General features: G+C 55.5%; 6 protein-coding genes across 12 annotated transcripts; 3 read left to right on the forward strand and 3 right to left on the reverse strand.

The window, feature by feature from the left end:
• The first annotated feature begins 375 nt into the window (after nucleotides 1-375).
• CD74 (CD74 molecule) lies at nucleotides 376-4696 on the forward strand. 4 transcript variants are annotated; one of them, XM_065690998.1, is made up of 10 exons: nucleotides 376-588; nucleotides 1504-1616; nucleotides 1717-1892; nucleotides 1992-2083; nucleotides 2181-2234; nucleotides 2460-2555; nucleotides 2769-2862; nucleotides 3265-3453; nucleotides 3752-3841; nucleotides 3991-4696. In XM_065690998.1, exons 1-10 carry the CDS (start codon nucleotides 391-393, stop codon nucleotides 3996-3998), a joined length of 1110 nt encoding a protein of 369 aa, XP_065547070.1. In that variant the 5' UTR covers nucleotides 376-390; the 3' UTR covers nucleotides 3999-4696. The 4 variants fall into 4 exon arrangements, with proteins under 4 accessions (XP_065547070.1, XP_065547072.1, XP_065547071.1 ...); XM_065691000.1 differs by lacking the exon at nucleotides 3265-3453; XM_065690999.1 differs by lacking the exon at nucleotides 1504-1616 and having other exon boundaries at nucleotides 461-588.
• A 553-nt stretch (nucleotides 4697-5249) lies between these two features.
• On the reverse strand, nucleotides 5250-28717 carry TCOF1 (treacle ribosome biogenesis factor 1). 4 transcript variants are annotated; one of them, XM_065690997.1, is made up of 18 exons: nucleotides 28557-28717; nucleotides 28036-28091; nucleotides 23213-23355; nucleotides 22433-22539; nucleotides 21821-22163; nucleotides 20951-21045; nucleotides 20262-20498; nucleotides 19364-19633; nucleotides 14425-14581; nucleotides 14119-14261; nucleotides 12125-12283; nucleotides 11379-11625; nucleotides 11032-11132; nucleotides 10053-10290; nucleotides 8925-9494; nucleotides 6845-6942; nucleotides 6263-6299; nucleotides 5250-5829 (listed from the first exon to the last, which is right to left on the reverse strand). In XM_065690997.1, exons 1-17 carry the CDS (start codon nucleotides 28665-28667, stop codon nucleotides 6267-6269), a joined length of 3108 nt encoding a protein of 1035 aa, XP_065547069.1. In that variant the 5' UTR covers nucleotides 28668-28717; the 3' UTR covers nucleotides 5250-5829; nucleotides 6263-6266. The 4 variants fall into 4 exon arrangements, with proteins under 4 accessions (XP_065547069.1, XP_065547066.1, XP_065547065.1 ...); XM_065690994.1 differs by having other exon boundaries at nucleotides 11032-11129; nucleotides 12110-12283; XM_065690993.1 differs by having other exon boundaries at nucleotides 12110-12283.
• Nucleotides 28718-46075: 17358 nt separating this feature from the next.
• On the forward strand, nucleotides 46076-51686 carry ARSI (arylsulfatase family member I). The gene is made up of 2 exons (XM_065690385.1): nucleotides 46076-46913; nucleotides 47872-51686. The coding sequence occupies exons 1-2, from the start codon at nucleotides 46594-46596 to the stop codon at nucleotides 49274-49276; spliced, it is 1725 nt and encodes a 574-aa protein (XP_065546457.1). The 5' UTR covers nucleotides 46076-46593; the 3' UTR covers nucleotides 49277-51686.
• Nucleotides 51687-55785: 4099 nt separating this feature from the next.
• On the forward strand, nucleotides 55786-83172 carry CAMK2A (calcium/calmodulin dependent protein kinase II alpha). Its single transcript, XM_065690978.1, has 19 exons — nucleotides 55786-55847; nucleotides 61063-61157; nucleotides 64508-64567; nucleotides 67586-67640; nucleotides 67951-68016; nucleotides 69441-69513; nucleotides 69747-69849; nucleotides 70364-70447; nucleotides 70893-70987; nucleotides 71381-71503; nucleotides 72262-72345; nucleotides 73645-73687; nucleotides 75193-75233; nucleotides 79055-79087; nucleotides 80168-80216; nucleotides 81124-81199; nucleotides 81969-82063; nucleotides 82428-82665; nucleotides 82788-83172. The coding sequence occupies exons 1-18, from the start codon at nucleotides 55786-55788 to the stop codon at nucleotides 82658-82660; spliced, it is 1470 nt and encodes a 489-aa protein (XP_065547050.1). The 3' UTR covers nucleotides 82661-82665; nucleotides 82788-83172.
• A 7498-nt stretch (nucleotides 83173-90670) lies between these two features.
• SLC6A7 (solute carrier family 6 member 7) lies at nucleotides 90671-101971 on the reverse strand. Its single transcript, XM_065690365.1, has 14 exons — nucleotides 101939-101971; nucleotides 97259-97439; nucleotides 97036-97167; nucleotides 96250-96484; nucleotides 95444-95582; nucleotides 95050-95184; nucleotides 94377-94480; nucleotides 93777-93901; nucleotides 93308-93420; nucleotides 93095-93226; nucleotides 92660-92759; nucleotides 92431-92531; nucleotides 92135-92302; nucleotides 90671-90994 (listed from the first exon to the last, which is right to left on the reverse strand). The coding sequence occupies exons 1-14, from the start codon at nucleotides 101969-101971 to the stop codon at nucleotides 90782-90784; spliced, it is 1911 nt and encodes a 636-aa protein (XP_065546437.1). The 3' UTR covers nucleotides 90671-90781.
• Nucleotides 101972-108390: 6419 nt separating this feature from the next.
• Nucleotides 108391-119614, reverse strand: CDX1 (caudal type homeobox 1). The gene is made up of 3 exons (XM_065690720.1): nucleotides 119188-119614; nucleotides 108839-108984; nucleotides 108391-108597 (listed from the first exon to the last, which is right to left on the reverse strand). The coding sequence occupies exons 1-3, from the start codon at nucleotides 119612-119614 to the stop codon at nucleotides 108391-108393; spliced, it is 780 nt and encodes a 259-aa protein (XP_065546792.1).
• Between the last annotated feature and the right edge of the window lie 1010 nt (nucleotides 119615-120624).

Raw genomic sequence — 120624 nt, forward strand, 5'->3', positions numbered from 1 at the left:
AAACACTTGATGGTCCTTTAATCATCACCCCTGCAGCCTGAGAGGTGTTGGCCAAGCACCCCTGCCCCGAGAGTGTATAAACTGACCCCACGGCGGGTCCTGCTCAGCCTCTGGTATCACACTCGGCATCCCACTTCCTTCCTCACGCATTGCCTTCCACCTCCCCATCCCACCTCCTGCACCCCATATCCCACCTCCTGCCCACACCCAGGGGTGCCAGAGCCCCCCAGGCCCATGGCACTGGTTGTCACCAGGCTGGACTTCATAACCCACCAGTGGCACTGGGGTGGGAAGCGACGCCCCACGGAGTGACTGTGGTGCTCACAGCCGCATCCAGCACCATTTGTGGACCGGGGACCTGCCGAGCCGAGGTCTGCCTGGCAACAAGTGATGCACGTCCCGGCAGCCAATGGGGATTTCTTCTGCCCCCGGGGGCGTCGGGGCAGGGTGGGTGCCGGGGTATTTCCCGTGGCAGCGCTCGGGGTGCTCACTGCCCATCGGGGTGCGCGCAGCAGCCATGGCCGACGAGCAGCGGGACCTCATCTCCAACCCCGGCAGCAGCATGCTCAACGTCGGGGGCACCCAAAGGTGCTGTGCTGGGGGCACGGGGATGGGGGCTTGGGGAGATGGGGGTCATGGGGAGGGCAGAGCGATGGGGATGCGGGGCAGAGGGGGTGTTGCGTGGCTGTGGGGTGGACCATGAAGTGGACCGGACGGTTGGGCCAGGAGGGCACAGAGTGACTGTGGGGCAGAAAGTTGGGGTCATGCTGTGGCTGTGGGGAACTGTGGAAGCAAGGGGGCCGTGGCGCGGCTATAGGGTGGAAGGAGCTGGAGCATGGCTGTGGGGAGGCCAGGGGCATGGGGTGGCTATGGGGTTGAGAGGGTCACTGTATCTCTGGGGCAATGGGGGCATGACGTTGCTATAGGGTGGACAGGAGAACAGCACGGCTATGGGGCAGGCAGGACACAGCGCAGACCCATACCCCAACCAACTCTGTGGGGCCACCCCCATGTCCCAGCCAGCCCCATCTCCTACACCCCGGGGCACTCCCAAAACTTCCAACCAATCAGAAGCCAGGAAGCTCTGACATCATCAGTCGCCAGGCAGACATCGGGGCGGTGAGTCCCGCTCCGGACATTGACTGCGGCAGCCGGGCAGCACCCGCGGGTACCCGCACCTCATCGGGTACCGGAGGCTCCCTGCTGCACCCCATCAGCGCCCCATTCACCGCGGGCAGGGTCTGGCAGCGTGGCAAGCGGCTGCATGGCTTTGGCTTTGCCTTCCCTTGGCAAGGGGCGCGATGGCCGCAGAGACACCTTCGCTGCCTGCACCAAGGGCTCACGCTGAGGTGCACTCTGCCCTCTACCCCCCGGGATCAGGAAGGCTTCAGGGGGCTCCACCACTGCAAAAGGCGACGCCCCGAGCGATGCCGTGCCCCCACATCCCCCGTGCCCCTCCGGTGCCTCCCCCCTCTCACCCCGCGGTGGTTTTCGGTTCCGCAGTGTGGAGGAGGGACCTTCACGCTGAGATTTCACTTCTGCACATCGCGACGGGGGCAGTTTGTGCTTGTCTGGTGGCAAAGCCCTCGGGAGGGGATGGTGATGGTGATGCTGAGGTGTGAGGACATCTGCTGCTGGGGAGTGCTGCTCCCCGTCATGGCAGGGGTTGGAACTGGATCGTCTTTAACGTCCCGTCTATGACTCCCTGTGCTGCAGGTCTGCACTGGGCAGCAGAGCCGCCCTCTCCACGCTCTCCATCCTGGTGGCCCTGCTGATCGCCGGCCAGGCTGTCACCATCTACTTCGTGTACCAGCAGAGCGGGCAGATCAGCAAACTGACCAAGACCTCGCAGACCCTGCAGCTGGAGGCGCTGCAGAGGAAGCTGCCGACCGGTCCGTAACCCCAGGGCACCGCTGTGCTGGTGATGGAGGGTGGCTGGGAGGGGGGGACCACCGGCCCCGGCGCTCCTCACGCTGCTCCTCCCTTGGCAGGTGCCAAGACGGTGAACAAGATGAAGATGGCCATGGTGAACAGCCCCATGGTCATGAGGGTCCTGCCCATGGTCCCTACTGCGGGCAACACGGTAAGAGATGCTGAGGGCTGTGTGGCTGCTGCCCACTGCCCTCGGAGCTCAATGACAGCCCTTGTGCTCACCCTGCCCCTTTGTCTTTTCCCTTGAGGCCATGGCCCCCGCCAGCAACAGAACCGAGGACCAAGTCAAGCACCTGCTGCTGGTGAGGTCCCCTGTGCCCCTACCTACCCCATAGCTTTCCCCTCTGCTGCACGAGGCGATGGGACCCTCTGCTTCCAGTTCACTGTGTCTGGGGATCCGTTGGGATGCTCAGAGCTGGTGGGAGCTCCTGGCCTCCTGCAGTGCCCATGCGGCCGATACAAGCAGAGCTGCAGCCCTCACACCTCGTTTCTCCTTGCCCTGTCTCACTGCGGTGGTCCCTCTGCAGCAAGCAGATCCCAGGAAGATGTTTCCGGAGCTGAAGGACAACCTGATGGACAACCTGAAGCGCCTGAAGAGCACCATGGCTTATGAGGACTGGCAGGTCAGTGCTTGCTGCTGCACTACTCATCCCCTTTGAGGAGCGCCCTGCTTTGTGCAGGGACTGGGGTGTCCCCACCAGTCCCGTTTGAACCAGGCCAGGGTTACGCTCACTCCAAGGATGGCGGTGATGCTCATGATCTTCCTTGGTCCAAGCTGCAGCTTGGTGCACAGCTCTCACCCTGTGATGGTTAATGTGCTGCTCCCCTTATTGCAGTCCTTCGAGTCCTGGATGCACAAGTGGCTGCTGTTTGAAATGGCCAAGAACCCCAAGCCAGAGGAGGAGCAGAAGGAGATCCCAGCAAAGAAAGGTACCAGGGATGGGGGCTGTTGAGCTGCGAAGGGTTGGGATGGAGCCTTTGGGAACAACAACCCCCTGTAGGTGCCACCATGGTGCTTCCCAAAGGCAACCAAACCTTCATCCTTTGGCCAGTCAGGCACAGACCTCTTCATTCCGGGGGGAGCCTCTGGTTGGTGGTGCTTGGGATATCACAGGGCTGCTGCTTGTAGGGCTTTTGGGAGGAGTGAATGTCTGAGAAGCTGCAGCACCTCCCCACATCCTCAGTCCTTGAGCTTTAGGTGACCGTGGTGGGGCTTCCTCACCTTCCAAATTGGATTTAACTGCTCTGGGTAAGAAGCTCCTGCAGACCCCAAGCAGCAGAAGGGCTGCGGTGGGGCTCACAGCATCTCCCCTTTGTTCTTGTTGCCCTTAGTGCTAAGTAAATGCCAGGCGGAGGCCAGTGCTGGGGGTGTGCATCCAGGCCGGTTCCAGCCGCAGTGCGATGAGAACGGTGACTTCCTGCCCAAGCAGTGCAATGCCTCCACCGGCTACTGCTGGTGCTCCTACAAAAACGGCACCAGGATTGAGGGCACTGCTACCCGGGGAAAGCTGGACTGTGAGGGTAGGTGGCCAGGGAGGGGAAGGAGAGCAAGGAGCAGCCTGCATGGATGCTGCTCCTTGTTTTAGTTGTGGATAGGGAGAGCTGACAGAGAGCATCCCTCGTTGGTGCCAGCACCTTAAGGCTGGAGGGGTCCCTAAACCCAGCCCTCACCATGGGGAGCTGCAGCTCGAGGTGTGAGGTCGAGGTCTTCCATCAGCCCCCCCCATTGCCCCTAAACTTGCAGCTCGTGGTGTGGGTGCAGGCTCTGCCCCACGGTCCTCGGAGGGTCCAGCACCCACATCCTGCCCTCTCTCTACAGTTGCTGCCACCGCTGCCCCCCGCACCGCCCCGGAGCTGGAGGAGATGATGTTCTCCGGGGTGGACATGCTCAGGCTGGGAGCAGAGAAAGGTGAGTCCTGGGATGGGGAAAGCCCCGGGGGCTGCAGCAGAGGGCACAGGGGGCTAGGGGAGGTTGTGATGGAGACACAACAAAAGCAGCCTGAGCTTTGGGGAATCCTGGAGCCATCTCACTGACTCCCTGCCCTCTTTCCCCCACAGTCAACTAGAAGAGGATGCCACGGTTGCTGCCCCAGACTTCAGCATCCAGCTCACATTTAGTCTCTTTGCTCTGTTTCATTTCTGCTCTTACACTGCTTTCCAAGGTGATTAACAGCGGGTGCCCCTTCCCCTGCTGCAGGGCCGAGCTGCCACCAGTGCCAGAGCCACAGTGTCCCCTCAAGGTGGGTACACGGGGCTGAAGAATGATTTCAACAGTGTCAGACCCATAAATCCTGTTCCCTTTTGCTCATGGGCATCCCGCAGCAGCCCAACAGGCACAGAGCTCACCCTGCTGAAGGAGCCGCTAATGCTTTCTTACACTGAATGAACATTAAAAGCAGCAAAACAACCTCCACCAGCTTCTTAACTGACCCCCGCAGGTTGAAATCCTGTTAGACTGCAAGAATAGAGGGATTTTAGTGTGGAGTGCTTGGCTTTGATTCACGTTCATATTCAGCTTGTGCCTCCAGGCTGGAGCACAGCATAGAAGGTAACAGGAGGCAGAAGAGCTGACCCTGGGGCCAGAGGGGCTTCTAATTCTTCTGACTAGAGCTGGTAATTCCTTTCTCAATGACCTGACAAGCTAATTATTTCCAATAAACTTCCTGAATAAGAAAGCCTTGTGGGCAGCTCGAGCAGGGCAGCGCCCACGACGTCTGCACTGTCCTGGACTGTTTTAATCTCAATAAAAATCAAGTCAAAGACACTTTGACATCTGTGCCTCCAGCCAGGGCCGTACACATTCCTTGCCCCATTCCTGGCCCAGCAGTTGCTCCATCTCAGCGCACACTGGGGTACCCCTGCACCCCAGCATGGTCCCTTTGGGTGAGTCTCAGCACAGGTATGAGGGCAGCAGGCAGAGCTCTGCCCTCACAGCAAAGCCTGGGAGGGAGGAAGCCAAGGGGCTCCAGGCTCTTTGTTCCTCATCTAAACACCACGGCTGGGAATGAAGCGAGGAACTAGGCACATCCCAGACAAGATGCAGAGGAGCAGCAGGCTGGGTGATGTGCCAACCAGTAATGAAAACCCCCTTACAAACCAGTGCTAGAACACACAGTTCAAAGTTGAGGAGCAACAGCCCTTGTCCTTAGGAGCAGGCAGAGAGCAGTCAATAGTTCCCAGGTGATGAAGCGATGCCTACAAACCTGGATAGATGCTGGACTCTGCTACTGTACCTGCAGCATCCTCGGGTGATGGCTGAGCCCATCACCGCCCAGCCCTGCTGCCTTCCCTCCCCCTGAACCAGCTGAAGCAAAACCTCCTGCTTTTCTTTATTTCTGTATTCCATAAAAAAACCAACCACCCACATAAAACAACACGGGCTTGGCCAAGAGCAACTGCTGGATGCAGCTGCTCAGTGCAACTCCAGGGACACAATAACCATCAGTGTTGGAATAAAAAGTAAACCCAAGAGCTCTCTTCCATAGTAGCAAAAGGACAGCACAAATCACAGGAGGGGAGAGGAAAAGAACAGAAAAAGGGGAAAGTTTCTCTTAAAAATATAGCTCTGTGATGAGGAAGAGGTGGTGGGGGTCAACGAGGAGGAAAGCAGTTTATGCAAGCTGGCTCTGTTCTGGTCAAACTGCCTCCTTGGGTTCAGTTCTTGTGCAACAGGTGAGCCATCACGAGTGAGGGGCAATAAACAAGTCTCTGGGCCCCAGCAGGGCAGGAGGAGGCAGAAAGTTGCACTGCTCTGCTCTAACAGTCACAGTTAAAAGAAGTTATAAATTATTATTCAAAAAAGAAAAAGAAAAAGGCTGGAATTCTCCTGATGAGCTTCCTTTTCCTCTCTGCTGTGTGATCTTCACCCATAAGTCCTTAATCACAGGGACGCGGTACCTTTGGGGAGAGGAGTTAAGAGTTAGGGATGGGGAGAAGGAGAACAGTCTTAGAGCTGAGCAGAACAAGGCAGAGTCATCTGGTCCACTTCCAGGTGCCTACACCATCACCATCTATTCCACATTACTTTTCCAAGCTCCCTGTGCTCAGCAGGGGCAGAGAGACAGTGCCAGAGGCTGCTTATCTCTGCTGATGACAGAGGACAGCAAGGTCCAGGCTGGAAATCCAGTTCTCAGCAGCTAAAGAGTTGAGGTCAAACATCCTGAGAAGCCAGCACGCTGCTGTGCGACTTTCCTTACATCGCTGTGCTCTCTGACCCTCTGACCTAAGGCCAGGCTGACTCAGTGAGCATTCAGAGGGCACATTGTCTTCCCAAGCCTGGGCCAAAGCTACTGCTATTCAGAGGTACTGACAGTCCCCACAGGCCATGTACCTTCTCACAGTCCTTCAGGCTCAGCTGTTTTCTTCTTCTAAAAAGAAAAGGGCATAAAATAAATCAGTGTCCTCACACCACAAACATAAAGGACGCAGCAAAGCCACAAGCCACAGACGCTTCTTGGCTACCATCTCTACAGGGACATACCCATTACAAAGAACATCCTGTAGTCTCCCTCTGCACCCTTTCCTAGCCCTTGGGATGGAAGGCAATAGCCTGCTAAGCTTAGAGGTCCAGTTTCTGCTGAAAACTAGATGAATAGAGTTGAAGAGCAGCACTTCCTCCTTGGGCAGATTCTCTGCCACCAGAATGCCCCTGGGTTTGACCCTTCCAGGGAAAGGGATCTTTCCTGAGTTAGCAATACAGGAACAAGCCCTTCTTTGAGCCACCCCAATCCCAACCAGCTAAAGGTCAGTGTGACTCAAGAACAGCCACAACTAACTGCAGCCTCCTCTGCCCTGCCAGCAAGGCAGCAAGGCTCTGTTCCTCTGCAGCCTGGCATGCTATCAGGATGAACATCACAAGTGCAGTTCAGAATAGCTCTCCCTGTGGTACCCCACGTCAGGGTCTTGCACGTACCTTTTTCTTCTTGTGAACCTCAGCAGAGCCATCTGCTACAGGATCCCCTTCAGAAGTCACCTTTTTGCCCTTCTTCTTTTCTTTTCCAGTCTTTTTTTCTGGGAGAGGGAAAGAAAAGTCAGTTAAGAGAGGGACTCTGGTATTGTGAGCCTCCAAGATGGAGCACAGAGTGGCAGGAGCATCTCCACTAAGTGTCTGATCAAACCTGAGCAGGATTTACAGAGCAGTAACTGGGTGAGAGCAGAGCCCTGGTACGCAGCAGCTCACCCAGGGCTGCTTCTCCAGCACCTCTGGCCCAGGGTGGTTTGATCCCACCATCCATGCACACGTGTGCACAGAATTACACAGGATTCCATTCCACCTCCTGCTGCCCACCCCCTCTGAGCAACTGCTTCAGTGCTGGAGCAGCTGGACCAGAAATCAGAGCAAGGGAAGCTGCTAACACCAGATGGACACAAGGCTCAGCTCAGCACAACTGCTCCAAGAGGCTCCAGCTCACCTGGGGCAACAGCCCACACAAGAGCTGATGGACAATGGGTCTCCTCCAAAAGGAAGGGCTGCAGCTCTGTGGAAAAGAAACCCCAGCAGATCTGGCCCACCCATTCTATCTGTCTTTTAAAGCCTACAAGATCCAACAAAGAACCAGCTCTGGTTTGCAAATGCAGTCTGCACTGCAAAGAAAACTGCCTTTGCATGAGGGCAGCAAACAGCATTACAGAGCACATGCAGGCAAGAGGGGCAGGAAATGCTCTTAACTGGCAGCAGCAAGCAGGAGGATGGAACAATCCTCCTCTTTCTCCAGGGATCTGAAAGCAGCAGTAATAGCCCCAAGTCAAATCTCTTGACTGAGCTGCTCACCACGTTGCAGCAGTGCTCAGGCAGGGCCAGGAAGGGGCAGCACTGTCACCCCGCAGGGAACAGCAGTAGATGACACAGCAGATGACAGCACAGATTTCAAGGCTGATCTTTTGAAGAGGCTGGCAGCAAGGGGCTGTGTTCAGGAAGCTCTAACACGAAGCCCTGAACACACGAACACTGGGCTGCTTCTGCCATGCCCACAGTATGGCAGGAACCTTCTGCCTGCCATCCCCAGCCACACTGCACCTTAGCTCTCTTAGTGTGTGGTGTTTGCCAGAGAGGAGCCAGGGCAGGGAGCTGGGTTAGCAGAGCTGTTCTGCATTGCAGACACAGAGCAAGCCACCACACAGAGTGCAGTGGACAGAACACAGCCCCTGTGGCTTACAACCAGTAACACCTCTCCCAGAACAGAGGTAGGAGAGCCCAGTTTGCTGTCTGCAACACAACCGGTGCTGAGCCTGCAGAAAAACACTGAAGTGAGGTGTTAAAAACCTGGCATTGGCTTTAGGTGGGCCAAGAGTGGCTGGAAAGCTGCCCACTGTAAATGGACCTGGGGGTACTGGCTGACAGCAGGCTGAATATGAGCCAGCTTGAGGTCAAGAAGGCCAACAGCATCATGGCTTGTATAAGAAATAGTGTGGCCAGCAGAGCCAGGGCAGTGATCATCCCCCTGTGCTGGCACTGGTGAGGCTGCACCTTGAATCCTGTGTTTAGTTCTGGGCTCCTCACTGCAAGAGAGACATTGAGGGGCTGGAGCGGGGCCGGAGAAGGGCAACGGAGCTGGTGCAGGGCCTGGAGCCCAAGTGTGATGGGGAACGGCTGAGGGACCTGGGGGGTTTAGTCTGGAGAAGATAAGGCTGAGGGGGGACCTGATCGCTCCCTGCAACTGCCTGACAGGAGGCTGTAATGAGGTGGGGGTCGGTCTCTTCTCTCAGGTAACAAGCAATAGGACAAGAGGAAATGGCCTCAAGTTGTGCCAGGGGAGGCTGATACTGGATATTAGGAAAAATAGTAATATGTAGATGTGGCACTTGGGGACATGGTTTAGTGCTGGGCTTGGCAGTGCTGGGTTCACAGTTGGACTTGATGATCGTAAAGGTCTTTTCCAACCTAAACACTTCTATGATTCTAGAAGGGAAGTAGGCAAGCAGGAAGCCAATTGGAAAGTGGGTGCTCCTCACAGATGCAAGAACCTATAGCAAATGCAGCCCCAGGTGCTTACTTTTAGCTCCTTTTTTCTTTTCCTTGCTGCCTGGCAGCTTCCCCAGCTCACCAGCTACTTTCTTCTTTTTCTTTTTGGGTACTTCTTCATTAGCTTGCACTTTCCCCTTCTTCTCCTTGGGCTGCCCAACGGCCCCATCCTCTTCTGGATGTTTCCGCTTGTGAGACGTTTTCTGTTTCTTGTTTTCTTTGTCTTTGCTCTTCGCCGCTTTCACAGCCTTGTCTGCTGTGGAGGAAGGCTTCTTCTTTTCCTTCTTTTCCTTTTTCTCCTTTTTCTTCTTCTTCTTCCCTTCCAGCCCTTCCACTGGGTTTTGCACTGAAGGAACTCTGGCCCCAGCGGTCTCTGTTTCAGTCTCCAAGCTTGACTCCTCTGACTGTGGGACGGAGAATGGTGCAGATGATGCTGGGGTCATTTGCGCACCTTTTGCCCCAACATCATTCTCTTTTACAGCCAGGGCTTTCTTGACTGGGGAAGGCTTGAGGCTGGCATGATCTGGCTCCGTTTTTCTTGCCACCTTCTCCGTGTTTGAGGCTCCTGTGGCTTCCTGCCCTGGAGTGGGACGGCTGCTCTCTGCAGAAACATCGACAATAAAGAGAAGACAACTCAGGGAGCATTCTTTACATAGACCACAGGGTTATTGGAGGATGGAAGCATGCATGTGAAGAGGAGCACCTGGCCCTCCCCCTCACAAGCAAATCCTGCTATAGCAGAGTCAGGAAAAGGCATCTCAGCCTGAAATCGAGTATCCGGCAAGGGAAGTGGGTGACAACAGCTGCAACAGCTTTGACTGTTGGACCTTCCACAGAAGCCATCACTACCACAGCACACCAATGTAGGCTCTCACTTTCAGGGAGAGCCCTACTCGCTCCCATTAATTGCATTAATTATTGCAGTTAAAGCAGAACTGGGAGAGGCCAAGGCACAGAGCTTCACGAAAGGGGCATTCAAGGTGGAGAGGGCTGTGCTGTGGCCAGGGGAAGCCAGCAGACGGCAGCAGCACTCCACACTGTTGGGCTCTGCAGTGGAGACATGCTGGGAGCAGGGTCCTGTCCCAGTGTCACCCTCCTGTGCCAGCACCACTTTGCTCCTCAGCCAGGCAGATTCCAGCCCTTGCCAAAGGCGACCCACCTGCTTTGTGGTTCGTAGCCACCTGGTCCACGTCTGTGTCAGAGTCACTGCTGTCACTGCCGCTGCTGCTGGAGCTGTTGGCTGGGGCTGCTTTCACAGGCGCCCTGGTGTGGGAGTTGGCAGCAGTCACGGCTGCTTTTCCTTGCCCTGCTTTGCCCACAGGCTGGAGGGGAACAGTCTTTGGTGTTTGGGGTGTTGCTGGGGTCCTGGAGGGGCCCAAATAGCCTGTGAGGAGGGACTGAAACAGCACAGACACACTGAAGAGTCACAGCAGGGCAGCCTCCTACACACCAGACATTCAGACCTTTCCCTGCTGCTAATGCTCCTATGCTCCAAGTGAAGAGCCCACCTTCGGCCACCCGCAGAGAGATCCTGCACTGTTCAGTCAACCCTGCAGAGAGGCCAGGGCTGCCACGAGAGGGGCCAGCACTGACAGACGCTGCCTGAGCTGACAGCAGCAAGAGCTGATGGCCAGGGGTTCTCCTCTTTGTTCTTGCCTAGTAAATGAGGCTTGGGGGAGGCTCCTGGCCATTAGCATGCACCCATGCACAGCTAATGCACTGCAGATGTGCTGCATGCCCCGCACGTTACTTACAAAGGGAATTTAATGGCTTGGACACGGGTTAAGTTACAAATAAATGTGGAGAAAGAAATCCTGCTGCTATTGGCACTGTGCACCAGTTCTCCTGGATTAACCCTTGCAAGGCACCACCTCCTCCCAAGCCCTTCCCCCAGGAAAAGCACCATGAGCCCAGATCCAAGGTCCTGCAGCCTGGGGAAGCATTCCAGGTTTAAAAGCTTCTCTGCACTCATCAAAAGGGCCCTGCTCACGGCACTGCACTGGGGAGCCACCGTATCTTCTCTGCTGGCAAACCCACCCAGCACCGTTTGCTGTGGCTCAGAATTCAATCCTCTCTCTGTGCTTCTTAGGAGCCAGTTACGAGACCTGAATGGATCCCATCCTGCTCAGTTACCATACCTGTGATGCTGCTGCTGCCTCCTCCTCCTCCTCTTCCTCACTGGACTCCGAGGAGGAGCTGTGGGCTGGCTGGGTCCCTCCTGGTTTCTGCAGCGAGCCTGCTGAAGGAGCAGAGTTCATCCCATTAAACCCAACACTGCTGCCTGGGGCTGAGCTCACATTCCCATCAGTTACTGCCCCCAAAAGGCCTTCTGCCCCCAAAGAAAGCAGTGTCCTTCAAAGCTGGAGAAGAAGACCTCCTCTCCAAGCACAATGTGAAGGTGACACACCTCCCACAGGGTAACAAAACACTGTCCCCACCCTGGCCTGGCCAGCAGCACTGAGAGCATCTTCTTGGGAGAACTGACCAGGCCTGGGGGGTTGCTTGGGTGCCTCCTCATCGCTGCTGTCTGAGGAACTGCTGTCCATGGGCTCCTCTGCCTGGGTGGGTGGCACAGCCTGGTTCGGGTGGGTGTGCTGTTCTGGCTTCAGGCCTGGCTTCCTCAACTTGGCCGTGGGGCTTCCCAGGAGCGGAGCAGCCTGCAGTGTGGCAGCACTGGCTGGGGGAGCTTTTCCCACAGGAACCGTTTGCTTTAGGCTAGAAGCAGTGGGGACCTAGAGAGAGGAAGATGAAATGCATCTGGAATGAGGAATAACTGCTCATGTCCATCAACTATAAGAACAAGCCCATCTGCTCTGGGCTGTGACCACCTAAGCCCTTCTTCAGCAATAGTGCTTTAGTCTGTGTCAAGGTCAGCCCATGAATCTCTCATCCAGGGCACAGAATCTCTATCTCCCCTGGCCCACAGATGAAGCAGGCAGCTGTGGCAAAGCAGACAACTCCTGACTGTACAGGGCACTGCTATCAAAAAAGAAGGAAGAAACCAACCAGCCAGGTGGGAGGCAGGAACACAAAAGGCACCAGGTGACCCTCTGCTCATCTGCCTTACCTTATGGTGTGATAACAGTGGTTAAACCAGAGCACCTCCCTTCCCCACCCTCCACACACTCCCTCAGCTGGGGACAAGGCATCAGCCTCAGACTCCAGCAGACCCATCTCCCCAGGGAAGCTCCCCACTTCAGTCTCTTCTGTCATTGCCTTTTCTGCCGCCACCTCTTCATCTGAGGAATCGCTACTTGAACTCTTGGACACTCTGATAACCGGAGGTGCAGGAGGTGCTTCTGTTCCCTTCTCTGGCGGCAGCGTGGCATTAGCCTTACCAGTCACTGCACTCGAAACCTTGGCTGCTTTGATGTTCTGCTGGGGCAGAATCTAAAATAGGTGAGAAAGAAAATCAGGACAGAGCACAACTTGCAGGGGAAAGAGACAGAAGAGACCAATCCACCACTAACTCCCGAGCCCTTCCATCATTTTCACCACAGCACCAAGGCTGTTGCATCAGCTCAGTGCCCCAAAGGCACTCATCCTGAGGGCAGGCAGGCAAAACATGATGTGATGCCTACCCACTGCAACACCAGCAAGACTGCTTTTGTAAACCCTACTTTGCGAAGTGGCCACTTGGACTCCAGGATGTTTCCTACACTCTAAAAATCACACACACTGAGAGTTAATTGGCAACAAAGACACTGACCACAAGGCAAATCTGCCTTCAGGTCCACAAGCAAGCCACAGATTGCACAGAGCACATTAATAAGAAGCAATTTTGTTGCCTCCCAATTGAAACCTCCACACTAAATGTGAAGGGGATTAAAAATAGAAGAGCCAGGGGCATGGAAATCAGACACTGACATCAAGTCCAAGACACAAATGCCAGCAGAGGAGGGAGTAGGAGCGATGAAGGAGTGCTCAGCCTCCTGGTTTGTGCTACAAGCAAGGCTACGTGAGCAGCCCTCCCTCCTCCCCAGCTCCCTGACAAGCTGGGCCTTTGTGGGCTGACATTTCCCTCACACAACATCTGGCCTTCAGCAGGGAAGGCAATGCTCTTCTGTGCCGAGAGCCGTCACTGCGACGTGAGCTCGCAGCAGTCCTGCACACAGCTCCAGTTACAGCAACTGCATTACTTTATACAGGCTTCGTCCTATAAACAGGCTTTAATCAAGCACTGCTCAGGCTGGCTGCCTGCCCAGCAGCCCTTCCCCTGGCCACAGCATCAGGCAAGCACAGGGAAGTTTCCTGGAGTGCATCTCTCAGCAAGGGTGCTGGCCAGGCAGGGGACACACGTGCAGGACAAGAAGAGCACTTGGACACTAAGCCCTAGGCTCAGAGCAGCAGCCAAGCCACCACCACGCAGGAATGGCAGCCACGTTCCTCAGTCAGTGCTTCTTCACGTGGTTTCTTTCTCAGACTCAAACTGCAGCAGAAGTGCAGAGAGACCCAAGACAGCTTCACAGTGAGGCACCTCAGCCACTGCTCTGCAGGACTGGCATGGAGACACAAAAAGATGCGACACGAAGAGATTCAGGTGAGAGAGCTGGGACTGGCTCCATGACACAGAGCAGTGCCCTCAGCACAGATATGAGGTCACCTCGCTTCTCCAAGGCAGGAGTCTGGCTCCTCCAGCTGAAAGGCAGCAGGGTCTCTGTGCTACTGCTAAAGGGAAGATCCTTCCAGCCTCCCTAGTCCTGTAGAGGGGGAGTCCAGAATGCTCCAGCCACACCACACAACCAAGGGACTGGGGAGGAACCAGAGGGAAGGTTGCCTTGGAGCTGCACAGCTCATGAGAAGACTCTGCCTGCAAGGATTTGGCTGCTTTTCCAACCTAACTCCCCGGCGCAGGGCAAAGGAGACAGAGTCACAAAGGAGGCCTGGCCTTGTGCATCTACTCATGTTCCTGCCCAAACATTCACACCCTCCACTGCTCCCTCATACTGTGAGCGTGCTGCAGCCAAGACATGTGCCCAGAGCCATGTCAGTGAGACCCAAGGATGCCACCAAGGAAACCTGATCCAGCCAGCAGGAAGGTTCCTCTCTGCACCTCTCATCTTGGGTGGGATGGTTTAGTGTGAGGTGTCCCTGCCCATGGCAGGGGGGTTGGAACTAGATGATCTTGAGGTCCTTTCCAACCCGAACTATTCTATGATTCTATGATTCTAACGACCACCTCACAAGTCCAGAGACCCACACCCAATGGGTCAGCAACTCCCTACCTGAGAAGGGGGCACCACTTCCTCCTCTGAATCTGACTCCTTGCTGGAATCATCGCTGCTCTCCACAGGAGGAGGAGCTGGGGCTGCTGCTGGAGCTGGTGCCTTCTTTATACTTGTTGGCTGTGGCACAGCATTGGTTTTCACTGCAAGGAAAGCATAAAAGATTGTCGCATCGAGAAAGAGTTGTTCTACATGGCTGAACAGAACAGGAGCTATCACACCAGGCTGGGCCATTCCACATGCAGGGGAGAAAAGGAAACCCACAGGGATGCAGGTGAGGTATCCTGGCCACTACCAGAGACTCACCAGCTTGCAGAGGCTGTGTCTGTGCTGCAGGGGCCTCCTCTTCACTGTCAGAAGTGTCACTGCTCCCACTTTCCGAGGTCTGGCTTTTCAAAGTGCTTCCTACTGCTTTAGGAGTCTGGCTCAGGTTGGGAACAGGCCTAGGCTGCTCTATTAACCTCTTAACAAAAAAGAGACACAGGCCCAGAAATGGGGAATTAGTGCAGGTATTACCCAGGAGTTTAAATGCAGTTTCAACTCAAGTTGGGTTTTATTTTACTCTTGACACAGCTGTTACTAACTCCATCCCTGGCCTGTCAAGATTGGAAGAGGCTTCAGGCAGTGCCTGGACTGAGCTGCTGAAGACACATACCTCCTTTAGCAATACGCTTTTGAACAGGAAGCCCAAGTGTGTTTTATCTCACGAGCACACAGCGTTCATAACACCAATTCCTTATTGAGCCTGAGATGCTGTCTGAACAGGAGCCTGAGCGCAGGAAAAGCACTGCAACCCCAAGATCATCATTTAAGAATGACCTTCCCCCAGCTTGGAGATTAGTGGGAGCTGGGGAGTCTTGTGCTAAATCACTTGCAAGATTCAGAGGCAGTATGAGAGAAGCTCCATTCTAGAGCTGCTGGAGTGCTCAGCATAGACACAGGGCTGACAAGCACTTGGGAACACAGAGGGCAGGCAGAGACAGACCAGTATCCACCCTGGAAACCGATCTGTCAAGAGGTCTAAGAACTGAGACATCTCCAGACAACAAAATTCTGCAACTCACTTGGGCTGTACCTTTCTAAAGCTCCCGTCAACACTGTGATGTCCCAGCATAGGCCACGAGCCAGTGCCTCGAGCAGTGTGTCAGTGCTGGGAAGCCATGACTATCAAAGCACAAGATACACAATTGCCAGGTGAGAGGATCTGTTCCCAGCTCCTCCTTTGGCTTGGGCCAAAGGCTGCAGACACAACCACTCCTGCACACTGCTGAGGACTGGTGGGGGCAGAGGGATCTGGGAACTTCACCACCACTGATACTCAAGCAGTGCTCTGCACCCACTCAGTTTACTCCACTCATGGCTCATCTATGGGCTGCTCTGCCAAAGAGTACACCATGCTTGCCAGGGCAGGCAGACCCCATCCAACCCACACATGATGGCAGCTTGCTCCAGTGCTCCATCTCCAGCCACGACACTCCTGCAAGGTGAGAGACTCCTGCCTGGCTGCATGGCCCGTGCCACCCCCTCTCCCAACACAGCCATACCCTCTCAGCCCACAGCAGAGGTCCAGGAGCACTTCAGCAGTGCCAGCTCAGCCGGGGGCTGCTCCTGGCCGGTATCTGAGAGCACCAGCCAAGCAGCTTCTCTGGAGGACACATCTTCCTGTGCTTCCTGGCACAGCCTTACCAAGGGCTGCCACTGGGGCAGTGTTTATCATCTCCAAGCCAAACACTAAACAGACAACAGCATCTGCATGTTTATCCCATTACAGAACAGCTCTCTGAACAAGCCAAGCACATTTTGACTCTGCTTAGAGAAACAGAAACCTCCACTAGCGCTTTGGAGTGGGGACTGCAAACCTCACTTGTCTGTTTTGTTTTGGTACCAGTGAGTCACTAGCTCCAGGAGAGAGGCCAGATTTGCAGTGCTGAAGAGAGAGAACTTCTTGAAGCAGACACAAGAATTCACACGCTCAAGCTTCCCTCCCTCTCGTCCCAAGCACTGCTGTGCAAGGGAGAAGTGTACAGAGATCAGAGCCCACTCACTCACTTTTAAGACCTTCATAGCAATGGGATTGGCTTCTCCCCCTACCTGGATGCAAGGCACAAAGGCTGCTTCATTTCCTAACTTAGCAAGAGATTGGGAAAGAGCTGTACAGAGGCATCCTGACACGGAAAGAACACAACAGCATCCACAGAGAAAGCACCATGAGCTTTACGCAGCCTTGGGACTCCTCAGATCTTCCTGGGGGGAGGCCAAGGTCCCTCCATCCACCTCATCTTGTCACTGCCAGATGGCTGACAGCCGTCACGTCCTATGCCATGGCCTCAGGTGGGATCAGGCCAGTGTTCTGCTGACAGACGTCAACAAAACCACCACCCACTCACCGTGTAACACGCACAGTTTAATAGCCAAGTACACTAAAGCAAATCAAGTATCTATCTCTCTATATGTAGCAAATAAGGACAATAAAGCAAATTAGAAAGATATAAGTAAAGCACAGAGGAAAATTAGCAATGCATCAAATCATTACTGCATAGAAAGAACAGAGATTAAGAAGAAACACATCACCAGTTACCACCAAATCACCACCCAGGCCCACACTTCAAGCTGGGAAGCCCTGCTGCAGCTGATGCCAGGAGTCTCAGGTAACCGGGAAAATTCCCATGCTCCGGATTCGGCTACAAGAGGATCCTGCTTTTACACCCTTAGAAAAAAAACAGACGGCTTTATGCCAGCTTATTTACTCGTGGGGCTGTGCAGTTTCTCACGACCTCCCTGTTGTCAAGTGCGAAGGTCAAAAGACAACTGCACCCTTATGTTTTCCTGCCTCTTTCCATAAGCATATATACTCTACTGAACACACTGACAAAAACATACTCTGTTTTGTCTCTCAGTCATGAGTGGGTATCAGCTCCCACCTAGGTTCCCATCCATTACAGCCAGCAGCATGGCTGAGTTCATAGAATTTGTGTTGGAGGGGACCTTAAAGTTCATCCAGCTCCAACCCCTGCCATGGGCAGGGACCCCTTCCACTGGAGCAGCTTGCTCCAAGCCCCTGTGTCCAACCTGGCCTTGAGCACTGCCAGGGATGGGGCAGCCACAGCTTCTCTGGGCACCCTGCACCAGCGCCTCAGCACCCTCACAGGGAAGAGCTTCTTCCTTATACCCAACCTAAATCTCCTGTTTAAGTTTGAGCCCAGGGAACAGCTAACAGAGGCAGGCAACTTAAGAGCCGCAGGTACTGAAGTAACTCAGAAGGGAAATCATGAGGAAATCATTTTTCCTGCTCCCTCTCCAGCCCCCTGAGCTGCCTGTGGCTCAGTGCGGTGACTCAGCGCCCGCACAACCCATCTGCCACTCCACTGGGTCCATTTGCATCATGCAGTGCTGCATGACAAGAGGGGAAACAACACTGAGCCACGTGCGCTGAGCACGCTGTAACAATCACACTCCACTGCTGCCTGTGCACCACCAGGGTATCAGCACCAGGACCAGTATCTCAGCCGTGTCACAACACAGCACAGGTACAACTGTCATCTGCACAGGAGCAAGGACAGGGCTCAGGAAGGGAAAGAGCCTCTCTCTCTGGTGGGAGATTTGGCCTGTGGTCCAAGATAAAGACTTGCAGGCACAGCTTCCACCAGTGCAGCCTTCACGGGTTTTCCTGGGATGTTAAAGACACAGGTTCCAAACACACATGTGCGTCTCATGCCCAGTCCTGGCAAGCAGAAGCTGAAGGCTGTCCATAGAGGACTTGAGTACCATCTTTGATCCAAAACATCCAGGAAAGACGAAGCAGAGCAGAATTAGCAGTTCCAAAAGAAAAGGAGCTCACAGCATCTTTAAGATCAATATAGACTGTGCCCCATCACCATCCTTCCCCATCCCCAAATAAGCAAACACCTTGTCAACTTCTTTGACTAAATATTCCTGAATCTTTCAGGGGTAAACATACCAATTAAGCAGTTCAATTTAAGCATGATGTTCATTTTAATTGTGCTAATCCACCCCCACGGGGAAAAATGAAGCAGCTTCCAACGCTCTGTATCTGTTTGGATCTTGCACAGAAGCCAGAGGAAGTTGCAGGATACAGTAAGTCAGTGGTTAGCATATGCCCAAGTAGCAGATGGTGAGGATGAGCTAAGAAGAGTTTGACTAGGAGGACAGGACTGTGGACACAGCTAAGCCTAATGGTTTATCTTCAGGCTTCACTCGTGGTCTCTGCCTGTAGGCTACTTATATGTGAAGAAACAGCCTGTCTGGCAAAAATAGAGCTTCCTCGATGACAAGCTCTTCCTTGCTGACTGTAGCTCTTGAGAGGTAATCACCAGTCTGCAAGAGGGAAGATGCTGAAGTGGTTAAATAACCATTGGCAAGACAGCTACCTGCTGCTGCCAGCTTCCAGTCAATACTTGGGAGAAAGAAACCTACCCCAGCACATCCTTCACCTAAAACTCTAACGTGGATGAGTCTTGATAGTCTTGCAGTAGGACCCCATGGCACAGCTATCAGAATAGCTGCTCCTGCCACCCAGAACTGAATCTTCACATAGAATCACGCAGGAAGAGAGCAGCACAGAGCCAACTGTTAAGAGTTCCATCCCCCTCCACCCACCTTAGCAGACCAAGGCTATGAAGACAAAAATGCAGAGCCTCTCTGACTCCTGCCTGTCAATAGTGAAAGGATGTGGTGACAAAGAGCCTCCTTGCTAGGACACGTGAGCCTCTGCCCCCGGCTTCCCTTCCTCCCTTGCAGATAATAGCTGCCATCTCCAAAATGCTGCTCTCAGGGCAGTTTCTGCAGGGCCCTGCAGCTCAGAGTCAATGCAGAATGCCTCTGTACAACATGCCTGAGGATGCTCTCAGAAAGGGATTTGCTTCTTTATAAGTTCAGCCACCTGAGTCCAGACTTAAGTTCATGGTCCTTCTCTCAAGAGAGGTCCTAAACAAATCCTCCCAGGAGAGCCAAGACCAAGCTGTCTGTGACCCCACACAACGGTTACAGAGGGACATTCTGAGAGGCAAAGCATGAGTGAAACAGTTGGTATCAAAAAGGTTACCCCCCCTCTAGTTTCCAAGTAGAAAGAAAGATCTTCCTCTCCGAGGGACAGAGATACAACATAGGGACAGAGATACAGCATGCTGCTGGTGTTTTAAGGAGATCAGTAGCATCATTTTAAAGGATAAACAATTTTTTTGCATATCCCATCCCTTGGCACTGACTTGAACACAATATTACCTACCTTCTGGCTGATAGGCACAGGATGATCCTCCTCTTCGCTGCCTGAGGAGTCAGTGCTCTCCACTGGCTTTGCACTTTCAGCAGGCTTTGTGGGAGCAGCAGTCCTTGCCGGTGTGGTTTTGGCCTGCTTTGGCACTGCTGGCTTTGGTGTTGGCTTCCCTTGGGAGAGGGGAAGTGTTTTTCCTGGAGCTGCTTTGCCGGAGAGCGATGCTGCCGGTGTAGGTTTCACTGGGGATGGGACGGCTTGGGAGGATTTTGGAGGTGGCTTTGTCTGGACAAGACAAGAACAGTGAAAGAAGACAAATACCACAGCAGCATAATTCATTTTGCTCACACTGTAATCAAGGGAAGAGATTTCAGAGCCCCCTGGGATAGGTGAATGTTAAAGGAAGATTAGCAACTGGCAGGACACAAGGCATCCTTTCATCTAGCTGTGTGGGGATAGTCTCCCAGGATGAGAAAGCAAGAGCAGGAATTCTCCATCAGCCTGTGATACTACCAGTCCCCTCCAGTGAGGTGCATTGCGGCACATTGCACTCTTCACAGTGGGGAAGCTGAGCTGTGCTTCAGTTTGACAAATTAGACACTATTTATTGCAATTTACAGCTGGGAGGCAAATTCAACCATGACAATTTGCCTCTTCAGGTGGCAAAAGAATTGCTGTGGCTTTTTTATTTAAAATACTGACAGATCTTTTTTTGTTATTATTTTTAAGAAGGGAACAATGGCTTGAATAGAACTCAGAGCAAAAACATGCAGGTGCCTTTAAACATCCCCTGCCTCTTGCCTCCCACCCCAGTATGACCTTGCTACACACTGCATGCATTTACAGTTCCTTTTCACTGTAATTCCTGGCCCTGGAGGGGCACGCAAAGAGAGACAAAAGTTGACAGACGCACCTGGGTTACTGATGGAAGTTCCTCATCTTCACTGTCTGATGAGTCGCTGCTCTCTGATGTGTCATCGGGCTTTGCAGCCCCAGAAACCGTTGCAGGAACCGTTGTGGGTGCAGGTTTGGCCTGGGTTGGTGCCACTGCTGTCTGCCTCACTGCAGTCTTCTTGAGCGATGCTGGAGTAGCTGGTACACTTTTCACAGGCCCTGCATTAACCGGCACTGTTTTCACAGCTGTTTTTGTCTGGCAACAGGGGGAACAACAGGGAATCACAGCATTAACGTCTCAGAAGAAACCCATTGAGAGCTGTAACTGCATGGAATCTGTTTTAAAGAAGGCTACCTTGCTAATTTGACCAGGACAGGCTTGTTCAGATCCACAGCCTGGTGTGTATCTGAAGCAAACCACTTTCTCCATGGATTGCCTGACTATATCTATGGAGTTACATACCAATCACCTCCTACAGACCAAATGATCGCCCTCAACTTCAGGCACTAAGAAGAATGGTGACAATGGTTGATGCTGGCAGGGGTTAGTGGGACTCTCAGTCACACCGCATGTTTCTTTGGCTTTGGAGATCCCACACACCCAGAGAAGGGGGAGTCGTTAGAATACAGCATTGCAGCATGTCCTCTCTACTTCAAGGCAAGGGAAGTGATTTCCTGGAGACAAGGAACCTGGCCTGGAGGGGTTACCTGGACCACTGGAGTTGCAAGCTCCTCCTCCTCAGATGTCTCATCACTTGATTCCTCACTGCTACTCTCAGCAGCCCCAGCTGCCTGCTTTGCCTCTGAAACACAAGCAAGGAGATGTCACAGATGCTGCCTGCTCTGAGCTCCCCGAGCGTGATGCTAATGTGGCTTTTGAAGTCAGGAAAACAAAACATGACACAGAGAGAACTAAGGGGATTTGCAGGGAAGAGGGCCTAGCCCTGCTGAAAGCATCAGTGGCCTGCTGGGAACAGCTTCTGAGACAAACACTGGCCCACAAACACCTCCCCTCTGTGCAGGCAAAGACGGGAAATCCTTCCTGGCCGTGCTCTGACCCTACAGGAGCTGCCCAGCCACACACAGCTCCCTGCAGAGGTACCTAGCATGGCTGGAGCTCCTGTGGAAAAGAGCCAAGAGAAGGACCATTTTCAAAGCTTCTCCCAACACACACACTTCAAAGCAGTAAGATTTCCCTCAAGACCTCAAAACCGAAAAGCAATCACTTTACAAGTGGGAATATAAAGAGGAGATGCTGCAGTGCCCTTCCCAAAAGCTCAAAGCATCTGCAATGTTAGTACTGCATCTCCTCCAGATACGCTATGCTTTTATCCAACCCCATAGTGCTGGGTGCTGCCAGACAGACATCTCAGCACAGAATCTGCTGCTTGAAATGGGAGCAGGCAGGCTGGCTTCATCCCACAGAGCTCCGGAGCTGGCTCTTCTGCAGTATTCTCACAGCCTCCCTTAGGAGCAAGCACCTCTCTGAGCTTTCCAGCACGGGAGCTGAAAGCACAGCTCAGACCTGATTCCGTGCAGGAGCACACATGCATCTACCACACTCCGCTGGCTCCTTACCCACTCTGGGAGCTGGGCCCTTTGCAGCCGGTGCCTCTTTTTCCTCATCACTCTCTGAGGAGGAGCTGCTGCTGGAGCTTTCTCGTGCTTTGGTCGATACCGGTGGTTTGCTCTGACCTACTGTGGTCGTGGCTGTTGTGGCATGCCCAGGTTTCCCAGGCCCAGGCAGTTTCTGCCCAGCTTTGGCTGGAGATGCAGCTGGTGCATTGGGCTGCTGCTTGTTTGAGACCACAGTTCTGTTTGCAGCAGAGGGCACAGCTGTTTTGCCTGCCGGGGCAGTGGGTATGTTCAGAGAGTGCAAGGAGTTGGTGGCAGCTTTGCCACTCACCACAGCTGGTGGCACCTACAGGGAACAGAAGAAAGTAGAAGCCTGTAAACAGACAAGGGGCTAAGCTGGACACAACATATCTTAAAGAACAACCTGGCAGCCAGGCAAGCCATAGAGCTCTTCAGGGAAGCACCTGGGGGACAGATCTAATAGAAGGATTATGCCAGCATAGGAGGGTTATTTAAATATGAATTCCAGCCCGCAATTCTACACATCCTAATGAGCCTGGGATAGTCCTGACTCCAGAGTACTATCAGCCTTCAAAGCCAAGAGAATTGCCTTACCACAACTGCACCTTTTCCAGCTGGTGTCTCCTCTTCTGATGAGGAGTCATCCTCTTCACTGCTTTCTACATTCACTCCCGAGTTGGTGGCCAGGGGAAGGCTGACTGCTGAATGGGAGAGAGCCACAGAGACATCCTGTGAGTGCACCTCTTGCATCAGGATGGCCCCTGGTTTGCAGGGAGGGCAGGGTCCCATCTCCACACCTGCCCCAACACCACCACCACTGTCCTTGCAACAGGAAAGTGTTTCTCTCCTCCATCCCATCCTTCCCAGCACCAAGACAAGGAACCTGCCCAGATCTGAATGTTCCCAAGGACTGGTCTACAGCAGCTGAGACCGAGCCAAAACATATCACATACATGGGGTTTTGTTACACTACATGAGCCACATCAGCTACACCAGGGATCTATTCCAACCTCAAGACAGAGGCTTTCCAACTAATAAGTTCTTCCTTCATCCATCAATCAGGCCTGCTTTTCCTGGCCCACAAACACCTGAGACCAACCAGAAGGTGCCCCACAGTGGGCAGCATTAGGTTCCCAATGCTTCATTCAAGCTGCAACACCCATCCCTCCCCAGTGAATTGCAACAGATTTCTCCTAGCTCCAGCAGATATCTGTGCTCCCAGAAACTCCACATGAGAAGGAGGTGCTAAACTAGTTAAACACAAGGGAATAGCCACCACTTTATAAGCATTTTCTCTATCCAAGCAAGTCTGCCTGTTCCTACACAAGCCTCCAATCCCACTCTGTCAGTTCCAGGGAGGTGAAATGCTCCTACCATTTGCAGCTTTTGCCTTCTCTTTCTCATCCTCTTCTTTGTCTGAGCTCTCAGAGCTGCTCACGGGATCAGGAACTCTGATCTTTTCTGGGATGGCTTCTTCATCATCACTCACCTTTCTTCTCCTGGAATTTGAGGGAGTTCTGAAGGAACAGAATTTGCATCAGAACGGGGAAAAAGATGTCTTAAAAAGAATAAAATACAATTATCATAGAATCATAGAATAGTTCGGGTTGGAAAGGACCTCAAGATCATTCAGTTCCAACCCCCCTGCCATGGGCAGGGACACCTCTCACTAAACCATCTCGCACAAGGTTTCGTCCAACATGGCCTTGAACACCGCCAGGGATGGAGCACTCACAACCTCCCTGGGCAACCCATTCCAGTGTCTCACCACCCTAACAGGAAAGAATTTCCTCCTTAGATCCAATCTAGACTTCCCCTGTTTCAGTTTTAACCCATTACCCCTTGACCTGTCACTGCAGTCCCTGATGAAGAGTCCCTCCCCAGCATCCCTATAGGCCCCCTTCAGATACTGGAAGGCTGCTCTGAGGTCTCCACGCAGCTTCTCTTCTCCAGGCTGAACAGCCCCAGCCTTCTCAGCCTGTCTTCATACGGGAGGTGCTCCAGTCCCTGATCATCCTCCTGGCCTCCTCTGGACTTGTTCCAGCAGTTCCATGTCCTTTTTATGTCGAGGACACCAGAACTGCACACAATGCTCCAGGTGAGGTCTCACAAGAGCAGAGTAGAGGGGCAGGATCACCTCCTTCGCCCTGCTGGTCACGCTCCTTTTGATGCAGCCCAGGATACGGTTGGCTTTCTGGGCTGCGAGCACACACTGAAGCCGGCTCATGTTCATTTTCTCATCGAAGCACCCCCAAGTCCTTCTCTGCAGGGCTGTTCTGAATCTCTTCTCTGCCCAGTCTGTAGCTGTGCCTGGGATTGCTCCTACCCAGGTGTAGGACCTTGCACTTGTCATGGTTGAACTTCATAAGGTTGGCATCAGCCCACCTCACAAGCGTGTCAAGGTCCCTCTGGATGGCATCCCTTCCCTCCAGCGTATCAACCGGACCACACAGCTTGGTGTCATCGGCAAACTTGCTGAGGGCACACTCAATCCCACTGCCCATGTCAGCAATGAAGATGTTGAAAAAGACTGGTCCCAACACCGATCCCTGAGGGACACCACTCGTTACCGGTCTCCAGCCAGACATTGAGACACCGACCACAACTCTTTGTGTGCGGCCGTCCAGCCAGTTCTTTATCCACTGAGTGGTCCATCCATCAAATTGATACCTCTCCAATTTAGAGAGAAGGATGTCGTGCGGGACAGTGTCAAACACTCTGCACAAGTCCAGGTAGATGACATCAACTGCTTTATCCTTGTCCATCAATTCTGCAGCCCCATCATAGAAGGCCACCAAATTGGTCAGGCAGGATTTCCCCGTAGTGAAGCCATGCTGGCTGTCACCAAGCACCTTGTTGTTTTTCATGTGCCGTAGGATGCCTTCCAGGAGAATCTGCTCCAAGATGTTGCCAGGCACAGAGGTGAGACTGACTGGTCTGTAATTCCCCGGGTCTTCCATTCTCCCCTTCCTGAAAATGGGGGTTATATTTCCCTTTTTCCAGTTGTCGGGAACTTCACCTGACTGCCATGAGTTTTCAAATATGACGGCCAGTGGCTTAGCAACTTCATTCGCCAGCTCCTTCAGGACCCGCGGATGGATTCCATCAGGTCCCACAGACTTGTGCGCGTTCAGATTTTTAAGATGGTCTCAAACCAGATCCTCTCCTACAGTGGGCCCAAGGTCTTCATTCTCACAGCCCCTGCGTCTGCCTTCTAAGAACTGGGTGGTGCAGTCAGAGCCTTTGCCAGTGAAGACCGAGGCAAAGAAGTTATTCAGAACCTCAGCCTTCTCCAAATCCTGTGTAGCCAGTTCTCCTGAGAGCTTCCTCGGGGGGCCTACGTTGTCCCTAGTCTGTTTTTTTTTTGCTACGTACCTGTAGAATCCCTTCCTATTATCCTTAACATCCCTGGCCAAGTTTAATTCTAACTGGGCCTTAGCCTTCTGAACCTAGTCCCTAGCTTCCCAGACAACATCCCTGTACTCTACTCAGGCTGCTTGTCCTTGCTTCCACTTTTTATAAGCCTCTTTTTTCTTTTGAATTTTCCTCAGCAGCTCCTTATCCATCCAAGGAGGTCTCCTGGCCCTCCTGCTGCACTTCCTTCTAGTTGGGATGCAGCACTCCTGAGCTTGCAGCAGGTGATCCTTGAATATCTACCAACAGTCTTGGGCCCCCCTGCCCTCCAGGGCTATATCCCATGGTACCTTACTAAGCAGGCTCCTGAAGAGGCCAAAGTCTGCTCTTTTGAAGTCCAGGGCAGTGAGCTTGCTGCATGCTCTTCTCACTCTCCTGGGGGTCTCAAATTCGACCATCTCATGATTGCTGCATCCAAGGCTGCCCTGGAGCATCACATTCTCAATGAGCCCTTCCCTGTTGGTGAGCACGAGGTCAAGCATGGCACCTCTCCTTGTCGGCTCCTCTATTACTTGCAGAAGGAAATTGTCTTCCACACAATCGAGGAACCTCCTGGATTGCTTGTGCTGGGCAGTACCGTCATTCCAACAGATCTCAGGGTGGTTGAAGTCACCCATGAGAACAAGGGCCTGCGAGCGTGAGGCTTTTCCTATCTGTCTATAGAGTGCTCCATCCGCAGGTTCTCCTTGATCAGGCGGCCTGTAACAGATCCCCACAGTAATGTCTTCCATGGCTGTTTTCCCTTTAACCCTGACCCACAAACTCTCTGTAAACTGCTCACCTGTCCCCAGACAGAGTTCCATACTCTCCAGCCTATCCCTAACATAAAGGGCAACTCCCCGCTCCCCGCCTGCCGGGCCTGTCTTTTCTAAAGAGCCTGTAACCTTCCATTCCAACACTCCAGTCATAGGAGCCATCCCACCATGTTTCTGTGATGCCTATTATATCATACCCCCATAGACGTGCACACATCTAATTCCTCTTGCCTGTTCCCCATGCTACGGGCGTTTGTATAGAGGCAACTGAGCCGAGCTCCAATTGAAGCCGGCTCGTTGGCTGGAGCAGCTGGAATATATCCACATTGCTCCGAGCATTTATTATAGGTGCTGGCAACTGACTGGGTGTGTTGGGATGGAATGATGCCCCCCTCCCCCAACACATCTAGTTTAAAGCCTCCTTGAGCAGTCTGGCAAGCCTCCTACCAAAACTGCTCTTCCCTTCTTTATCATCAGACCAGCTCCACCAGCCCCCAGTAGACCTGGCAGGCTCCAGGATAAGGACAATCAGTGTCATTCCTCTACAGCTCCTAAAGGGGTGGGAAAAATACTTCTCTAATCTGCAAGGGACAACCCCAGTCTTCCTCAGGCAACTCTTGAGAGCAACATATCCCCTGCAATACTCAGAGGAGATACTGTACATGTTTCCCCCTGTGTCCTAAGCACACTGTTTCACACTTCATCAGAGAAGTAAAAATGTGTATGGTCAGGCTGGTTCTCACAACAGAGCAAAAGCATCCTACACAACAAATTCCTTCTACAGGAGGCAGCTACAGCCAGACAGTAAGCGCAACCCCAGGGTTAGGACAATGAGTGCCAAAGTAAGTCTGAAGGCTGTAAAAGCCTTATTTTATTTGTTCATCTGACTTAGAAACAAGATTAGTTTAACAATTTGGCCAGTAAAGACTGTGCTTACTAGAGTGTTTCAGTAGCAGAGCTGTAAGAGCAAGTTTTCTGCAAGCAGGCAAAGCCAAGGGCACATTTGCTGTTACAAAGTCCTGTTCACTACTCTTAACAATTTAAAAGAACAGGGCAAGCCATGCAGGCAGCTCTGACCCTACAAACCCTTCCCGATTCAGCAGCAGCTGATAACACAACAGGGACTACAGTGAGAATCTGTTGTGGGTGACCAGGAGCTCAGGGATACTGTGTGAGGACAAACAGCAGTGCCCCAAGACACTTGCTAGAGGGAGGAACTGCAAGCCTATTTCTACACTGCTACATCCTCACCTAGATCCAGCCTTTCTCCTGCTCAACAAAACCATGGAGACACAAGAGCTGAGGCAGTACCAAGGCATGAGGTGTTCTAGCAAAAGACATCTTTGAAGCGAACATCTGCTTCCTGAGGCTGCTGACATGGCAGCCCTGAGGAGCATCTTCGTTCCAGCGCTTGTCAGTACAGGCACAGAAGCCCAGCTCCAGACAACCCAGCTCTGTGGCTGCCACCAGTGTCAGACCAAAGCCAGTGGTGCACAGGGTGAGTGCAAACATCACTGCACTCCACAGGGGAGGTGCTGCAGACCTTCACGTGGGGTCCTCACTGGAATAACTACACAGGAAGGTGCTGGGCTGAACATGTAAGGACTTGGGACCAAGAGACTTCTTCTGAGTCAGCAGATACATGGTCTATGCTAAGCTTTAAGATCCTGTAAGAACTCTGGCATTTCAGCATCTGCTCTAATTCCCTGCTCTCGGGTCAACATTCCTGCAAAGCACGTGGCTTTAAAACGAAAGTGAAACAGAACTGGGGGAAAGATTTCTGCCACTAAAGCATGAATTCTGAGCCCCACAATACTTCAGTATTAACCTCAACCAGCAAGAGCAGCATCGGCTGCTCAAAACTAGAGTGTAACAACTTATCCCCAAGCTCAGACTGCTGAGCACGGTTACCATCCGAAACACTCTGACAACAGGAAATTCTAGCGGATAAACCTCACACGTGCCATGCAGTCTGGACGTTAACACCGCCTGGAATTTATCCCGTTGGCATTTCTCCCTTCGACTTACTTTTCCCAGTGGGTAAAGATGTCCTCGAGAGAGGCCGAGAGGGAAGGGAGCAGCTTCTGTGAAAGCAGAGGGAACACGAGTCAGGCACCAGCGCCGAGTCAGGCTGACACCGGACAGCAGCACGGACAGCCGCGGCCCCTCCCGCATCCCCGGGATAACGGGACCATGTCCTCCCCGCACACACTCCCCCAGCAACACCCCGCTCCCCACCAGCGGCCCGGCCCCCTGCTCCGGGAGCCGCCTCCCTAGGCAGCACCGGCGGAACGTCCCCTGCTCAACACGTGCTCGGGACGGCTTTAACCGGCGGGCCGCGGGCCCCAGGCCTTCTCCCCGGAAGCCACTCGGGGCCGGGACAACACACGGGGCCAGCGGGAAGCGGCACAGAGCTGAGCGCCCAGGGCGCGCCGGCCTCCGCAGCGAGGGCGCAAAGCGGGCCCGGTGAGGGAGGAAGGGGGGACCCAGGCCCTCTGAAGGCCGTCACCCCCCTCAGCCCCGGTGCGGGTGCCCCCGGTGCGGGTTACCTGCCCGGTCTGCGCCTGCAGCTCCCGGGCCGCCCGGGCGAACCCGCCGCGGAGCAGGTGCTGGTGGATGAGGGCCAACAGCTCCAAAGCCCCACGCCTGTCTGCCGCCATGGCGCGGCCTGCGGGCGCCGCGTGCTGCGCGCCCGGCACGTCACAGCCGCTTCCGCCGCGCTTCCCGATGGGAGTTGTAGTGCGGGGTGGGGAGGATGGGCATAGAGGCGCGCATGGGGGCTAAATCGCTGCGTCCGCGGTGGGCAATGGGGGCTGAGAGGCGTAACGGGGGACAGGCCGCTAACAGCGGGGTGGGAAGGGCTGTGGGTGCTTCAGCCCCATCCCTGGCAGTGCTCAAGGCCAGGTTGGACGCAGGGGCTTGGAGCAAGCTGCTCCAGTGGAAGGGGTCCCTGTCCGTGGCAGGGGCTGGAGCTGGATGAGCTTTATGGTCCCTTCCAACCCAAACCAGGCTGTGATTCATGGGTCTGTAGCATCCGCTCAGTTTTCCTGCTCGGAAGGCAGGGGCTTCACTCTTACCACACTCTCTCAAGGCCGTTGTAGTGCTGGGAGAATATGGAGCCGATCAGGCAATTTCGGGGCTAAGCCAAGCAAATTGAGAAAGGGACAAGGAGCTGCTGACGCAGAGCAGCTGCTGGAAAGGGGCTGCCCCGTCACCACCCTGCTCCACACTGACACTCTCCAGGAGCAACCTGGCTCCCTGCACTTCGGCAGGGGTTTATTTTCGGGAGGTTCAATAACGTCTGTGGTGCGCCCATCGCTTGCTGAGATACGGCCCCTTTGTTTGTATTTATAGGCAAGTTAAATATAAACCTGGCCCGGCTCCAGCTGGCTCTTGCACCTTTGACACCAGCATCACCCAGAGCTGCAGAGCCGCTGCCCGGGTGGCAGCTTTACAGCTCCTGTGGAATGAATCACAGCCCTGGCTGGGGCTGGCACAAGCAGCCATTGATGCTTGGTGTTCATGTGGCTGCAGCACACTCCACAGCGGGGTGGCTGCCCCGCGGCTGTGTCCCAGGGTGACTGCTGATGCTCTGAGATGACCCAAGGTGCAAGGCCTGGTTTGGAGACCTGGATCTCCTAACCCAAGGGGAAGAGCCAGGTAAAGCAGCCTGGGACAGAGCAGTGAAGGGTGGGTGTCTCTTGGAGAAGCTGGCCTCTGATAGTGAGGTTGGGTGGAGATTCAGCCTCCTTGGTCCACAAAGGGCGCTGCCCGCTGCAGATATGTGGATGGACAGATTTAGATGTACTTTGGTGCAGTTTGGAATGGTTTTATACCTCCGGGAACCCCTCGGTTTGCTTTATTAAAACCCCATTCATGTCTCTGCTTGTTCCCACCAGCATCCTTGTGATTACAGGAGGCACTGCCCAGACCTCAGCTAAAAAAGAGGCAGAGGGTCCTTCCTGAGCAATGGAGCTCTCCAGACAAATGCTGCACAATTCAAGGATCCCTGCGTGGTGCAGGGAAGTGCAGCAGTGCTGTTTCTCTTGGTCTGAATGGAGGATGGGTGGGAGGAAGGCTGGAGGGTGGCAGGTCACCAGAGCAGCAAGCCACCGAGATGCCAGCAGGGTGATGAAGGAGGGTGAGAACATCCCGACAGCCCTCAGGGTAGGACGACACAGGCAGATCCCTCAGCTCACTTTACAGGAGAGGGGAGCAAAGTCTGTGGTAGCGGTGCCCTGGGTCCTTGTTGGAAGTGTTCTCCCAGGACAGCTTTTCCAGGGCTCTCCATTATGCCAAGAGAAGATGCTCTGCAGGGTGCCTGGGGAAATGGGGTGCATTAGTTCCCCAGACATAAGAATACCAACAAGCCCCTGCTCTGCTGCATTTCGAGGCCTCTCCTCTCCCTTGGCTCAGAACTCACATGCACTAGAAAGCATAAATGGTTTGGTTTTGACCAGTTTCAGTAAAACATGGAAGGAAAACTATAGATGAGCATAGATGGGAGAAAACACATTCAGGAGAACTGCTCTTAAGGAAACCAAATAGAATATCCCAAAGCCCTGAGCATCATGGGCAAATGTCTTGAAAACTTGACTCCATTTCCCCCCCAGGTATCTCTTCACAGGTCCACTACAGTTCAGGGTCACTTGAGTCCAAAGCCTCATCCCCTGGCACCATGAATACCCTCAGCAAACCGCAGCGTGGGGCCTGGGAGTAACGCAACCCACTTGAATGAAGAAATCTGAACACAAATAGTATGTATGCTGCACCACAATTACAGGTAGCAAAGGTATTTGGGGCGGTTGGTAAACATGCCAAATAATAAATAGAGCTATTCAGTCAGCAAACAGCTGCAGGATTATAAATAGGAAAACCTACCCCAGCTGAGACCCAGCAACACGCACACACTAAGGAGAGATTTGTGTGTGTGTGCGTGTTTTGGAGGGAGGTCGAAACTATTTTGCCCACTCTTTATTTTAGGAAGGTGGAACGTCCCCGGTGGGTTTCAGAAGCTAACCTCTCGGGTATGCCTTCTCCATGCCAAGACACTGAGTCACGGAGGGATCGCAGGAAGCTCTTTCAAATCCAGACAGGGGATAAAGCAGCTGTAATTGAGGAGCCAGCTGAGCTCTGTCTGCTCAGAACCACACAGCCCCATCCCTGCCCTCAGCTCTACAAGCCGAGAGCTTTGCTCGCTGCCGCTTTCACATGTTCCTTGGGTATGGCTTGGGGTCAGCCTTGTCCACACCTATTCCGTTCTGAATGAGTGCTTGTGTCCGGGCCAAGCCCGGGGTCAGGGAGCGTGCTTGCAGGCTGGAGAGCGCTGTCAGCCTCCAGGCACGTCTGCTGGACCCCTGGGCCTGCAGGGATGTGTTTCTGCTCTGCAGGCTTCACTTGAATGCATTTGTCCATCCGTAAGTTTTCATGGCTGCTGATACGGGGCAGAGCCACGGGGATGTTGCTCCTTCTGCCTTGGCTCCACAGCCGAGGGGTGGGACAGGACCCTTGTTGCCTCCAGCAGTAACTCTGATATGTCTCGTGAGTCAGATTGCTGGCTCAGTGAGCAATCCACATTTAGGAGGATAATCTTCCTGGCCCAGTTCAGAGGCTGAGATGAATTTCCCTGCTCAAGTGCCCTGCACTCTCCCTCCTGAAAAGCACCTTGGGGTGAGAGAAGAGAGTATTGCAGGAGATGGGGATGGGTCAGGGCAGGAGGAGTGCAAGAGATAAGTGGAGATGGAGGGTGTTAAGGAATGGTGAAGAGTGGAGGTGGGAGCACAGCAGAGAGAGAATAGGGGAAGCACTGAAAGGAGACATAAGGACAGAGGAAGGAGTTCTCATTTTGAAGGGAACGGAACGGAATTAAACGGAAGAAAAATCTAAGGAGGATGGAGAAGAAGAAATGACCAAGGAAAAGTCAAGCCAGCACAGGGATTAGCTGTGAGGGGGGGGGTTGTTCACTGTAGCCCCTGCTTGGCAGCTCGGGGTGCAGAGGGAGGGCTGCCGGGTGCTGCTCTGCAGGGCTTTGGGTCACTCCGATAGCAGCACCACTCACCACAGCCTGGGGAGCCCGTCCTGGGCTGCAGCCAGGCCCTGGGCAGCGCTGGGGGCAGAACTGTGCAGCGCCAGTTTCAGTGCCCTCAGCCTGTCAGGGTGGGCTGGGGCTTTACAAGGACAAGGAGCTGCTTTGGGAACAGTCTGACTCAGGAATCCCAGTTTTTTTCTTTCTCCCCCCCTTTGTTTTGCTGTTCTCTCCCCCTCCTCCTTTTTCTTTGTCTGCTAATGCACAGCAGATGGGAGGAAATGCCATTTTAAATGCCACAGCATCCTGATGAAACTCGATGGGTTATGGCAATCTCGGATGAATCATGGCATTGTTTTGTGTACATGGCCCTGCTGCAGCTCGGCCTCGCTTGGGCAGCTTTGTGCCTGCAGCTCTGCTAATCCATGTTGGGTTGCTCAGGAATCGCCCCAGCAGGTGCCCCCCAGGACCTGGGTGTTATTAATTGATAAACCAGCCTCATTTTGGAGGCAAAACTGAGCCCAAAGTGCATTATTGCTTTATCAGTGGTGGAACCAGCCGCCAGCTTTGAAACATCTGGTCCATGCTGCCTTTGGGGACATGGGGGTTATAAATCACACTCCATTCCCATGTTGTGTTTATAGGCTTTCCGCACAAGGTGGAAGAACAGGGTTGAGAGAACCCAACCCAGCGCAGCCCAGCCCTCCCCACCACCTCCAGCTTAGCCCATGGTCCCTCCGGAAAGCTGGGCTGTGTCCCTGTGCTTCATCCTTTGCCCCACAGCTGGGATGAATCCACAGAGCCAAGGCTGAGGTGGGTTTCTGTGATGTAGCCGCTTGCTGACAGGGCTTTGCTTGAGGTGATCCAATCATTTCATCTAAGCCATCAGGCAGGAGTTGGATAATATTGACTCACTCGCTGGCAGCTTGCTGCCAGATGAGAAGGAACAGCTCAGGAGTTAAAAAAATAGTAATAAAATACACACATCCCAACAGCTCCATCACTGAACCTCGCAGCGAGCCAGCCCTCTCAGCTTCAAACTCAATAATCGTGGGGGGAAAAGTCACCTCTAAGCCTGCAGAATATAAAGCAGCCTTTTAATTTCAGTAGCTGAAAGAACAGATTTGAGAACTCCAACGAGCAGAAGACGTGACATTAAAATTTGGTTGCAATATGCTTAGCAGTCTCGATTGGAAGTGTATCTCTGGCTACGTCTAACTGCTTGTGTCTACTGCCGTGGCAGTTACTCAGTGCTGGCACAAGAGCATTAAGCCATTTAATTCCTCCGTTTTTTTGGTTGTAGATCTAACATACATGGATGCAGTGAGCAGAAGGGCTGTTATGAATCAACCCCCATCCCAGCCCTGCTGTCCCCCAGGCTCTTGCTCTCATTTGCAAGCATATCCCTGTTGAAAGGCCTGGCAGGCTCGTGGCGTAGCACAGCCAACAGCAACAGCCACAACAGCTCTGCTGTGTTTATCCAGATTCCAGCAGCTGTACCTGGGAGGAGAGGGAAGGGGTTGTGTCTGCATTCATGAAGCCATAGGTCTGAGGTATTACTTTTCTCCCATCAGGCATCCTTTGCTGCTTTAATTTAAGTCAAAAGCAGTGCAGCAGGAAAAGGAGGGGAAGGAGGGAGTGGGAAGAAGCTGCTCACACCAGGGTCATACTGTGAACCTGTGCTGTGGCTTGTGCCCTTCCAGCATCCTGAGCTTTCTCAGCTCAATTCTGACCAGGGCAAAACCCTTTCTCCTGGTTCAGTGTCCCAGTATGAGCCTGAGAGAGGAGGAACAAGCCCTTGTTTCTCAGCAGTGAGCTGATGAGCTAACAGAATGGGTCACCCAGGGAGGGTTCACTGTGAGGAGCATCACTGTGTGTCCCACTGCCCTGTCACCACCACCCTGGTGTGGGCTCAGCCGTGTGCCGCTGGTCCAGATGCAGTGATCTGAAAACAGGGGAAAAAAGAGGAAAAAATAAGGAAGACTTCACCCCTCCCTTTCTGATGGTTTCTGGTTTGTACGCTAGTGCCACTTGTCCCCTTGTGCCTGAACAAGGCTGGTGGGCACAAGGAGAGCACCAGTAATAGGCTCTTGATGTGTGCTTATTTCGTTTAGCACATCCTCAATGCCATGGTAAGAGCTTTAGAGATGTTCTTACAGTGATTGCTTTCACTGCTTGTGGAGTAGTTAAAGGGAGTGGACAGATGCCAGATGCATTAGTGCTGTTTGCAATCATGGAGAGCCCATTTGTTAGGTATTTTGCCTCAGAATGTGGAACCCACTAAAAGTCTACCCTTGTTTGGGCAGGGCTCAGTCTGAAGGCAAGGAAGACTTGCACGTGCACAGCCAGCATGAGCTTTGCATCGTGCTGTAGTGGTGCCAGACCTTCCTGATGCCTGTGGCATGAGGAGCCAGGGCTGGGGCGATGGTCCTGCTTACAGCATCCTCATCCTCCATAAGCATGAGTGCCGAGCCAGCCTGAGCCCTGCAAAACAGAGGGAGCCACAGCCCAGCACAGGCAAATCCTGCTGGATATCCCTCCTTTTGGGTCTGTTTTGAGGTGGCTTTCCCCCTCCTCATGGGGGATTTTGCTGTGAGGTGATACAGCACATGAGTGGTGTGTGAGCTGACTCAAGCAGAGCAGTGATGCCCCACTCCTCCCAGCACAAGGATGTCCTCTGAGTAGGCACTGGGAGAGCCACCCTTGAGCCATTACCTGACCACCCTGCTCCCTGCCAGATGAGGAGTGGGCAGGATGCAAAGTTTGTGCTCCTGGTACCCGAACTTGTCTTTGGCTTCCTGGGCAGGCTGTGGAACACTCTGTGTCTGCTCAAGTGGGATGCAGCCCCACGCTGGCTCCAGCCACATTCTCCAGTTTAGTGTGACTTTGGTGTACCAGAATAGCTCGAGTTTCGTGCAGGAACAACACGTACACATGTGCTTCTGTAGAAGTAAGAAGTTCTTTACTGTGAGGGTGGTGAGGCACTGGAGCAGGTTGCCAAAAGAAGTGGTAAATGCTCCATCCCTGGCAGTGTTCAAGGCCAGGTTGGACAGAGCCTTGGATGGCATGGTCTAGTGTGAGGCGTCCCTGCCCATGGTGAGGGGGTTGGAACTGTACGAGCTTTAAGGTCCTTTCCAACCCAAACCATTCTGTGATTCTATGAAATGATGGGAGAGGACCGGGGTTGGATCTGCGCTGGTGCAGACAGCAGAGATGGGCTCTTGCAGCAGTGTCAGTCCTTGTTCTCCTGGCCTTGCCAAGGGGACAGAACGGCCAGAGATGCCTGTTAATCTGTGTATGACAACAGTACATGGGAATTGCAAACAGATTCTTGCCTTATCTCGCTCGAGGGTTATTGCAGTAAAGGGATTTAAGTTGGCTTTTCTGCCAAAGCATGTATGCAGCTATTCAGAGATTCCACCAAAGCACATATATATATGCTTCTCTTGGAAACAGAAAAAAACCATTATCCAAAAAAAGCCCTGCACTGTTATTAATCTCCGGGGTTTTATCCACGTTTCATTAGGAATCTGGACATACTTGAAATGGCTTTCGGATAAAGCTGAATGAATCTCCCTCTGTCTTAGAGGCTGGTGTGGCTTAATTTCCTAGCGGAGATTTGGCTGCTTTGGGAATTAGGTAGGAGATTTCCAGCACCTAAACTGGGAAGGAGGGAGTGCCTTAAAGCAGCCCAATCTGAATGACTCGCAGATGCTTTCAGTGGCTTGCTGGGAGCGTGGGGGAAGCAGGGGCGTCCGGATTGAGAGGAGCTCTTCCTTGGCCAGTATTGAACCAGATGGGCAAGAAATTGCTCCTGAGATGAGTGATTCACAGTGCAAAGAAGCAGGAGAGCTCATTCTCCAGGAGCAGCCTTCCTGAAGCCCCTGGGAGCAAACGGCCGAAGCAGGGATGCTGGAGCAAGGAGCAGGCTGAAGGCACTCCCCTGCCTTCCCAGGAGCAGGATGTGGCCTGGATGTGGCCACCTCAAAGCCACAGCAAGGCTGCCGGCCCTTGTAAGCCACAAGAGGGTGACAAAGTCCCATCCTGTGCTGTGGTGGCCATGGACAGACCGGAGGTGTCCCTGGCTGGCAGAGGACAGCAGGGCCCCTTGGAGACCAAGCCAGGCTTGGGCAGCCATAGGCTCTCGGGAAGTCCTTGCTGAAGTCCTAGATGGGAGAGATGCTGGCTGTGAGTGGGATGCTGGTACTGAGGAGCTGGGGACTTTATTTCCACCTGGCTTTAGTTAGCATCAGTGGTGGCATTGGCAAACCATTCCTGTTGCCAAAAGAGGGGGAAGCTCCCCAAAAATCACTGTAGCAGGCAGGGAAAGAAACCTTGCCTTTGATCCCCATTGGTGGTCTAATGTGAAACCCACATTTTGGAGTAATTCTGGGGCACTGCTCAGTAACAGTCCAGTAAGTAACTGCTCCCGGAGCATCTGCACCACGTGGAAGTGGTACCGAGGAGGGAGGATGCTTCTGCTCCGGCCATGTCTTTTGCCCCCATGGGGAATCTGTTGCAGCTCCCAACCCTGTGGCCTTCCCTGGGGAAAAGCAGTGGTCCCTGCTGCCTCTGAGCTCTCTGCCTGCCTCCCTGGAAGCTGCAGCATCCCCCTGGAACACTGTGTGGGCTTCTTGCTAGACGTTCTTTGCAGTTTTGCTTCGAGAGGGACAGCCCATGTTCCTGAGCAGCCGCCCAAGGCACTGCCCAAGACAGAAGATTAAAGTGTTCTGGGAGGTTTCCAAGCTGGAATCTCTTCCTCCTCCTATCCCACAAGGCCTGGACAGCGGGTGTGGGCTTGACAACATATCCAGCCATGAGCTCCAGCCAGCTCCCATGTAACTTCATCTGTCGCTGGGATGGGAAGTGCCTGCAGTGCATCAGACAGGAGGGTGGCTCTGCCAACCTCTGCTCCTACCTGTTGGTGGGACCAGGCTGTGGAGGGAGCTGACCCTGCCTCCCTGCCCGTTACGGGCTGCCTGGCCCTGTTTGCCCATGGAGCATGGCTTTATTTCACCCCTCATGCTATTGCAGGAGCATCTGTGTGCACCAGTGCATGTATACTGGGATGTGTATTTGCAGATCCCCTCACTCCCATCTGTTTCTTATGCTGCTATTGATAGAAAGACCCCTGGGTGCTTCAGAGGACCAGGGATGTGGGATGCAGCCATGCGGTGTGATGTGAAGGAGGGTGTGTGGCCGGGTAACACAGGCTCTCTTCTTGCAGCTGCAGCTTCTGCCCTGAGTTTATACCCCAAGGAGATTCTTCTATTTTCTCTTTAAATATTAGACGTAATTAGAAGCTGCTTATGAGTAATCGCTTGGACTGAGCAGTCTGGTTTCATTTAAGTGGTCAGTCTGAAACACTGGGTGATTTGGTAAGGAAAAAGTAAGAAAGACTCCTTCTCTTCCAGGCTCTCTGGAGCTTCCAGGAGGTTAAACCCCACCTTTCCTCACCCACCCGGGACTCACTGTGAAGACCTCCCCGAGGCAGGAGGGAGAAAACATCGCTTCCCTTGGGAAGAGTGGTATGAAAGAGGGGCTGGCTATGCTGAAACCACGGGGTTTGGTGGGGAACAGCTCACCCCACACTACCTACAGTCCCACAGCAACAGGCAGAAACATTTGCTGCCTCTGCCCAAGCCAGAACCATGGAATAAAGCCGGTTGCAACTCTGAATGTTACAGCTCTCAGTGAATCTTGTGACAGCGAATCTGCCTCAGGCTTCAGTCTCTAAGTTGCCCTTAATACCACAAAAATCCCTGCAAATTTCATGTTGTCTTTGGCCGTGCAAACGCCACGCTCTGCTGCAGTGTCGATGGCAAAAGAGATTTTGGAGGCCTTGGCCACGGTGGCACTGGTTTGGATGAGCCAGCGGCGGGGAGCGGGTGGAGGCAACAGGCTCCGTTTGGTGTGTTCAGCACATTTTGTCAGCTTACCCGATCCGTAGGCAGATGAAACAGTGCAAGTCAGGCAGGGTGAGAAGAGATTTCCCAACAGGGTAAGCAAGCATTTGGAGACAGGAGGAGTGTGGGAACTGCAGGGGAAAGGAAGTTTTGGGACCTGCGGCTGGGGAAAGCTTTGTGCCCTCCCTGCGCATCGGGATGTAGGGCTGTGGGACAGGACTGTGTGGACCCAGGCGGCCTCTCCAGCATCCCCCTGCACAAGCTCTGTATTTTCCTTGCTGCTCCTTGACACAGAGCCACATCCTGATGCGTACGAGGGATGTGATGCCGAGAGGCTGGACCTTGCAGCCCTGGGCTCTGGTCACCTAGCAACTGTGCATCGGATCGCGCGGCAGCGCTAAATTAATGGTGTTCGGCAGGACCGTGAACCCTGCTGGCCCCACATCCGCATCCCTGCAGCTGGAGCCTCGGCTCCTGCAGCCCATCATGTGCTGCCAGGGCAGCTCCATAATCCGTGTTCGTGCTTCCCCCTTCCCAAATCCCTCTCCTCATCTTGGATTTAAGCCAGTCCTGTGGCACCCGGTGCACTGGGAGCCGCTTTCAGCCTGTTTGAGAATCAGCTTCTTCCAGGGCGGGATCCCGACCGTGCTTTGACTTGGTTCCTGGGGCTGATCTACACCCCTGCTTTCGTTTAGCTGGGTGTTTAGGGGAGCTGAATATGGGTTATACCTTTCCATTTATAGTTTTAGTGAAGCATGATTGGATTTTGCTCCAGTCATTTCTTATCTTGACTAAAATGTCGGTTTTGAAGACCTATTATTAGTGATTTTGTATAGCTTCTGGATTACTGCAGCTAATCATGAATCACCCTCTGCAGCACTGATATAGGTATAGCCGCCCAACAGCCACCCTGTAAGTTATGCCTGCGACTGAGAGCAGAAAACCCTTGATGGTAAAAGGGGTGGGCTTGAAACAGGGGGACGGCGTTCCAGATCTGGTGTCTGGAGCACATTTATCTGCCATCCTTGCATGCAACAGGACTCCCCATGCACGTGCTGTGGCTCAGATCCAGCTCCCAGCACCAGCCTGGGACCCTGCTTCCAGCCCCTTCCCCTCACTTTTCCTCCTTGTTGCCCATGTTTCCTTGCAGGGTCCCCCAGAGTTGAGTTTGGTGCTTTCTGCTTGGGTAACCCCCATTTCTTTGCTCAGTCTAGTGGGTTTACAGCTGCCTGCGCTGGAGTAAATAGAGCTCATCCCAACCCACAGCTCCAGGAGGAGGCTGCTCCAGGCCCCTCTGCTTTGGAATGGAGTTATTTCCATGTATCAGTCTCACTGTGCACAGTAGAGCTGCAAATGCAATGTGCTGCCCCCAAAGAATCACTCCTGGAGTTTTTCATTCAAGTGAAATACTCCAGTGTGCTCCCCGCTAAATCCAGCTGACAGAAACTGGGATTTCTTATCCTTTTACTCTGATTCCCGTTCAGAAGGGAGATATTCAAGCTCCAAAGTTTAATCCTAGATTTCTCTGCTGATGGAGCTCATTGCACAACTAGGAAAGGAAGCTCTGGTATGCTTTGGGCATGACTGATGCAGCAGCACACCTATCCTGGACCTCTTCTGGTTCAGGTCCAGAAGTCAGACTGGTCTCTGGGTTTAAACAAGGACTGTCTGGTTTGACTCATCTTGGGAAGCAATAGCAGCGACAGGGCTGATGCATAAAAACCCAGGGCAGAGGGGAATGCAAACACTGAGCATTCAAAGCTCCATCCATTCATACCTTGCTTTCTACCCATATAAAATGTGGGCACCCTGGGCCTTCGAAGAAACTTCAGAGGAGGCAGCACACCCTCTCCTGTTAGCAGTGAAGGCTGATGAATAATAGAGTGGACTCACCCACTCCTGCTTTAATCTGTCATGTTCTATGGAAATTAAGCCTTTCTCTTACAAGAAGGCAATTTGTGCTCTTGGCATCCTCAGCGAGAAAAGAGCTCTCATCTCTGCTGCTGGATTATTGATACCTTTTGTATTAAGTAATGTGATGTCTAATTGGGCTCTGCCTGTTCTGAACCGCTCCCCAGCCTGCGCTCAGTGGAACAGAGACCTTTAGGGAGGGTGGCAGCACCCGTGCCCTGGGGAGACGCAGCCCCTGGGATGCGAAGGGGACACATCCTGGGTACACATGTGGCTGTTCCCCCCACTGTGGTGCAGGTGGGAGCATGGCTGGCACAGGCAGGTGTGTTTTCCTTGCTCTGAACCAGGGCTATAAACAAGCAGGGAGCTCAGAGCATCCTGCCCTGCCCTGCTGCAGCTCCCCCGGCGAGAAAGGGCTCCTTGTCTGGAGCCAGTACCTGAGCCAAGCTGGGGAGTGCTGGCTTCATCCTCCTCCTCCATGCCTTGGCTTGGGGCTCTGGGCAGGCATCCTGGCCATCACATCTCCTGCCAGCCAAAAGCCACCGCTGCCTTTGAAGAGGTTGCACCTGAAAGGGGAGATGGGAGCTAAGGGCAGACAGGAGCCAGGAGGCTGCCCGGCCCTGGGGAGTGGGTGGCTGGCCCCATGCTGTGGCTTGGGGAGGGAGCCAGTACCCTGGTGGGGTGTTAAGAGGAGGTAGAGGGGATGGGGCTGCTCCTATGGACCCAGCAGTGTGCCAGGTCCATGGGTCCCTGCCTGCCATTGCTGCATCTAGGAGAGCTGCCTTCCTAGGGTTGGTGATGGAGCTTATCTCATGGTGAGGGTGAACTGAAGCTTATCTCTGGTGAGGCTCTGCTGAAGGCGCCAGGGTGCAGCCTGGTGTGGCTATGGGATGGAGGGATGTTTGACACGGGTGCTGGGAAGAATTGCTCTTTCTTCCCAAGCCCAGGCAAGGCCGGAGGAGATGCCAGCATCTTGCATGCTCTGAGGATTGAGGAGTTTTCTGTGTATCCCACGATGAATCGTGTCAGGAATGAAGGTGGGGAGTCCAAAATCAATAAGCTGGGGAAGCCGATGTTAGGGTCACAGAGAATCGCTGCCAGAAACCATCTATGCTAAATGCTTAAATCCTTCCTTCCGCTGTCTTGGGACCTTCTCCTCTGATTCAGAGAGAGCCAGTCCATTGAGGCCAGGGGACCTTAGCAAAGGTCAGTTCTTCTGGAAGAGATGTGTGTTGGCGGCAGAGCAATATCAGGATCCTGAGCCATGAGAGCCCGATGGGACCAGCGCAAACCCACCTGCCCAGTGTGCTCTCTAGCTTTCCATCTCTATCACACAGGCAGGTTCCTCACCTCCAGCCTGTCCTGCTTGCAAAGCCAGGTTCAGGTTGCTTCCATTATATTCTCCCCCATCCCGTGGGGATCCATGTCCCAACGCATCCCTGATTCACATCAACTGGGAACTCTCCATCCATCACGTGAGCCGCAGGGCTCTGCTGGGAAGCTGCAGCGGGATGTGCCTTGCTTCCAGGGGTGTGGAGTTTGGGCTTGGGAAGGGGGAGCAGGATGAGGAGGGAGAGCACCCAGGCGATGTGGAAAGCTTGCCATAAGGCATGGGAAGAAAGGAGCAGTGCCAAACCCATGGGCTCCTTTCCAGCTCTTCAAAGCAAGCACGCCAGTCGTTAGAGAGAGGAGAGGAGAAGGCGGTGAGCTGCAGTTTCCCGGGAAGTGGGGAACGGCGAGGGGAGGAATATCAGATGGAGGAAGGGGAGCCGATGGACTGAAGTCTCCTGATTGAAGGGGAAGGAGGAAAACCAAACACGAGCAGGAAGGTGTTGAAGCTGTTTCATGGGAGAATTCGCAGAATCATTGAGATGTATCCTCAGTGACCAAAACTGGAAGAAAAATTCCTTCACTAAAGAGCCGAACTGCTCTAATTTAGGGATTTTATTTCATATTTCACTAGTGCTGGGAGACTGGGAGAGGAGGAAGGCGAGCTGCAGTGTTTTGATTGGGAACAAACCCTCGCCAAGCCCAACATGTGTTGTTAGAGGCTATGGTTTACATTAGAAAAGACTCTAATATTGTGCTACGGCTTCTAAGTGCATTTTGATGATGATGATTATTTTCAACTGCGCAAATGGCAATGAAATACGGGCAGGGTATTGAAAAAAAGAGGCTGTTTGGCTCCAAGAGCAACATCCAGCAGTGCTGCTGAGCCCTTGTCAGAGCCATGGCTGATACTCTCCTCTCTGCCCCCATAACGTGCTACCCCGGGGCTTTGGCAACCAATGCCATGGCTGCTGCTGCAGTGCTCCTCATTCCTTTAATGATCATGAGGGTTGCATAAGCAGGAACCAATGCATGTTTGCTCTTTTCTCCTCCCTTGGCTCCAGCTTCCAGAGAGAGCATTATGGTGTGTTCAGAAACCTCCGAGTTCCCCCAATCCAAGCCCCATCCCTGTAATCTGGTTGAGGTCTCGCCTCAGCGGTTGCTGCCACAAAATCATCTTCTACCCACAGGGTCCATTGTGGCCGGAGGCAGGGAGGCGCTGGGCTCGGGATGGGGAAAATGAGGTCCTGGAGTGGGAAAATGTGATTTTTAGGGGATGTCAGGGAGGAAACAGGTCCTGGCACTGCCTGGCAGTAATGCTGCCTGCCGGTCGTGCACCAGGGAGGGGAGATGGTCCCAAGGGTATATCCCTGGAGGATAAGACATCAGGGGAGCAGAGTGCTCATGGCAGGGAGAAGACCAGGATAGAACCATGATCCGTCCCTAGTCCAAGGGCGTGAAGGCTGGGACCTCTTGGAGGCTCCCAAAGTCAATGGAGAGACGTTCACCTCCAGCTTGGGACCATTGATGCCTCGAGCCTCCTTCCTTCCCCAGGCATCTCCTTGCCGCTCCCTCCTCTGAGCCTTTCTTCCCCACCTCCTAGACAAAATAACAAGCTCTCACCGTTCCTGGGACTGCTCCCTTCTTTTCCAGACTTGCCTGGGCTCTTTCATCGTGCCAATAAAAAAGTAAATGCATCACACGCTGGCCGGGGAGAGCGGAAACCCTTAAACATCTGAGAGGCGAGAGCGACGCGCTGTGTTTTCTCGAGGCCGGGCTTGGCTCCCCGATGCCCCGTTAGGTCAAATGTCTTGCTCTGAAGAAGGAGAGAGGGGACTTATTAAAACCCTTTCATATTTCTTATTTTTAAGGTCCGTTTCGACAGGCCCGAGGCCAAAGCGTGAGGGGGAAGGGCCCCGTGCAAACAGATTGTGCAATATTTGCCTTGCACAGAGCTCCCATTGTAAAGCCTGGGAGTTCTGCTTTCAATAATTCCCCTGCCATAATGCCCCATTGATGGAGAGAGAAAGGCAGCATTGAGGGCTGAAGGGGCTCCAGCCCCTGGAAGGGTTAAAAAATAAAGAAAAGGGGGGAAATAAGGGAAAAAAGAAGGAGAAGATTGGAAGCTTGGTTTGAAACTTTGCTGTGTGGCCTCGTGGCACATCGCAGGCGCTGAGAAATGTGTGGAGCCTGTTTGCATAACCCCGCTTGGAGCGAGTGCTTTCGGAGCCAAAACACAAGTGCGGCCGGAGCCGGGGGGCAGTGGGGAGAAACAAGCAGGAAGGGCTGTGTTTGTTTTCGTTCTTGCCCCAGGCCACATGAAATTAATGAAATAAAAAAAAAGGGAATATTCAAATATTTGGTTAAAGAACCAGCTGTGCGAATGCGGGGAGCTCTGCCAGCTGCAGGGACACGCAGGGACCAGGCACTGGTCAGGGTGTGCTGCTTTGTGGGTCATGCCACCGGGTTGAAATGCATCAAAAAGGGCATTTTGGGTTTTGGCTGATGGGTTTATCCCATCTGCTGTGTGACTTCTTGGAACAGGGGGCTTGCTTCCAGGTGGGAAGGGTCTGTGGGTGTGTGGAAGTGCTAGGCTGGGGTGCAGTGGGTGATGCTGTGGGATGGGGAAGCTCAGTTGGGGTACAGTTGGTGATGCTATGAGATGGGGAAGCTCAATTGGGGTGCAGTGGGTGATGCTCTGGGATGGGGAAGCTCGGTTGGGTTGCGGTGGGTGATGCTCTGGCCACAGAGCCACTGCTGGGTCTGTAACCAGCACCCAGCTCCCCAGATGGGGCTCCCCATCCCCTTGAAACAATAAAACCACCATGGGTCAGGCTGGGAGCAAGGTTCAGTGTCTTCTGTGTCAGCAGCTGATGTACGGGGAGGAGCGGGGCTGTCCTGGCCTGGGCAGATGCAGGACTGAAGCAGGCAGGGTCTGCTGGCTGGCTCAGCATCCACGGCCAGGCTGGCTGCCAGGGGAAACCTCCCTGTTGTGCAACGTGCTGGAGCTCTCCAAGGAAGCTCCTGGCTCATGAGACATCTTTGAGCAAGGCTGGACAAGTGACTGCCTGGAATGAAGAGCAGTGGGGAGGGAGGCTGCAGGCCTTTTTCCATCCCTGGACCTTGTGATGCATTAATCACCCACAGAGCAGCCGTGCAGCTGGCTTGAATCGTCCTGACCCTGGAAAGGGTTGTCATTTCTTCTGCTTCCTCCTCCTCTTCCCTGCCACCTCCTGCCTCCCCACCAGATGATTTCAGGGACACTGATTTGAGAGTCCCATTGCACCTCGTTGTTCCTGGGATCCAGAGCATTTCCATGTGCCATTTGCTGCTTTTCACCTTCTCATCATGCCTTGGAGGAGAACGCATCATCCCCTTCCTGGGAGGTGTCTGTGTCCTGGGACCCAGCTGGCTGCCCCCAGCCCTTCAGGGCAGGGTCAGTGCCACCAGACTCACTATTGAGTCACTTTCTGGCCCTTGGGAAAGCCCTGACCTGAGTTAACCCTGCTCTTTGCTCCCAGACCTGGGACCAGCTCGGACCCAACACTGATTTCCACACAGATCCAGGACCCAGGAGGTGCTCAGCTCTGCTCTTTCTCCTTGGAGGTGGGCTCCAGGCCCACTTCTGGGGCTAGAGAATCCCTTCTGCTGCCCCTGTCCTGCACCTCCCTTCCCCGGCCAAACAAGATGCAGCTCATCAGTGGTCTGTGCTGCTTGAAATACACTTTCTTGCCTCATCTCAGCCCTGACGTCTCCAGTTTCCTCTTTAATCTGTGCTGTTCACCCAAACTGACTATTATTTATCTATTTGGAAAGAGCTGTGATTATAAACCATGGTGATAACTCTGTCTCTGCCCCGAGGTGTGCATGGAGCCATGTCTGTAGGGCCACAGAGTGGGATGCTCAGGAAGCCCTACAGCCCCTTGAAGGGGGGCACGGGGAGGTCTCCCTGGGTTGCAGGGACCTATTGGGAGCCATGGAGGAATAACAGGACCCAGGAGCTGGGGATCCCAAACCTCTGTTCCCCTTCAGTCAGGTCCAGATTTTGCCAAGAGGAGGGAACTGTTTAATGCTGTCAGGGGAGAAGAGGGAGACGTGAGGGAGGCAAGCGAGTGGTGGGAAGGAGCGAGGGGAAGGGAGAAGAGAAACAGGCGGAAGAAATGAGTGATGAAGCCCCAGGGATTAATCAAACCTCACTGAAAGGCTGAACCCAGCCCTGCCATGCACCTTCCAGTGAGCCAGGGCTGCTGCCAGCAGGGAAGGAGCAGAACACAGCCACTCATCGCTGCCTCCCACCTCCCTGCTCCCCATCCTGTGCTCCTGAGCCTCCAGGCTCAGAGCAGTGCCCTGCATTGGCAGAAGGACCTAGTGCACACCAAGCCCTGCCCCCGGCTGGCTGTGGCCATGGCCAGTATGAACGTCCCCTCTCTGCCTCAGTTTCCCCACTTGGAAAATGGGTGCAGCAGCACCCACCCCACTCTGTAGCGCTCTGCATGCCCCTGGGTGGTTTTATTCAACACTGGAGGTGTCCCAACAAGTTTTAGCAGCTTCCCTTTGCCCAGGATGACTGGATTGATTTGTTTGGTGATTCTGGCCCCTGCAATCCGCCCCAGGGACACAGCCCTTCCCACCCCTGTCTGGATGCTGCGGGGCTTGGGCTGAGCATCCCACCCGTGCCATGGTCACACGTCTCAGGGCAAGCAGGGAGGGCAGTGTCGGTGGCTCAGGGAACGCCACGCTTAGGACCCTGCACTCTTGGAGCTTCCCAGCTTTTTCCTGGAGCTGCTGAGCTGGGAGGGGCCGAGCCTGCGGCTCCCCATAAACCTGGCGGCTTAGCCCACGTCCCAGACAGATGTTGGGACTCAGTGCTTTGCAGCGGAGGTTGGGAAAGGGAGTGGGACGGCTTTCCTTCCCCGGGAGAGCTCGGAGGAGCGCTCGGCACCCCTGGGCTTGAACTTTAGCACCCTCTTCCGCAGGAGTTGAAAGGAAAGGATCATCACATCGTGTCGGGATAGCAGAGGAGACGCCAGCTACTTCCTCCAGCGAGGTTTTAATGGGGTCCTTCATAAAGCAGTAACAGCAGCGAGAGAACGCCAGGCGGGCAGGAAGTGTTTGCAGCCCTCGGGATGCTTGGGGATCACGGCGAGGAGCCCGTCCTGCCGCGCAGATGGGTTTGATTGGAGCGGCGCGAGGGTTATTTTCTTTTGACTGAAGGCAACCCAGCCCCGGCGGATTAAAGCTCTTTGTGTGCTCCAGAGTGTGCCTTCCTGGGAGCTGCTCCCGCAAACCGGCTGCAGGGGGTGCGGGGATCATCCCATAACTTGGGGGGCCCCCCTGGAGGACCGGGATAACTCCTGTTTCTGTGGCTCCCAGACGATGCCGGGACAGTAGCCCCCTTCGCAGGCGTGCGCAGGGATGGCCGTCTATGCCCTCACGGGCTTCTCGCTCGTCAGCCTGCTCAGCTTTGGCTATTTATCCTGGGACTGGATGAAGCCCAGTTTGGTGGCCGACGTGGCCACAGACCCCATGGAGAAAGCGCTGCCCCCCACCTTTTCCAGGCCACCCCACATCATCTTCATTCTGACCGATGACCAGGGCTATCACGATGTTGGGTACCACGGCTCTGATATCCAGACACCAACGCTGGACAGGCTGGCAGCCGAGGGGGTTAAGCTGGAGAACTACTACATCCAGCCCATCTGCACCCCGTCCCGGAGCCAGCTCATAACCGGCAGGTAAGGCTCACCACCCCACTTGTGTCCCTCCTCCTGTCCCTTCCTTAGCTCTGAGGGGCTTAACCCCAGGTCAGTGCTAGGCAGATGGCCCCAGGTATTGGCAGATGATGGAGAACCTCCAGAGGAAGGCATCTTGCTGGCTTTCCTTAGAAGGCTTCATGAGTAAACAGTTGATTTTCTCATGGGAGATAGTAGCACATGGCAAGGCCAAAAATGCAGATGCTATTGGGTAGAGGGTGTCACTTTGGGTAAAGGTGGTCTCTGGCAGTGAGGTCCTGCAGTGCCAGGCAAGGAGCTGCGTCCCCAGGCTGTCCCATGCTGCTGTCACACTGGTCCTTGGGGATTTGCTGCTGGGCTGTGGGGTTGAAGGATCATTCTCCCCTCCATCTATGAGTCCCTTGGACTGTGGTTTTCCTTCTTGTGTGTTCAGTGCTGCATTATCCAGGGCCTGTTGGTTGCTGGTCCATCGCCCTCTCCCATAGCATGCAGTCAAATCTCCCCTTATCCTGGGACATTCTGCCTCCTAGGGCAGAAGGGGCTTACCCTGGAGCAGCCCTGGGAGGTCAACACTCACCGTAGGAGGTGCCTATGGATATGGCACTGCAAACCCTCAGGATTGCCACACAACTCTTGCTTGTGCTGCCCAGCCCTGACAGAGCCCAGCCACCCTCCATGGGCCGGCAGCAGCAGGGATAACCACTGATGGCATCCTGGTGGAGCAGCCCAGTATGCTTTCGAGATGTCTGCTCAGCCCTTCTCTTGTTTTTGCATCTACTTTTAGTATCATTGGATGGATCAGGACCTCCAGGTCTCTGGTGTGGATCTTGCTCCATGGGGCTGTGTTGGGTGACATGGAGATCTGTATACATTTGGGGTCTCCCACACATAAAATGCCATCTCATTCCCACCCAGCGCTGCTCCCTGTCACCGCTGATTCCTCCTGGCTCTTCCCCTGCAGGTACCAGATCCACACAGGGCTGCAGCACTCCATCATCCGCCCTCGGCAGCCCAACTGCCTGCCCCTCGACCAGGTCACCCTGCCACAGAAGCTGCAGGAAGCTGGCTACTCCACACACATGGTGGGCAAGTGGCACCTTGGCTTCTACAAGAAGGAGTGCCTGCCCACCCGCCGGGGCTTCGACACCTTCCTGGGCTCCCTGACGGGCAATGTGGACTATTACACCTATGACAACTGTGATGGACCAGGTGTCTGTGGCTACGACCTGCACGAAGGGGAGGATGTGGCTTGGGACCAGAGTGGGAAATACTCCACCTTCCTCTATGCCCAGCGCGTCAGCAAGATCCTGGCATCCCACAGCCCCAAGGAGCCCATCTTCATCTACGTGGCCTTCCAAGCGGTCCACACGCCTCTGCAGTCCCCCAAGGAGTACATCTACCGCTACCGCTCCATGGGCAATGTTGCCCGCCGCAAGTATGCTGCCATGGTGACGTGCATGGATGAGGCGGTGAAGAACATCACTTGGGCCCTCAAGAAGTATGGTTATTATGACAATAGTGTGATCGTGTTCTCCACTGACAACGGTGGGCAAACCTTCTCTGGGGGAAGCAACTGGCCGCTACGGGGCCGCAAAGGGACGTACTGGGAAGGAGGAGTTCGTGGAATCGGTTTTGTCCATAGTCCCCTCATCAAGCGCAAGCGCCGGACCAGCTGGGCGCTGGTTCACATCACAGACTGGTACCCGACTCTGGTCAGCCTGGCCAGGGGCAACCTGAGCAACGTGCCAGGCTTGGATGGCTACAACGTGTGGCCTGCCATCAGTGAGGGCAAGGAGTCGCCACGAACCGAAATCCTGCACAACATTGACCCCCTGTACAACCACGCCAAGTACGGCTCCTTGGAGGATGGATTTGGGATCTGGAACACGGCCGTGCAGGCCTCCATCCGGGTCGGGGAATGGAAGCTCCTCACTGGTGACCCGGGATACAGCGACTGGATCCCCCCACAGACCCTGACCAACTTCCCAGGGAGCTGGTGGAACCTGGAACGTCTCACCAATGGCCTGAGGAAGTCCGTGTGGCTCTTCAACATCACCGCTGACCCCTATGAGCGCTACGACCTCTCGGACCAGCGCCCAGACGTGGTCAGGACCCTCCTGATGAGGCTGGTGCACTACAACCGGACGGCCATCCCGGTGCGGTACCCTGCGGAGAACCCCCGAGCACACCCGGACTTCAACGGCGGTGCCTGGGGACCTTGGGCCAGTGAGGATGATGGGGAGGAGTGGGAAGGCGGCGGGGAGCCCCTGAAAAGCAGGAACAAGAAGAAGAAGAAGTGCAAGATCTGCAAGCTGCGCTCTTTCTTCCGCAAGCTGAACACCAGGCTCATGTCCAACCGCATCTGATGGGAGACTCCCCCAGCACCGACCCAGCCTGGGCAGGCTGGAGCTCTGGATGGCAGTGCCATGGGATGGGAGCGAGGGAGAGGGACAGATATGGAGATGGACAACAGTCTCTTACTTTTCCTTACTCCAGGTTCACCTCAAAACACTTCTCTCTGGCTGGACCAGTGGCATCAGGGAGGTGGTCCTGGTGGCCAAGGAAGGGTGATGTGGGCTCAGTCATGGTGCTTGGTGAGGTAGTGCAAGTCTGCTGAGCTGGGCTGGCCCATGCACAGCCCCTTCCGAAGAGAGAGACCCTTTTCTCAAGGACTCTGCAGGCAATTGCAGGCTTTAATGTTGACCATTGCAATGGCAGGAGGAAGCATGAGACCCTGGGGTGGCTCTGCCTGCAGGTTGTCCCTCATCTTGTCCCTGTATATCCATGCTCCTGACTCTGCCTGCTTCCAGGCAGCTGCTACATTTACTCTTGCTCCCCCAAACCCAAGACCATGGTGTTTCCCTGTTGTACTTCTTTGTGGAAGGATGGATTCCTGACCATGGACATCAGACCTGAGACTGCAATGGCTGGACTCGGCCTTGCTGCTACAGGAACCATGTCTTCTCCCCTCCACTGGCTTGGGGGACCAGGAGCAGCCCCAGTGAGGAACTATGGCCCATGCAGATGTGGTTGGATGCTCTTAGAGGACACATGGTTCCCCATGGCCCCACATTTAGGAGGCAGGTTTGTCCCAAGTTCTGGTGGATTTCACATGGATCAGCCACCCAGTAGACCCTTCCATCCACAGGGTCTACCATCACCATGTGCATGGCTGTAGGCACCCATACTCCTCCCCATCCATCCTACACATCTACCCATCCAACTACCCCTTCCCAGTGCTGGGGTTAGCCCCATCCCCACAACCCCATGGCTGAACTTGGGGCAGAGGGAACATCTCCAGAAGGTCTCTGCAGAGGCTGATGTGCTGCTCTTTAGCTGCAGGACCCCAAAGCCATGGAGGGGGACAGGGACAGCTCTTGCCTGCCAGCACCACACCACATCCCCTCCCTGCAGATGGGCACCACTCTCCCATCAGCACCAGCACTGAAGGGGGAAACACCTCCCCATCATCACCCCCCTGCCATGGGGAGCCAGCCCCTGCGGCAGCTGGGGACCAACACCGAGCCCCCCCGGCGCATGCGTACGTGTGCTCGGAGGAGAAGCTGGCGAGGATGAAAGAGGGTAAATAGCTCGAAAAGCACTTGGGATGCATGGTGCATTTCCATTTACACAATGTGTTTTACATTTCTCCCCACAGGTTTCTCTTGGTGCAGCGCGTGTAGGCGAAGGCCCTGCTGTGAATTTTGAAAATAGTTATTTTTGTCTCTGGAAAATGAGGCCCGTTAGGACTTGTCAGCTCTTGGATGAGCAGTGTGGGCTTTCTTTTTTATTTTTTTCCCCTCTTTTTTACCCCCCCTCCCCCCCCTTCTTTCTCTCTCCCTTGCAAAATAACATTCATTTAAAATCTGTCATTGAAAGATGTGACAATTGGCAGCGCGCACGCTGAATACCTTTCAGTGTGCTTTCAAGCCCTGTGTGTGAGAGAGAGGGACGGGGATGGGAAGAGAATGCAATGACACATTTGTATTTTTTTTCCCCCTTCTTACTCTTAGCTTGAATTATTTGGGGGAATTGGGATTTTCTATAGAAACAAAGAGAAAAAAATGAGAAAGCTGACAGCGAGGCAGAATAGAGGAGACCTCTTGTTGTAGAGATGAGAAGGAGTTTGCGAAGCTGGAGCGTGGCGGTGTGTGCACCGGTCCCAGCTGCTCCATGCACGCCCATCACCGTGCCATCCTGTCAGCCCCCTGCATCCCTAAGGACAGGTTTCAGGGGGGAACTCAGCTTCTCCATCAGTCCCTTCTCCATCCCTGGCTCCTTTCGCACATTGCTCCACGGAGACCGGTCCCTGCAGCATCACCCCATTGGAGGTGAGCCCCGGGAGGATGCTGCACATCCCCAAACTACCTCAGCCGTCCAGCCTGGTCCCGTGGGGTGCGCTCCATCAGTGTGCCCACTGGCAAAGCCAACCAGTTGTTGAATATAAAGCAATGCTTTGCTGAAGAAAAGGAGACTGCTGCAGGCTGAGCTGGAGCTGGGCAAGGGGTGATGGCTGCTGGGGGCTCTGGAACAAGGCACTGCAAAGGGAGAACTGATGCCAAAAGGAGAGGGAGAGCGGGGCTGGCCGTGGGGCGGCAACAAGGCTTGGGAAACAGCTTTCATTTCCATATTTATATAAATGCATCCAAGTTTAGTCCTTCTTTTATTTTTTTTTTCTTCAAAAATGGAAATTTCCATGAAAACACGTTTGATTTTTCTCCCTTCACTTTTACTAATATCCCCATGACAAGGTTGGTCTGGTCTTGCTTCATTTCCAGTCGCTGGGCTGGTGCCAGGCTCACAGCCTGGCCAGAGCATTGGGTCTGTGTTCTTCTTTTGTTTTAATTAAAAAAAGTTGCATTATGAGTTTTTACAAGAAGAAACAGTCGAAGGAAAGTCTCAGTCCCTGAAAACAACGAGGAAAAGTCAGCAGGAGCATCCCTGGGTGCTCAGAAAGCGCAGAGCCTCCAGCCCGAGGACAGCAGTTGCCCTTCACCTCTGTTTCCAGTCCCGTATCTGAACATTGGCTGTTGCTTGGGTTCCCCATCCCACCACTCCTCATTAATGGTCTCTGCAGGAAAGAATGAAGATTGTGCCCAAATCCTGTGTTTTCACACAGTTCAAGCCCCTTGGCAGTGCCTGTGCACTGTGGATGCCAAGGAGTTAATGCAGCTGGGGAGATGCTCGGGTGGTGGAGATGTGTTTGCACAGACAGGCTGAGCACACCCCTCCTTCCCAACCACCTTCCAAAGAGCAGTGCAAACCCAAGGCTGTCCCAAACTCCAGCAGGAGCTGGGTGCAGGATGGGGCCCTGCAGAGAGGATGGGGCAGGGGGATGCATCTGGGACCAACAAGCTGGGAGGAGGTGAGAGTGGGGTGGGATGGAGGGGTGTAAGATGATGACAGAGATGAGGATGAGGGTGGCGATAGGATGGGATGGAATGGGGATGCAGGTGGGATAGAGTTGGGATGGGATGGAGATGGGGACAGGGTAAGGATGAGGATGGGGGTAGGATTGATCAGGCAGGATTGGAGGTACCTTTCCAGCCCCACAGGCATCTTCTACTTGGGAAAGGGAAGAAGCCCAGTAGGTGCAAAGGGGATGGGCACCTTACCAAAACGCCATGGTGGGAGGGTGTCAGGGCACCCTGGGCACCTCGTGCTGGGGAGAGGCTGCTCTGGACCAGGGGCTGTATCTCATACCAGGCAGTCGCATCCTTTCTCCTTCCAGGGGTCTGAGGACGAGAGGCTCTGCAGAGGTTTCTCCCCACCCAAAGCCAGCTCCAGGGAGCCGTGTGGCTCCTGCTGGGGGTCCCCAAGTATCCACGGCCATGTCAGCAGGAGAATCCCTGCCCATGGATCCTGGTGTTGGGGAGAAGGTGGCCCTGGGGACACCGTGCCCCAGGCCAAAGCAGTTTCCTGTGGCTGCAGGAGTGAGCGCTGGGACCCACAGGGACAGGGCACGTCTGCAGACACAACCCTCAATGTAAATCAACTCTTCTTACCGTGGTATTTATAATCTTTATCTAAAAATAACCCCAAATTCAGCTTCCCATAGGACAGCAACTGAACATCCCCCAGACCCCAGCCTGTGTGTGAAACTGTCCCAGTAATTCTGGCATGTCTGCAATATGTAATTGGCAGCTCCACTGGTTTTGCATGCGGGGAACTGCTGCAAGCTCCCGGAGGCCCATGAAGTGTCCTGGGAGGAGGGGGGACCTGCTGCAGCCCCCCATGGACACACTGGTCCTCCCTGAGCCCGTCCAGTGCATTTGGGGTTTAGCATCAGACCTCAGGTGCCCATCCTGGGCTGCAGAAACCCACTGTGTGTGGGGATATTTGGGAGAGCAGGCGGCATCCCTGGAGAGGCAGCCCAGTGATGGAGAGGAGCTGCTGGGGATGAAGATCTCCATCAGGCGGTCAGATCCGAGCACGGCAGCTTGGCTCTCCAGGGCCCTGCAGGAGCGCATCTTGGGCTGACCGGGAGCAGAGGCATCGGCCAAAGGGAGACATCCAAACGAGATCCTAGCGCTTCTGGGAAGGGGCTGGAACTGCTGCCCTCCGCTGGGAGCTGGCGGGAGAGCCCCCAGCCTGAGTGGGACAGTCCCGTCCGGAGCTCTGCTCCCCTTGGATGTTCTCCAGGCCCCCGGGAGCGGAGCCACCCAGCGGCTCCCGCTTGGGAAGTGCATCACCGGCGGAGCGGAGCGTGTTGAGCATCCAGGAGCCTGCCACCCCCTCACCCTCAGGAGGGAGAAAAGCAGAGGGAAAAGGGGAAAATGAGCGGAGTGCGGGAAGGGAGAAACCTTTCCTAGAAAGCCACATCTGTGCCAGGCAGGAGAAACCTGGGGAGGGAGGCAGGGTCCCCATGGAGAGCTTTGGCATCCCCCCTGCCCCCTGTGAGGGTGTTGGGGTGCAGAGGGAGCTCTGGAGGGAAGGAAGGGCCAGATCCCTCCTCCTGACTGCGGGACCCTGTGTGTGGGGCTGAACACACGTGCCAGCCCCAGGGTGGAGTGGGAAGAGGGGGCAGGTCACATTGCAGCACCCATGGGCACACGTATGACAGCAGAGGCAGGAGCGAAGCAGGGTGAGCTGCCCCCGGGCATCCGTGGGTCTGGTGTGGGGGCTCTTCCTCTTATCCTTTGGCTCCAAGGGGCTGATAGGGGTTGGCAGCATAAAGCTGGAGGAGGAGAACATTCCACGAGCATCCATACGGCTGCAGCAGCTCCCACGGCAGCCCCCTGCTTCCCAGCACAGCTCTGGGTGGGATGAATGAACCCCCCTTCATGTGGGAGCAGGATGGGGAGGAGACGGGCATGGGCAGGGTGGCGGTTTGGGTACCAGCACATCCCCAGGGCACAGACTGCACACGTACATCACCCGTGGTGGCCGGTGTGCTCTGCCCATGCGGTGGCAAGGCCAAATGGGTCTGGAGTCTGTCGGCCCTTAGGGAATATGGCCCCATGCCCTGTCCGTGCAGTGGGGATTGTGTCCTTGGCACCAGGGTCCCCCTCCAGCTGGGCCATGCAGGAGCGGGAGGCTGGATGCGGGGATGCAAGGTGCGGATGAAGGTGGGTAATGGTGCAATTAATGGAAAAGCCATTAGACCTTTCTCCTCCTCCCCCTCTTCTTCCTCACTCCGCCACTTGCTGTCCTCCTCCACTTCCACCTCCTTTCTTCTCTCCCTCTCTCTGCTCCTCCTTCTCTATCTCCTCTCAAAGATTTCTCCCTATTTTTGTCTGGTTAGAGCCTTTTCTTTTCCTTTTAACCCTTCCATGGCAGCCTGAAAGGGAACTCGATCCATCTCAGCTGCCAAAGGCAATGCCCTCCCAGCCAGTGGTGGGAGCCCCTTCTTTTGGGGTTGTGGTAGCTCCTCCTGCTGCAAAATCATCCAGAAACAGGGCAATAGCTTAGAAGAAATCTCTTCTGGGGGGCTCAGAGGTGGGAAGGTGCATGGGGGGGTGTAGATGGAGGAGAAGGTGCTGGATCCCCAGTGGGTGCTGGCAGCAAGGTGGGCTCAAAGGGAAACCTCTCCCTAAGGTCTTGGCCCTCATCACTCCACTTTTGTTTCTCTTTTTGTGACTTCTGAAGTTAAAAGTAGCAGCCAAAAGCCTGATGAGGAGGGGGCAGACCTTGCTCCTGTCCCACCCTGAGACCCCCAGCACCCCCCAGCACTGCTGGCCTTCCCCTGCAGCGCAATCAGGGCCACCCCCCAGGGGACCCTGGCTGATGAAAGCCCAGCCTGGGGACCTGGGGACCTGCTATGGTTGCTCCGGCTTCTCCTGACACACTTCTGCTCTGTCGGCTCCCACCCACCCCAGTGTCCCCCATCCCAGAGTCCCCCGGTCCTGGAGGGATGCTGCTGCAGGGCCTGTATTTTGGGGGGGGGGAAATCAGTTGCCGGGGCGACAGCATCCTCCTGCAATATGAAAACCAGGGTTTCCATGGAAACCCTTTTTGCCCCAATTATCCTTTCACTGCCATGTCCTTTAATTTGCCTTTAATATTTGCATTTTAGGCTTTCACCCCCTCTCCTCAGCAGCAGGGTGACCCCCGGGCAGCCCCCGGGGCCGGGTCCCCATCAGGGCCCTGGTCCCCACGGACGCCTGGCGGGTTTGGGTTGCAGTTGCCCGGGCAACAGAAACAGGGCGTTTCTGGCAGCGGTGGTCGCCATGGGGACGGGGATGCTGACGAAGGCTTATGAAGCTGAGAAGACAAATTGCCCTCATCATTATCTCCGGGCTTGTCAATCAAACATATTCCCTTATTTACCTCGGCGAGGAGAGAGCCCCGGGAGCACACGGAGAAGGAGGGAGCGAGAGGAGAGCTGCTTGTCCCAAACTCGGCACTGGGGAGGGAGCATTTCCAGCCCCTCGGAATGGCCACCATCACCTGCAATCGCTTCACCGAGGAGTACCAGCTCTTTGAGGAACTGGGCAAGTAAGTTGGAGATGGGGATGGGATGCTTGGAGTGGGGCTGTGTCCCTTCTGGGAACTGCCAGAGATGGGGGAAAGGAGACAGGCATGGAGCAAACGCACTGGGGAGCGGTGGGGGGAGATTTGGGTTAGGATGGGGGGGATTTGGGTTAGGATGGGGGCTGCATGCTCCATCCCTTCCTGAGTTCAGGTGCTCGGTCTGGAGCTGGGGTCAACCCCAGGGGGCTGGAGCTGCCCAGGGAAGGGGGCGGCTGCCACTCCTAGGGAGAAGCCGCTCCTGAATGAGGATGCTGCTGGCTCCCCTGGGAACTTCTCCAGCTGGGAGGAGGGACAGGACCGCGGAGGAGGAAAGCCAAACCGCGGGTGCCCCTCGCATTTCCTTAGGGGATTTCTCCGTGTGGATTCACCGGGATTTGGTGGGTGCAGGAGACCCAGCCTGCCGGCAGCCCCTGGTGGTGCTTGGACAGTGTCGGGGTGTCTCCCACCCCTGTCCCACTGTGAGCATCCCTCTGGGTGAGCCACAGCTTGACCCTGCTCTGCCTCCTGGAGGGCTCAGCTGGGCAGCTCCGGGTGTCAGCGCGTGTGCCTGGATCAGGGTATGATGTGTGTGCAAGCAGAAACGCCCGTGCACGGCATCCTGGGGGACACCGAGCATCCCGGGGTGGATTCCAGGAGATTCCAGGTCCTCCATGCGGGGCTGAGGGAGGGATGCTCCGTGTCTCCCCCAGCGTGTGGCTGTGAAGCGGGTGCGGGAATGAGCAGGCGTGTGCCTGTGTTTTGGTTTCTGTACCTTTTCTTGGAGCTGGTTTGTGAATCTGGGGTGTGTGGCCACGTTCCCATCGGAGCAGCTCGGCAGTGTGGTGCCTGCGCCGGGTGGTTGGTGCCTGGGCTTTGGATGTGCAGCTCTGTCCATCCATAGGCTCCAGCCCTGCATTCCTGCATCTCCTGTGCCTAAACCTGCGCCCGCACACATGTGGGAGTGTGAAACGGGGGTGAGGAGAGGATGAGGATGGAGAAATCGAAGGTTGAAACAGGGGAGGACTTCGGGCCAGGCTGAGCACTGTCAATATTCTCCAGCCAAACAGCGGCACAAAGTGCAGCTCCCTGGATGCAAGCAGAGCGCATGGTCCCAGGATGTGCACATCCATCCCCTTGGCACTGGGGTTCTGGCAGCGAGCAGTGGGTCAGGGAGCAGGTCCCTGCAGTGGGGGCAGTCCCCACTGGCATTGCGGGCATAGGAATAGGACGTTGGTGGCAAGGTGGGATTTGGGACCTGCTTTTCCAGAGGGTTCTCAGCTTTTCCGGGCTCTGAGGCTCTGTGGTGGTGGCAGGGGGTGGGCAGGAGAGGCAGCGGCTGCAGGGAGCCTGCGGGGAGGCTGCTGGGTCCTGCCTGGGCAGCTGTGGCTGTGGGGATGTGGAGGGAAGCGTGAAGGCCAGGAGCGATGGGGAGCACCGGGATGTGTTTGGGATGCAGCACTTTGCTAGGAGGGTGCTGACGCTGGGGGCTGAGCACCCAGACTCGGGGGCTGCCCACACTGCTCAGCACCACGGTGTAAACCCTCCTTGACAGATGTGTTTTGATACGCTCCTGAATAAAGGAACCTGCGCCAGCTCCCTGTGAGCATCACACCGCAGCCCACCCGACCCCTAGGGTGATGCAGGGACTGAGCTCCAGGCAGCATTCCCAGCTTGGAGCATCCCTCAGCTTTCCCCTCCACTCTGGCGGACAGGTACCACCGCAGCACCGAGGTGTGTTCACAGCTTAGGGGCTTCTGGGCTTCTCCAGGCTGGTCAAGGCACTGTGGAGCTGGCTGGGGATTTTCCACTGGGATGGCTTCCAGCACATCCTGGCACACTCAAAAATCAGCGGTTTCCCATGGGGAAATTTCCACTTTCTGGGCTTAGAGAAGGAAATGAGGACGAAGCTGCACCTCTGCTCTGCTGCAGCAGCACTCACGGTGGGAAACGGCATTCCTCCTGCAGCGAGATGCTCCCAGTGCCGGTCGGGATGGGGGTCTGGCAGGGGTGAAGCAGGGCGAGAGCCCAGCTCTCCCACATCCAGACCCCAAAGGGAAGCAGCATCCCACAGGAGCTCAGAGCAGAAAGGGTCCATCTTGAATTTGCTGCCCCAAGGGACTGGGACAGTCCCGTGCGGGGCACATGGGGTGTCCCCAAGCCTGGCTGGCTGGAGGAGAGGTGCTGGGTGCCAGGCTGCTGCACCCACCATGCTCCGTCACCCATCCTGACACCCAGGTGGGCTGGGGGGTTAAGATGCCACACATCAGATGGTAGCACCGCAAAGGGGCTTTGTGGATGGGGGGTCTGCAGAGCCTGCCCCATGAGACATGATCCTTGGCACATCTCTGCACCTCCCAGGCGCGGGGAAGGCATCTGTGCTGAGCAGGGGACGTGGACCTGTGGAAAACCCACCCCTGCATCCCTGGCAAAGCCCAGCAAGCAATGGGCCGCTCCAATCCCCCCCATTGCTCCGTGCTTGCAGGAGGGGACCAGGCGAAGGTGAGGAGCAGCAAGGGGGGAAGGATCCTGCCCACGGCCCCCCTGGAGTAGGACAAACGTGAGGTGCGGCTCCGTCGGCACCTCCAAACCCGCCTCCACGGCAGGTTGGGGGTGAGGCTGGGGACAACCGCGGCACGGAGCAGTTGGAGCTGAGCTGCGGGAGATGGGGGTTATTAAAGAGACCAAGGGAAAAAAGCAAACATGGAGGAACAAAAAATCCCCAGCCCACACTGCGCTCTCGAGAGAGGAGATAAAATGCCTCGGAGGAGGAGGAGGTGTTGAAGAGAGGGAGGGCGGCAGCAGCGCAGCCCAGCGCTGGCAGGGAAGGTGTGAAAAAGGGAGAAGCGGAGCAGCCCCGTGGCAGAGCTGCTGCTCGGGGGAAGGCCGTGGGGCCGAGGCATGGATGGGTCGTACCTGGCCCAAGGACCAAGGGCTGCGGGGCTGGGATGCAGCGGTGCTGGAGCTCAGGGTTGGAGGGATAGGGCTGGATGCTGGGCTGCGGGTCCAGGGGCACCCTGAAATGGCAGCTGATGGGGGGGCATGGACATGGTCACTACTCGTGGTCCAGTGCTAAAACTGGGACATGCTGTCACGTCAGGGATGGGTGCCCCATCTCGGAACTAAGCAGAGATGGGGACCCCCAGCTGCCAACAGGTTTGGGGTCCATCCAAAGTGCCAGCACCCCAGGAAGGAGCTGACCCACACCACTGCCCATGGCCAGGGAGCAGGACGCGTCTCCTTCCAAAGGGGTTTCTTGCACCCAGATGAGGCTGAGCAGGAGCCTGGTACCCCCTGCATTGCCTGCAGGCAGCCCCCGGTGCAGGAAGGACTCCCTGAGGAACCCGACTAGGACTGGGACGAGGCTATTGCAAGTGTGCTGTACCCAGGGTGTCCTGCACCCAGTGCGTTGTGTCCCCTCTGCCCTCCAGGCTCACAGGGTCTTGCCTGTGCTCCGTGGAGCCCAAATAGACGTTTGGTTTCTGTTAAAAAGGCCCAGTGAAGCCAAAAGCCACAAATGCAGGCAGGGGTGTGAGACCTTCTTCTGTGCCAGTGTAGTGCATCCCATCCCGGGATGCTGCATCCCACATCTCACGGCTCTCTCTTTGCCATTTGGTTTAGTTTGAATAAATGGATGAGTGAGTGGCTGTGGGCATTGGGATCAGGAGTAGCCATGAGTCCCACAGCCTCCAGGGCATCCGGGACATCTACATCCCTCTAACCCCATGTCACATCCTGCAGCAAAACCCTGAGGCTGGGACAGAGACCCTGAGCTGGGGCGGATGGGTGAGGGCTTCCCTGCTTCCTGCACTCGCTGCTGCAGACACTCCTGGCACTGCAAGAGCAGCGCGTATGTCTTTAGGAGAAAAAAATAGGAAAGATGGGTCACAGGGATACGCAGGAGTCCCCCAGTCCTGGGATGTGCGGGGTTCCCAGCGGGATGGGGAGAACGGCACTGCAGGGCTGGTGATGGCTCCCATCTCCCGCACCCACGGCAAGCTGGATACAAAGCATTTTGCTCCCTCTCTCCAATTATCCCCCCCCCCTCACACTACAGGGATATTCTCGGCTCAGCTGTTCCAGCAGCCGGGATCAGACAGCAGGATGGGGAGGCCGGGAAGCACCGGGATGCTGTTCCCCTGGCACGTGCCGTGAGCGATGCTCTGCGCGGCGGCGCTGGGCGCGTGGGCTGCCGGCTCCGCTGGGGCTCCAGCTCCATCCCTCTGCATCCCGCTGCTCCCATGTTCTCCTAAAGATCCCATTCAACCCCAAATTGCCCATCTCCACCCGCCCCCACCAGTAAAATCAATTATCCGCTGCTGCTCGCCAGCCTGCGGCCTTTTATTCCTCAGCAGGGAGCGGGAGCTGAGGAGGGGGGAAGGTGGGGCTGGAGGTGGGAGTGCTTTTGATAGTTGTTATTTTAGCGATTGGAAAGGTTTGGCAAGAAGGAACCTCGTACAAAGGTTGTGCTCAGCAGGGCTGGAGCATGCGTGTGTGTGTGTGTGCAGTGCCGCAGCCCTCAGCATCGCACTGGTGTGCTCTCAGTGCTATGAGCTGGCAGGGCTCACGGTGTGGGGTATGGGGGCAGAGAGACTTCTTTGGAGCATCCCAAACACTCGTGCTCATTTTCCTGCCAGGAGACCCTTGCACGTTGGCTCATGTGTGTGCAAGCAGCAACAGCATCAATACCCATCCTGCTCTGCTGCAATGGTCCTGGCTTGCCAGGTCCCCGGTGCTGATCCTGTCCGGTTCTGCATATGGGGGCACCTTGCACCTCTAGCCTGCACCCATGGCTGGTGCTCGCAGCCTTCTGCAAAGTGCTGCTGTGATCGCATAGTCTGGAGCATGCAAAGCCACGCACGTAGACTGAAGTGGCAGAGTGCTGCGTGGTGGCTGCAGCCATCCTGGTGTCCCTCGGAGCCAATATCCCTGGTAAATCACTGCCCCTTCTATCCGAGGGAATAGGTAGGGCAGAGCCTAGGAAGGAGAGGAGGAGGAAAGGTGCATGACGCCTGGGGTGTCCCAGAGGCAAATCCTGTGTTCATTTGTGTGCCTGTCCCTTTCATTCCCCATGGACAGTAGTGCAAGGAAGCCAGTTTAGCCTCTTCCCTGCCCAGCACTCAGCCCCATCCCTGTCCTTCACACCACAGGAACATTCAGGGCTGAGCCCTTCACTTCTCCCTCTGGCTTCTTGTCTTCTCAGGGGTGCTTTCTCCATTGTCCGGAGATGTGTGAAGGTGCTGGCAGGACAAGAGTATGCAGCCAAGATCATCAACACCAAGAAGCTGTCTGCTCGAGGTAGGTGCTGACGGTGGTTTTGGGGAGGTGAGAGGCAAGCAGGGTTTCTGGAGCAGGAATTTGTCCCCTTTGGATGGTTCTGGGATGATGCCTTTGATGTGCAGCAAGGCAGGGGGTGTTTAATGTGCAGTGGGGGAACCCCTTATCCCACCCTGTCTCTGTGTGGTACGCACTGAGCTCCTTTATGGATGCAGTGAACATCCCAAGGAGAGGTCTTCATGGCTGCTCACTGCATCCCACCCAATCATATGGATTACCAGGGCTCTGGGGGCTTCCCAGACCCCAACCTGCTTGGGGAGCTGCAGTACCCCCCCAGCACCCTGCACACCAAGTTGCGGCAGAATGATGGATACAGCCCTGCAGCAAGTCAGACTGCTGCCAGCCTTGGGTGCTGGGTAGCACAGTTATTTTGGGAGCATCACCTCTGAGAGGTGACGTCTGTCCGCGCTCTCACGGGCTGCAGGTTCCCTTATTCACGTACCTGCATCAATGAGTTGGGAAGATCCTTCAAGTGGGGGTTTGATTTCATTTCTGCCCGGGGGTGGTCCCTCACCCCTCGCTGCTCTCTCATTAATCGCTCTGGTGAAGCATGTTGCTGCTGGAAGAGGCACTGATGGACCTGTTCTGGCTGCTCCTTGGGGCAAGGCTGAGCTGAGCCAGCACAGAAAACCTTCAGTGAGCCCTTGCCCCGAGAGCATCCGACACAAGAGCTGCAATGAGGAGGATGGAGAGGATGGGACAGCGGCTGCTATGCCCCTGGCTCTGGCTGCTCCTGTCCAGGTCCATCAGGGAGTGCAGGATGGGTGCCGGGAGCGAGCAAGGGTTTAATTAACTCCCTCCTTGGTTTCCTTCCCTAATGCCGCTGCTCACCTCCAATGACAAAACCAAAACGCAGAAAACGGTGACAAACTCCTTTCTGACCCCAAATTAAATCCGTGCTTGCAATCTCCCTCCTGCAGTGCTGCCGAAGAGGCACAGCACTGATGCTGAGCTCCCCCCCTGCTCCCCCCAGCATCCCTCTTTGTGGATATGGGCCATTCCCTTCCTCTGAGGCTGAAGGTTCCCAGCCCAGGGCTCCGGGTCGGTTGTACTGGTCTCGGTGCTCAGCTCCTGCCCATTCCCCGGCCAGCAGCGGGGTGGGCAGCGAACACCTCCTGGCCTGCAGGGCCGCCTGGAGCAGCCGCCTGAGCCGCCCTCCCTCTGCTCCCTCCTGCCTCCCCTCGCCCGCTCCCGCAGTTTGCCCCTCTCCATCCTCCTCCGGGCTTTGCGCTGTCCCTGCCGCAGCTCCGTGTCCCTCTGTCCCCTGGAGAGACCTCACCGGGCTTATTTTCCCTGTTGCAATCACCACCTGCTTCTGCTGACGGCCTTGAAACCCCCGGTTCTGCAGTGATAACACAGGGAATGGTGCTGCGAGGAGTCCCCAAAGCCGCACAAGGAGCCACTCTCCCGCAGGGATGTGCTTAGGAATGTGCCCAGCCCTCGCTCCGTAGGGACAAGCTCCTTTCCCAGCCCCTCCTGGGTGCCGCTGGCTCTCCAGCGCTGCCCCTTCCCCTTTGGAAGCGCTCCATCTCTTCCCCCCTTTCATCTCCCTGATCTGTTTTCCTCTTCGCCTGGTTTTCGCTGGTCTCCCACTCCCTCCCCGTGCTGTCTGCACTTTATCAAAGCACACCAGCCTCCCGCCAAGCCGCCTGTGCCCGGCTTTGCCTTCGCAGGCGTTTTGGTGGTGACAGATTGCGAGGGTACAAAGAGGGGGGCAGCGCCTGGGGGGGGCTGCATAAGGTGCCTCGGCTCAGCCAGGGAGAGGGAGATGGAGCTGAGTCGGGCGGTTTGTGGTGGGAAAGGGATGGGGGTCACATTCCCTGCCCTTTCCTGTGATCTCTGGCTTCTAAGCTAGCAAAGGAGCTTTGCTGCATACAAGATTCCCCTTGGGCTATTTGACTCCATGTTGCAGATGGGGAAACTGAGGCAAAGAGTGAAAATCAGTGATTCACCTACGGTCACTGTCAGGCAGGAGCAAAGAGGGGCAGAAAGCAGCTCCCCATTGCCCAGGGAAGTGCCTGTCCTCACTGGTCACACCGTTCCTCCATCCTCTCTCTGCTCTACACCCCACAATGGATTTTGGTTGTGAACAGCAACAGCCTAAACCCTGCCTTTTCCCTGTTAACGTGTCCCATCCTGGGAAGGCTGCTCCCCATCGGGGGAGCATTGCTGGGGGCTGAACAAGGCCAGCAAGACTGTCCCAGCCTTTGGCTTGCAGATCCCAGCGCAGGCTGCAGAATTCACCCCAAGCCCCAGGGTGAATGTCTCATCCGTGCCGAGCCCCACGGTTGCTGCACGGGTGATGCTGAGCCCTGGGGAAGCTCCAGCCCCAGCAGTGAAGGGGCTGCATTGCCTTGACGTCTCAGTATCAGAAACACTGAGGTTTGGTTTGATGCAGAGCGAGACTCTGGGGTGTGAACCTGCAAGGTAACAGTGATAGCACCGAGAGACAAGCAGCTCTAATTATATCCTCACTTCTGGGTTCCTTCTAGTGTGAAATGCCTCCAGACAAGGCACCTCCATGCAGGGTGGCTGGGGCAGGTAAAAGGAGGGAGAAAAGTGCAGAGACAGGGAAAAAGAAACAAAATGATTTGAAAATCATTCCGAGCTGCCCGGAGAGGAGGCTTTTTTGGTTCAGCTCAATTTGCTTTACCCAGAGCTCTGCTGCTTCACATCCCTGAGCCTGGCAGAAGCCAGGGAGATGGACCTGTGCTGCCTGCTTGGAGACCGGCACCAGACCAAAGCAGACTTTCAGAGCCAGGGTTTTGTGATATAAGACAGCAAAGACCCGATGTGAAACGGCTGGGGATGGAGAAGGGAGTGAAGTGGATGGCCCCGTTTCAGCCTGACATCTCTCGCTGATGGGCTTTATCTTCAGCTGTTCAGACTGTACCATGCGGGGCCAGGAATGCCCTTGCTGAGTGCTTGTGCTTGACTGCATTAGAGAAAACAGAGCAAGTGCTGCTGGCAGTGATAACTTGGACAGCTCTGGGGTATTCCGGAGGTGATCGGGGGCTGTTCAGCAAACAGAAGGGAGGCAAGAGGGTGAGGGATCATCCAGCATCCAGGACTGCCTGTGGCATTGGTGGCTGGGGGCTGCATCCATGCTGGGATACTGTCCAGCAGGCCCTGATGCTGAGCATGTCCCCAGACCCATTCTTTAGCAGGAAAAGGATGAGTTTGCTCCTTGCCTGCTGCTCTATCCCCATCACCATCCCTGTGCTGGCAGTGCATCCGAGAGAGCATGGCAGGAGCTGGGAGCAGATTATTCCCTTCCCCAGACCCTAATTTAGGGCTGTTGCCTCTTTCAGATCACCAGAAGCTGGAACGAGAAGCCCGGATCTGCCGCCTGCTGAAGCACCCCAACATCGGTAAGCACATCCTGCTCCTTCCCTGCCTGCCAGCCGAGCAGCCGGGCAAATGTGCCACTGTTCCATGCTGGCTCCATGCCCTGCTGCTCTCCCATGCTCCTGCCAGGGCTGGGGGGTCCCTATCAATAACATAACCCTACCTGCAGCACCATGGGCTGTTTGTCCTTCCCTTGTGCTCCAGCCACCCCCCCCAGAGATGGAGAAGGGGCTCAGTGCCTGCCCTGTAGATCCGCAGAGCATCCCTCCTCTTCCTCACGGGAGGCAGCACCTCCAAACAGGGTCACGAGGAGAAAGGCTTCCACCGCGCGCAGGGGGGTCGGTCCTATCTAACCCACTTGGCCACAGCTCCTCGGGGAGAAGCGGGGCCCCAGCAGGCTGCAAGGGGCTATTTTTACTCCTCTCCCGCTCCCCGGGTGCTGTGTTCCTCTGCATGCTCCAAAAAGCGGCTGCAGCTTGGAGCAGCAGCAGTAGCACGGGGCGTGTAGGAGGAGCGATGGCGGGGGGAAGCGAAGACTTTCCCACCGACCGTCCATCTGAGAGTAGCCTCCTTCGGAAAAGCTGTTTCAGGAAAACTCCTGAGCCCCTGCAAAAGACAAAAATAGGCCAGAAGGAGAGAAAGAGAGAGAAGGGAGGGGAAAAAACTGCAGCAAAAAGAATTCCCAAACCCCATCTTTGAGCGTGATGCTGATGCTGGTCGTTCGGCAGTGGGAATGGGGATGAATCCCCTCTCCGCTGCACCCCAGGATGCGCCAGCCCCAGTGGGATCCTTTTGGAAAAGCATTTAGGTGTAGGATAATAGCTCTGCAGCCCTGGAATCTGCAGCCAGGAGCTGGGAGGTCATTCATGGTCCCCTCGCTGCTCCCGGTGGCCTGGATCTGTCCTTCCCAAGATGTCCTGCAGCAGATGAAGGGGGACAGACCCAGGGCCACTGGGACCGGCCATGCGGCTCCCGCTCCATAAATATTTCAGTTTGGAAGGAGCCCGTCAGCTTCCATCTGCCTGAGGCACACGGGTGAGTGGCAGCTCTGCCCTGCATTGCTGGGGTGCTGGACACTGCAGGATCCAGCTGCCGTCCTTCCTCATTCCCTGCTTCAGCAGGACCCCATTCCCTGCAGTCCTGGTGGGAAGCGCAGGCTGCCCTGGCCACAGCAGCATCTGGAGCCTTTCCTTTGCTCCAAAATACACGTAAGGATTGCTGAGACCTGAAGGAAACGTGCTGTAAAGTGTGTGAATAACAAGAAATACTGGAAATGGAGGAACCCATTGCCTTCCCTGCTCCCTCATCCCTGCACACACCTCACTGGCCATGACCTGCAGAGACCGCAGGCTCAGAGCACCCCTCCTCTAAGCACAGGGCTGGAAGGGGTTAACGGCATGAGATGCTGACAGCCCAATCTCTGCTACTTATACCCAGGAGGTTCTTCTCCACCCCACACCCTCTCCCCCTTCATCCCCCCCCCCCACTGCTCCTGCTGCTTGGAAACTTGGGCTCCGGCTTCCCTTGCATGCAGCACAAGCCAGCTAATTACCCACCAGGAGCTGGAATGAGCTCTGCCACTGCAGACCAGCCCTAATGAGAGGAAGAAGAGTGGCTGCTGCGGGGGGCAAGGGGAAGGCAAGGCAGGAAACAGCTCTCCCTCTCTCCCAAGGAGAAGCATCCCAGCTGCTGAGGGGCTTTGCTGGCCCATTACCTGTGAGGAGGGGCCCCTTAATCTCCTTATAGGAATGCCACGCTGTGCCTGTGATCCTGGAGGAGCCAATCTGTGCTTTGCACTGTGCCTGCAGGAGAGCCCTGCACAGAGAGCCTCGCATGGGTGGTGGAGGGCAGCTCCAGGACCTGCAGCACACCCACGGCACTGGGTGATGTATCAGAGAGAGCCGTGGTTTCCCAAAGCTGCATTTCCTCGCAGGGAATCTTTCCTTATTGGGGAAACTTTGGCTACACCCAGCCCTGGAGGTTTAACTCCAGGTTAAACCTGATTCTCAGAAGCTGTGTCCTGCCCCTGCCTTGGCTTTTGGTGCTGAGCTGGAGTGGTTTGGCCGGCACAGCTCTTTGTGACTATGGCCAGTAACAGATACTTGTAGGATCAGGCTATATTTAGAGCAGCTGCTCTTTCTTATACCTTATTCCTGGCTCCTGGCAGCTACAGGCAATGGGGCTTCCCAAAGCAGGGGTTGTATCCGGACCATCTGCTTATCATTACATTGACCCTATCCGCACTGAACCCACCTAATCCCCCATTGAACACTTTGGCTTCTGTGGGATCCCTGGTGCAATACCCTCAAATCCCTCCCAGGAAGGATGAAACAGGAGGAAATATGTTTCTTCCAGCAGAGGAAGGCAGAAAAGCTGGGATTATGTGTCGAAGAAAACCAGGGAGCAGACAGAGGGTTTGGAGTGAAGGGGATGTCTGCAGAGGCCAGCAGTGGGGGAGCATCCAAGTGGGAATATGAGCCTGAATAACCAGAACCTGCTACAGGGTGACAGGTTTGCACCAACCTATACCTGGCATGGTGTGACCCTTGGTGTGATGATCGGGGTGAGATGCAACCCCACGGGAAGAGATGGGAAACAGGGAGAGCGCTACCTCCAAAGGAAACTTATCCCGTGGTGATTCCTGGATATCCCTGACCTGAGACCGCCCAAGGAGGAAAGGAAGGTCATGAGCAGAAACAAGAGCAGTGTCAGTGCCTGGGCTGGCAGCCCAGCGCCCTGGCTGAGCTCTCCCTGTACCCCGATGGGGCAGAGGGCTGCGGCTCCCACTCCTGCAGCCTGCCCAGGGCTCAAGATAGCCCAGCAGCTGCCTGGGACCTCGGCCAGGCACCAGCCCCGACAGTCCCTGATTTGGATGTGACCTTTGAGCCTTGCCCGAGGCTGGGGACGCGCTGGGGTCCAGCCAGCAGCAATAGCAATAGGAGGAATAGCCCCGCTCTGCCCTTCCCCAGCTCCTGCTTGTGCCCAAAGGGGAGCAGGGTGGGAGACAAACATACCCCATAACCCTTCTGTCTCTGCTGCAGTGAGGCTCCATGACAGCATCTCTGAAGAGGGCCATCACTACCTGATATTTGACCTGTGAGTAATAGTTAAATGCATCTCTTAATCCACCGGCAGCTGCGTGCTTCCACCCCAGGGTGATGCACCCTGCATCCCACAGCCCACCCAAGCTCTCCCCCGTCAGTCACCTCACCCAAAACCTTCCTACAGGCTGTGTTTAAGCCAAGCTTGGGTCCCCTGAGCCGGGCAGAGGGCAGTCTGTGCCCTGCACACCCAATGCTCCCCCTGTGCATGTTGCAGTGGTATTTTGGAAGGGTTTGCCAGCACTGAGTGTGCTCAATCCAGCTCTTTGAGATGGCCAAGTGTGACTTGCTCTGTTCTCCTGCAGGGTCACTGGTGGGGAGCTGTTTGAGGACATCGTGGCCAGGGAATACTACAGCGAAGCGGATGCCAGGTGAGCACGGACACACACCGGGCTGTGGAGGGGACAGCGATTGCCCCCTTCTCCTGTGAGCTGCTCCCTCCCAGGGTCCTGCGTGTCTGGCTTGCACAGCACAAGTTCCTTCCATGCTGGGAGGTGTTTTACAGCCGCTCTGCAGCACATCCACATAAACCAGATGTGTAGTGGAAAAAAACCAACCACAGACCCAACTCTTTTTAACTCACTCAGCCCCTGCGCCAAGAAGTGTGTTTGTTACTGCAGGGATGGCTTCCCCTTGAATAAGGCTTCTGCCAGCCATCACTTGCAGCATCCTTCTTCCCCGGGCTGATGGCACAGCCCACGTCTGATGTCCCTGTGAAGGACCAAGGCTCCCTGGTCTGGCAGGAGGGAAGCCCAGCACCATGCTGGTGCCTCAGCCAGAAGCATGATAGCACAGACACTGCACAGTCCTCACCCCTTCCCCTCGCAGCTGCACTACCATCGTTTGCAAGCATTTCTCTGGCATTTACCACTTGCAAGCACTAAGGAGGAGCAGTCAGCACAGGCTGGGTGGGAGGATGTGCTGGAGCTCTGCTTCCTCCCATCATCCCGCTGGCACCAGGTACCCTGCTGCAAAGGCAAGGGGCTGGGACCATCTGAGCCACCCCTTCAGTCCATGCAGCTTGGCCAGGGGACAGCAGGAGCCTCATTTGTGTGAGGGGACATGATCTGGCCCTCTCCAGCTATCGCTGTGCCTCTTGGCTTTGCCCCCAGGATAAGCATAGCCCGTACAAATGTCCAAGGGAGTGGTAAGCTCTGTCTGTGTGGAAATATTGCAGAAAACAACCTCATTTAATGGGTTGCCTGCGCTGAATCCACTTACAACTCATCCACTTATTAGTGTCATGCAAATAAAATCAAATACATGTAAATAAAGGCGTTCTGCCCTGCACACAGCTGTTTGGGAGCAGAACTGATCATCGCCTTGGTCCTTTTCCCTTCCTTTCTCATGCGTGCAGCAGAGATGGGGCTTGATGAACTAGGTACAAAGCCAACAGACACAGCAAGAGCCACCCGTGTTAGTGGAGGCCAGGGAAACGGGGCTGAAGTGAAGGTTACCTCTGTGTTTGAGGAGCACATCTGGGTTTGGAGACCAAATCTGGGCTCACACTGTGACTACACCACTGGTCTTCAGCTCCCCTCTGCTGTTGCTTGTATGGGGACCCCATGGGATCAGCTATAGCCCCCATGCTCGCAGTGACTGGGTGTCTACTGGGTTGCAACTGCTCTCTATGTATGTGTGGCTTTTGGTGAGGGGGACCCTGAGCTGTGCTGCAGGGCTGCCGGTTGGATGCATGATGGGGAGAGGGGCAGTGGGTGAAACGCAGCCAAGCAGAAGTGTCAAAGGGAACTCTGCCCTGCTGGCACTTCCATGAGCTCTCATCTTTCTCCCGCAGCCACTGCATCCAGCAGATCCTGGAGGCCGTCCTGCACTGCCACCAGATGGGGGTGGTCCACCGGGATCTCAAGGTAGGAGCTGCGGAGGAATTGCTTGTGAACCCCGTAGGCCATGCAAAACCCTGTGGAGCAATGCCCAGTGTCCTCCAAGGCAACTGAAACAGCAGCGAAGAACAGCATGTAGGGCTTCTGGGGAGCCACAGAGCAAAGACCAGCTCTGGGGTGAAACAGCACAAGGGAGAGGGGCTAGAGAGGTCCTTGTAGTCTATGTTTTGCTCCTCTTCAACCCCTTTCTCCTCCTGCAGCCCGAGAACCTGCTGCTGGCATCCAAGCTGAAGGGCGCTGCCGTCAAGCTGGCTGACTTCGGCCTCGCCATCGAGGTGGAGGGGGACCAGCAAGCGTGGTTTGGTGAGTAGGACTGGCCCGAGGCGGGCATGGTCCAGCCCTTGTTTGGCCAGGGGGTGCTTCGGGAGCGATGCACATTCCTTGGAACTGGACTCCGGGTTATGGGAGCATCCTGGCAGCACCAGCCTGGGAGGCAGAGGTTGATGGCTCCAGCTGAGCCCCTGGAAACAGCCCAGTATTGATCCAGGGCACAGGCAAACAGCTCCACAGGACTTGGTGAGTCACCAACATGTCCTGGTGAGCCGGATAAGCCAGCAGCAGGGGCAGACCCTGGTGGAGGAAAGCCTCTTCCAAGTGTTGGATGTGCCTGGCAGAGCACTCCGGGCTGATGCACCAGCCTGGGGTGTCACGGTTTGCTCTGCTTTTGGGATAAACAGAGGTTTCTGGAGGGAGGGTGCCTGTCCCACTGGGTTGCCATGTGCCAGGGCCAGGGCTCTTGGCTCTCATGGCACTGCTGGTGAGCTGTGTGGGGATGGGAGCTGCACCCTGGCAGTGTGTGATGGGCTGTCTGTCCCAGGTTTCGCTGGCACCCCGGGATACCTCTCTCCCGAGGTGCTCCGGAAGGATCCCTATGGCAAAGCTGTGGACCTGTGGGCTTGTGGTAAGTCAGACCGGGGCTGAAATGCCAGGAGAGGGCCGGGATGGCTGCGTGGGATGAGGCAGGCTGTTCATCCAGCATGTGCTGAGTCACAGTTGCTAGACACGTCTCAGGAGGTCAGGGTGGAGGATTCACCCAGGAAGCGGCACAGCAGCAGCCGTAGGGGAGCCTTCTTCCACCTGCAATGGGGAGGAGGCATTGCTTAGCCCTGCCAGGGCACGTAGCTTGAGGGTGTGCATGGTGGCTGCTGTGTATTTCCCCAGCTGCTGAGCACATCAGCATGGAGCTGGACCCACCACCAAGCCTTTTGCTTCTTAATCAGGGAGCAAATCCTCCCGTTTCCCTAATGTCTCGGTTTCTCTGCTTGAGTTGGGCAATTCCCTGGGTTCAGTTTGCTCATACCTCCAACCATGAGCTCTCCCACTGATCCCACATCTCTCCTGGGCAGGTGTCATCCTCTACATCCTGCTGGTTGGGTACCCGCCCTTTTGGGATGAAGACCAGCACCGACTCTACCAGCAGATCAAGGCTGGGGCTTATGATGTGAGTGGGTCTGTCTTGCTCCCCCTTTCACAGTGTCCCCTCTCTCCTGCTGTCCCTGCCTTGCAGCCTGCTGCTCCAGAAGAGCAACCAGGACAAATTCAGACAGATGGGAGCAAGTTTCCTTCCTCTGCTCTGTCCAAGCTGCCGTGCCCATGTACACACTGGCCTGTTTCAGTTCCACTTTGCAGGACAGATAGGTCTCATCCTGTGCCTTCCACTTTTCTCCCTCCACTCCTGCTCTTCAGTTTTCCATCTGGCAGCTCCTTGCAGTTGCTACTATGCCAACCTGTCCCATAGGCAGGAGCAAAGGGTTGCAGGAGCATCAATTCGACAGGCTTCTGCTCCTTCTATTGCTCCCTGCAGTCTCTCACCCTGGTCCCTTTGCTTTGGCAGTTCCCCTCCCCTGAGTGGGACACAGTGACTCCCGAAGCGAAAGATCTCATCAACAAGATGCTGACCATAAACCCATCCAAGCGCATCACAGCAGCAGAGGCTCTGAAGCACCCCTGGATATCAGTGAGTTTGGTGGCACTCAGCGGTTAGGATCGAAGATCTGGAGATGTGGGGTTTCACAAGAGGGGAACATCTCACCGGGAGCACATGTTATCAAACATACTGCCTGGCTCTCTTCTCCACCCTGGGAAGATGGTTCCTGGCATGGTTCCTCCCAGTGCTCTCAGAGCAGTCTTTTCCCTGAGGCTTTGCAGCAGAGAAAAGCCGGGAGTGTGAATGCAAACAGCATGTCCCCAGGGAGCTGGTGATGGGGGAGACACACATGCTCCCAGCCCTGGTGGGGACAGGCTGGTTCCTTGGCATTACAATGTGCTGGGGGGGGGGGGGGCTTTCCTCGGGGATGGTGGGAGCAGGCTCATGTTTACCCATCCACACACCCCATCAGCAACCTCCCCCCTGCTCGCTGCACCCCACTGCTCCAGCTGCTGGTTCTCGCCCTGGATCAGCACCTAAAGGCAGGAGGGGTCCATGGGATCTTACACTGTGTGCAGACCCTGAGCACACTGACTGGTCAGCCGAGGGGTTAATGCAGGGGGCAGCCAGCTCTGCCTGCACCCCCCCTGCCAGAGCAGACCCTGCTGACTGCAGAGCTGTGATCTCCTGCTGCCTGTTAAAGTTTCATCTCCTGCTGCTGCTGCAGGCGGCTCTGGCCTCTGCCCTGGCCACGGGAGATCTCACACGTGTACATGTGTGTGAGAGCAGGGCTGGGGGAGCCTCTTCCCACCCTGGACCTGCTCTGAGCCGTGTCTCTCTCCCCGCAGCACCGTGCCACTGTGGCATCATGCATGCACAGGCAGGAGACGGTGGATTGCCTGAAGAAGTTCAATGCCCGGAGGAAGCTGAAGGTAACTCTCGTACCCTCCAAGCTGGCTGTAGAATGCATGGTGGGTTTGTTCCCCATGTGGGAAAGGACAGGGTGGTGCCGTGGGGGTGGCAGACATTTGGGGAGCCCTGTTGCAAAGAAGGGAAAAGAGACTGAGTGCAGCGGTGGCTGCATCTGGCTGGGGATAGGGGAAAGCCGTGGTGAAGGAAAGCACTGAGGCACACGGCTGCCCCGGGCACCGAGGTGAGGAATTTGCCACTGGAGTCAGCATTGAGGAAGCTCCTCTGTGGGGCAGGACATGGATCTGAGAGGCACAGGGAAGCCCCTTTGCATGATGAGCAATCCACTGGGCAGGCAGGGAGCAAAGTGATCCATAGACAAACAGCTCTGGCTCATCCACACCAGCAGCTCCACAAGCTTCCCCTTCTTGGATGCTGCCATGTGCCGCAGCCTGGACCCCCTCTAAATCACCGTCTCCCCAGGCTTCACTGCCAAGCACCCACCTTCCTGGTGCTTCTGAGCCTCAGCACAGTGGTGGGAACAGGCTCTGGACATCACAGTGCTTCCCCCAGAGCCGGAGACACAGAATGGGACAGTTCTGCTTTGTGCCATGATCAGAGCCATCAGCGCTCCAGACCTGGAGGTAATGTGGCACAGAGCAGTACAGCTGCAGGCCACTAACAGGATTATCAAGGAAAGAAACTGGCTATAAACTATTATTACTTTTTGGCTAGACAAGTAATCAAATTAGTTCAGGCACACACTTCAAAATAGTAATTCATTACCGCAAGCAATCAGTCCGGAGTAATCCCATTATGCACTGAGCAGTTAGTTGGTAGCCTCGGCTGGAAAAGGGGAAGCATGTTTATGAACGTTGTTTTGTGGTGGTGATCTTTGCGTGGCTCCCATGAAAAATCCCTGTCCTGCTGCACTTAGCTGGCACAGATTTAATTGCAATGAAATCCGGTTCCGCTCCCGGTGCCTCCCCTTGCTGCCAGCCCCGGTCACTGGAGTCGTGCTACATCCAGGGCAAGGTAGAATGAGACTGAAATGTGCCCCGGGGATATTTAATATCCCTTTAATCCTGGAGGGAAGGCAGTTTTGGAGCATGCAACCCAACGCTGGGGATATGGAGTCGGGTACCCAGGGATGCTTTTGATGGCAGGAGGAGGATATCATCCCGTGGGCCTGTTTCCTTCCAGCGAGGTGGCTGGAGACAGGTGACGAGCAAGGCTTTCTATCCCTAAGGCTGGGGGTACCAGAGGGATTCGGGGGGCCAGGGCCCAGCACACCCTTTCCTTCTGCCTTCTGTGTCTTTCAGGGGGCCATCCTCACCACCATGCTGGCCACCAGGAACTTCTCCGGTAGGTGCCTTCTCCGGGGTTCACCTCCTTGTCTTACAGGGCAAACCCATAGGGTCCCTGGAGAGCCGCCTTTGCCTCTGGTGTCACAGTGGGGCTGAGGTTGCAGCCTGATGCATGGTATCGTGTGCTAGTCCAGGCTGTGTTACCTGGTACCTCCAGGCTGGGTTGAGATGCAAGAGAAGAGGTGTCTGGCTGAGGCACAGTGATCACCAGAGGTTCGGTCTACATCCAACCCTCTGGCTTGTGCCAGGGTAAGCATGTGAGTGCCGAGGGCAGCCAGGGCTCAAGCAGCTGGTTTAGTGTTCTCCTGGAGATGTCTGTGGCTCTGGAGAGCATCCTCCACACCATGAAAGTGCTGGAAAGCTCCCTGGGTTCCACTGCAGGCAGATGGCAGCAGGGTCCCTCGGGTTTGATCCTGCAGGGATCTCCTCCTGCTCCCTATATCCCAAAGTCTGCATAGAGACACAAGAGCAGAGCAAGGAGCCAGCCTTTGCATGGGGAGAGGTAATGGTGCATCCACAAGCTCCCCTGCCCCAGTGTCCTCTTGGGGATACCCTGCTGCCACGGAGCAAGCCTTGCAGATAGGATTCCATAGGCAGGGATCAGTGCATCCTGGCCATTCCCAGGCACAGAGCTCATTCTCTTGCTGTCACCTCCAGCCCTCCCCACCACTGTGGATGGCCCCAACAGAGATGTTGCAGTGATGGGACGAGCCAGCCAAGCCTGGCACGCTGACGGAAGGGACTCGTGGCATCTGCTTGGTGTTAGATGAGTGCTTTGCCAAGGCAGCCCAGGAGCGAGGTGTAGGAGATGGGGGCTGCTGGCCCCGCTGGGTGCTGAGGCTGTGTCCATGGCTGGTATCTGCATTTGTCATGGGGGGATCGTGCTGGTCCCACATTTAGCACTTGTGGGCAGCTTGCGATGGGCTGGAGCAGCCCAGCAGCTGGGGGGATCCGGTGTCAGCCCCCGCGCCGCCGGGACACGCAGCATCAAAGGGCAGGAAACTCAAAAGCATCCCTCATCGCGCTGCCTGTCCCACGCACAGCGCGGCAGGGCATGGCGCTGAGCCCCTCCGAGCCCAGGGTGTCCCTGTGCGGGCCGGGCGGTGGGCGCTGGGGCAGGCGCCTGCCTTCCATCCGTGTCAGAGCATGGCTGCAGCTGTCGGCGGCCCCGCAGCACATGATCCCGGCAGCGTGGGGCTAAAATTAGAGGGCGGCAGGCGGGGAGCCCATTCCACAGCGCTGCACCACGCTGGGGCACCAGCACCCCCTGCACACAGCCCTGCGGCCCCCATAGCGCGCAGCGTGACGCCAGGAGACGGGGCATGCCCCTGGCCGGAGCCACCGGGGCAGGCCGGGACGGTCACCCCTGAGGGTTGTGCTGGAGAGAGGACGAACGCCGGTGCTCCTGAGGGATCCTGCCGGCCGGCACCATGCTGCTGCTCCTCGCCCTGCTGGTCCTGGTGCCCTGCCTGGCTCTCCTGATCTCCTTCCTCCTCTCTCCAGGAGGCAAGAGCGGTGGCAACAAGAAGAATGACGGCGTGAAGGTAAGCGCGCTCCCCGCCGCCCCGTCCCGCCTGCCCTCTGCTGCTGCGGGGCACTGCGATGGGGTCTCCGTGCGGCGCCGGGCCCCGCGGCACCCGGTGCTGTAAAGGGCAGCTCTTGGCCCGGCTGTCCCTGTGTGTCCCCGAGCTCGGCTCCTGCCAGGACAGGCAATGCACAGCGCACCCAGAGAGGGGAGTGAGGAGAGAGTTTCATTGCTGACCCCCAGGGAAGGGGAGAGGCAGAGGCTGGACCAGGAGAGGGGACATGGGGTTCACCCGTCAAGTGAGATGGGTGACTGCATCTCCTGCTCGCCCCAGCGTGGGGCTGGTGGTGCTGGGCTCGTCCCCACCATCCTGTCCCATCCTGTCCCCAAGGGCTGAGGTGCTGCTGGGTGGCACATGGGTGTCTTCAGCCCTCTCAGCAGCACTGCTGGCCCGCTCTGCCCAGTGCAGGCAGAGCAAAGGAGCTTGGTGATACTTGGCAGAATAAATGGCTTGGTGATGCTCTCAGAACAAGCTGGTGCTTGTTTTCTTGGCCTGCAGAGCCCCCAGGTTTGCCTGACCCTCCGATGTGGGGCCAGGCCATGACAAGGTGGCTCCTGGAGGCAGCAAAATCCTGCTGCGGAGCAGCTTCTTGTGGTGATACGGAAGTGTGGTGGTTGGCAGTGGTTAGCAAGCTCTGCCAAACTCCTGCAGGAAGGAATGGTCCCCCCGAGGTCTTTCCTTACCTGTTCCCTCACGGACACAAGCCATCACCCAGCGGGGAGAGCTGGTGTGATCACATTCCCCACCACAGCACAGGTCAGGCAGAGCTCCGGGAGCCTGACTGCAGCATGGCTGCTCTCCCTCCTCGCGCCCTTTCACAGGGACCCAGCTGCTGGGCTGTGAGGGGAGCAGGGCTTTGGGAGCTCAGCCCTCAGCTGGCTGCTGCCTTCCTCAGTGGAGCCAGGGCTCTGGGGCTGGATTGTCTTTCTCCCACTCCTCCCAGACCCAGCAGCTGGAACAGGACAAGCCTGCAAGGCTTGAGACCACACACAGCTTCCAAACCTGGGCTCAGCGCCACAACAGGCAATTCTGGAGGAACCTGCTCCAGTGGAAGGTGTCCCTGCCCACGGCAGGGGTTGGAACTGGATGAGCTTTAAGGTCTTTTCCAACCCAAACCATTCTGTGAGTCTATGATATGATTCTGTGAGAGCCATCAGGAGATGCATTTTTAAGCTGTAAAGGAGATTGGTGGAGGGAGAGGCTTCATCAGGCCTGGCCCAGCAGAAAGCGACAGCCTTGAATTTCATCTCTAGCATTGCTGGGATGGTGTGGTGGTAGAAGACCATTTGCCAGCGCAACTTGCTAATGACACTCCCTCTTGGACTTCAAAGTAGCTTTGAGGGCAGCTGTTATCCTGGGAAGTGGGGCACTTACAGCAAAATAGCTGGCTTGGGTAAACAGGCTTCTAGCCCATCACTACAGCTCAGTGAGGAGGGTCTGGTTTGAGGCTGGTTGGTATCCCCAGTCCTCAGCCCCTTGTTGGAGAGTGGAAAGCAGCAAGTGAGGCTTCGTCACCCTGCGTGCAGCCAACCAGCCAACACTCGGCTCAAGAAGGGTGTACAGGCTCTGCAGCATGAGTTTGCATTTTTATTGCTCCCTTTCCAGTAAGTAGAGGTGAGACAAGCTGGCTAGATGGCCAGAAGGTAGAAGAGGAGAAGACAAAGTAGAGGCAAACTCATTCCCAACAGGTTGCTTATGTTGGCCACCCTCAGCATTACCATTCCCACCTCATTCCCATGCTTAATCTGAGGGGATTTACAGCATAACCCACTCATGGGGCACAGGGAGGCTGGGTGCTCTGGACAAAGCTTTGATGGCCCTCCATGGGCAACTGGCATTGCTGGTTGGTGGTCGTTTCTTTCCATCTTGCTGGAAAAGCGAGGCAGGAAAGCGGAAACCTGCCTTGGCTGGGTGGGAAGGGGACAGTCCTGCCTGCTCAGAGCAGGGCTGTGAGTCAGGCTACGTGGTGTGGGTCATTGCAGGAAGAGTTGTGTCCCCTTACAGAGGAATCGGCTGGACTGATCATCCCCATGAGAGCAGCCACCGCTGCTGTTCCTGCCTAAAGCTATGCAGTGGGCAGCAGGTTGCTGCCTTCCAGCCTGCCCGCACAGCCCTCCAGCACGGGGATGTTGCTAGCCCAAGCTCTGAGGACTCAAAACACCCTCCTGAGGAGGTTCCTCCCCTACTAAAGCATTCATGGGACCAAAACTCCCTCTTGAGCCCTGCACTGGGGTCTGTGGGAAGTCTTCTGGTCCCAGCAGTTACGATACCTTCACTGCCCTGTGTAGTGTCACATCTCGTCCCATTGTAAACTAATGAACTCACTGCCCCATGTCACATCCTGTCCCGTCCTAAATTAATGAGCTCACTGCCCCGTGTCGCATCCTGTTACTGTATGTCCAGACTCGACGCGGTCACTGCTTTGTGTTGCATTCTGTTGCGTCTGAAACTTCTGCAGTTTGCTGCCCCTTCTCACATCCTTGGGTAGCAGAAGCTGTCAGCCCCGCTCCAGCAGCTCTGTTCCACACGAGGTTCCTTCTGGAGTACTGCGGCTCACGCTGCCCTTTAGGACATCTGTTGTTTTGGTGAAGGAGGGACGAGGATTAATGTAGGACCTGGTGAGGGAGGAGAGAGCTGCATCAGCAGAGGGGGAAACTCAGTGATGCTGCTGCTGGGAGCCAGTTAGGATGTGAAAGGAGCAGTGAGGGGGAATGGACAGCAACAGTTTTTACACTGCAGCCCACACATACACCCTAATGGGTTGCTCCCTGGGCTTTTTCAAGAGGTTTGCACTCTGTGTGCTGCTTTCCCCTGTGAGGGCAGGAAGAGCCAGTGCCTTGTTAAATGTGCTGGTAAATACTTCGCTACTTGGCACTGCAGCCTCTAATTCCTGCACACTGGTGTTCCCTGCTGCCTGCTGTGATTCATCCCCTGGGAGCCGGAGGTGGAGAAAAGGCATGAGGCCAGCATGCACATCCCCCTGTCTCCTGGGTAGATTAAAGATGGAGATGAGAAGCAGAACACAGCAAGGAAGGAGCGTCCAGAAGTAGTTTGGAGTTGCAGGCAGAAACATGGCTATGGGGTCATCCAACCCCAAAGCCTTAAAGCCTAGTGGTAGTGGTCAGGAATGGAGATAAATACGTGTAAGGTCTTCTCTTTGGAGGAGAATTGTCCTGATTTAAAGGACTGGACCTGTGCTCAGGACAGCTTCCCACATGGTGTGTCCGCCTTGTGGGGTTGAGTAGCAAAAGCGACGCTGGCTTTAAACCAGCCAGACTAGTACTGGTCTAGGTCCAAAGCTAATTGAGCCTCTCCACACTAGTCAGCAGCATGGGCAGATGCACCCAGAACAGCTCCAGAGCCTAAATGTCAGTATGGCATACACACAGGGTGCAGGGTGGTGGAGCTGCCTTAGCTTTTCAGCATCCCACTCCTGTTCCTGCGAACTTGATGGCCTGGTCGCAAAGCCACCGGAGTGGCCATCAAGTCCTAGGGGACTCCCTTTTGGACTAGCCAGGTCCTTGAGATGAGCAACGCCAGAGATTGTGACAGGTCAGGTGCCAGCAGGAACACGGGGAGGGAGCTGGCATGGCACCACCAGCACCACAGCCTGCAGCACATCCCTACAGGAGCACCAGGTTGCCCCCCCTGTGCCTTTCGTTTGACCCTCCAAGAGGACCACGAAGGGTGGCTCAGGAGCTGCTGCCTCTCACGTGCTGCTTTCAGCCTTTCTCACTCTGTGTCTCTTCCTGTTCCATCTCTTCTCCTTGTTTTTCCAGAAAAGAAAGTCCAGTTCCAGCGTTCAGTTAATGGTGAGTGTCCTTCGTCTTCCTCAATGCCGATATTGCTGGGCGCCTCCACATGCTCCAGCTCCCCCCGTTTTTGGAAGTTACCTCGGGGTAGGGAAGAAGGGACACTGGGGTTGGAGGGAACATCCTCAAAGCCGTATCACCCACAAACCCCATAAACAGGGTTGGTGCAGGCACTTGCTGGCCACCGGCTGGTAGGAAGCCAGCCCTGGTTCTTGCTGATGGGTTCTCATGCCGTTTCTCCCAGTTCTCCTGACTCAGGTCTGCAGGCTGCATCGGTCCAAGGAGCCTTGGAGAAACACCTTCCATGCCTCTGCGGGGACTGTATGGTCATGGGACACCTTGCCAACCTACATCGGGGTATTATGGGTAATACATAAGCAAGGCTCTGCTGGGAAGAGCTAGCAGAGCCATTGCTCTAGCTCCGCTAGCAGAGTTGCCTTGATGGGGCTCCTGGAGAGAGACAGGGGGTCAGAACCCCTCTTTCCCCCCAAAATCTGTGTAGTGCTCAGGTGTTTCTTGAAAGAGCTGTGTCTCAGCCTTCGATGGTCCATGTGGGTCTTGGAAGCACTCTGTTTTATCGTACATTTCTCTCCCTACTCTGCGGTCAGTGTGGTCTCTCTCACTCCTGCACAGTCCCCTCTTTCTCATCCCAGCTCCTCCTCGCTGTTAATTTGTACATCTCTCTCTTTATCGTACAGTCAACATGGTGTCTTCCACCCCTGCACAGCCCCTCTCCCTGCCCCTCCGGCAACGCTCCTAGGAACCCACCAAACCCCCTTGGACCTGCCCCATCTCTGTCCCCACAGGTGTCGGTAGGAAAGGCAGCGCCGTTCCTACGGGACCCTCCACAGCCCAGCTCTTGTGCCCTTGGCTACAAGGAGTGGAGGTCAGGGAGGGCTCTGCCAGCGCTGCCCTAGAGCTGTGGTTGAGGACGGGTTGGACCTGCTGGTGTTTTCCTTGCTTTCCATCCGTCGGCACAGTCGGGTCGGACTCGGGGGGCTGTCGAACACACGAGCTCCACCTGGCGTGGGGAGACGGCCCCTCTCACCGCCCCGTCCCTGCTTTCTGTTCTTTGCTCAGGAATCGTCGGAGAGCACCAACACCACCATCGAGGATGAAGACACCAAAGGTACCGGCAGGGGCACATGGGGAAGTGGGCAGGATGCTCCAGAGGGTGCCCTGGGGTCTGGCCATCCCTAGTGAGATACCAGCTTTGGAGAAACCCACCGCCACCAAGCTGCCTCTGGGCCTTTCAGAGGTTGATCCTCTGATGGTGAGGAGGATGGGGTGTCCCAAAAATAGGGATGTTCCCTGAAAGCAGGCATGGAAATGGCAGGAATCTGCAGGGATAGCAGCCCGGCTGCCCGCTCCTCCAAAAGAAACGGCCCTTTGGGAATAGCCTCCAGGGGAAATCCCTGCCTCCCACCTGCCTGCCAGAGTCAGCTTGCTAAGAATAACCCAGGGAATAACGTATCAGTGCTAATTTGTAAAGTCTCTCAAAGCAATCTCAGCACAAACCAAGATGGACTTTGGCCTGACATGAGGGTTAATGGGACACGAGTCCTCCTGGGGAAGGCAGGCTGTGCTTGGGAAGTGGTGGGTGTCCCTCTCCTCAATCCTTGAATTAAATCAAGGATGATGCTGGTTTGCATTTGAAGCAGAGCATTGTTAATAAGCCCAGGGTTACCTCTGACAGCTCCTCCTGCATCCCAGGGAGCTACGCCTACCCTTGCAGCCCAGTCCCTCCCCAGATAAGCTGACAATGGCCAAGGGCAGCTCACCACTCGGTGATTAACCCTTTTGCTCTTTAGGAAGACACAGGGGTTTTCTGTGCTGCCCTGAGTTTCAGGGGTGAAAGCCCTTTCCCACATCTCTCTCCTAAGTCACTCCCCTGCTTTTTCCCTGGCCAGTTTCCGATGTCCCCCAAAGCCACATGGTCTGTTTCCAATGAAAACAAGAGCTCCCACAGTTGTTGCAACACCAGCACTTCTGCTTTGTGTTCTCCTTTTATTTTCTGTTTCTCTTTAAACCAACAGTACGGAAGCAAGAAATCATTAAAGTCACAGAGCAGCTGATCGAAGCAATAAGCAATGGTGACTTTGAGTCCTACACGTGAGTATGCTCAGCATGGGGTTGGATCAGGGTGTGGGCTCAGCCTCCCAGAGAGGGTGCTTCCAGTGGAAGTGCAGCCCAGGAGGTTTTACTGCTGCCCAGTGACCAGGTTGATGTGGTGGTGAGGCATTGAAACCGGGAGGCAGGGAACATCAGTTTCCAAACCTGATGCTTCCCTCACGCTAAGCTGACCACAGCTCTCTGGTCTCATTACTATGGATGAGCCTATTTCTGGTTTGCAGAAAGATGAATAACTGTAAACACGATTTATGGTGGAAGAAGGAACATTGCATCCATGGTATCCATTATATCCAGATTGCCACAGGCTGTTTGGAAGCGTAACTGCTTTCTACTTGCTGAGCTGATGCTCTTCAGAGTACCCTTCTGTGTCCAAGGCCTATTTAATTAGCATTGTCTGAGCGAGTGCAGGTCTTCATCCCTGCCTCAGAGAATCACAGCAGGGATATTTTGATGCAGAGCAGAGAATAGGACTTTTTCCCTGCTGTTTTTATTTCTTACAAGGAAGATTGCCATGTTTTGGGAGGTTTAATTTGAGATGGTGAATGAGGGAGAATTTATCCTGCTTGCCTGGGGTCCCGGCTGCAGTCAGAGGGCTGGAGGAGAGGTGGGGTGGGCTTCATGCAGCATACAGGGCTGAGGTCAGAGTTCTGCTTGAATTACTTGCTGAGGGAGTCATCCTGAGCATGGGCTTGCAGGGTCCCATGCCTGAGGTAACCTCTCCCTTTTCTCTCCCCTTGTTACTCCCCAGGAAGATGTGTGACCCTGGCATGACTGCCTTCGAGCCCGAGGCTCTGGGCAACCTCGTGGAAGGCCTGGATTTCCACCGATTCTACTTCGAAAACCGTAAGCAGCCCCCTTGCATCTTGAGGGACCCTTCCCACCTCCCATGGGCCTGGCTGTGTCTTGACCTCCATCAGCTTCCTGCAGAGAGGAGGGTAAGGGTGGTTTTGGGAGCATCTCTGGCTGATCTGGAAGATTCCAGCAGGAGGAGAATCAAGCCTGTTAGGTCAGCTGGGGACAGGCTGCATGCAGAGGAGTTGTTTGGTTAGCTGCTTGCTAGGTGGACCCATCCTGAACCCACCCGTACAGCACTGACTGAGCCCCTCCAAGCAGAGAGCCTAAACCAAGCATCTCCCCTTCCGTCACTGCAAAAGCCCACCAGACTCCTTCAGCTGCCTAAAGCCACTTGTCCTTGTGCCCTCTTCAGTGTGGTCCCGGAACAGCAAGCCTGTGCACACGACGATCCTGAATCCCCACATCCACCTGATGGGAGACGAGTCCGCCTGCATCGCCTACATCCGCATCACGCAGTATGTGGACGCGGGAGGGATTCCCCGCACTGCCCAGTCCGAGGAGACCCGCATCTGGCACCGCCGGGATGGCAAATGGCAAATTGTCCACTTCCACAGATCCGGTGCACCCTCGGTCCTACCGCAGTAACCCCTGTGAGGCTCTGGGGATGGGGAATGGGGGGCAGGAGGGGACGATGCAGGCGATAAGGAGAGGGATGCTCTGCCAAAGGGATGTTTGGAGCAAGCTCCTTCTCTTCCCGGTTTGTGTTTTGCAGCTGAAGCGCGGTCCTGCCCGTGTCAGGTTTGTCACTGACTGACTACCAAGGGGACGCCCCCTCCGACATCTTCACCTACGGGACTTTGGCTGTTGGCTCTGCTGCTTGGTTCCCGCTGGAATAACCCCTCGCTTCTCACCGCACACACGCAACAGCCCTGCCGGCACCGCGCAAACATCCCATCGAACCCCTCCACCCCGCCGGGGCCCCCTTCCTCTGCATGAACCAAGAAAAGAGAAACCATGAACCTAAACCCGAGTGTCTGGCCAGTGAGGTGATGTGCCCTCAGCTGCATGGCGTTGGTGGGACCCCCCCACTACCCAGCACGTCTCCTGATTTGGGCTCGGACTCATCATCTGCCTCCATCCCCACCTCTGCCAGGAGCCCGCTGAGGACGAGGAAGGCGGTGGGGTAGTTTGGAGCCACTCCGTGCTGTACCCTCCCTGTGTGCAGTGGATTTTGCTTTGCTGCTATCAAGGTCCCTGTCCGTCACCGTGGCTCTTGTCTGCTCCCGACCCGAACTACTGCTTCCAGGCAGCCTTGACTGGGGAACCACGATTTAAACCATCTGCAAAGTCCATTTTCCACGTGCCCCCAGGCGAGGAGGGCAGTGTTTGGATGGGTGAGTAAAGGCTATCTGTTTATTTCCCCTTCCCAGGAGCATAGGTTGACTCCTTCCCAGGAAAGCGAACAGGTTTGCACCCTGGCTCTGGACGGATGGGGGTGCTCTCCCTCCTTCCTCCCTTCTCCTGTTGGAGCAGGGACCAGAAAAGCTGGGAGAAGAGAGGAGAAAGATGACTGCTTCCCAGCACTGCACTGGCACAGCCAGGAGCCAGGGCTCTCCCAGCCATGCCATGGTGACAGCATCTCTCTTGTGCCCTCCTCCTCACCTACCACCCATCCTGGATCCTCCACCCCTGCCCCTCGCATGCAGCACCCAGTGTTCCCCATGCTGGGACGAGGGCAGCTGAGCTGGGCATGGATTTGAGGTTCAAACCTCCATCACCCACCCGACTCCTTCCAGCGACAACGAGGAATGCGAGCTTTAGTAAGAAAACTCTGTGCTTTGAAGAAAACAAACAAGCCTTTATCCGTCTTCTACTTTGAGCGCATGCCTTTTTATAGGGAGAACAACCTTCCGTGTATTTCGTAACTTGACTTTGAGTATTTGCTGAGATGGATCTTTATGTAATAACTAGAAATGTTCAGCTGTTTAGGGCAGGGGGGGTGGGTTTGGGGGTTGCTGTTTTTCATTGCGTTTACATTTGGAGATGGGTTGTGCTGCCACGATGCTCCTACCAGGGGTGCTGCAGATGCCAGCCCCCACCCCATCCCATCCCTCAGCATTGGGCGGGCAAAGGCACCCACCTCCGGGGGCACCCACCTTCCTGGGGCACCTCGCACGCCGTGGGTTTTCCTGCAGGGTGAACCCAGGCAGTGGCTCTTGGGGAGCCACCGGGACGTGGCTTTCAGGACAGAAGACGTGGCCGGGAAGGGGAATTTTGGTCTCACCTCTTCGCCACCAGGGAGAGGTCTGAGGATGGATATTTTCCCGGCGATTCTTCCATTTCTTGTTCTCTTTTTTTCTGACTGGAAGCTCTTTGCTTGTTGAGGTGAGGCTCCTGCAGCACTGCTGCGCTGGGGGAACTTTCTAGCTCCACTCTTTTCATCTGCATGGCGTTTAACTTTCTAGACAGTGCGTGTGTTGAAAAACAAAGAAACGAACAAAAAAAAAAAAATGCTTGTTTTGGACATAAAAAACAAAAAAGGGGGGAAAAAAGAAAAAAAAAAAAAAGGAAATGTTTTTTTCCATGTAAATTCTAAGCGTGTATTTTGCCTTTCCTGTGGTTTTGAATGCTTTGCTCTCTTGTCGAGGCAGGGACAGCCGCTGTGCAAAACGCAGCCTCATCCTTGCCGACTGCAAAACTATTTTCCCACTGGATAGAGGGGAAGAAATCCAAACTGCTGGGGCATGAACAGGCCCTGAGAGGTGTGTTGTTGTGTCCCGCTGTGCCGGCGGTGCGGTGGTTGCTGGTGATGTGTGTAGGAGATGCAAACGTTCTTCTCCATGCTCTTGGTGGATCTGTGATGTTTGACCGTGGAGCTGTGTTGGCTTGCAAGAGGTGGCCCCAAAGCAGGGAAATCCATGCAGGGAGAGGATTAGCTTTTAAGGTAGAGTTTGGGTGTTTTTACAGACCTGTTTTTATTTCCTGTAGTCGAGTAGTGTTGATTCGGTTTCATTTCTAAAGGAAGGACTCGGCTCTTTCACAGTTCTTTCCCTCTGATGCCACAGTGTCTCATCCACCTCATGATGCCCAGGCTCTCCAGGTGTCAGGAGTGGTTCTGAGGATCGGTATAAGATGGATGAGAATGGAGGAGGTCATAGCAGAGCCCTGCATAGGGGCTATAGTGCAAATGCCATTTCAGCCTGGCTTTGGAGCTGCTGATAGCTGTGGACCTCGGATGAGCTGTGAGGGTGAAGCTGTTCCAGCAGACACTACTGGAGGAAGGACTGGGACAGGAGGAGCAGTGGAATTTGCGAGGGATGGAGGATGAGATGCTGTGATGGATATAATCTGCTTTCATTGAGAGCCCACTTTGGGCAGTCATTGGTAGGGAGGAGCATCTTGGTTTCCAGTAAGGCTTTTGATGTGCCTTCTCAGAGGTGGCTTCTCCTCTTTGAGGTTTCCATGTGGTCATCTCTCCAGGGACAGGTTCCTCTGGAGGCAGCTGGATGTCCTTGCAACACCTAAAACGTTCCTTATCCTTTCCAAGGGAAGCAGAGTCTGGGTTTCAACTCCTTCCAGTCTTCCAGTCAAGCTGAAGCCTGACCAAGGAAGACCCAACTTCCCAACCTGCCCTCGCTGGCAGCATTAAGCACCTGCACTTTAGGGGTCTGCTTTGCCTGGTTTCTATTCCCCACCTCACACTGCTTCTCCAGAGCAGGTTTCTGTATTCCCAGAGCATCTCTGCGCAAGCACTGATATACCACTAACCCTTTCTTTCAGTAGCCATGGTGAACAGCTTCTGTCTCTTGTCTTCCTTCATATCTCCTGATTTCTCCTAAGCTTGCAGGAAAACTAAAACATTATCATCAACTGCCACTGTCCTTTGGCTCACAGAGCCAGGGCTGCTGCTGTTATGTCTGTACCTTCAAGCTGCCTGCACTGTCCCTGGCACATGCTAACTGCCATCACCCCAACAATCCCACCGTGGCTCTGGGGATGACAAGGACGAGGGCATAAGAAATATGGACGAGGTTACCTTGTTGGGATGCAGATTACTACCATGGACCTGCTGGATCCCCAGCAGCCTCAAGGCTGGAGATTAGGCTGTAGCATATTTCATCCCCTAGTACAGACAAAGGCCAACTCATCTGGTTGCCTAGCCATCCGGGCCAAACGCATGTCAGAAGTCCTTCAAACAGGTCATCTCTTCCACCTCTTACAGACCACAGGGGCTATCTGTGTGGAAGCACTTGCTGGGGTGGTGTCAGGTTCACAGCTCCATGGTGAGCTCGGACATGGCCTGTTTTCCCTTCTTGGCTGCCAGGGTTCAGCTGCAATATCATCATGTCTCAGGTCTTGCTGGTGCATCCACTCCAGAAGAATCGGTCATCCTGGGTCTCTGCTCGTTGCTGGAGGAGCAGGTGCTCTGCTCCTTACCCTGGACAGGCACGGACAGGAGAGCTGTCTGTCCCCCCCTCCTCAAGTATATGTCCTCTTTGCCAGGCATCAAACCCCTGTCTGACCCCAAACCTGCTTCATTTCCCTTCGCCTTCCATGAGTTGATGCCCCCAAGGAGCCCCAGAGGTTGGAGCAGGCAGCAGTAGCCATCTGCTCCCATTTTGAGATCATGGTCTGCCCTGCAGCCCATGGCAGGATTGCTGGGGAGGACCAGCAAAGAGCAGTGCCGCATTTGAGAAGGAAAGCCACATAGCCCTGTGGACCAAGGCGTGTCTGTCAACAGAAGATCCCATCACCATCTCCTCTGACGAGAAGGGCTAACCCTTCTTCCCTACTGCAGGACACATCTCATGGTGTACACCACTCTCTCGATGCATCCTCCTCCTGGCAGTGTAGAGACCTCACATTGCCCATTTCCAAAGGTGCAGATCCCAGCTCATCCACACCAGACAGGGAAACCCAGATGCGAACAGGCTGTAGAACATCAGAGGAGGGGCTGATGGCCCCTCTGCCATCCATCCCCGAAGGCCACCCACCAGCTCCTGGCCGAATGTCCTTCCCTCTTGCAGGTCACAGGGAGTGGAGGGGGCTGTATGGAGCGGCTCCTTCCTTCTTTGGGGTCTTGTTGTCCCTTTTTTCTAACTGTTGCACAATTTTAGGGCTTTTGTAACATTTTTTGGACAAGCAGGGAAAATGTTAACAGTGATTTAAGAGAAAAAAATGAGATCTCTCTCTCATATATATTATATATATATAAAAAACTATATACTTACAGGAAACCTCTATGGAAATATTTATTTAAGATGATTGCAAAAAAAATATATTATAAGGAAGAGTTTACCAAGCTTTGTCACGTAACAGAAGATCAGGCCCCGGGGAGGGGTGGCTGCCTGTCCCCTCGTGTCTGTCAGTCCGTGCGGTTGCAGCTGAAGCCTTTCTCTTCTCTTTTCGTAAGTGCACTCGAACTGTTGAGCAGTGTGACCGTGTTGGATTCAGCGGGAGCTTGGGGTGGGAGGGTTCGGGGGGGTGTGGGGGTGTGGGGGGGATGTTTTTGTTTCCTTTTCCTTTGTTTTATTTGGAACCTGTGGTTGTGAACAGAATGATCACTGCTCAAATCGGATGCTCTATCTGGGGAGGGCGGCGGGGGGACCGGGCGCGGGGTGGGTGTGGGAGGGAGGGCGAGTGTCAGTTTTATTCTTGGTGTTCAAGTGCAATAAATAGCTACCAACTTCTGAGCATGGAAACGGGTGATTCTCCGTCACTGCAGTGACTCACTGTCTGTCACCGCCTTGTCCCGCTGTCACCGCGCTCTTTCCTCGAAAGCAGAAAGGCTGGGATCAAGCATTGGGCAGCGGCTGCAGGCAACGGGAGCTTTCCTCCTGCCCACAGGATGTTGGTACCCTGGGTGCTGCCTGACCACCACCATCGCTGGGCTTCGGGAGAGCCTGATGTCATAGGACCATAGAATGGTTTGGGTTGGAAAGGACCTTAAAGCTCATCCAGCTCCAGCCCCTGCCACGGGCAGGGACCCCTTCCACTGGAGCAGCTGGCTCCAAGCCCCTGTGTCCAACCTGGCCTTGAGCACTGCCAGGGATGGGGCAGCTGCAGCTTCTCCGGGCACCCTGTGCCAGCGCCTCAGCACCCTCACAGGGAAGAGCTTCTGCCTAAGAGCTCATCTCAGACTCCCCTCTGCCAGTTGGAAGCCATTCCCCTGTCACTACACGCCCTTGTGAAAAGCCAGAGGGACCCCAGGGTGGGTTCGGGGATCGCAGGGGCAGCTTTGCCCATGCGGTCAGGGTGGCACCGGGGGTGAGGGGCTGGGGTCGGGCTGCCACGGTCCCTGTGCCCCACCACGCACGTCAGGCCCCGCCGCTCCTGGGCAGCGAGATCCCCCCCTCCGCATCCCCATCCCTGCCATGTGCCGCATCCCCGGCAGGGAGCAGCATCAGACCGGGAGAGAGCCCCGGGCTCCCGGAGAGAGCACCGGGACGCGCTGGAGCCCAGAGCAGCGCGGGGGCTGTGCCTGCCTCCGTGGTCCCTGGGAGAACCGGGTGGCATCCCGGGGTGCCGGGTGCGGACGCGGTATCGGTGCCAGGAGCAGGGTGTGCTGCCACCAGCGCATCCCCCACCTCCCTGTGCTCAGCCACACATGGCCCTGGGGATGTCCTCTCTGTTGTGCCACTGCCGCAGCACATTTTGCCCTTGGATTCCTTTCACTGCTGTCAGCTTTCCTTCCCAGCACGTCCCTGGTGCAGCCTCTGCTCCATCCTTTCCATCGCTCTGCAACTGATTGACAGCAGCTACCAAGTCCTGAGGATCCTGGGGTTACAGGGGGGATTTAGGAAATGTGACAGGACCCCATGCAAATAGAAAAAGGCCAGAGACATGCAGAAACCAGAGCAGCTTGGTCAGCCCAAAGCACCTCCATCTCCACGCTGTGGAAACGCATCAGGCTCTCCTGGTTCCTTTGGCACATTGTGGCCACCAGCAGCATAAAGCACCATCACTGGCTCCATCACACCAAGCAGACTCCCATATGTGCCCCTCCTGGGGCCAGTCCAGCCTGTGCTCCCCAGCCAGCACCCCCAGCAATGGCTGGGCAGCACCATGACCTGCTGAGGCCTCCTGCTCGGTAAATAGTGTCAAGGTTAGAGCGAGGGATTCATTGGGGCCATAAACGTTTATGGCAGGCCCTCCCCGCTGCCCAGCCACCACAGCCTGAACTTTCCATCAGCGATGCTTTTATGGCTGGTCTCTAATGATTAACCCTGCCTAGCTGCCGAAGGTGCTTTGCAGCACAGTTGTGAGCCCCACACACATGGAGCAGCTGAGGCTGGGGGACCCCCATCATCCCTGCAGCCACAGTGGGGTGCATTGAGGAGGATGTGGAAAGCCATCGGTGGTCCTGCAGTGAAAAGGAAGGGCAGAGCTGGCTGGGGAGGATGCTCGGCATCCCTGTGCATGAGGAGGTGGCTGGGCAGGACAAAGGCAGTAATGAAAGCTCCTCCACCATTAGGAAGGGTCATTCAGGAAAATTGCAGCCTTGTCCCAGGATTCATCCCTGGGCTGCATAGCCCATAGGGCTAACAGCCCAGTGCACCAGGGCCACATCATCTCCCCATAAACACTATTTTTTCTGTTTATCCTGGGTTTTTAGCTTTTACCAGACCAGTTCAGAGATTTGCAGGACAAAGCACGGGAGGGCTGTGCCCCCCATCGCTGGAAGCATCCCTGGATGTGCCCTTCTTGCATGCTGAGGACCCCCAAATAACCCAAGCAGAAGCTGTGTCACACACTGCTTTTTAATGGCGAGCTGGTGGTATATGGGAGAAGGCGCACATGACACCGGCGTGACAGGGACTGGCAACACTGGGTCCCAACAGCCCCAGCCAGGACCTCACTGGCACTTCCCAGGACAGCAGCATCAGCAGGAGATTGGGTCTCTGGGACGTAGGCCCTGGGAGACACCCCAAAATCACACACAGGCACTGCAACACAGCCCTTCTTTCCCTGGGAAAAGCAGCACCCTTGGATCTCCCTTGGGGATGGAAACTGATCCTCCTTTGGAGCTGGGTCCAGCTGAGACATCTCTGACCTGCACACATGGAGCACAGCTTGCCCCAGCCCTACCAGGCACCATGGGGAAGAGCTGGCCTGACCCACTGAGGTCCCTGGGGGATCTGCAGGCTTGGAAAGTCCCAAGCTGGTCTGTTTAGAAAGCTTTATTATTTCTGCCTTCTCATTGCTTCAACTGCTCATTTATTAGGTCACATTCCTTGAGCAGGACACTGATTTGTGCTGGTTTTGCTGCAGTGCCTCCGGCACACACTGTCCTCAGGGCACGGAGGATGTTATAGACCTTTCTCACACGTGTTTGTGGGTTACTGGAGTTAAATACACACAAGTAGAGAACAGACCAGTGCAGAGGATGTCCTCCTCCTCCCCGCCTCCTGCAGCCGGAGCATCTCTGCATCCCTGTAGCTGGCGCATCCTTGTAGCTGGAGCATCCCTGCATGGGGAGGGCAGGGCTAGGGCTGAGGGTGGAGAAGGGCAGCCCGAGCACCTCAACCAGACACCATCACAGGAGCACACAGACGTGTCACACAGCTGTCACACTGAACAGAAACACCTCGAACGCCGGGACGAGCAGCAGCTCCATCCTGGCTGGGTCAGGGCGGTGATGAGGACACCGGCAGGGTCAGCACCTCCCAACTGGTCCCAGAACCACCCGCTGGGGCCGGCCTGAAGTGCCACAGTGCAACCTGTGTGAAGTGGGGGGTGAGCCCCCTCCCAGCCTGCGGGGTCCCGTCACATTATGGACTCCTCCTCCTCCTCCTCCATCTCCCGGTCCACCTCGATGGCCGTGTTCTCGTAGCTGGTGATGCCGCCATATTTCCGCATGTGGACCATGAGGGGCTTGGGGGACTGGCTGCCGGGCAGGCTCGCCACGTACAGCCCCGTGCGGTTCTCCTCCAGCGACGGGCCCCAGTCCATGGCGGGCCGGCTGGCCTGCTGCACCCGCTGTGGGGAGACAGGCACCCTGCACACCTCTGCTCCCAGGGAGGGTGGGATGGGGTGGGATGGGAAGAGATGGGATGGGGTGGGATGCTATCGGATGGGAGGGGATGGGATGCAATGTGATGTGGTGGGATGCAATGGGATGCAATGAGATGGGATGGGATGGGATGGAATACAATGTGATGGGATGGGATACAGTGTGATGGGATGGGATGGAATGGAATGCAATGGGATGGGATGCAACAGGATGGGATGGGATGGAATGGGATGAGATGAGATGAGATGGGATGAGATGAGGTGGGATGGAGATGGGATGGGATGGAGATGGGATGGGATGAGATGAGATACAATGTGATGTGGTGACATGCAATGGGATGGGATGGGATGAGATGAGATGGGATACGATGAGATGGGATACAACGGGATGGGATGCGATGGGATGCAATGAGATGGGATAAGATGCGATGGGGACGGGATGGGATGCAATGGGATGGGATGGGATGCAGCGGGATGGGATGCAATGAAATGGGATGCGATGGGATGAGATGGGATGGGATAGAATAAGATGGAAGCTTGTGCTGAAGCTTCTTGGGAAGGCAGCTCTGTGCAAGTGCCCCGCTATGGCTGGGGAGATGCTGGGGTGAGGGGGAAGCGGGCTCTGCTGCCTCTGCTTCAGACAGCCTGGGCAGAGCAGCAAAGCACAGCAGGGCTGGGAAAGCTGCGGGCAGCCCCATAGCCTGCTCCAAGGACCTCACCCGTGCTGCCTGTGGCTGCCTGCAGGGGATGGCAGCTGCATTCCTCGAATGGGGGCAAAATGGGTGCAAAGTCCCCCGTGCCCTTGCCTGCCCCATGCTAGGGACAATGTGAGTCCCAAAGCACAAGGTTTGTTCTGGAGGGGGGATGCACACAGGGATGCCCCTTGGGAAGCAGTGTGACTCGGGGCCTGCCTGGCACCATGGGAAGGTGGCGCTGGACATGCCCTGGGATTCACCATCTCTCACACCCCCTGGGCAGCAAGGAAGGATGGGGACACACACCTCCAGGAGAGAGGATGCAGGAGGTGATAGAGGATACAGGGGCTCGTGGTCACCCCTGCGTGTTTATGGGGTGCTCCCCAGCAATGATGGCCCCAGCACCTCCTACCTCCCACAGTGTCCCTTCTTCTTGGAGCACAGCCACCACCATGCCAATGGGAATCATCAGGCAGGACAGGACCCCCATGAGGATGCCCAGGATCTCGGCCCAGGCAGGGAAGCGGTAGCTGCCGTACTCAGAGGGCTGGTACTTGACGATGTTGTACACCAGCAGAGCCTGTGGATGGGAGGAAAGTGAGAACCCAGAGCCTTCTGAAGGTCTCCTGCTCTAAAAGGGCCTGGAGATGATGGAGACCTCCCAGCAGAACCTGAATGGTCCCTGGGGCAGGAGATGCCAGCAGTTACCATCATTGTTGCTGGGGACAGCACCATCCAGCAGGCTCTGAAGTAGGGCCCTGGTTTGAAGCCCAGCATCATGTGGATATCTCGGCAGAACCTCTTTATGCCTGGAGGAGGCAGAGGGAGCAGGACTCAGAAGCTGTGATACAGGCACAGTGGTATCACAGCTCTATCACAGTTGTGTCACAGACACAGCCCACCCTTCCCCATGCCCCTGTGGGGATAGACACCTTACCATAGACACGTGTCACCACGAGGCAGGTAGTGATCACCACCACCATGAGACCAAAGCCAGCACTGTAGTCATCCAGTAGGACCAGCCAGTACATCCCACCCTGTGGAGGCAAAGCACAGTGGCCAGCATCTCTGGGGCCATCATCCCGATAAACCCCTACCCGTGTCCTCCTGTTTTTGGGGATACAGTCCTCTTAGCCCCTCTGTGGGCACTGAGGAAGACAGTGGTCAGGCTCCTACAGAAGACATCATTGTTCTGGGGCTGTGCAGGGACAGGAATAATGCTGTGTTGCTCCCCTGGGACCTTACATCCTAATGAAGCCCAAAATCATCAGCTGTCTCTCTTCCACCTCGATAGCTGATGTGAATATCGGTGTCTCTGCAAACTCAGCCTGTGCCCTAAGCTCTCCGCAACACATCGAGCCCCAGCCCTTACCTCTGTTGTGAGGATGAGCCCCATCAGGAAGAGGGCGATGCAGATGATAGCAGAGAACGAAGCTTTCTTTGGCCGCAGGTAGTAAGGAAACTCGTCTGTGACTGCTGTGACGATGGTTTCCATAAAGGCAAACTGCATGCAAAGGAGAAGAGGGTCCCCATAGCCCCTGGGCTGCCCAGGCACCATGGCTGGCTCGGTGGGCTCTGTCCTTACCTGGCTGTCCAGGCCCAAGGTTAACAGCATGAAGAAGAACAGGAAAGACCAGAATGGAGAAAGGGGAAGCATTGTCATGGCCTGGGGGTACACCACAAAAGCCAGGCCAGGACCTAAAGGAGGCAAAGGACAGCAGGGTGAAAAGGGGATGACAGCTCTGGGCATAGGGGGATGGAGGAGAGGAGAGCCCAGCCGAGCAGCACCACAGTGGGGAACTGAGGTGCAGCAGAGGGTGAGAGGTGCAGGAGAACCAGCCTGCTCCGTGCTCAGACATCACTTTATTAGACATCACTTGGTGCTGCTCACAGTTTGCATGGCAGGAACTGGTTTCTCCCCTTCCCTCCCCTTAGCCAGCTGAGCACATAGCATCATCCCTCACGATGATCCCCTCAGGTGCCTCCCACTCTAGAAGGGATGCTCCTCAGTGCACCCAGGTAGAAGGTGAAGAGGAAAGGGTCTTTGACCTCACCTGCTTTTGCCACCTGGTTAACAGGGACCCCAAGCTCCTGGGACATGTATCCCAAAACGGAGAAGATGGCAAACCCTGCCAGGATGCTGGTGATCGCATTGCCCAGGGTCACTATGAAGGTGTCCCTACAGAGGAGAAAGAAGATGCTCTGAACATGCCCGTGGGCTCCTTCCCACCCTACACCAGTGGCATTGCCAGTCCCAGGTGCCACAGTGATCCTCCTCCATGTCCTCTCTTGGCATGTGCTTTTCATAGTCAAAAGGAATGTCTATCTAATGACATAGGTCATTTTGTGGGGTTCCTTCCAAGCTTTCTTTCCTCTAGGACAAGGGGACAGGACAAAAAGGCATAACTCCATCCCCAAACATCCTCAGCATTCAGCACCTAAAACTTCACAGCCACATGTTGTGCCTTGATGCTTAGGAGAACTTTCTTCTACAGAGCCCTCTGTCCCTCTTGAGCCTGTGGAAGCTGCCAGGTTATCCGTAAGGTGCTTGGGCAAGGAGCAGTGCTGGGTGATCGTGTGCTTTGAACCCACCAGCTGAGGTTTCAATGGCTCCCCCAGCCCGTGCTCTTCACAAGACAGGAGCTGGCTCCTACCTGTAGATATTCTGATGGAAGGTGTTGTAGGAGGCGAAGGTGAGGAGGCCCCCAAAGCCTACCCCAAGGGAGTAGAAAATCTGCAGGGCAGCCTCGATCCACACCTGGGGGAAGGAAGCAGGTCTGAGGAGAGCCTTTCCTTGCTAACGTACCCACCACTCACAGGGGGTCAGTTGGCTTGTGGAAGGACTAAGGAGAGGTTTTTAGATCCAGCCCAGTGGAGCATTTAAGTGCCCTTGTAAAACTGGGTGGTCTCTGCTACCAACACTGCTGACCCCAGGAAAATCCCTGCTCTGCACACTGAGATTGCTGGAGAAAAACAGAACAGCCAAATCCAGCACGAGCAGCTACAAACACCCCATAGCCCATCACAGGGGCTACTCCTGCCCACGGTTCTGGTACCCAGGGGAGGTGGGGAGCATGCCATCCCCTGCATGGAGAGCCAGAAATGCAGGCATGGGGCTGTGCCCCATGAGAAGAGCCCTATAGACAAGGCGTGGAGCAAAGACAGATTGCTCAAAGGCAAGTACTTTTGGTCTGGGATCAATCTAGAGAGGACAGTAGGTCAGGGGGTGGCCAGAAAAGGCGCCAAAGTAAAGGACCCGCCTCAGCTGCACACTGCAGGCGCAGGAGCAAAGGTTCGTTTCTGTGTGTTGGACAAGACCCTGCTCACCTTGGAAGAGAGCAGGTGATCGAACTGGGGCGTGAGGTAAAACCGGATCCCTTTCCAGGCCCCCTCCAGGGTCACGCCGCGGATGAGCAGCATCACCAGGATGAGGTAGGGGAAGGTGGCGGTGAAGTACACGACCTGCGGGAGAGCAGAGCCCACTGGGAGAGCTGGGGGCGAGAGCACAGCACAAGTGGTCCCTCCCCGCCCTCCACTGCATCTCCCTGCACTGCCCGGTCCTTGGGATGCAGCAGGACCAGTGGTGTCAGCCCTGGCACTGTCTGGATGTGGGACCCATGCCCAGGATGCTGTTTCTGGGTCTCTTTCCCAGATGTGCAGAGAATCACAGGCACTGGTGAGCATCGCTGTAGATCCCCCCAAAAAACTGTCCAGCTCTTACCTTTCCAGAGGATTTGACTCCCTTTAGGATGCACAGATAGACGATAGTCCAAGAAAGGAGCAGGCACAGACACAAGTTCCAGCGGATCCTCCCGGGATCTCCGATCCCAGAGCTCCCTTGGATATGCAGGACGTACCGGCTAGGGAGAAAAGAGAACCACTAGTGAGCGGCCATGGGCAATCCCTGTCTTCTCCCTGAGGCCTCTCTGGACCCAGCAATGCCTCTGCTCAAAAAATAGCCTTGTCAAAAATCCCAGCGATGAGAGGCAGCTGTTTGATGGGGAACGGGGAGCAGTTGGTGTGATTTCTCCACCATGCATTAAAGAGCCTACAAGGGGTGCCTGGAGGCTTGAGAGCAAATTCCCAGCCAGTCCAGGCATGGCATGCATTTCAGTCTAACGTACCTCCAGGCCAGCAAAGCAGTGCTAACTCATGGGCATCTCCCGCATCCCAGGGCATGATCCTAAAGCCTAAACTGAAATATGGCCCGCAGCTGACCATGAGAGCCCATCACTGCATCCACAACACCAGCCATGAGACATCCAGCACAAACCCTTCACCCCTCACCCCATCCCCATGCTCTCGCTGGTTGGATGCCAACCATGTCTGTATATATAGAGTGACTTACAAGGAGCACTGTAGAAAACTTTGAAAGACAAGAGGAAAGGGAAGATTTAACTGAAAGTGATCTAGTTGAAGACATCCCTGCTCATTGCAGGGGGGTTGGACTAGCTGAGCTAAGAAGGTCCCTTCCAATCCAGAGTATTCTCTGATTCAGTGTCCCCACGGCGAGGTTGAGCTCTGTACCTCCAGTACTCCTCGCTGGGGCTGACGGTGTTGGTGATGTTGACGGGAAAGGTGGCATTCCCCGCCTTGATGACGTGGTGGTCCAGGCACAGGTCGGTGTTCCACCAGTTGCCGCAGTGCCGCCAGGGCAAGTCGCTTGTGAGGGATGCAAAGAGGTAGAAGAGAACGTAAGCAATGATCATATTGTAGTAAATGGCCACCAGGGAGACGATGAGGATCGTGCCCATGCCAACGCCTGGAGGAAGGAGAGGGTAAAGAAGGAGTGAGCCATCTCTCTGGAGCAGAGAACACCCAGAACCAGGGTCAGACACTGGAGCTCAGCAGCCAATGTTTAACCAGCCTGAGGTTCACCCAGTGGAGGGACCCTCTTATTGTACCCTCTGAACAAGCCTTCTCTGAACTGGTGATCTATTTCATCGTACAGATGATTTCACTCCAACTTGATGTCAAGAATAAAGTGCTCGATTTGACCTCTTTTGAATGCTTTATTCTTACCTTTGTTTTCCACAGCCACTGCTCAGCTTTGGGGCTGTATTTTGTACACTGGCTGGCTTAATAATTTTTTATCTAACATGACATCCAGAGCCTCCAAAGACTGATAGATCTCACACATATCTTGCAGCTACTAAGCTAACCCATAAGTCCAGCCCACTCCACCTGCCCCCAGGATTTAACCTTTGATTCTAACATGAGCTTTGAGGACCATGGCGTGCAGATGATGGTCCATGTCCCCATCAAGCAGCTCTTCCAGTGGCCACACAGAGGCTCTGGATTTCACTCACGCACCTTTAAAGAGAGGGCTTATCTTCCAGACAGCGAGCGGCCCCAGGCTGGAGAACTGGCCAAGGGACAGCTCCATGAAGAAGATGGGGATCCCGCAGATGGCCAGCATGATGAAGTAAGGAACCAAGAAAGCTCCTGCAAGAAGCAAGGAAAAACTCCCTAAAACATTCCACCAGCCCAGCTCAGCCAGGGGGAGATGTGGCCCCTCCAAAGGATACTCAGGTACCTCCTCCATTGGTGTAAGCCCTGTAGGGGAACCTCCAGACGTTTCCGAGGCCCACGCAGTATCCAATGCAGGAGAGGAGGAAATCCAGCCGCCCCGTCCAGTTCCCTCTGTCCTCTGGGCATCCGGAGCCTAGGTCCCCATCCTGGCTGCTGGGGCTCACCAGGAGCTCTGGGGTCACCGGCTGAGCAAGAGAGCAGGGCATGGGATAGAGCAAAGATGGTTAAGGAAGGAATAAAAGCAGGGGGTGAAGAGTGGAGAAGGAAGGAAGGAGCTCTGAAAGCTCTGGTGTGAGTTTGTGACCCCAAGTTACAGCTCTGACACTTGTCCAGCCCTTACCTTGCCGAGGATTTGACTCCCTTTAGGATGCATAGTTCACCTGGTACTGAGGTACAGAGACAGGAAGATGCTGTGGTCCCTGCTGGCAAGGCACTGGGAACAGGACAGGAGGAGCCCATTTGGGAAATTTCTCTTCTTTTTGGGCACTCAGGAGAAAAAAACAGCCATCTCCATGTCCCTGAGTTCATGGATTGTAGGGAACAAGTCCATGGGATGTGACTGAGGAAGAGGGGCCTGGATTTGGAGGGATCAGCCAGAAGGAATTGTCGGTCCCCAGTGGACGTATGTGCTTAAAGCCTGCAGCAGGCCTTCCTCCATCCCCTGGGAGAGGAGAGCTCAATGAGCAGAGCCGGGTGCTGCCCTGCTTCAGCCCCTGGGGAAAGTGGCAGCTATCTCCTCTCCTCCTCCTCCTCTCTGGCTGGACCAAAGGATGCTCTTGCTGCCAGTTCCCATGGAGACAAGGAGCCGCTGCTGATGGAGATGGCTGCAGGCTTCCACCCTTTGCAGGGTGCACCCCAGCTCACAGCCCTAAGGAACCAAACACAGGGGCGACCCCATCCCCACCCAGCATGAAAACCCCTTGGGGGACAGGACAAGCAGAGCAAACTCTTCCCAAAGCCAACCTGAACTGCAGAGCCCGAGCTCTGGTGTTACACTAAACCCCATCATTAAAAGCCCATACCTGCTCGATGCTGCCTTCATAAGGCAAGGGCCAGGAGAAAAAGCTGAAAACAGAGGCTGAAAAGTCAGAATGTGACCCCAATGCTGTTGCTGTAAAGCTGTTGCCTGGCAGCTCTCTTGCAGCTAATGCAGCTTTCCAGCTTAGCAACTTCTCCAAGCCATGGCCATGCCTGGTAGTTAACCCAGCACACACAGTGAGTGTGACCCACAGCAACCTGTGCTTGTGGGTGAGGGACAGACTGCTCTGCTACATCCCCCCCAAAAGTTTCAGCAGCTAAACCCTGGATTCACAAAGGTCCCCCCTCATGGGGACAGGAGCTATGGGGCCATCACAGTCTGGTCTTTCCCCTCACCAGAATGCTTCCCAGTCCATCACACTGCTGGGGACCTCTTGCTTTCCAGGTTTGCATCCCACCAAAACATCAGGCAGGGATGCTGGGACATCATTAAATCCTCTTGCTTAATTCCTGCAACTCTGCTGAATCCTGAACAGCTGCAGAAGGGCAGCCGCATGACCTGACTAATGCAGGAGCCCATCCATCAGATGTGGTATGGAAGTCAATGTAGAAGTAACCAAACGAGAAGAAAGGAACCAACCGGACCTTTTCCAAAAGAAAACCTTTTCCCAGTCCCCATCTCTGTCACCCTTTTCAGGGGCCATGGGATAGAGTTTGTCACCCATGCCTTAGTGATGACCGCACCACCTTACTGGTATCTTTAGCTGGAGCTCTGCCGTTTAAGTTTGGGACTCCAGAGCAGGCAGCAGAGACTGCTCAGGAGTCAGGTAGACCCCAAGGAGGGTGACACTGCAGTCACATCGGGCAGGCTGGGGATGCTGCTGGAAAACACAGACAGGTTGCTCCCGGACTGTGCAAAATGCCTCAAATCATAGCCTTCCCATAGAAATCACAGCAAACCTGGCCTATTTGCCTTACTAAAAATGAACTGCAAAATGCAGTATTTAGTGCTTGCAGCCCATCTTTGTCCCAGATAGCAGAGAGATGCACACCTCTAGTTCAGACTGCTCAAATCTCACATGCTGGCTCAATTCCATCCTCTTTTTTTTTTTTGGGGGGGGGGGGGATTAATGCTCCTTTTCAGCCTTTGTCATAACAGGAACCTTCTTTTCCAGCAGCAGCTGAGGTGCTGTAGTGCTACGATATTGCTCTAGTGCTTTCCACAGTCAACAGCCATCTCTCAAAGCGGGCTCCTGTCTCGCGGTTATAAACAGACGGGGACTAACAGCTCCCTTGGCAACCACGTCCTCTTTGAACACGGCATCACTTTCCATTATTCACCACAAGATGCTCCCAAAGAAGTCAGCAAAGCAAAGGTCACCGGGAAGAAAAAGCATTTTAGTCTCTGCCAAGACAAGAGCTGGCTTCCATAAGGAAATTGCCTTGTGCTAATTATTTTCTGTAAACCAATTTGTTTTAATGAGTGCAAATCTCGGCTGCATCCATGAGAAACCGGCCAGATTTAAGTTACTTTTTCATCACATTTTGTCTCCATTCAAACGGGCATTGTGGGGTGATTTTGTCAGTGTTTTTGCATGGACCACAGCCTTTGGTTGGGAGGAATGCCACCCGGCACCAAATTCCTCCCCTGTGGATCCGAGCCATGTGCAAGCACAGTGCGTCTGTAGAGTGTGAGTCACTTCGGATTAGTTTGAATTGCTGGTTAATCTCTTTGGAAAAAAAAAGAGAAAACAGCATAAAAATGAATTCAAATGCAAAATGTCTTAGAAAGGGAAGTAAATGAAGCACCTCGATGGGGTGGAGGAGCCCCTTGAAGGGCTGCGCCAACCCTGGGCTGCCCCAGCCTGGGATCACAGCACATGCCAGGAGAGGGAGCAAGTAAGTGATGCTGGAGCGGCACAGGGGATATGGGGAGATTGCTGAGGCTGAAGCAAACTCATTACAGCGATGTCCAGAGGGAGTGCGCACCACTGCGAATTCTGATGGACTTTCATGCTAGAACCGTGGGGAAGGTCTGAGGCAGGCAGAGGAGGGCAGCGGCTCAGGCCTGGCTGGGTACAGGGAGGCACAGCCCAAATCCTGGCTCCCCCCGCTGCTCTCCATGGGCTTTAGTCCACTTCTAATGAATAACCCCCGAAGCAAGTAACCAAACAAATAAAACCCATCCATTCTCCTCTTCTGGAACTACTCTTATGCAAATGCCAACCAGAAATCCTTAGAGCCTGAGAAAGATCTTCTCTTTTAAAGGGGCATTTCCATATGTCTCAAACATGCCTGGTGAGAAGGCTTAAAACTCCCTGCTCACTGCTGGGAAGTGGGTCACAGTGACAGGGAGAGGATGCTACTGGGGCCCCAGGGTAGGTGCTGCAGCTGGGGCTGTGCAAACTCCTCCATTGGCCATAGATGGCTCTGGACAAGCCCAATCCCAGCACTGGACATGGGGACCCCAAAGTGCTGGGTGGCTGTGAGCATCAGGCTCTCCATCTGGAACTCAGCAAGAGTATTTTGGGGTAATGAAGGACAGCAGGGCCCTGGGCAGCAGTGGGAATGGGGAAAATAATTCCGGAGACATCTGCTTTCCATTCCAGCTTATTGCTTGCAGGACTAAATGAGTTCCTGAATAAATGCTAAACAGGATCACCAGCAGCAGAGGAATTCAAGAATCTCAGGAAGCCTTTGGAAGGGGCAGGGACAACTTTTAATGGCTCCCGCAGTCACAAAGTCATCTGAAAAAGCAATTTGTAGGAGAGATGAGGAGAGGGAAGAGCCAGATGGTGACTCCAAACAACAGTGGAGGAGGAAAGGCAGCCTTGAGGCTGCTGGCTTTCACCAGGCCACTGCTGGCTTTTTTACGTCATATCCCAATATCCTAGGAATTTCCTGCCAGGGATGAAACTCTCCTGGGTTTTCATTTATCCGAAGGCTGGTGCAGGTTGGAGTCGCCCTGCCCTGTGGTTGGTGGGCATGGTTTGGCAGAGGGCAGAGCCTGGGATGCTCTGGGAAGGGCTGACCCACAGGCAGCAGCAGCATGTCCCCATGCAGGAGAAGGTGCTTGGTCCTGAGTGTGAGGGGAGATGGGGACTCTGGGCCTGGCGTGGCTCTGAGGGGAGCCAAGGATAGGAAAGCCTGAACTGAGCTTAAAACGGGTTTCCATAAGGGTACAAAAGGGGTGTTCAGCTCTGCCCTGAGCCCAGAGGTCAGGGTCCAGCACTACCCTTTAAACGCATCCGAGGAGGAGGCATCCGGTGGGAAAGGCACTACCCAGCTCCCGTGCTCATCCCGAAGGATGGGGGGGAACCCCTCACATTCCACCACCCCCGAACCTGGGCAGCCCCCGGGGCTGTTGGGAGCCGCCTCCCGGGGTACCACGCTGCGGGTGGCAGCTCTGCCCCGGGAATCACGGCCGGGAATCACCGCCGGCATCCCGCTGGAAGGGGCAGGGGAAGGGGCAGCTCGGGCCCTCCGCTGGCCACTAACCACAGCGAGCCCCGGGTACGAAATGCCCCCATCCCTCTGCCCCACATCCCGCTGCTGCCCCAAGTACACACACTATTCCCGTGGGCAATCCCTGACAGGGAAAAGTCTGTCGTCTCCCCACGGAGTCTCCAGTGCAGGGGATGGCTGCGGGTCCATGCCTTGTCCCCGGCTCCCAGCCCTGGGGCCATCCCCGCTTCCCGACTCTCACCTCCCGGAGATGCTGCTGCCGAATCTTCTTCATCCCAGAATCCTGTTGCTATGAGCTCCCCGCGCCCGACACTTTTCCCTCTCGTTTTCTCCGGCGATAGGGAGGGAGAAGGGGGAGAGGGCGAAGCGATAACAGGCAAACGGGGGGGTGGCACACGAACACCTTCCTGCCGGCGGGGGAACGGGGGGAGCGAGGCTGGAGGGAAGGTGTTCCTGGAGTTGAGGATGGCTGCTGAGCGGGGAGGGAGGAGGGACGGCTCTCGCAGGCTGGAGAAGGGCTGTCTGTCAAACGCACCCCTCCGGGGGGGGGGTCCGGGACCTCAGCCCCCCGCCGGGAGAGCGGGGAGGGATGGAGCTGCCTTGCTCATGCCACGAATGCGTCAGGTCTCCGTAAGGATTGAGCTGACTTTGCAGGCACCCCGCGGGTCCCATGCGCCCCAGCAGTGGTGGCAGCAGTGCAAGTGCAGGTGCCAGAAGCTCCCAGCACCTTTCTGTCCAGCTCTGAGCTGATTTTCTCATGGCAGGACATGGTTGGAACCTGAGCAGGTCAGAAGTGACTTCTCCCCATGCTGCTGGAGCTCAGACCCCAGTGAAGGGCAATGGGATGCTCAACACCCATCTGTCCCTTTGGGTAGGACCAGTGCATCCCACCGTGCTGTGAGCAGGAGCAATCCTTGGGCAGGCCCATGGGTGAGAAGCTGAGCCCACCATATCATGGGCCTGATGCTGGAGCACAGGTCACATGCCCAGGGTCTGGATGTCCCTGTTGAGTCAGCAATGGGATCCTACAGCCCCAAAGCCCAGGGGTGTGCAGGCTTTTCCCCACCATGCGCAGCCACATCCCCAGTGGGACGGCAGAGGTGATGTGTGCTTTGTTCTCCCAGTTTCATGGTGGTAAATGTCCCCAAGAGGGACAACCCCACATGCCCCAGGGCCAGTGTGGTACCAGGAGAGCTGCTGTCTGCCACAGTAATGCCTCTTTCCCTTGGTAATATCCTCTTGTCCTTCACTTTCCCCCTGGACTATGCCCAGTCCATCAGGGTGTGTGTCCCTTTTCCTACAGTGCTCCAACCTGCCCCAGACCTGTCTCCAGCTGCCCTGCTCGGGTTTAAAGCTGAACAGGCAGCACTGGGGATATGGAGGACAATGACTGAGAGGACCCAGCCTGCCTGACGTAAGAGCACCTCTCCCTGACACCCGATGGCCATCGTGCTCCTACAGCCCTCCAAGCACTTACGAGAATTTTCCCCAAAAGAAAACCTCCTGAGCATGAAGACACGTTTCTGCAGACTCCAGCACGATGAAGTGGCTCAGTGTTTGCACTGTGGGCCTTTCAGAGCTAACATTTACCTGCGTTTCCCAGTGGGAAAAGAGGAAGCAGCAAACTACATAACACAACAAACATCTTTCTTTGCACTCAGCTTCCTCAAAAGAAGAAGGTCTTTGGGCAGCCACCCAGGCAGGCTCTACCAGCTTTGGACTCACCCATCACTTCCGCCTCTCCCGGGATGCTGGTGGGAATGCTGAGCCTGGATCAGGCCAGGTTGGCCCCATCGGGCACTGTCCCTGCCTCACCCTTCCTGCTCAGGGCAGGGATGCTTTGTTTGCTCTTCGTGCCTGTGCCATCTGAATCAGCCTTTCAGCTTTTTCCCTTGGGATCCACCTAGTGAGAAGTGTCCCACGGCCACCTCTGCAGCATGGGAGGGAAGAGATTGGTGCCAGCTTGTCACAGCTGCCCCAGTCCCACGTCACATGGACTGAGCCCTGCACAAACCACCCAGCCTTCCCTGGGTGGACTTCAAGCCCCTGTCTTGCCTGCAGGGCAGTGTTTACCAGTAGGGATCTCAAGGGCTGACACTACCCTGGACTGTCCGTGTTGACACCGCTGCTGGTGGGATGCTCTGTACCTGGAGCTCCCTTCCCTGATTAAGCTGATGCTGCTCCATCACCTTGGACCACCAGGGTGCAGACATCCCACCCAGGGCATCTGGGGTACTCCAGCATCTAATTGCAGAGCTGGTGCGAGTCTTGAATCACCACAGAGCTGGCAAGAGGTCCACTTCATGGAATAGCACCTGCCAGAGGCAGTAGGAGCCAGAGGGGTCTTCCCATGAGGAACAATGCAGTACAGGTACCCCAAAACCCTCCTCGGGCAGGGGACAGGATTAGGGTTAGGGTCCCCATGCCCTGATCCCCGAGTGCCCAGCACTAGAGAGCACATACAGGGCTTGCAAGCATTTCTATCAAGCTTTGCCTTCTCCCACCCCTGAGCCACCCCTGGGACATCAAGTAACCCTTTCCCTTCCCTTGGGCTGAAGCATAGGGAAGGACACACACATCTCTCCGTCCCGATGCAGGGCCCGACAGGCACTGGCCCTGTGCACACTGCCATCAGTGGGAAAACACCCGCATCCCGGCGGCAGCCACCCGAGCAGAGGCGAGAAGGTGGCGGCTGGCGGCGAGATGGGCCCGTGCCCAGATCCGCTCCACGAGTCACGAGGAAGGCGGCAGCGGCTCCGGTTAGTCACCGCCGGGAAGCGTGCCATGCCGGAGGCTGCCGGCGTCTTCGGCACATGGCGTGCATGGCCTTATTTTGATGATGATTCCTTCGAGGAGGGGCAGCGGGAGCCGGTGGGAAGCGTGGAGGAAGGAGCAGGAAGCAGCTGCAGGGGCTTTCTGGGGACAGTCCTCAGGGTTCCCTGTTCTTGTGCCCAGGCTTTCCCCATAGGATGCCCATGTGGGGCTGTGCCGCTCGGGACGCAGCTGCTGCAGGTGCTAAACCAGGCGCCTGTCACCTGCCTGGGGTGCAACCGACAAGGTGACGTGTGTCTGGGGGGGGTTGGACCAAAGGTCCTAAAGCTGGTGCGGACATGGGGTGCACAGCCCCTCACCTGGCACGGAGGGGACCCCGCGGGGCTCACCCACCCCTGCCCAAGGGGTGGTAGAAGGAGGCAGGGGAGGACACAGGCGCTGGGGCGCAGCGGATGCATTTCGTCAGCCACCCAAGGGGTGTGTGTGTGTGTTGGGGGAAGGGGTGCCTGGGCGTGTGGGTGCATTTATTGCCTCTTCCCGCCAGCGCTGGCTCCCTGTGCACACACAGGACACAAGGGCACAGCCCCGCGGCTCGCTGGACTTTTACCCTGCTGTGCAAACAGGCAGGCGCCAGATTAGGGTATCAGTTGGAATTTCATCCTGTCAACGGCACACGCAGGCTCGCTGGGAGGGCAGCGGAGCATCTTCCCTCCAGCCCAGCCCCTCGCCCGCTCATGGGCACCCAGCACAGTGGTGAATCTGGGACATGCACTTTTCATCCTCCCCAAGGACTCTGCTCCCCTTCAAGCTTCCCCTTTGCAGGTGATGGGGATGCCTGGGGCTGCCACCATCTCATCCCGTGCCAGGGCAGGATCCCACTGGCCAGTCCCCATGTGGCAATGACAAATTGGATGCCAAAGGCAGGCAAAGCTGGATGCGGGAGGAGGATGTGTATGGATGATGCAGCTCTTGGTGTGAGGACCATGCTGGAGTCTCCACGCAGAAGTGACCCCAGTCTCCCCGGTCCAGCCCAGTTCTTTTTGCAGGTGGCCCATTCACTCTCATCCCCTTTCCCATACGGCTCCAGCTCCGTTGTCTTTGCCTCCCCAGCCTCTTTTAGCTCCTGATGCCTCACGTCCCCCTGCAGGGATGCAGGGAGGTGGTGGCCCCATGCCGCGGGCAGCCCAGGCGCCATGCCGGTGAGCACGGAGTCACCAGGGTGCGGTGCGAGGTGCAGCTGCACTCACAAGGTCAGGAAGAAACTCTTTGCTCTGCCTGTCTCTGCAATGCCACCTCATCCTGCCTCTGCTCCTCCATCTCCTCCACCCACAGGACTTTATCCTGCATCAGGTGTCCCTCCACAGCCTCTCCTGCCCAGGCACCTCAACACAATCCCCCCACACTTCTTCCCAGGCAACACGTGGCACATTTTGGGGCTGGAGGAGCCGTTTTGGGCAGGGATGTGAGGGCAGCCCCGTGCTCAGTGCCCAACAGGAGCAGAAGGACGTGACCGGGATGGAGAGAGGACAGTGTCAGGCACTGATGCCAGCTGTCCCAGGCACTATCTCACATCCTCATTCTCTGTTTGCTCTTCTTGGACAAGGAGGATATTCAGCCCATCAACAGCCATAAAACGAGATTAGAGGCCAGGAAGCACCAATGGGAGGTGGCCGCGTCTGTGGGCAGCTGGCCTTGTTCTTTGGCCTCCACCAGCCCAAGCCTGGCCTCACCCTTTCCCTGGCTGCCCCCAGGGCTGTGAGTTTAGAGGTGATGGGTTGCCCAGCACAACCACCTCCCTTGGTGACAATGGGATGTGGCTGTGCCATACAATGGTATGGGCCATACCACTGCCAACAATGTCCCTATGGGATGGGCACACTGCATGCTACAGGGGCAAGGCTGCTGTGCCAAGATGTCCATCCATCCGTCTGTCCGTCCATCTGTCCATCCATCCATCCATCCATCCGTCCATCCATCCATCCATCCCATTTCAGTGGGTCTGGGCTCAGCAACATCAGTGCTGGCGCAACCCCGGGGCTGGCATCCTCCTTGTGCCACAGCACCATAGGCTGGGAGGAGACAGCAACAAACCCACAGAATTTCTGCTCGCTTTTATTGTCACCGATATTGTCACCTAAAATATAAAAAGGGAAACCAGTTCTGCCTTCTATACACATAAACTGAGCCAAAGTCCCGAGCCAATGCAAACAGCATCCTCACCACTGTGCGCAGCTGGCAGTGGTGGCTGATGGAGGTGTCACCAGCCCCCATGGAGCGAGACCTAAATCCCACAAGGGATGGAGCGGGGCTGTGGGCACGGTAGGATGGCAGGGACCCCCTTGTAAAACCCAGAGCATGCCTGGGCACCTTGTTTTCTGGGCCAGGACATGGTGGGAGGGACGAGAGGCTGGCAGCAGAGAGTGCAGCAAGGAATGCAATGCACAAGCAGTGTTGGGTGTGATGTGAGGGTGCTCTGCAGGCAGCAAGGGAAAGTCTGCTGCTCCACACTTCTGGATCTTGGAGAGATGGTGCTGGGAAGGGCCATGCAAGGGTTGTGCTTCTTCATCCTTGTCTGTCTTGGGAAGATGCAGCCCAGGAGCTGCAGACTCTCTTGTGTCCCAGTTGCACCCAGTGGCCTTTGGGGCATTTGAAACTGGGCTGTAAGTTAACCCAGGACGATGGAGTGGTCAGGACCCAGCAGGAAAAAGGGACATTTCAGCTGCAGCTCATCAGCAGGAAAAGTTGCTGACACACAGCAGGCAAGAGGTGATGCAGTGCATGGAGGATGGGGCAGACAGGGAGAACAAAACCTGCAGTCCTTTGGGGTTTGAAGAAAATCCTCTGTTTTTCTGGAAACCACCTCTCCATCACCTAACACCAGAGCGTGTGCAGCCCTTCCTCTGCCTGAGACACCCCCTGCCCGCCCTGGCAGCAGCTCCCATTGCCCTCGGTGGTTGCGGTCCTTTGGAACAGCACCCTAAAGCTCTCCTGGTATCGGTCCTTCTGGACCTAGGTCAGGTTCTTGCATCCTGTCCCAGTGGTAAACCTCATTCTCCTCCTATTCCCTATAGGAAAGTGGTCTCAGGGCTCAGCAGAGCGGTCTGACACCCGTGTGCCTGTGCCTGGTTCCCTCCTCTCCTCTCTGTGCTGCAGGTAGAGGATGGTGCAGTGCCGCTTTGCCATGGCACAGCCGGGGCAGCAGGGCTGCTGGACACATCTCTGTGTGGCCCTTTGTGGCTGCAGGGGCAGAGCTGGGAGCACAGGAATGGGCACTGTGGGACAGTGGGGAATGTGGGTGAGGATGCGCAGGGTCTCTTGCTAAGGACATGCTCCAGCTCATCACCATCACCATGGTTTGAAGGAGTCCCCCCTTGGGTCCTACAGCCAAGAGTCCTGCCTGGCTCCTGCAGTCCAACTTGCTCTGCCTTCAGCATCCCCCTTCCCAGCACAGCAGATCCAGAAGAACAGCTCATCAGAAGCTTGTTCTGCCTTGAGTCCAACCAGGTCTCTTTTCAGTCCAGTCGTGTTCGAACTGCTCCAAAAGCACCAGGCAGAAGGACAGAAGGAAGCATCCTACCAGCTCCACCTGGAGCACCACAGGAAAGTCATCCTCCTCCACCACCCCCTTCCTTCTGCTGACATTAGGACCTTGCTTTGGGCTACAAGTACTGGAGTCCAGACCTGTGCATGTGTCCACAGGAGAGCAATACTACCTACCCTATGGTTTTTACATAGGAGAGAACCCACCAGCCCCTTGGGATGGTCCTGGTGCCACCTTGCCCAGCCTCGCTGCCCACCCCGTTAGCTCAGTCAGGGCCCATCATGTCTTTGGGAAGTGGCTGTCACTCTTCAGAGCACATGGGCCGGCTGGGCTCTGCTGCATAGTGCTTATCTCTTGGAGTCTATAGCTGGTGAAGGGGGTTAAGGCATGAATTCTTCCTTGATGGTCAGTGGAGACGAGGAGACAAGGTTCGGGGTACTGCTGCTGCAGAGGCCCCCGATGGGTCCCAGCGTGCTGACAGCCGGTGAGGTTGGTGTGGTGGTGCTGGTGGGCTGGCTCTGCTGCTGCATCTTCTTCTTGTTCACCTTCCTCTCTTTTGCCCTCCTGTTCTGAAACCAGATTTTCACCTGCGGAGAGACAAAGATGTCAGAGATGGTGCAGAGATGGGGATGGCAGAGATGGGGATGGATGCAGATGATGACAACCCTCGGGGTCCCCCTGGGGTAGGGAGGGCATCCCAGAGTTTGGAAGAGAACGGAGGTCTGTGGAGCAAGGTGGGACCAGCACTGCCTGCTTGGGCTGCATCCCTTCCTCTCTCCATCCCCATCTCTGCCTGGATGTGGCTATCTGGGATGCTGCAGCACTGACCTGCCGCTCGGTGAGCCCCAGGGCAGCGGCCAGCTCAGCCTTGCGGCGGATGGTTATGTAGCGGCTGTAGTGGAACTCCTTCTCCAGCTCCAGGCGCTGGTGGTCCGTGTACACCACCCGGTACTTGTCTTTCGTCCTGGTTTTGCCTGGCAGAGAGAGCAGAGCAGGGCATGAGGGGATAAAGGGGAGCAGCAGAGGGGTAGATGCATCCGCAGGGGCACAGAGGAGATACACAACCACCCGTGGAGAGCTGAGGAGAAGCACGGCGATGCCCTGGGGACCAATGTGAGAGTCAGGAGACTCCTACTAGATTTAATGCCCATCCTGGTAAGCATCAGGGTGTGCTTCCATGTTGGAGAGTACCTGGGCTTTGGGGAGATTGCTTGGTGGAAAGAGCAGGAGGGATTCAAAGGCATCCCGAGAAGATGGACCATAAATCCCATGTGCCATGAGACACTGTCCCCAAGAGGAGCTACAAGCCCTGTGGCTGCCTGAGGACATTGAGAAGTCTCAGCAATACCATCCCTAGTGGAAGCAGGAGTTTGGGTGGTGTAGGGCAAAGCTGTGCTTCAGAGGCTCCACAGTAGACTTTAATCAGACATCAGAGAATCTCCACAGAGCACAACTCCAAATGTGTTTCTCAGCCAGCTCAATTTTATTTCTCCCCCTCTTCCTCATTGCAAGGAGGTGGGGATTTTCCTAAGCCACTTCTTATGCTGAAAGATAAATGTAAAAGAGCATTGGAGACAGGATAACCTGTGGCCATGGTATACTGCGAGTGGGAGAGGGGCTCCTCGGGGTCATTTCCCTCACAGTATCCCATGGGATGCAAAAAGGCAGATGCTTTTCTACTAAACAAGCAAGGGACAACAAAGGTCCTGGCAAACCACTTGTAGAAGCACCCCTGGGTGCAAGTGGGAGCTGGGGTGGGCACAAGAGATGTCTTGTCTTGCTGGGACTTGACCCCATGCTCCCAGGCACAAAAGCAGCAGCCCCATGATTCAATTTAGCACCCAGTTTCCATGCCTATGGCACTCTCTGTGTCCTCCTGCCGTTGCCCTGGAGGTGCTGGCATGGGCTTATCATGATGTGAGTGTAGGGCAATGGTTGGAAGTCCAGTGTGGTCCCCAGGAAGCAGTGAACCTCTCCAGCTTGAAGGAAGGTAGGAGCATAACAAGGCTGCAACATGGCCAGGAACAGAAACCAGACCTCCAGCCTTCAGCCACTAACTCATACTTGAGGGATATGATGAATTCAATCACTGCTTTAGAGTGTGAAGCTCAGCTCATCCTAGGGCTGTTTAGAAGTGAACACCTAATCCCTCCTCACCAGCACTGAGAGCAAGCCTGCCTCTGGCCACACAGGGTGACTGAAGGCAAAGACAGGGTAAGAAAGGTGATCTGATTGAGCAAGATGTGTATGGAGATGTCTGCAGACACACGGCTGAAACACAGTGGTTTCGTGCACGAGGGGTCCACAAAAGCATTGCTGGGTTGTCTCCTCTTTGGCAGCTCAGAATAAACCTGACCACAGCACAGTGCTGGGCTGGAGTGATACCGGGGCACCTGGCACACACAGGACCCCACATTCTTGCTCTCCCACTGGGTCCCTGTGCATACCATGGAGAAGGGTTCATCAGTGTGAGAAGGATCCTGCACCCCAGCCCAGGAGGGACCTGGGCTCAATTCACAACCACAGCGATTCCCAGAGAGTTACCGAATAAACCAGATGTGCTGGTGGAGGTTGATGCGAGGTTTAGCAGCTCCGTGAGAAACCAGGCTCCTCCGTCAGCTCCGGGATCAGGGACTCCTACAAGGCTTTCTTTCTCACTGAAATCTGCCTTTTTTTTCTTTTTCATTTGAAAGCAGAAACCTTTTTGAAGAGATAATGACTTAAAAATGATCTTATTTGCAATGTTGCTATTTGAATGCCGCTGCTTGCGGTAAAAAAACACAGCTGGAAAGCAAAGGAATTGACAGATAACAGGAAAAAAATTAAAGAATAAAGAAATAAGGCGGTTTGTGAATACCACATATGCCACGAATTTCAGCAAGAATTATGCTGCAGCTGTAAATAGATCCACCACAGCCTGTTCTTTGTTATTCCCTCTTCCTTCTTCATCCTTGAGGAAGCCTGTGCTTTGCCTCAGGTCTGACAGCTACCGGCTGTGATGATGAGTCTTTAGTGTGTGAGCTGGTACCAGTCTCTCGATGCCCAGTGTAAGATAGCAAAGACTCAAAGCAGAGATCTCCTGACCAAGCCAGTGATGGAAAGTTATTCATCTCAACTGATTGCTGGTTTCGGATGTTTGCTGTATTCGGGAATGTATTGAGAGTGATTCACGAGATAAAGAAAAGGATTCTCAAGAAATAGTATTGACAATGAATAATTCAACCACCTTGAATATGAATGCTGGCTTACACTTAACTCTCTCCTGGAGACTTTTTATGGCTCTGTGAAAGGAAAGAGGAAATTCAGACAAGCTCCTTATGGGGAGCCCTCGTCCCTATGGGCAAACCCTGGCACTGCAGTGGGGAGCATGGCTGAGCAAAGGGATGGAACCACTCTCACATTTCCAGGGAAGTCCAGTGGACATGGACCAAGCTGTCCCACAGGCAGGATAACCCGGAGCTGCTTCACCAGGAGGGAGCACGGATGGGATGAACAGGGGTCAAAGTGCTGGTGATGCCTCCTAGCACAGCCGCTGGACCCTTTCAGCCCTGATACGCATTTAAAGTGCCTCCTGCTTGTCCCCAGAAGACCAAGCAAAGGAACTGCTCAGGCAGCCGAACGGAGCCATCCACAGGGCCAGTGGGAGTGGTTTCGGCTTTGGGATCAAGGCAGGGCCAATGGCTGCGTGGGGAGAGGGTATCGTTACTGCTGTTAATGTATAACCCTAATAGCACTCACCTGAGCCGTGATTAGATAAGGGAACAGCTTTAATGTGCTGTGCAAACCCCAAGGGACACGCTCCTGAGGGTGCACGCACCCGCACTCATGCTCGCACACACGTGGGAGGATGGGGTCCCGACCCCAGCCTGGATCCACTCCCCATGGCATCGCTGACCCAGGGATGGAGCTCCTGCCCTGGACTGGGTCAGGAGCCTGGCAGGGGAAGGATAAATCCAGCTAGATCCTTGCGCCCATCATCCAGGGCTCTGCACCCTCCTGGCCATGGTGGAGCCTGTCAGAGAGATGGTAATTCCCCCTCTCCAGCCCTGCTGTGCCCAAAGGATGCTTTCAATAAGAAGCTGTGCCCCAAACACCCTAACACGCAATATGGGGTATTTTGAGGTTATTGAGGAGCACCACGAACAGCTGGGAAGGGTCTGGTTCAAACCAGGAAGGAAAGTAACTGTGGGGTGACAGTGGCACCCTGGGAGGAGGTGGAAAACAGCAAAGGAGCAGAAGTTGATGTGTGTTATTTGGAACTTCTCCCAGTCCCACAGAGCGGTGCACCCAGCACAGCTAAGAAGGGATCAGGCCATATTCGAACAGAGGTCCCCATCCACAATACACAGCCCTCCCAGACACAGCAGGAGCAGCCGGCTGCCAGCAGCGAGGAGCATAAACCCACACGGCTTTCCCAAAGGTCTCTAATTCACAGGTCAAAGCAGCTCCAGATTGCAGCAGCAGCAAACCCTGGCTCTGCGGGGAGCCACCGTGCAGCCATCAGGGCTCTGATCAGGGCAGCCGTGACCCACTTGTGGAGGCACCAAGAGAAGCCCATCGTGGTGCCGGGTGTTGTGCCCCATTGCGGAGGCCTGGGGACACCTTGGACAGGAGGTGCTGGCTTGGGGGACAGAGGTGCCTCTGCCAGGCTGCTGGGCAGCTCTGCACGCCCCATTGCAGGGCTGCTCCCCGCATGATTGGTGTGAAGAGCCCGGGCAATGTGCTCCTGGAGCTGCCCTGCGTGGTGTCAGCTTCCTGGCAGAGCCCTGGCCGTGCCCTGGCTCCATCTGTGCAGCCTCGTCTGTCCGTACTGGGTACCTGGCTCCGTGCTATCTGATGGCACTACAAGATTCTAATGCTGAGAAGCACCAGGTGGGAAAGTTCCATCACCAGTGAGAACCAAGGGAAGAACTTGTCCACACCGGAGTTACAGTGCAGCAAGACAGGGTGTCTCTTCCCCCATCACTGGGGTGGGTGCTTTCTCTCCACGATAAAGCTGCTTCATTCTGAATGAGCAGCATCTACCTGGAAAGAGAATTAAATCCTCCCACCCCGGAAGAATCAGTGGTCTATCAGAGTTTGCCATTCCTCTACAGGGAAAGCATCAAGGAAAACTTTTCCCCACATCTGCCATGGATTAGGCAATGCTATGGGTGGAGAAACTGAGGCACATAAGTAGCTCTGAGCCAGAGTGGAGTCCCAGGGTCAGAGCCTTGGGACTGGTGGGACTCTGCACAGCTTAACCCCCCTTCCTCCCCCCTGCAAACGTAGGGACAGCAGAGCAATGCCCCATGACAGAGACCACAGACCCAGGAGAGGGCTGGGGTCAGCTCCTGAAGCTCAGGGGCCTCCAGGCTGGCTGGAGCCACACTCATCTGGCAGCCAGATGTGCTCCAGCTGCCTCTGTGAGCAGGGGTCGATGCTCCCTCTGCCGAGCAGCAGTGACAGCAGCCGTGCTGTGCGGCAGGGATGCTGCTGTTCGGGACACACAGCCCAGCTCCTTTCGCTGTCCCTAAACCCACTGGCAATGGGAATCCCGAAGTCTGCCCCGACTGACACCTCCCTCTGCCCCCCTGCCCCACACTCGCTTGCTCCCCTCATTTCCCCTCCTGCTTTAGCAGGCTCCCCAAAGCACCCACGCTCCTCTGTGGTGCGGAAGGGGGATAAACCCAATCCCCCCACCCTCCCTGAGTGCTGGGAACGTGCAAGTCAGGGTTTTCACAAGCCTTCCCCCTTCCGTGCATGCTTCAATATCATCAGCTCTTTATCCTCTGCCACAGGAAGCAGAGGAGTGATGGATGGGAGGACCAACGCGGGGTAAAGAACCAGAGCCATGTGGCTTGCTTCATCACCACCAGCGAGAAACAAACCCCTCCAGAGGGCAATCCTTCCCCAGATCCCTGCCTGAGATCATTCCTCTGACAAAGGGCGTTGGATTTAGAGAAGTGCCGGGTGTCAAAAACTGGGTGAGAAGAACCACACACCCCCCAGCATATTGCATGTCTCTGTACTGCGGAGGAAAGGGATGATGGAAGAAAGGGACAGTGGATGAATCCATACCCAACGGACCCTGCCAAGTCTCCCCTAGCTCCAAGTTGGGGAAATGAGCATTTCAGCCATCAGGGTTGAAGGCAGGACTCGTCTATGCCTGAGGGTGCTGAGGGTCTCAGCAACCCTCCTACCCCCAGGGTAGCTCCATGCATGGCTGTTTGCATGGCATTGCTCCAACCTGGGGATCTCTTCCTGGTGCCAAGGACTTCAGAGCAACAGCAACACTCCCATGGGCACCCACTAGGGATAAAACCTGATCCAGGTGGGTACATTGCGCCCTGGAAATGTTTCCCTTTCAAAACCACACCACTTGACCTGATGGCTTTCCAGCCTCCTGCGCAGAGGATCGAGGTCTATGCTTTCAAAGAAGTTTTGCTGTAAGTCAGTGTGTGGCTGCATGCCTGGAGGCTGGTGGAGCCAGGTGGCAGAGACTGGGGCTTGCCGCATGGCAGCCCCATGCAGGTCAGCCTGGCTGCTGGGAAGGGGCAGAATCACTTGGGTAAAGAGCTGGATTTGGGGAGCACAGACCGGTGCACAGGAGCACAGGCTGGCTCTGGCTGGGCTCTGTACTGATGGCACAGCAGGATGGGGCCAGATCTGCACCCACACCCATGGGCAAAGCCACCCCTCCTGCAAGCCTCATCTTCCTCCCAGGAGCTGCAAACCCCAAGGGGATGAGGAGCAGCTTGCTGGTGGTTGCAGTGAGCCGGTGGTTCCTGATCCCAACCCCGTGTTCTTGGACACGGAGCAATACGACAGGAGATGCTTCAACCCCGAGGCTGGGCGTTGTGGCATTTCCCAGCCCTGCAGTGATTCAACCCTTTATTTTGGCAACCGGCAGATTCCTTCAGTTGCTCCCATGGTTTTATGAGTGCTGAGCCAAGCGCTGCCAACCAGGCTCCTGTGCCAGGTCAAAGACCGCACTAGGGCAGCCAGGGCTGGCCAGCGCATGCGGGCTGGAAACAGCCCCTTCCAGAGCATCACCTTCACACCAGCCCCGTGGCACTGAGCCTGGATCCAGCTCATTGAGCTCTGCCACCCGGCTGGATTTGGCCTGGTTGCGGCAGGAAGAGGACCGCAAGGTGCTGGTGGTCCCATCTGCGCACCAGGACTCCTCACCCCCTTCACAACGCAATAGCGCTCAGCCCATCCTTACTATGAGGCAGAAAGGGTGGAAGAATCCATCCGCTTATCCAGGCAATCTCAAAGCTAACATCACTGGAGTGAGCGTCCTTGAAGGGTCCCCTTGTAGGAAATATCTGTCATTGACCAGAGGTTTAAAGTGTCCCTCTGCTAATCCTGGGGTATTAGCTGACCAAGCCCATCACGTAGGGACTGCCAGTGCTCCAGGGAAGCCCTTTTTGTTCAAGGAAAGTCAATTCTAGGAAAGTTTGAGAGCCTGTACCTTGGCCAGCAGGATGGGCAGGCAACAAATCCCACCGGGGGCCAGGAGCAGGTTGTGGGTTAATAATTCAAGGGGAGAAGACTGATGGAGCCTGATGCATGCACACACCGAGAGACCTGGGGGAGCAAAGGGTCTTACAGAGAACAACCATCTCCTAAAGAGGGGTCCCCCAACCCATGCAGGGGCTGACTGGGGAAACACACTGTCCTCCAGCTACCGTCATCATCCCAAACTGTACACATGAGCCCTGCCTGTCCAGGGAAAATGATTCTATCTCATTATTGGGGTTTTCAGTCTTCCTCCAGTTTTCATGGGTCTCATTAGGGCAACAAATAAAGCTGGAAAATGTGAAAACTGAGAGAGAAAACTGCACACCCGGCAAATAGCCACTCGCCACTCTCAGAGCATCACTATTTGCTCTCCATCATCCCATATCCTTCCCGGGCACCACGGGCACCGATGCCACGTGAAGCCCTGAGCACATTCACCTCTCCAAGGGATGCCCCAATTGCACTTTCGCTTGCAATATTTAGCCCTGTGGCCCCAGGTCGATTAGTGACCTAGAAGCCAGACCCGAGGCAGTATCTGAGGATTTGCATAACTAACGAGCAGAGGGTGAATTTCAAAGTCCAGGCAGCCGCTGCTTCCAGCGCCTTCCTGAGCTTTTTATAGAGCAGGGGTGCAATTCACAGGGAAGTTTGCAAATAATTGTGAATAAGGAGGAAGCTGAGGCTCTGCCACGCTGCTCATGAGCATTTTATGAGCAGAAAAAGAGGTGACATCGGAGGCAGAAATGAGGCCAATCTCCCAGCTTGGTTCCCTCTAAGTCCTGATTTCCAGCACTGGCCCTCTGGTGTTGCAGTCCCTTCTGCTGCAGGGTTACCTTGGCTCAGCTGGGTGAAGCACACACGTATTTAGCAGCAGGTATATAGAATCACTCCCTGTAAAGCCCTACTCTGCCATGAATCACTGGGAGATTGCTCGCTGGTTTCTCTCAGCCTCTGGATTGCATTTGCAGAAGCCCCAACACACTCATATTCCCTGAGCAAAGTCTTCTGTTACCACCGCATAGCTCATTCCCAGCAGCTTTCAAGCTACGGCCAAGAGCTGTTTATACAAGGCAAGACAGAGAGGGAACCTTAATTTACAACCCTCTGAAGTATTATGATTTATAGCGTTCGCAATGAAACTGTTGATATTTATAGCAAAAGGGCCGCGTATTCATTTCCTATTCCCACTGCGGTGAGATGGGTTGTTAATCAATCCGCACTGATTAAAGTCCAGTTTATTGATTTCAATAAAGTGATTCATCTCAGAATTCCACCCCTATCTCTGTCAACCCCATCTCTGCCCTGCACTCTTTCAAGTTTAATGGAGAAGGGTTCTTTTTATATCTGATAGGCAGCCCTTGAAAACACAAGTTGCATCCCACTGTCTCCCGGCACATAGTCCCACCATGGTCAAATCCTGCAGCTCCTTAGCACCAGCAGCACTGGGTTTGCAGCCAGCAGAGATGCAAGGACAGGTCCTTCATCTGCAAATGCCTTAGAAAGGGATCTCGCTGGTCATCCATTCCAAGGAAGCACTATAAGAAAGGGGGTTTCACCCCAGCACCCATCCCTACATCACTGCAGCTTTGGTGGGGTAGCTCCTCCTCCGTGTGCAAGGAGAACAAGGCTGATCTACTTGTCCCTTTGTATGTATTTAATCTAAGAGATACAAGCTAAGCAACTAATGATAGCTTTCCAGAATTGAATCAACTCAATTGTCATCTAACTCAATCAGAGGCACTTTCAAGCCCCAGTTTTATCTCGGGCCCACTGCTGGGTGCAGAGCCATGCCCTTGATCCACATGAGAGCTGTGCTGATGTCTTTCTTTCTCCCCTCATTAATTTTCCCTCCCACCTCTCTCCTCAGAAGAAACCGAGATGTTCAGAACTACAAAGCCTGCAGAAGTGGGGGGGGTCCCAGCGGCTCGGGGGGGCTGCAGGATCACCCCCACTTCCATCACAGGAAAGAGGAAAACCCCAAGCCCTGGCACATCTGTGGGTCTCCATCACTGGGTATGGGGGGAGGCATTTTCCCTAAATAGGTCTATGCAGTGGTTAAAATGGTCCAGGAAACACCAGCCCGCCTCTCCCCTCTGCTTTCTGGACCCAGGTGGGTTTTCTATATTTATTGGGATGTTCTGTCTGCTCCACTGCAGTCACTGGTCCCGCTGGGAGAGCCACGTCCCTGCCACATGAATGTGCAAACAGGAGGAGCAATTTTCCATGCTGGAAGACTCCAGGCACAACTGCACAAGCCCCTAACACAGGGGTCTCTACATGGGTCTTGATCAGCAGGGAGCCAGAAACAAGCCTAAAATTGGAGACACTTTGCAAACAGAGAGCTCTTACCCCAGGGATATGGGATGGCAGTAACCGAAAGCAAACCTGACCCCAAGAGATGCCCAGAGCTACTCCTGTGGTGAGTTTGGCCTCAGCAGTGCTCAGCAGAGCTCACGGCCAGCACAAGAGAGGGACGGGGGTGGCAGGTCCAGGCAGGGCTGGTGGGCAGAGGTCCCCGGCTGGGCTGGCAGCGGGATCACAGCCTGGAGGGGGAGATGAAAGGGCACAGGCAGGGCAGGACAAAGGGCTCCTCACCTCACCTCGCTGCCAAAGGAGCCGGCCACCATCTCCATGACAAAGCCAAGCCCTTGTCAATTTGGGCTGGCCCCAAGGGGGATCTGCCCAGTGCCTTTGAAGTGGGCAGCAGGGCCCCAAGGGCAGGGGGCTGGGGTTACCCAGACGCTTCCCCCTGGCCCTAGGTCAGGAGTTCAGCGGGGACGGGACCCCCGGGGAAGCAGGGACAGGACCCTGGGGACAGCACACCAGCGGTAGGGAGAGGAGGGGGGTACCTGTTCCTGGGGTGCATGGCACCCACACGCTGGGCACATGCACACACAGTCGTGCTGCTCCTGGAGCACCCATATGCACCCTCCAATTGGCACCATTCCCAAAGGCACCACGCTTTGCACACATCAGGCACACACAGCACTGTGTGCTCACATTGAGCGTGTAGCATGCCCCATACACACTCGGTGACACTATCTACGCAGCAAGCCCCATACACACATGCTGCTTACACATACACAGAGCCTGCAGCACCTCGTGTGCACTGAATACACCTTACACACACACAGAGCACATGTGGCACCTTCCCTCCACGTATATATGTGCACGGTACCGACTGCACACATGCACACACAGAGTACACGTGCAGCATAAGGCACCTTGCACATCCCCATACCTGGGCTCTCACATGGAGCTGCACACCAGCTCGCACTCACGCTCAGCCGCAGCCCCACATGCTCAACCCTGCACAGTCAAGGCTCCTTATCCAACCCCCCTTGGGACTGCCGAGCCCCAGGATCTGTGTGCTCTCTGGCTCTGCACATCCTACCAGGCGAGGGCAGGGGTGCAGGAGCAGAGACCGGCTGGGAAAAGGACTTTCCAACCATAGAACCCCATGTGGCAACAGCGCGGAAGGACAGTGCCCTCCCTGCCCATCCTCAGCCCCTGCCACTGTAGTGGCGGGGTCCCCTGCAGTTTGGGGCCAGGTGCCGTGGTGAAGGCAGGCGCATGCCCTGGGCAGGGAAAGCCACAGATCAGGATCCGGCCTCGCAGGACCTCAGTCCCCAGGATGGCGCAGGGGAGCAGTGCTGAGGGGTTTTCCTTACCGCTGCTGCTGGTGCTGGGAATGCTGCGCCTCATCCACTCATACGGGGTGCGTCTCTGGGCATTAGGGGAGAGCTGAGGGACCGAGCTGCTGATGGGCGGAGGCAGGAGTCCAGAGCCCGGGGGCTGAATGGGGTTAAAATCTGGGGGGCTGAATCCAAACTGCCCGGGGCTGGCAGTGGAAGGCGTAGCAGGGGTCCCATAGGAATGCCAGTCCTCCTTGGCAGGGGTGTAGGGAGAGCCCCAGGCGGCTGCCGGCTGCCCGTGGTGCAGGTCGCTGTTAATCCCCGGCACATGGTGGTAGCTGGCGAAGTCCGAGTACTGAGGCGTCCCCGGCACGTAGTTCTGGGGGTTGAGGTTGAGGCCGGGGTGCCGGACGGGGCTGGGATACATGTTGGTGTCCTTATCCAGAAGATAACCTACATACATCTTCCCTGGCCGGCTCCATGCACATGCTGCGCCGCCGTGCCGCCGACTGCGGCCGCCTTGGGCTCGGTTTGGTTGGGTTTGGTTTGGCGGGAGGTGGCTGCTCCTCCTTCTCCACCACTCACCTGGGCGCCTTGGGGAGCTGTGTCCTGGGGCCAGGAACCTCCCTGCCCACAGGCTTTTATTGGGCCCAACCTCTCGCAGCATTTGCATTGAAAGGCAGGTTTGCATTTCAAAGTGCAGGAACCCCAGCGGGTGAGGGGGGACAATGCAAACCTCCCACCCAGCTGCAGCAGGGACCAGGCACTGGGTGACCCCTGGGAGCATTGGGGACCCTGTGTCCCCTCCGCTGTCAGCACCCCAGAGCTGTCCTCATGCTACCAGATATGGTCCCTTTGTAGCAGCCGGCTTTGGGGACACAAGGGCATCCCATGAGGATGCCCCAAGGGAGCACACTGCATCCCTGCAGCCATCGGTACCCCAGAAGGAGGGTGCCTTGGAATAAGCCCTTTTATTTAAGCCTGGTTATGGGCAAGGAACAAACTGGGCTGTGCCTGCCATCAGCACTGATGCTGGGGGGTATCAAACCCATGCTTTGTTGTGCTGCTTTCTCATGCCTGGCAGCAGCATCCAACTGATACGGAAAAGGGGGTCTGGGGGGAAGGGAAGGTGCTGGGTGCCCCCGCATTTACTCCATCCAGGACAAACCCATCCCTCCAACCCCTATAGCAAAGCTCAGCCCCAGAGAGCAGGACAGGCGGACAGAAAGAGCCAGCTGTGTGCAGGAGGAAAGCCCCACCATGGACCCAACAGGTAGCCCTTGGGCTCTGACACAGCTCCGAGGGGCTTGTGACCCTGTGGCAAGAGTTGTTCCCCATCTGTTTTCTCCCTTAAGAAGCAAAACCATCTCCATGTTTTCTGATAGGGAAAACCAAGCAGAAACGAGGCCCTGGTGAAGCTGTGTCACCCCCGGCTGGGCTGGCCACCACCGTGTAGTCACAGTCACCGCTTAC

This window comes from Lathamus discolor, chromosome 10 (assembly GCF_037157495.1).
Source record: "Lathamus discolor isolate bLatDis1 chromosome 10, bLatDis1.hap1, whole genome shotgun sequence".
Taxonomy (NCBI): domain Eukaryota; kingdom Metazoa; phylum Chordata; class Aves; order Psittaciformes; family Psittacidae; genus Lathamus; species Lathamus discolor.

Excerpts from the sequence above, each read along its gene's own strand:
- ARSI (XM_065690385.1), top strand. The coding sequence starts at position 46,594 with ATGGCCGTCTATGCCCTCACGGGCTTCTCGCTCGTCAGCCTGCTCAGC. Across the intron at positions 46,914-47,871 it reads AGCCAGCTCATAACCGGCAG|GTACCAGATCCACACAGGGC; the intron begins GTAAGGCTCACC and ends CTTCCCCTGCAG.
- CDX1 (XM_065690720.1), bottom strand. The coding sequence starts at position 119,614 with ATGTATGTAGGTTATCTTCTGGATAAGGACACCAACATGTATCCCAGC. Across the intron at positions 108,985-119,187 it reads TCCCAGCACCAGCAGCAGCG|GCAAAACCAGGACGAAAGAC; the intron begins GTAAGGAAAACC and ends TCTCTCTGCCAG. Across the intron at positions 108,598-108,838 it reads TGGGGCTCACCGAGCGGCAG|GTGAAAATCTGGTTTCAGAA; the intron begins GTCAGTGCTGCA and ends GTCTCTCCGCAG.
- TCOF1 (XM_065690993.1), bottom strand. The coding sequence starts at position 28,667 with ATGGCGGCAGACAGGCGTGGGGCTTTGGAGCTGTTGGCCCTCATCCAC. Across the intron at positions 19,634-20,261 it reads AACTTCCATCAGTAACCCAG|ACAAAGCCACCTCCAAAATC; the intron begins GTGCGTCTGTCA and ends TGTCTTGTCCAG. Across the intron at positions 12,284-14,118 it reads AAGTGGTGCCCCCTTCTCAG|ATTCTGCCCCAGCAGAACAT; the intron begins GTAGGGAGTTGC and ends CACCTATTTTAG.
- SLC6A7 (XM_065690365.1), bottom strand. The coding sequence starts at position 101,971 with ATGAAGAAGATTCGGCAGCAGCATCTCCGGGAG. Across the intron at positions 96,485-97,035 it reads GATAAGCCCTCTCTTTAAAG|GCGTTGGCATGGGCACGATC; the intron begins GTGCGTGAGTGA and ends TCCTTCCTCCAG. Across the intron at positions 93,902-94,376 it reads TTCCATCAGAATATCTACAG|GGACACCTTCATAGTGACCC; the intron begins GTAGGAGCCAGC and ends TCTCCTCTGTAG.
- CAMK2A (XM_065690978.1), top strand. The coding sequence starts at position 55,786 with ATGGCCACCATCACCTGCAATCGCTTCACCGAGGAGTACCAGCTCTTT. Across the intron at positions 61,158-64,507 it reads CAAGAAGCTGTCTGCTCGAG|ATCACCAGAAGCTGGAACGA; the intron begins GTAGGTGCTGAC and ends TGCCTCTTTCAG. Across the intron at positions 68,017-69,440 it reads TACAGCGAAGCGGATGCCAG|CCACTGCATCCAGCAGATCC; the intron begins GTGAGCACGGAC and ends TTTCTCCCGCAG.
- CD74 (XM_065690998.1), top strand. The coding sequence starts at position 391 with ATGCACGTCCCGGCAGCCAATGGGGATTTCTTCTGCCCCCGGGGGCGT. Across the intron at positions 1,617-1,716 it reads ATGGTGATGGTGATGCTGAG|GTCTGCACTGGGCAGCAGAG; the intron begins GTGTGAGGACAT and ends CCTGTGCTGCAG. Across the intron at positions 3,454-3,751 it reads GGGAAAGCTGGACTGTGAGG|TTGCTGCCACCGCTGCCCCC; the intron begins GTAGGTGGCCAG and ends CTCTCTCTACAG.